Source organism: Sylvia atricapilla, chromosome 3 (assembly GCF_009819655.1).
Source record: "Sylvia atricapilla isolate bSylAtr1 chromosome 3, bSylAtr1.pri, whole genome shotgun sequence".
NCBI lineage: Eukaryota > Metazoa > Chordata > Aves > Passeriformes > Sylviidae > Sylvia > Sylvia atricapilla.
This window is the reverse complement of record NC_089142.1, coordinates 51,007,671-51,143,583: the sequence shown is the minus strand read 5'-3', so window position 1 is coordinate 51,143,583 and position 135,913 is coordinate 51,007,671. Positions and strand designations below refer to the sequence as shown.

The 135,913-nt window shown below is 38.8% G+C and overlaps 1 protein-coding gene across 1 annotated transcript; it reads right to left on the bottom strand.

The window, feature by feature from the left end:
* Window positions 1-48,355: 48,355 nt before the first annotated feature.
* On the bottom strand, window positions 48,356-97,011 carry CLVS2 (clavesin 2). The gene is made up of 5 exons (XM_066315325.1): window positions 96,525-97,011; window positions 87,632-87,806; window positions 56,472-56,582; window positions 53,762-53,982; window positions 48,356-48,984 (listed from the first exon to the last, which is right to left on the bottom strand). The coding sequence occupies exons 1-5, from the start codon at window positions 96,911-96,913 to the stop codon at window positions 48,897-48,899; spliced, it is 984 nt and encodes a 327-aa protein (XP_066171422.1). The 5' UTR covers window positions 96,914-97,011; the 3' UTR covers window positions 48,356-48,896.
* Between the last annotated feature and the right edge of the window lie 38,902 nt (window positions 97,012-135,913).

The following is a 135,913-nucleotide window of genomic DNA, read 5'->3' as shown; positions in this document are numbered from 1 at the left end:
ATTACGATCAAGAAAAAGTGTCCTAGTCAGTCAAGAGAGATAAGAGGTGAAACCTGTTAGTTTCCCTGGCAATTGCTAGTGTTCTCGGGCTATGAAGTTAGGATGAACCCACATGAAAGACGAAACATGAAAAGAGGAAAGGAGCATCACCTAATGTTGTGAAACTACTGAAAGAAGAGGAGGTTCTTGGCAGGGCTCATTCTGCATCCTTGTTAGGCTATAGCTATTTTGAAGTCTATGAGCAGGTGAGTGAGGGAATTAGGATCCTGGAAGTATATTTAGAAATAGCTTGGGCAAGCCAACAGTGCACTGCTTCTAGCTGCACTGCTTCGGTGCACCCCTTCTAGAAGGGTCCTGCTCAAATGTAGGTACAGCCTGGAATGGGAAGTCAGAAAAATTTCAATTCTCCTGTCTACTCCATGTACAATTGACAACCTAAATGAAAAAGTCACTCAATATACACCAAAGATGGGGTAAAAAAAGACCAACCTCTTCCTGGGATATAAAACACAACACTACTTACCCAGACTAGAAAATTTTTCCACCAGAATAGAAAAACAGATATATTTTTGATCTGATTAGACCAATGTCTGTTGCTGGCAGAAGGTGCCTAGGAAATAATAATAGAGCAAATATATAAGGATATTTCCCTCGGAAAATCAAAAGTATCAGAAATAAGTTTCCTGAAGGGAGGCTGTTTTTTCTAATTCATAATCCTAAACAAATTTTTATTTTCATTAGTTTAACCAGTTTTTAAACTCTGTAAAATACTAGCATCCAAAATATTTAGGTGTGAATGGGCTCCACTGTTTAATAGCATGCTGTGTGAGAAAGCACAGCCTTTATTTTGTCTTCACCTGCCACTTTCTAGGTTCATTTGCTTGACCTCCATTTGTGTGCTAGAAGGGAATGTACAGTCATTTCCTACTTTTGTTCTTTAAGATATTCCTGATTTCATTACATTCTCTTGTATCCCAAATCATACCATTTTTTTCAAAATGAACAGCCCAAGTCTATACTCTCATTCCTCAGAGAAGAAATATTGAAACTGGTATGTCTTTATTTGTTCTGTTTTATACAGGAATTTAATAAATGTGCTACTAAACAGTCACATCTTTTGCTGGTATAGTTTTTTTATCCTCAAAATTTTTCAAGAAATGTATGTGTTAACTTCCACTAGTACTTGCACAAACTATCTAAAACACAGATTTCCCATGAGTATGCTCTTCCTTAGGTGTTTATTTGAGAACAGGTGTCTGAGCTCTGAGGATGTGCAGTTTTGAAGAAAATGGAAGATCTCTTTGGTAGCAGCTTTTCAATGAACCTCTGGGGCACTTTACATTAGGGGTTTAGAATGCAAGGTTAATGTGCTGCAGACTGTTGACTCTAGTATAATGAAAGTATGCAATGCTATTTGACTCTTAAAAAGCATGTACTTTGTTACCAGTGTTTATTAATAAACACTAAGAATAAGCTCGGTGCTGAAATAATTCAGAATTAAACATCTGGTTCCCTCATAGAAGTTCTTTCCATAGAGACAGTTTCTTTACAAAAATCTGGTTGTGCCCAAGCGGCTTAATTTTAATATGGCCATTAAACTGAAATATAACAGCCTTTTGCATATGTCAGGCCAGGAAGCCTCAGTAAATGCCTGAATACTTCCAACACACAGATTGCCAACACACAGATTGCCAACATCCAACTATTCTGCAATGGAAAGGCACAATCCTCCATCGAAACTGAGAATCACAAGAGATCTAGATAGATACTTGTATCTATCTAGCAGACTAGGTAAAATGAGTCACAAAAATTATTCATGTGTAAAATGATAGACTGCAGTTGATACCTTGTATTTCAACTAACCAAATTTATGGCTGTGAAAATAAATAGAGATGAGATATGAAGCCTAAGAGCATAGCAGGACATCAGAACCCAATAAAACAACTCGTCTCCTAACAAAAATAATACATCAACAGACCTCTGTTGAAAATTTAACTATTCTTTTTCCACATCATGGTGTTCAGAGAACTTGTTATTGGCACATGATTAAATTTTATAATCAAACACCTGTAAAGGTTAAGGGAATGGGATAGCAGGAGTCTGTGCTAAAATCTGATTTCAAGCCAGACCTGTCTGGCTTGGGTGAGCATTATTTCCACATGACAGTGCAGCCAGCTGAGACAGCAATTGTTTCCTCAATTCACTTCCTGAAGAAAAAAGCCAACATTACATAAGCCAGCATCACTGCTGGCCATTCTTGATTTGATCATCAGCACTTTTTAGTTTTAAACCTTTTGTGCATAAAGTCCATCTCTGTTCTTTCAGTGAATGAAATAAGGATTGCCTTGTCACACTTGCCTGGCTGAATATGACAGTGACAGATATTCAGGTCTCCACATGCACCCTACACACACATACACACATATGTATCCCCCTTTGCATAATCTCTGATGGGCAGTGTAATCTATCATAAGAACACCAGGTGGGGATTGCAGAAAACTGTCTGAATGTTCATATAATTAGCACATTCCAGAGATGGGATGGCTCAGTAAGACCTTCACATGTACTTCTCAGATCAACAGATTTTTCATGCACAGTCAAATTTCCAGCTTCTAGTGGAAAGCCTAAAAACATTTATACCTGCTCCACTGTTGAACACATGGGGTTTGAAGTTTAGCTCCTACCACGCTCTGTGGGGCAGGCACTATGTCAGACCTCTCAGTTTGGCACTGGAACATTTATTGTCATAGTAGAGGCTGATTTAAGACAAAAGCTGCCTATTTGGACTAGGAGTCATCTGCTAATATTAGGTGATTAATTTATGGTATACTATTAAGAAAAGGTTCTTCTGTGCATACTGGCTCTGTTATACAGTATCCCCTCTCCCTAATGTTTAAAGTGGTTTGGGTCTTTGAGCTTGGCAAGAACAATTTCTGACTCATTAGTGGGTATCTTCCTTTCTCCTGGGGTTATTTATCAGCAAAATACTTCCAGCTAGAGGGGACATTTGGATTAATGTAGTTGTATTCCCCATTAGCTATTCTGTGCACTGACCTTTGCTGAAGTTTTGTGATTTGTCCTCCAATATATTGCAAGTAATCATGAATAAAGCAAATGTGGTGATCCTTGGCACAGTTTATTTGTCTTAATTAGGTGCTTGCAAGTGATACATCCAATGACCACACAAATACCAAAGCAAAGCCAACAGTAATATTTTAATTCCTGGTACTGCATGTCCGAAAGAAGCTAAGCCAAAATCCAGTGTCCTCTGTAAGATAGATACATGGACATGCTACCAGGAAAAGAATGTTCATTTATCTAAGGAGAGAAGCTTTTTAGAAGGCTCCAAGGTGAAATGACTTTGGATTCTGATTCATCTTGATGGTCCCAGACAGAGTGAAGTGTATTCAGGTTTAGCCCCATGAAGGCAGAGCTAAGTCCATCAACACTTGACCCTTCTGTTGGGAAATCCTGGCTCAAAGATTGCAGATGTTTAACAGCCTGTCAATGCTCAGTTGTGCTTATTCATATCAGGTGGTTTTGTTGAATCCCCCTTAGAATCTGGCACATAATTAACGTTAGGAGAAGCTGCCTAATGAGAAATATATCTTAAATTTGATGAAAAAGAAAAAGACTGACCATCTGAATATATACTGTGTGGATAATGTGTTGAACTAACAGCTTTCAACAAGATCTATATATCTCAAAAAACTCTGTTCATGAGATGCTATTAGGAAAGCCCTGACAGAATCTGAAGAAGTGAGATCCTGAGTCATCATTTTTTCCCATATGGCTCTGGCACAGGAACACTTCAGGTTTTTTTTTTAAGAGCAGAATGGCTTCACCCTCTCTCCACAAGAAAACAGGTATATTAAGAAGTGGTCTAGCAGCTGCTAGGGGAAAAACCACTTTTCCCCTTGATATTTTCTGTGTGTCAATAAATATGTTACCACAGTACTATGATTGCCTCCCACCAGATATATTCTGACTGGGGTATATCTATTCCATTCATGTACAAACATTTAATGTAGCCAGTGAAGGTAGAAACTGATTCTAAATGCTCTGAATCACCTTCTGAAAGTGCTTATCACTCCCCACGGACTAGAGATGCAGCCTAGGCAAACTTAGCTACTTATATAAGTTTCTTACTTATTCCTAAAGAATAATCAACACAAGCTCTGCAGTAAAGTGTCTGAAACACATGATTCCTGTGAAACAGAAGTAGATGAATGAAGAATCACTGTCAAAATGTCCAAAAGTCTAAGCCAGTCCTTTCAAAAAGTAATACCAGTGATTCATCAGTGTGACTATTTACACATTTTTTGGAACTTCTTAGGTTTCACACAACACATTTGATATCTGATATACACCATGAAATTAATTCACTCATTCCAGTACCAATCATACTCTTCTCCATTCTTAGACCTATCATACTGTAGCAGATTGTTTCTTTCTTAAAAAGGTCTAACATTCTCCAGCATCTCCAAGATTCTTTCCAAAATACTTTTGTCATCAGACGTTCTTTTTCTTTAGTTCAGCAACACATTAATGGAGTTAATTCTCTCTCTATAAAATTTTCATGACACATCCTTGCCAAAATTGGCTTTGCACACTGCCCTGTTATTTTAAATAGACTTGCCTGGAGTCATGCTCTTCAGAAGATTAATAACTTTTTTTTTACTGTGTGTTTCTCTAAAATATGGAAAGAAAGTTGGTATCATTACACATAAGAGCAAAGAAATAGAAAGATAAAGTTATTTGTTGGAGATCATAATGGAGAGCGAGGTTATTAACGCAGAATGAACAAATAAATAAAGCAGACAAAACCTAAAAGCAGTTATTATGCAACGGCTGAATTAATGTATTTCCCCATTTCCTTCCAATGACAGTAGTTTCCTTCCAAAGTCTTTTAATTTTCCCTGTCTCAGATGTCTGCAAAGCCCTTATGGCCTGCTCCCACAGTGCCATGAGCCCTTTGACCCTACTCCATGGCACACTCTGCATTGTTTCCAGCAAATTAAGAGGAGCTCAAGACACTCCCTGCTGAAGGTATCCTGAAATGCGCCACCACTTGGATGGCTTACTGCAGTTTCCATCTCCACAAGTCTTTGCACCAAGAGAAGCACCAATAAGGCCACTTCTCTTCCACCTAGGGGCCACTTCACACAACATTTGCTGGAAGAAAGTCAATTTAAGAATAAACTCCTCTGAAAAACTTTGTTGAAATTGGCCTAACCGTTGATAACTGTGTAAATAAAACAGCCATGAACAATCATAAAGTCCAATCAATGATCTTTAAGAAACTGATCTCAAAAAATTGCTCACATAACTCTGCTTTATGGAAGGTTTTTTAGTACTTAAGCTCTCCCCTATAAAAATTGCAGATTTGTGGTACCAAACTGTAAATTTTTGAAGACATAATACTTTGCTATTACCTCATTGTTTCCACGTTGTTATATACTGTGTATAGCTCTCTTTGAATGATAATATTTTGTCAAAAAAGGTAATGGAATACCAAGCAAAATTCAGAAATTATATGGCTTGAGCTATGACATGGCAAATTTCCCATCAGAAGGGTTTAATTTTTTTTAATTCTTTAAGGAGAGTGACCTCTGCGTTCCTGTACATTATTGAAGTAGAAATTACTTAACCTTTGACATGCTACTATTTATTCTAGTAATTTGGTAATTTTCCAATTTCCAGTTGCATTTATTAATTCCACTTTCCCTTTCTTTTTACTTGGTCAAATAATGACAAATAAATTAAACCCCTCTAATTTGTGAAAACCAATCCACCTCTGCTACTTGTCAAAAAAGCCTTTCACCTCAGATATTTTCTTGTGACAATTCTTGTGGTTAGGTGCTTTTTAACACTATTTCCCTTATTTCCTCTCTTAACTCTCCTGTGCCTTATTTAGTAAAGAGTGGCAAAAAAACAGCTTTCTGTGGAGGAGATTCTATTTCACTTTCTCTTCAAGAAACTTTGATTTTGAAAATGCTCCAAGGTTGAATTTAAGTCCAACTGAATAAAAATATTTATGTAGCCTGCAACCAAATAAATGGCTAAACTAAAAAAAATACAAGAAACTTTCAAGTTAAATTTAAGAAAATTATTCTGAAATAACAAAAAAATACTTGTTCTAATAATAAAAATTTTAGTGACTCCTACAGGCTAGATAAATGGACTTTTGCTGGCGTGGAAGTGGCATAACTCCACTGAAAAATCGGAGAAACAAGGTTTCTCTATCTCATAATTTACAGACCAATGTTTTCCAAATAAAATCACTTATAGTCATTTTAGAAAAATTCAATAGACTTTAGTCCAATTATATAATTACTTTTTTAACCCCATATAAGGTGAAATCAGACAAAACATCCACAGTTGCTGAATCATATTGGTACTATGCAATCAGTATCAGAGGCATGGCATTTGATGGAACAAGCAATTCTTTTTTATCTATGGAATGGCAGAGAAATAATGCCAATGGATGTGGTATTATTGCCTACCAAAGTACCATTTTCTATCACTAGAACAGAAACTTCAAAAGTATGAAGAAATTGATTTCAGAAGTAATTTATTATCGTGCTTTGTGGGAGCTAGTTGGTGAAAATCAGAAAAGCTGTTGATTAAACATAATTTGGTGTTTAAATCATTATTTCTTGATGGGGAATAAAAATATTTGATCATGTTAATGAAACAGATTTATCTCATAATAATTTTTCTTAGGTTGAAAGTATCAGCATTTGGGACAGTAATAGTTCTCTTTGATTCCTCTTCCCTTTTTCTAAAACCTCTGGAAACAGCAAGATAGCCTACTCGAATTAAAAAACCCCAAAACAAACAACAACAAACCACCTTAATTACAATACCTGCCATGAAGTACAGGAAAAAATAGCTCATTTAAAGGACAATTATTGTAACTAACAATAAATTAATGAATAATTTCTCTAGATAGATTCTTATAACATATTGGGAAAGTACAATTCTCATTTCTCATGTCTTTATTGGTTTGCCCCTATCGGTCAAATTCAGGTAAACATTCACAATTTCTTCATTTATTAATTTTCCATCTATTCCATTTGGAATGGGAAGAAGCCCTCTCCAACTATAATTTCTGGAACCAAACAATTTTTTCTTTGCAATCCAAATGCACTGTGCAATTGTGCCCAGGATAAATCTCAAAATTAAAGGCTAAAGCACAAAATCTGTGCACTCAAAAGGCTACTTTTCTTAAAGTTTTATGCAATGAAATTACTTACAGCTGTGAAATATATTTGTTACCTTTTATAAAGAGCTCGTATAGCATATAATATTTTATATATAATAGAAAATTGTTTATGCAGCATGATGCCTTCTTAAATTTCTTGAATGTTATGCTACTTGTAACTGTGACAGACTGGTTTTTCAGTTCCTCGCTGATATCTCTGCATATTACATGTTAGAATAAATCACTCTGCAAATTTAAATTTTAATTCCTAGCTACAAGTGACTGAATATTAATGTTTTTCCTAGGATCATGTAATTGTTTCAACATGTGGTGTCTTAAAATATGTAGATAATTTATCCAAACAGGAAAGAAACTTGATTTTATATTCTGATCTCTTCAGTGCTAGGGGGGCTTGAATTTTTCTTACAAATTTTCTAGTAGAAAGAACTTTGATGAAACATCAAATGAAACTGTAATTGCTTTTCATGTGTGAAAAAGATCCCTTTTGTAACCCATTGGAAATCAATATGCCAGGCTGGGGAGCACATTTGGAGAAATGATGGTTCAGAAGAAAGTTCTTCAGCAAAATTAATTTAATTTCCTAAGAACACTGTTGAGAACAAAGTAACTAGGACTGTAATAATGAAACTTTTATAAGGCCTAATAAAGAATAACATTATCAATTCAGAATTCAGATGTGATAGGAAAGAATGAGAGATCCTCATGACTGGAGTAACGGGAAGGAAAGATACTGAGGACTACAAAGTAGAAGGTTGGTCACAGAGCAACTATGACCTGATAGCTAATAATTCTGACGTGAAAAAGCATGAGAGTGAGGACTGATGTTTGAGGGACTGGCTATCCATAGGATGCAGCTATGCAAACATACACAAAAGGGGGGGAAAAAAAAACAAAAGAACAACCACAACCTGATGCCATTCCCTGTAGATGAAAAAGCAAAGTATAAAGCAGATATTACACTTCTAGCTTCTTATTTTGACTACATTGTTTCTCCTAAAAACGTCTGCTGTTCATGTGAAATGTTAACTGATCTAAATGAAATATATCTTTGCTTCAGATTTAAAATTATGACAGTAAATAACAATTGTCCCAGAATCCATTGCCTGCTCTATTAAAACCTATATATTGTTTGTTGAAAAGACACCCAAATTTGATCATGTGGATTAGATTTCAGCTCCTGAGGGTAGAGCAATTTGATCACTGAAATAAATCACTAAACAAGCAGTTTTATTCACTGTGGCTACATATTTCATATTTCATGTGAATTTTCCCTTTGTAGGTTTTCACAACTTTCCTAACATGTATTATTCAGTTAGATATATATAGCTGTAATTAAATCCAAGGCCAATGTGAGTTTTTTAAGATATGTACCTGTGCTTTTCTACTTCTTGAAACCAGAAAAAAAAAATTCAAAATGAGGGAAAACAGCACTTTATCCAGAGCAAAAAGAGATGCTACATTTGTAACAGTCTCCCTTAAAAGTGCACATTAAAACTGCTAAGGCTGCTAAGAAAAGAGGATGAAAGCGAACTTAAATAATTAAACGTACCTAGGGCGTCTCACCTGTGTACTGCACTGACTTTCAAAGTAGTTATTTGTGAAGAGCATTTCACAAGAGAAAACTGGGGTCACTGTGGCTTCATGTCCTCTGTTGGAAAATAAATAATTCAACAAGTAACGTCCTGGCTACATTGTGAAAATCATCCATTGAAATAGTGGAGAAATGGGGAGTGTTCACCACATCCAGCAGTGAACAGAGTTTTTTGGCTTTTCTGATGAGGGAGATAAAACGCCTCCAAATTTTCTCCAGTGAGATCCTCTCACGCTTTTACTAAGGACCTTGCTCTGTTTTATTTTCTCCCAAAATGTGTTATACATATGACATTACCAGGAAAAATACTCTCTCTACTTTCCTCATGAAAACTCATACATTCCCTATAAATCATTCAACAGTCAAACAATTTAGTGCTGATTCCTGACATTAAACTATCAGCTCTTACCCTCCAGTTCCTTAGTTTCTTGTGGAGATTTGTTTTGCAATGCTATTTACAGCAAAGGCAGAAACAGTTGAAACGACCCATTGCCTCTATTGTCAAGGCTCAGGACAGAAGATTATTCTGTACCTTCTAGATATTGGATATTTAGATGAGAATGAGATATCTTTAGCTTGAAAAAGCATAGATGGATGTCACTAGATAGATGGAAGAAAAATTAATCCACAGGGAAGAGAATGATCTTTTATTCCTGTCAAGTGACCAGCTCACTCTCTTCATGAATCAGTGATGCCTATTCCAGATTCAAAACATGAAAGAGGATGGACAGTGAAATTATAGAATTGGTATCCAAGCAAAAGGTGATGCACAAGGCACTAAACAAGCAACACTGGTTCTTGGTTGTCCTGTGTGAAAATGGTATGGGGATAATATAACTAAGATCCTTTGGGACAATGGGTCTGGTAAAATCCCCAAATGTTAGAAAATTCTACTTGATATTTGTCTAAAATGCCGTGTTTTCACTCCCTAATGCATGAGGCCCAAGGCAACAAACCATTGGAGAGGCAGAAATCCCCCTGTTTGTTGGTTCTATATCAAAGCACTTCCATGTAGAGCACAAGGACAGCAGAAGAAAGGCTGTTTCAAAGATGTCTTTATATGTCTTTCCTATTGGAAATTATATCTGATTTTTCTTCATAACTAAACACACCATAGTAATGTTTTCTACAATTTGAGCTCAGAAGTTGCTCCACATTTCTAACAAAATGCAGAGCTCACATAGGTCCATGTAATTTCCTTCAGGCTTATCAGTGACTTTGCAATAGGAAATACTGTCTGAAACTGCACTATCTGTAAGATTTATGGCATTTTAATTACATTTTTACTGTCTTGTTTCTTCTGAGCTGAAATTCTGCACAATAATTGAGGAAAAAGAGTTGTAAATCTTGAACTTAAGTTCTAAAAATAAGTTTTCTCTGGTTTGCCTTCTGTGATCCTTGAAGAATCTGTAATTAGTCCAACACTGGATTGTCAGTGTAAAATCAGAAAGTGTGACAGTCTCTGGTGATAAAATGTTACCCAATAAAGCTGCAGAATGGAAAAATATTATCATATTTCAGTGACTTTGCTCAGTGTTATGCCTAAACCTGTGAGAGTACAACGGAAGCATAAGCCTCCAGATATTTTATAATCTTTTAAATCCAGAAATACATCTTCTCATGGAAATCCTATCCCAGGCAACTCAAGCAGAAAACTTTTAGCTAAGAAAAATACACCAGCTTCATTTAAAGCATTTTATGTAATGAAATGAACATTTTCTCAATGAAGACAATGGAACTGTAAAAGATCTAAATAAACAGTCATGTACAAAGTTTCTTACAGTATTAAACATTCAGGCTTTTGAACAAAATCTTCAAGAAATCTTGAGGAGGATAACTACTTAGAAAACTGTCAATACATAATGGAAAACAAAAGAAGGCACTATCTTAAACTTTAAACAGCATTAGAATAAGGATTCTGAACCAGCCCTTTCGGATGTTTGTTAGGGGAAAAAAGCCCAAAAAACTGTCTGGTTTTAAGATGAAGTTTGATAGGTTTATGAAAAGGATTTTATGTTAGAGTCATGATATTGGGATTGTAATTACTATGATACTATCTGTTACAATTTCATATAAATTCTGACTCTCAGTGCTTGGACAAAATTTTTGGGCAAACTCCTTGTCCTGACACTATTTCAAAGATCCTGAGACGAAAACTATCCTCCTGCAGTTTGCAGAAACATGTAAAAGTGCATCAGGTGCTATTCAACGTGGAGGGTTGTGCTCCATTTATCATGTCCATCACCTCACTCACCTCTAGAAGTCAGGACCCAGCCAGGCAGGCTGCTGACTGCAGTGCCCTCTGTGGGCAACTGCGCTGTTCAGAAGGGCAAGGGGGGAACACTTAGTGTCCTTCCAACCACAGCAATAACAGACTGGCCTGAGGAAACAGAAGATGCTTTAGAAAAGCTGCTCCGATGCCAACAAATTGAACAAAATCCTATTTAGATCTTACTGCGTGGTGAGTACAAATACAGAATCATTAGTGTGTGCACTCCAGAAAGAAATGCTCTGCATGAGCACAGACTTGAATTCTGTTTTATTTTCCATCTCCAGGAGGTTGTGAAATATAATCCTTAGCAAAAATCATTGCAAAGTCTGAGCTCAAAGTAATAGATACTAAAGGCCTGGCTACAGAAATAGGCTCAACTACACAACCAAACAAGAGTGAAGAACAGGGAGAAGAACTAGATCCTATCCTCTATAGTAGATCTCTATAAACCTATAAAAAACCTATATTATCTTATAGGTTTTCTAATATTTGCAGTGAACTAGCTTCATTCCTATCTGCCACTTTGAGTCAAAAGTCCCAAAATTCTCTTTGCCATCTGTTCCCTTTCCCATAGGCGACATTTTGATCCTTTTCAGATCAAACATCATCCAGCCTCCCCTTGGCCCCAAACCCATCCTTATCTCAATAATAGATGCAGTTCCTGTGGCTGGGTTGGGTGTTCTGCATGAGTACAGCTGAAGGTCACAGGCTGGACCCCTCTCACACCAGACCTACATCACAAAGGAAACTCTGATAACACCCCATCCACAGAAATGGAAAATGCATCATGTCCTTGCTGAAATTCTCCTCAAGCAAAATAAGCAGAAACTAGATAAATTAGAATGGAGGCTCTGAGAAAGAATAAGCAGTTCCTACAGCTCCCATAAAATGTATGTATTTGTTAGAGAATATTTAAATTATATATCTGAAGAGAAGGCTAAGATATTAGAAGAAAATATTTTGGGTTTAACTTGCAAAATTGTCCAAATTAAATGTTTTGATCTTTTCTAACAAAAGTTTTACATTTTTCTGCTTGAAAATACCTTTTATTTTAAATTAGACAATATAGTTGATCTAAGCACAATCAATGTTTTAGATCTTGGGGAACATTTTTTTATAAATTAATGTAAAATATAATTTATTGGAATCAAAGATGCTTAGGACTTCCAATTTGAAAAGTCTTAGATTTTGATGCTTTATTGTAATTTAAAATATTTTTTTTCTTCTATTCTTAAATCCACTTTCAAGTAAAATGAGAGAAGTTTTCATTTCCTCCTGAGCTTGTCCTTGCAGCCGCAACTTACAAAGAATTTTTATGTAAAAATATCTCCATCTGTTAACTATTCAGCTTATGGCTATTGGAAAAATCTTGTTCTAGATTTCAAGTTACTCAAAGATGAATTATTTTATTACCCAGACGGGAACTTTTATTGAGATGCATGCTTCAACTTCTTTTTCAGTCTTTGAGAATGGCTGCTACATTGTGTGCAAACCTGGAAGAAAGCAAACAATGTTATCAAAATAAATCTCACTCAGCTGAAAAGGGCCAAATAGAGGTTAATCCAATTACTTAATGGTTGTCTCCTTTGGCCTCTTCCTTCAGGCGTCTGTGCTTTTATACATTCTGTTTCTCTCTGCTAACATGATCCTTTAAAGTTCTTCCCTTCAGAAGGGAAAAAGTATTTCACTGTTCTCGCCAAACAAAATCTTTTTTTCATTAGGGAGGAATAGAAATACGGTCAAAAACTGTGCATCTAGTATAAAAGTTACTCCTTTAAATCAAGTATTTAATTTTCACTTAGCATGAACAGACCACTACTCTTAAATTTGTTTGACTTATTCTTGAGGTCAGAACTCTTACTGAATTAAATATATGGTATGAATAACACTGCAAATTTGATCAATAGCATTAATTGATATGATTGATAACAATAATGCTTGACTCCAGCAAATACTTTACTCCAGAGAAAGCAGGATAAATAGCAATAGAAGTCAAATATGCTTAACCGAATTTTAATTTGATGAGAATAAAATTTAATAAACTGCATGTAAAAGTTTTCAGCATTCCTGCTTCAGGGAAATTGAATGTGCTGACTCCTGCTAAGATTATTCCTCCAGAAGTTTAATGCCCAATCAGTAATCTGCACAAAATGATAAGTGTCTTACAGGGAAGATGAGCAGCAAATGGACAGTGAATGAGATGGCTGGAACAATTAATCTTTGGCATCCACTTGTAACTTGTGAAATAATCATTCTGCTGCCTCTAGGACGTGCCAAGATGTTCATAGCTAGAGTACTTAGAACTAGACCTCCTGTGCACATGCACAGCACTCCTCCCTCATCACCACAAACATCCTTGCTACTGATTTCTGGCACGAGCTGAGGTGGGCATTATTTATTACCCAGCCAGGCTGACTCAATATTTGTCTCTCCCTCTAATAATATTACAATATTTATGCTATAGATATTGTCCAGAACAGCTTCTTCTTGATAGTGTATGCAGACATGAAAATCACTCTACCTCATTGCTAAATGAAAATGGAAAACTTGTTTCCCCCATGTGTTTTTTGCTGTCATTCACTCAGAGGGCAAAATTTTAAGCACTGGAACTAGGAATACAGAAAACTAATTAAACATTATCACTGTAAAATCTGGGAATATGGACTGGATGAGTAGACTACAAGATGGGTGAATCACTTGCTGGACCAAAAACTAGTTCAAAGTTTGGATCAAAGATTCAAACTTTGACAAAGATGATTTTTAATGCCTTGGGGAAGAAAAAGGAAGTGCACCAGTACAGGCTAGTAACTGGCTGGCTGGGTAATGATTCTGGAGAAACAACATATTAGAAAACAAGTTAAATTTAAGGCTGAAATGTATCCCCGCAATGAAGAATGCTAACAGAATGCTGTGCTGCATTAACAGGTGTACAGTAAGGGAGTTGAGGAAAACAGTTATTCCCCTCTTCATGGCACTTTTGTGGAGGTATGTGCTGTCCTGACCCCAGTTTTGCCATTCCAGTACAAGAGATGTAGCTGGAAGACAGTCCAGAGCAGGGTTACTCACATGGTTAAGGGCTTGCATGGGGAAAGCCTGAGGGAAGAGGATTTTTTCAGCCTGGAGAAGACTAAGAGTAAGGACTAAACACAATCTTCCAGAAACTATAGTGCAGCTACACAAAAGGCAAACCCAGACACAGACAGAACGGTGACAATTGCTAGTGAGGAAATAAAGAAAACTGCCATCAGAATGGTAAGCACCAGAACAAGTGCCCAGAGATAAGATTCATCCTCAAAGATTTTCAAAATTTAACTGGTCAGTTCCTGAGTAAAATGGCATATTTGGACAACAGTTCAGCTCTGTGAAGGAGGTAGCACCAGACCACTCACATGGCTTCCTCCTAACCATAATTGCCCTGCGAGTCCCCCAACCTTAATTCCAGCCCTGGTCCTGCTCTGTGTTGAATTAAGTTCCTACCATAGTAAATCATTATCAAGGTCATAAAAAGCTGATCTATATGGCTTCCTACTCATTGCACAGGAGCTGTGAAACACATAAAATGGCAGATGTTCCTTCAAGGACTTAGCAAGGGTGATTTACCCAAGGTCATGCAAGTCTATGGGAGATCTGGAAGGAGAACTAAACACAGCTTTCCAGCCAGCTCCCTGATTAATCAGCTATCCATTCACAGTACGGTAGCTGCAGCTTCTACAGAAACAAGCCTGTTTAAGTGATGCCTTCCATCTGCACACCAAAAATTTTTATGTGGTCCAATAGTGATTAAAAATGTACGTGTTCAGCAAACTGGAAGCTTTACAAAAGAAACCCTGATGTTATGTCCAGTTCTTGTTTGTCTTTGACAATATATTTTTGTTCTTGTCAAAAGGTCAGAAGCATGACAATAATGCATTCATATCCCCTTCAGCAGAGATGTTATTTTGATTCAGCAAACTTCTATGATCTTCGCTGTAAACAAAAGACCCTGACCAAGAAACAGAGGTTAAAATGATGGGATTTTTTTAAGGAAAGGAGTAATATAATAAGAATTAAAGTATTTTCTATTTCTGTCTTTCTCACTGTGCAAAAGCATCATGATTCCTGGTCTCTCATTAGTGTCTAATTAAAACTCTTACAGATTCACATTGATTTGTAGATTATTTTTTAAGTGACTTATATTGCATCAAATATTATGGACTTATTCATACAAAAGGGTGAATTATATTACCATAGCAATCATGCCTCTGAAGTAACAGATAATAAAATTGTAGATGTAGAAACACGTCTTGTAAAAATGTTAGTCAGAAATCTTGTCTATATCCAGCTTGAAACCAGAGTTGCCTAACAGCCTCGGCACATTACAGAATTCTTTCTTACTTTTTAAAGTCCCTTAGATGTCAGCTAGGTTAAGAGACAGGTTGTAGGACATGATGAGCCAGTGTTTTGATCTGATTTAGCAATCCTCTGTTACTGTAATAAAAAAAAATACAGATACAAGAATGCTTTTCTGTAATCAACAAGGTTCCTCACAATATTGACACACTTGTTCCTATATAATATGTTGTGAAGAATATGATGTGGTGAAGAAAAATCAAAAGGTCCGTGTCAAATATTATTTTTAAAGTACCCATCATTTTATAGCTTCAGAGAAAAATAAGATAGGAGAAGAGAGTCTTTAAAAATTCTGCATTGAGATCAAGATAGCCATGCCTGTCATTTTGCTTCTCCTTCTGTCTGTTCAAATGGAAGTGCTGAACACACAAATATCAATAAGTGCAAGCTGTCCCTAAAAACCTGACTCTCCTTCAAATATATGAGTTTTATTTTACCCGTTTCCTTATGAAAGGGATAGATACAATGCCAGAAGTCTCCCTTTGTGAGAGAAAAATCCTTAATCTGCGCAGACTTTTCTGCAGTGGAGAAAATCATTGCTGGCAGGGCATGCAAATGTATTTCAAATAACACCTCCGTGACTTGAAGTAACAGCTAGGCTTTAAAGACAACTTGTGTTCTGTGCAGGCGAATTTGAGTTCGCAAAGTCATTCACAAGGCTCCCAGAGGAGGAGGCTAAAGGACGAAATTCACCTGACTGAATGGCTGTCTTTGCTACAAGTCATCACAGGATTTGTTTCTCATGAATGGAGAGCTTATCTATGTTGTCAAAGGTACAATTTATAAAACAAGCATCTGAAAGAGATTAATTGTAGTCTTCTCCATTGTCTGCTGAACAGGTCTGTACTGTCTAGCCCAGGCAGACCCCTTAGCTCTGTTTCTGCTCAGGACACATTTATCCATTATTGATAGAGCTGGTATAAAAGTGGATCTGGTAAATACTGTAACAGAAATTTTCTTGTATAAATGGTTTTTGGGTTTCTTTTCCCTGAGTATCACATATCCTCACACTGTGGTTCAATGGCTTAGGAAACTGATGCCAGCTTTTAGAGATGGCATCTTGGGATATTCCTGCTCCAGCCCTGTTCCAGTGTGCTCAGCACTGAGGTGAGAGGGTGCTGCTCAGGGCTGTGCCCCCTTGGGGCTGGAAACCCCCGACCAGAGCTGGCACAGCTTCCCTGGGCACCCCACACCTCTGCCCCTCTGGCCCTCAGGGAGAAATACATTTTCAGCTGCTGAAGAACTGAAAGGAGACAATCATAAAAAAGAGCTGACCGTGTCTTTCCACATTACCAAACTTCCTAGGAGGCCTGCTGAAGTACCTGCACAACAGCACCTTCCACCACGGCGTGTGCTCCATGTCAGGACTCATTCCACTTCTCCAGTCCAAACAAGTGACAGGGAATCTGGTGGCAATAAATCCCAACCTCACTACGAATGAGAATTTAAGCTTTTTTCTGGTCTGAAAGTGACCAAATACTGCTGAGAATATAAAGTCAAGATAAGGTTAGGGGTAAGTGTACAGCAGTCAAAGCCACTATAATTTATTGATGGTTTAACTATAGAAAAAGCAGAGCATTGAAGAAATTTTATTTTCAGTACACTCAGCCTTCAAATATGATTTTCAGACTGGCCTTTGATAACAGGTCTGTTTCATGCCCATTTCCTGCTTTATACCTGCAATCAAAAAAGAACAACAGATCATCATCAAATGTATAAAAATCCTCCAATTTTAAATCTTAGAATTATGATTTCCAGACCTGTTTTTCTAACTGTATTTGGTTAGATGAACACAGCAAAGTCATGAACTCAACTTTGCAGTCCTTGGGGTTTCTTTCTTATCATATTAAATCATGGCAGGGAAATAAAAAAAAATATCTGAATGAGTGTCTTTCAGCAATATTACATTTAAATAATTTTCTGAGCATTGTTTCTGAGCATTGCTTCTGAGTCTCTAAAGTAATAATTTCATATTATTCATTTAATATCATGCTGGAAATGAATATTTAATGTATGTCTTTCATGATTATACAGTATTTTTCTGTACAGTTAACAAAAGCATTATTATGCACACAAATATTTTAATAAAGTCTACACTTATTAAGCTACAGTCAGGTTGTTAAATTCCAAATATGGTATTTAAGTTTAAAATCACTAGGTTCAAGGGGAAAATAATTTAAATTATTTTTTAAGAAAATCTACATCAGCTGAAAAAACAAACCAATTCTAGCAGGAACCAGTATCAGTTTCTTTTGTTCTTTCCAGTGAGCAGGTGCTGTAAACACATATGCATATTTCCAAAACATCCTCTGACACAAGTACATCCAGCTCTACAGTGATTAAATTCTGAATCAGACCTTCAGGACATGCTTTATAAGCGCTGAGATAATTTATTTTATGTGACCTGGAACCAGTTGTAGTTTTGTTGGGTTTTTTTTTATTCCAGAGGAAGATATATTAGTTTACCAGAACAATTCCACATCACTGAGGTTAAAATGAAAGAGTGGTATTACCTTCCCGGCAAAGAAAGACACTAATTTAGAGAAGCCAGTGACAGGGCTTGCAAGATGTTAGATTGTAGAGTCGGTTATTAGAAGGCACATTTTGTTCAGATCTGACAATTCCATTGATTCAAAAACCTTGAGCCAGATTTCCAAAACTTCAATAACTTTAAAACTGTAAAGATTAATTGTATCTAATTTAATTGAGACTTCATTATTCTATCTGTTCATCAATCTCCAAGATTCACTGTTGCACATTAACTAGTATTAATCACATTTTGACAGAGGTACTGGGGTCTTACCAAGTTTCTGCAAATGCAGGGAAAACCACCAGTCGGGTGGAGTGTCAGGAGTGCAGCAGGTGGTGGAAAGGAAGGAGCTGGCTGGCACTTCTCTTTCTTGCCCCATAGCAGCAGCAGCCTGCAGTCACCTTCTCTACAGCTTTGTACCAATTGGTGCTTGATCAAACACCATATAAGAAAACAGGTTTAGCAAATGGGGTTCCTGGAGGAAGATCAGCATCTTGTAATCTGTCAGGAAAGAGAAGTTCCTATTCTGACCAACTGAGGAGGGAAAATGGTAGGGAGCACAGAGTAACTGCAGAGAGCTGAGATTATGATGGTGGAGGAGCAAGAAATGCTGTGCTAGAGTCCCAGGGAAAGTAGGATTCCTCAGTTCTGCTTTTCACAGAGAATTGGGGATTTATTGTTAAATCCTTCTTGTGTTGTGTCCTCAGGCTATCTTGAAGTCAAGTATTCCAGCCTTTCTCTGGAGGTAGGAAGTTACTTGAAGATTTTTCATTGACAGCTAATGTTCTCACAGTTCTGGGGGATGGAACTTAAAAGAAATAAGTTAAAATGAAAAAAAGCCATCCAAAACCAAAAGAAAAAAAAAACCCAGACTATCAAACAAAAACAAAAAACAAAAAACAAAAAAAAAAAAAAAAATACAGTTTGAGATACGTGGTTAAAATTAAGAAATAGCAGAAAATTAAACTGGAAGGAATCTTGAGTAGGTAAGATAAACTGTGATAAATTATTGCAAACAAAATTTACCTATCTTTTTTCTTTAATCTCTCCAGTAAGAGATATGAAAAAATTTTCCTGGGTCCCCTGTTCCAAGGCTTCACTATCTCTATTTTACCAACACCTCCTGCACCAGTAGCTGGCACTGCTATTGCTAATGCAGTACTTCAGAATAGCAGGAATCCTCTTACCAGAAATGAATTGATGGTTATTGTAGGCACCTGAAAACTGGAATATTCTAACAATTGAGAGAAAGAGAGGATATATGTCTCTTAGGCATAATACAAAGGTCAATGATCTTTTCCATTTACCTTAACTTTTGATGACATTGGGAAGAAAGGACCTCAGAAAACCATCTTATCAATGAAACATTTTAATAGAAACATGAGTCTAGCAAAATTAGGGCCGAAGGGAAAGTCTCGCTTCAAGTTCTTACCATCACATCTACAGCTACACAAGTCATACAAATGTAATGTAGAAAAATTCTTATCAGCTGCCTGTAAAATACTTCCTTCAGTAGATCTGCTCTACTTCACTTTAATCTGGGAAGAATTCTCATTAAAAAACCTCTAAATTTGAAGTCAATCATATTACTTTCTTTATATTTTGGACAGATGCTTGTTGACATCCTTCTATAGAAAACAAACTATGGGTCCCTTTAGAGACAACTACAAGATGCCTCTTACCTGCAGCTTCCCAGCCTAGTTCTTTTTGCTGCCTACTCTTAAGAAATTTCACGCTATGCCACTTCTTTGAATAAGAAACCTGACCAAGGATTTGCCCATGGGCATACAGATACATATGACAGATTGAGACATAAGAGTAAATTTAATTCATAGCAATAACTCTTTGTTAAAATATTAGAAGGAAAGCAGCATCTGCCTGTGTTTTCTAAAGACATAGAACAATTTTGTTCTGTAGCTCTTCCTTAAACAATCAAGATTGCTGTAAGTAAAACTGAAATGTGACTACTATGAAAAGACTGCATTGTGAATATTTGTCCTTCTGCAGCATTCTGAAAGGAAAACCATAATTTAAATGTAATTACTTTAGCCCAGGGAAGAGAGACACTTACAAGGAAAAATCCTGATAGATGTAAATGGGCCTTGTGGCAGCATTAAAATAAACCCAAATATCAACATACCAAATAAAAAGATCTTTCTCTCACAGAAATTATGAAACTGAGTTTGAAGCATCAGTTTGTTTTGCTTCATATTTTGAAGATAATGTGAATGTATGTCTCTTAATTTAACAGTGCAGAGATCCTTAGAGTTTTAAAAAGCAGCTAGAATAAAACAGCTGTGACTTTGGACCTGAATTTGCAAAGATAATGATCTTTTTTATTATCCATATAATGGTGAATGTGTCATCCTCCCTTCACCTCTCCCAAAGGAAGCAGTAGCCACAGCCAAGCTTCCAGTGAAGGAACCTGGTTTGTGTCAGGTTCTGCCGCAGAGTCGTCACTGGGAAATCAGGAGTCACACTGACACTTACTTGATCTGACTGCACCAGAGCCTTCAGTGAGGCAAATCCCTGCAGAGCATCACTAATGTCCACTGACTCACATCATTCTCACAGGTCACTGCTCCCAGTGTGTTCCATGCAGGCACATGGTGGTCAGCAGGTGTGGCTCTGGGAGCCCAGGTGATGTCCCAGGCTGACAGGTATTTACTGTTGCCTAACTCCAGCAGACAGTGTTCCTCTTTATCTCTTCTAGAAAAGCCTCTTTCTGCAGACTCAGAGGCTGCTAATATAAACTTCACCACCTCTCCCTGCCATGTCTGGCAGCCTGGTCCCTGGATGCCAGCTGCTTGAGCAAGTTGCCAGGAATTGGATAGAGATGGATGCCTCCAAGCTGCCACACACCTTAGCCCATGCTTACTGGCTGCCTTTGTTAGATGCAGTCCCTTCTGTTTCCTGCTTCCACTAAGTCTTTCCCTCCCCTACACCAGGCAGGCTTTGCTGTATGACAAAACAGAATCTTATTTATCCGAGTCAGAGGCAGTGGATTCAGAAGCATAAATCTTCATTATTTTCTTTATGAAATCTTCATTAAAATATCCAAATCATTAAAAACAGTTAAACCAAGCGATCATTAAAATCATTAAAATATGTCATACTTATTTTATTATAACTTTAACTTTTGGTGTTCTTCCATCTTTTTGCCTGATACTGCACATGGCTTTTATGGATACAAATTTCAAGAAAGATGGAAGACTCTGCCTGTATGAGTACTGACTTGTGTTCCCTCTTCAGTACCTGTTCCAGCTTCCCAGTGTCTGGATCAGAGTGAGAAGGAGCTCCTATCAGAAATGCAGGATATGAGTCCAGGGGTTAACACCATTTCCACTGTCCAGAAACCCTCAGAGCTTGAAGTCAGGATAAGAAATGACAAAAAATAGACTGAAAATCAGAGTAATTTTGTTCTTGAGAGACCTTATGGATTATTCAACCCTGGCAGCCCTGACTGCTTGGATTAGCCAAATTTCAGAAGGCTAAAGCCTTTATGATTGTTTCTCTCTCGGACTATGAAATTACCTGCAGACTCTCCTCAGGGACCCTCCAAAGGGACAAGCATATTAAGCCACTGAGCCACTGTTTTTCTGGGAACAGACACTAAATAAAGAGGCCAGAGGACAAAGAGGAACTACAAAAATTCTGTGAAACTATATCCCCTTGGTTCATTAATATTTTTCAATTCCACTTTTTTAAAGGCTATGCAATTACTAAGAATACATAATTTTAAATACAACCATAAAAATAATAAAATTATGTAAAGAACAGTTGGGAACAATCCTGAGAATATTAGCTAGCCCAGCTCTGGCAGGATCAATTATCCCTGTGTTGCTCATGAGAGACATATGGCTAAATTGTTTTTAATACCTCCAGCAATTAAGGTTTTACTACCACTACAGATGCCTGCTCATACAGACCAAAACTATGACTAGCAGTGTCACTTTCTTTTACAAGGAGGAACTATTTCCTGATATCCAAGTTGATAATTTCTTAATGGAAACAAACCTTGTCATGCTTTCTTTCTTTACAAAAAGCTTGGAAAACAATTTACCTTCTCTCTTTTTTTTTTTTTTTTTTTTTGTAGCAGACTTCCATATGCCTAAATTCTATTTTATGGCCCTGTGGTGGTTTAGCATGAATGTGAAAAGTTTTTTCCTAATGAAGTTCTAGCATGGATTGACAACTTGGCTGACGAATAAGTGTTTTCTACACCTCTGGAAACCCAGTCTTAAATCAAAAGTCCCAAGTGACTAGGTCTTTTACTCTTCAGGCTGGCAAGGAGCTGACATCACCTCGTAAGTCAGAGGTTGGGGCTGGGCCCCCCAGGGACAGGCCTGGCCAGGCCTTGGCAGGGGCCCTGTCTGTGGGAGAGCTGCCGGGGCCGGCAGTGTGCCCTCTTCCCCACCAGCAGTGTCCCCTCTCTCCCCTGGCAGTGTCCCCTCTGTCCCCTGGCTCATCCAATGGGGAGAGGAGGAGGATTGCAGATCAGCAGTGCTGGCCCTGTGCCAGGGGCCACGGCGGCCTCTGCCGGAGCCTCTGGTCCAAAGGAAGAAAGACTTTTTAAGAACTTTTCTCCAGAGCTCCAGGGAGCTGATCCAAGTTTGAGTTGCTTTAGATCTGACCAGAGGTGGAAGAGGGTTGTCCACCAGCATTCCTGAACATGCTCCCTCTCCCCCTTCCTCCCCCCCATCACCTGTGGCCATGAAGTTCTGGGAGTCAGCTGGAGAGGACAAAAAAGACTCTGGGAAAAGACATTAACCCTTTTCCCTCCCCCACCGAAGACAGAGTGATTTAGAATGTAGAGAGACAGCCTTGAGACAAAGTCAGTGAAAGAACTAAGAAAGACTATTTTGAAGATGGGATGGAGGAAGTGGACATTTTTGACCAGACTTCTCTGGATGTGAATTATGGGGAAATGAACTGTTTTTGTAGTATCCTAATGCTGCTTGGGGAAATGCAAGTTCTAGCCAAAGGGTTGTGTGTATTGATATACATGGGTTTTAATTGAGAATCTTGAATAGAGTATGTCCCTGGCTCCTGGGAAAGAATAAGGAGGTCTCTAGTTCTTTTGAGATAGATGCGATTTTAAAGATAGAAGAGAATCCCTGTTTTATACCAGGAAAACATTCTTAAAACGATACCCCAAACATGCGGAGGCCCATAAGCAGCTGGGGAAACTGTTATATGGGTGGGACTGCAAAGAATCTGCAGAAATTCCAGGCAGTTGCAGATCTGTGGCATTGGAAGCCGCCAGACCTTTTCTTGTGGCATGTTCTCCATAATCCTAGAGAGGCTCCTCTCCCATGGTAACGTAAGATCGTGTTTAAGTAGTAGCAACTGACTGAAAATCATAGTTTTCTGTCTGTGTTGAGTGGAAAAGTGAACTTTTCCACTTTTTTTGAGGGGGGGGAAGATGTTTAAATGTCTCATTTTTTTTCTCTCTCTTTTTCTTTAGTGTATGTTAATAAAATCTGTTTTTTCTTTTAAATTATGCCTGTATCACCTTTTTCTCCCAAAATCCTATCTCCCAATTAGTAAACGAAATTGGGCAAACATAAAACCACAACAGGTCCCAAATATTTTCTATTCTGTCTTATCCAGATCCAGTTTTTTCAATATTTCCCAAAGGCCTCCTGTTCGAGGAATTCTCCTGGACTCTCTCATGCCTTTCTCAAAGTATAACAACCAAAGCAATGTAGCCAGGCAAAAGAGGTCTGAGAGGAACAGAAAGCCTACAGGTTGCATTGCTGATAATTTGTCCCAAACATTATATTCACAGCTGCACAACCCTGTTAACTTATGTTCAGCTTGTGGTCCACCACATACCACATTCTGTCTCAAAGAACAAATATTTCATCTTGTTTCCATCCTGACCATTTTTCATACCTGCCATTAAGCTTCAGCTTTGTCTTTCAGACTAAATTGTGAAGAGCTGTCTAAATACCTGCAGTGTTACTTCCTTATTCTTTCTAACTATTAACCAGAGACGTTTGAGATATACTTTGTACTTTCAGTGTCCAAGCATTTTATCTTGTATATGCAAGATGATGCTTTTTTTGCTTCTCCTTTACTTGTTCTTTCTGAGCTTAGTATACCAAATTTTTTATATTATAGTCATGAGTTATCCCATCCCTGTTATTCTGGTTATTTCACAGAAGTGATGAGATTAAGTTTTTGCATTAATATATAGATGCTTATATAGTATCTATGGTATTTAGTCTAGAAAGCTTTGATGGGTTGACCAACTATTCTCATTTTTATTATTATTTATTTATTATAAAAACTATTCTCATTTTTATTATTATTTATTTATTATAAATTTTTTTTAGGGATTTAGTGGAAACTAAGAATAATCTTTTTTGTATCTAGAACCTTGTTGTTTGTATTTAGTTAGGATCTTGTCACATATCACTGCTGATGTAGTCTGATACGCCTCCTTCCTAAATCAGAAAGAGAACAATTTAGGATTATCTAAGTTGGTGAGACAATTCTCCACTTTTCTGAGGTGAATTCAATTTGCCAGTGAATCACTGAACTTCATTTCCTGCTGAAAGGACCAAAGCTCACGGTCTTGATGAACATTAAGATAGTCAAAATTTGAGTTTCAGTTACAAAGAAAGTAATTACACATGCAAATATGTCAATTACTTATGGAAATTACAGGTTATATGAGTACCTGTTCATTTGCATGCACAATTACCCAAACTGAATAACAAACCATGTCAAATTTAATGTGCCAATTGAGTGTGCAGTCAGGCATTCAGCTAACTCATGCCTAATTGGGCACACTACCTTTTGAAAATTATTTACCCAGTTTTCTGTTTACCTTTAACATTTTAGGTGAAGGCTCTATAGTAATTCTTTCACAGTTATAAAATTGAACAAATGGTAATTACAGCTGTCCACAAAGAACACAAAAAGCAGCACTGCCTGTAATGTTTTTTCTACTTTTCTTTCCAGTTCAGTCTTGTCTGAAAACTATACAAGGTCCAAGCCACCATGTTCATGTTGTCATTAATCAGTTTACAGACTCCATTCCACAGAAATCTATTAATTCTTTTGAAAGCAATTCAACATCAACAGCACCAACATGCAGAGATTATAACTGACTTTTCTCTCAATTTTGAGATTTAAGGTTGAACTACATACACCTAGTGCCTGTTCAGCATGAAGTTATGCTTTTAACTAGGATGACATTTATTTCACTGGGGACCAGGGACCAGAATTTTGGTGACAGGCAAATATCGATTATCTATGGATGCCTGATTTATGTGCCTAAGTGTCAGTTGGGTAATCACAAATCAGATATCTGTACACATACTTACTTATATTGTGAGTGGCGCTGCACATAGGCAAACAGATATAGATAAATAGATGCACTCCTAAATCAGACATGGGCTCATACCCAGGGTGCAGTACAAGCACTCATATTCATGGTAGTCACAGCTAAACTGGCTGAAAACAGCTGAAGAAGAGTCTCATAATAAAGCATTAAAATATTTTCAGGAGGAAAAAATAAATATAAAGTAAGTCTCATGAAGATAAGCAATTGTAATTCTTTATACATAGCAGCAGCATTTAATAAGGTTTTATGACTTGAAAATGAGACTGTGGAGAACTTGTGCATAATTCTTTGGTAATATAAGCCCAGTACTCAATAACCGTTACAAAAACAACTAGTATACGTGGATTATTTTTTAAATTAAAATATTGAAATAATTTTTCCATTTAATTTTTTAATCAAAAAAAGTAATGGGAAACATGAAAAAGAACTGTGGTATATTATTTTTCGCAAAATATAACATGAAGGGCATAAAATTAAATTGTAGGCAGCAGGTTTAACAGTAAGGAAAGGAAGCAAGTTGTATGAGGTATACAATTAAACTGTGAAACCTTTTGACACAGGATGATTTGGATAGCACAAATAATAACAGGTTGTCCTAGGGTCATGTTATGATGTTTGTATCCCCAACAGCCTGTTGCGTTTGTGTTAGATATTGCCCTGTGTGTCTTTGGTGTTGGATCTGTGAGCAGGGGGAAGGGAGAGGCAGTTTGTTTTCAGAAACTCTCCTCCGCCGGCTGGCCTTGAGAGTTGGAGTCAGCAACACACAGCGCAGGATGGAGAGTTCTTTTTTTGTCCCTTTTTTTTTTTTCAGTACTTAGTGTGTAGCTAGCAAAGGAGCAGAGGGGGAGAAGCTTGGCTTTTTCTACTCCTCCTGGTGTTTTTTTTTTTTTGTTTTTTGTGGGCTTCCTTTGTGGGGTTTTTTGGTTTGGTTGTTTGGTTTTGGGTTTGTTTTATTTTCCTTTTCTTCTCCTGGCCTTGGAACTGTTAAAATCTCTCTGGACTGAGGACCTGGGGGAGCACCACAGGGGGCTTACACCTGGAACCCACCAAGGTCAACACTGCACAGCCACTTTTCCCAGCACCAGAGGGACTGAGACAGAGAAACCACCTCCAGGAAGGACTTTTCCAAATCTGTCATCTCTTCAGAGCAGCACGAAGTTCTTGTCATTGGATAATGTTAAATTTATTGTGTAGGAGAGTGTTTTTCCTGTTCAATAAACAGAGTTCTTTCCACTTCTCTCTGAGGAGACTTTCTTTCCTAACCGGTTGGGGGAGTAAAGTGAGGACCCCTTCGGAGGTTCCCTCCCATATTTGCCCTAAACCATTACATGAGTCCAGAGATTTTTGAATAAAACTTGGAAGTTACACTTAGGCATCCTAAAATATGATGCTGGAGATGTCAATCCACTAAGCTTCTAATCTCACGTGTCAGAAGTGCAGAGACTGTCAGGAGAGCTGGCATCCTGTCCTTCCTGTATCTTGTAGTCTTTTCCTAAGCATGAAATGTTGTTTAGTGTCAGAAACAGACACTGTAGGCCTTGGTCAGTGTGATTTTATTACAATATACCTTGATCTTTTCCCAAGGAACTTCTATTTGCCTTTTCCCTGTCTTGTGTTTTGTTCTTTTTTCATGTAAGCACAGTATTTGTTGGCTTATTGAACTGCAACCTAGTTTTTTCTGACCATTTCTCTAACTTGTCAAGATCATGATGTTTGAATCCATTTCCTCTCATCTTCTCTAGTAACAATGATTACCTAAAGGAATGAATGGCTGATGACAGTAACATTAAACCTATGAAGATTTGAGCAATTAAATTACCTTAAAGATCATAAAACTGACTGATGCCATATACAAGGGAATTATAGAATTTTAAAACTGTGATATAGATGTCAGAATAGATCTGGAAAGAGGGAAAGTTATAGTTCCCAAAAGTCTGTATGATTTTCCTTGTATGCAGTTATTTTGCATAATATCACTATTACTATGGAATATCCTAAGAGTTGTTTCTGGCTTATAAAAAATTTATAAGATGGTGCACCTACTATTCTCAGTTTGTAGGCAAATTTTAAATTAAGACAAGATTTAAAAAAAGGTTTAACATGATATTTTTTGAATGATTTCATATTACACTTTCGAGGTAGATTTTACTTCCATTACCAGATGGTAATACTTAGAGGCACAAAAACCTTAGTGCACTGAAAGCCTGTCCTTGCGCTGAAGATCCCAGAGTTCATTATTTTCACTTCTGTCAATAGGGCCATGAAGGCAAAGAGCTGCTATATGCAATACAATGTTACTCCCTCTGGGGACTTAAAAGTGTATTAATGCTAGCAAAGTCCCATGCTAAAATGTCAGCTTGAGCAGTGGAAACCAACATTTGCCAGCCTTAGATTGGAGGCTGCACAATGCACAGTGATAGACAGCAGCCTGTGCAGATATCCTTTCAGGTGTCCAAAAATGGATTGCACAAAGGCAGACTTGGGAGACATCTAAACTAATCATTCAGAAACAGAGATGGAAGGAAGGAGAGCAGGGAAGAAGTTAGTTACCTTATCCTGTTTTACACCTCTTTCTTGTCTTCCTCTGCCGTCTTTCTTTCAGAAGATAATGAAGAGCCAGTGGGTTTTTTAAGTATGTCTAGAAGAGAGGGCCTGCATAGCCACTCAAGCTCCAACTCCACTTTTTACAATACCACGGTGGTCTAAGACCTCTCACACAACCTATGATAACTCATTTGAGGAGCAACGTATCCATGGAGGAAACTGCCAGAAAGAGGGGAGCAAAAGGTATCTTCATCCCTTTCCGCTGGAGATGCTACACATTTATACTAACTCACTTGTCATGAACTTACTGGAAAGTGGACTGTACCTGGATTAGAAGTCACAGTCATGATTCTAAATTCCTTCAGTGAAATTAGTCCTGAAGAAATATTTTAGTACTTTTCTCTTTAAAACATATTTTGATTCAGATTCTGGAACTCAGTTCCCAAGGTGACTGTAGCTGTGATTTTCTTTTCTGAGATGTCTTACTTGTTTGACAAAAGTAATTGCTAAAGTCTGTCTTTCATGAGGTGTTTGATTTAGTGCCACCTGTGAGTCTCATTGTAAAATTAGTCTCTTATACACTACTAGAGAACACATTAAATGGATTAAGAATGCACTAATTGGCAGATGTCCAAATGCAGCTGTTAATGGAAAGTTATACTGAAGTAAGGAATATTCTAACAAGATGATCCCTGTACAGGGATTAATTCAATAATGTTTTATTAATGCTCTCTCATAATACACAATATCACTGTTGGTAAAATGTGTAGATGACACATAGATTGTCAGGATAGCAGATAATAATGATGTAGACATCTAACTTGTCAGTCTAGGCCCTCTCAAACAAATTATCTTTTTAAATGGCAAGTATCTCTAGACAAAAGCATCTGGACCCTGCCTGGGAAATTAAATATCACATATGAACCACGGACTTGATGAGAACCACACAATTAGCAACTGAGCATGAGATTCCAGAGGGATGATGAGGTGAAAGGGGCTAATGAAGTCACTGTCAATATGCAAATAGTGGAGCTTTGGTTAGGGACAAGAGTATACTTTGTTATGTGACACTGGTGAAGCCAGCGTGAATACTGTAGGAGAAATTTCCAACAATTGCCATTATCTTCACACAGAAGCAGCAACCTTGCTCACAGTCTGTTGCTCATCACATCCTATTTTCTTATGTCACATGCTTTGCACGAAGCCTAAGAGTTGTTCTAGGAGCAGGAGAGTGTAGTGAGCGCTGGGCTGCAAAGAATTGCTGTGCTTGCAGCCCTTTTCCCTCTGCCCCTGCTCCTTCATACTAGGTATCAGCTCTGCCCCGTGCCCCATCCCAACAGCAGACTCTACCCCATGTCCCTGCTCCCCCGCAGCCTGATAACATTCTTCATTCTTATCAAAAAACATGCAAGTATTTATCTCACCAAGAATAAGTAGTCTGTCAACAAAAGACATGTTTTGAGTTGTCCTTTATAGCCTCCCAGTGCTTCAAGGAGCTCCTTGCCATTCAAGCTGAATGCTCTAGCCTGCTCTTTTCTAATCCCTTTTGGAGACACAAGAGGCCATGGTCTGAAGTAGAGGATTGCAATGTCATAGGGGATGGGGAAAATAATGCAGACCTTCTCAAAGGAGGGCCTAAAGCTTCAGTCTGAAGTGCCAAAATCACCTAAATCTTACCTGTCTCATAAATTCTTCTTTCCCTTACATCTTCCCTTACATCTTCCCTGACATTTACAGTTGTTGTTTTTTTAATGAATAACACACCAATCCTCTAGCCTGAAACCAAGCTAGCTCCAAATCACACCAAGCTGATTCCCCAGAATCCCAGAGAAAGACTATGATCAATATACAATGTCTTTTTGCCGGATTTTGAACACAGTAGGTCTACAACCAATTAATGTGGTTTAGAGAAGTCAGCCATGCTCAGGCATGGCTAAACACAAGTCCAGAAGATTAGACTGCTGGAAACCTATCAGTGAGCTGCAATAGATTGCTATTATTAAAGTTTCTAATGGGTTCCCATGGAAGGAGTGATTGATTTCCAGTAAAAAGCTTTGGATTCACAACAGGAAAGCTACCGCCTGCTTCTGTTTAAAAAGAAGGTCTGAAATGTATAAAGTAGTTTGTGTTCAGCATTCTCTTTTCCTGCTGTTAATTCTTTAAATTACCTTTTAACTGCTACTGATACCATTTCTGTTTCATTCATTAGACTTTGGTGGCTCTATCACAGAATTCTCACAACAAACAAAAAATATCCTTCAAACTGTTACAGTAAATATTGTTACCATCTAACACCTCACAGAAATGTGACTGTATAATGAAACATGCGCTCAGATGTATAGACAATTTCATGGCTGGAGCAGAAGAACATAGTATAAGGATGTACAAGAGGGTAAGAGCTATTCCATGCATTACAAGCTCAGACAGCTCATGAAAAGAGAGAGAAGGGTATTTTTAAATTGTTAAGAGGACCAAGTTGCCATTGTGAAATAAACTCAGGCCACAGAGTCATGATTCCTATTGAGATGGATACTGTCAGGGCACACTTGGTTTTCAGGATTCCAGATTTTCTGGTGCTGCTCTCAGCCATTCAGGAAAAAATGGCCAAACTCAGACACCAGCAATACACAGACTTTGGCTCTGGTTATACAGCCTGTCAATTTTGAAGGAGAGCCACACATACACATGTTGGTCCATCTCCAGCTTCCTGTGTCTTCACAATGCCTCTGGCTGCTTTCAATACCTCATGGCAAAGGATGGGTGGCTGCTTAAAGAACTATTTAATTTAAGGGCAGTTTCCAATATTGGATAGAGAAAAACTCCAGTGGATGTATCGAGATAGACATCCTAATAGATTACACACTTTGCTGCTATCCCTTTTCTCACTTCCCTTTTACTATTTCACCTGCTTTAAATCCTCCACATACAAGGTTAGTTGTCTTTTTAAATTACAGAACGAATGAGTACCAAAATAAATTTCTCCTGGCTGCTGCAAGCAGCAAATAACAGTCCTTCCTTTGCTGGTCAAGAGAACCAGACCTGCATCTCCACTCCCTGTATGAGTCAATATTCAGCTAGTGCTCAAGCACACAAATTCATTGCTCAGAGTAAAGGTCTGAGTCGACATGTCCCAACCAAGCTGTAGCAACTGCAATCCCAAATGAGTAAGCACTGCTAATTCTGAAGATTTCGTTCACCTTAAGAAAAATAGAGTAATTTTTAATTTAAACATGTGGTAAGTTTCAGCTGCTCCACTTAAAAAAGCTGTGGATCTCTGGGGTTATGATACCCCCTCGGCAGAAGGATGGTGAGACCTTAGAGTGAAGCCTCTGAGAGGAGTCTTTGGGTCTCCATTGCTGTTTGAATAGAGATTGATTTTTTTCAAGGAAGAGTTTTAGCTGGCCGCACAAGAAGTATTCTCCAGATTCATAGGCAATGAATCCATGGACCCAGCACAGGACCCTATGATTTTTGGATTTTTTTATTTTTTAAGGAAAGAAAAAAAAGCCAAACTGTAGTATACACCCATCTCATAAGCTAGTTTGACATTCAGTATGTGTTGAATGTAAAAAGACACAATTTGTTAAGAGACACTGCAGTGTCTTTTATTAATCCATCACCATGCAGATCAGTTGTTCAGAAAGCCTGAACTTATATTACTCACTCTTCTGAGGACTTGAATATTCCCCCTAATAAAGATCAACATGGAAAGGTTTCCTGCCATATCAGGAAAAGCTGATTCTTTTGCTTTGTCTCTCAGAAGACTGACTGGAGCACATTTCAGTACTCCAAGCATGAGCTAACACATCTCCTGAAGGAGGTCAAGGAGAGGTCAGATGTGTGTGCAGCAGTGCCTCTTTGATGATGCAAGCCTTATTAACTACATTTTATTAAGCAAGAATTTTCCTTTAGAGACCTACCTCTTAATTACAAATAAAAGATATAAAACCAGCTTGTTCCATTGTTTAATAACTTGTAAAAAAACAATTCTCTTCTCCTGTGGACTGCCTCCGTGCAGCTCATGGGCTGTTTCAGGTTCCCATTATGCCTCCCCTGCCAGTCATACCAACAGCTTCCTCTAGCTAAGATTTCTGCTGTAGGATGTGATGAGTCACTTAGAAGTGACTGTTCCTCTCTCTTGATGAGGGTGTATAGAGTAGGTCACATGTAATGAAGGCTGGCCAAATGAATGCCACCCATTTTGACTCAACTAGTTATTTGTCAGCTGCTCTTATTGTACATTCTCCTTCACCAACGTATCCAGCAGCTGCATCAAAACACCATAACAGCAAGCAGTTCCTGACAGATTAACAATGCAAAACATGGCATTTGGAGGATAGGTTATATGAAGAACCCTGGCTCAAGGCAGATGGAGTACCATCAAAGCATTGTGGTACATTTAATTTGTCTGAAGGAGTGGTGAGCAATTTAAGTGTCATCATGAAAAAGCAATAACCTACTATAGATGCAGATCAAGAGGAATTGAAGAGAATGATTTTCAGCTTTGAAAATAATATATAGATAGTTAAAGGTGTAGGTATAATTGTAAGTATAGACAAAGATATTTGACACAGAAATTGCTTTTCACTGGTGATAGGAAAAACATTGAGGTAACAAACTTCTTTCCATATGGCAGAAAGACAGATGATTTTATCTTGAACACAGAAACAACATTCAAAATAATACATCATACATCTGATACAATTCTATTGTGAATTAATTCAACCATCAGGGGCTACACAGTCCGCTTCTGCTGAACCTATGCAGCAGCAGCCTACTTTTCCTTGTGCTGCACTTTATATGCTGTGCTCTGTGTACACCTCATGTCTGATATTTTTTAGGCAGTTTCATTTCTATTATATAGCTCTTTAGAGCCAGGAATGATTTAAATGCATTATTCTCATTCCTAGCTAGCCATCTGAATTGTAAAACTGGGATTTTTGAGAAAATACACGACAATCAGGCATATGAAGATTTTTTTTTCTAGTAAAATTTATCTTTTGCAGTCATGTTACATTCACAAAAGAAGAACAGGGTCTTTCTGGATAACAAAAGATGTCTTTAACATCTTTGTGGACTCCAAAAGTGGTTGAAGCCTGTACACCAGAGAGACTTTCCAGATGACTTGCCCTTGCACTCTTGTTTTAGAAAATACACCACTCTTGCCTTGAAAAAAATTTTCAAAGCCGTGTTTCCTGCTCTTTTTTTTTTTTTTTTTTTTTTTTTTTTTTTTTTTTTTTTTAATACAACCCTCTACTTACTTCCCTTTCTTACCAGTTCTCACCTCACATTTTCTCCAATGTGGATGCCAGTCAAGGGCAGTGAGTTAATCTCTTGGCTCCCCTGCCAGAGAGTGCTATGATTCATAGTGCACACCTTATCCCCTAGGGGAGATGACAATAACAATGAATTCTCTTCTCCACTGATCAGAGCAGGTTGTAATCAGGTGATTACCTCACATATAGATGTCTAAAGTCAGGTAATGTTAATTTCCCACATCTATCTTAATGATAGCAAGGCCTTGCAGCATAAGTCTTTGAAGAGTCCCAAAAGAGGACAGCTCTTACAACCAGCAAATCTCAAATCTATCACAGTGCTGAACATTAAGTAAGCCTGTAGCATACAAGCTACTTTAGTGAAGGTAGGAAAAGCCATCCTGGGGAAGACTAAAGGTCTACCTAGTTCTGTTTCTGACAGTGGGCAGCAGCTGATGCCCAGGAAAGGTATGAGAATGCTGCAAGCAGGAATAGATGCTCCCGTGCTGAACTGTCAGAATACTAAGAGCCCTGTGTCTCAAGATCTCCCTGAGAGAGTGAACATACTCCTTCTATGTTTAATGACCCTACATAAATGATCCTCTTATGAATATATATTTTGGAAGTCACATATATTTTCAGGATCTACAGTGCTCTGTGGTAATGGTGAAAATATTTTAATTAGAGGGTGAATGAAGACTCATTTTTTTCTTATGCATCCTGATTGTGGAGCAGGATAATTTCGTGTGGTGACTCTTTGTTCATGTAAGGGAAAAAAAAATCCAACCCAGAAGGCTATTCAGTTTCTCCAAACCACTTGTAAGTTCTTATGCTTTTATCATACTTCAAACGCCACTGGCTTTTTTCAGGGCTGAACTGTCTTAGCACGTTTACTCTCCATGTGCAAATACCATTACATCATCTTTGTAATCACTCTATCAACTTTTTTTTTTTAGTTGTATTATATTTTCTCTGGGCAAGCAAGCTCAATACTGTACTTTCCAGACCAACTATTGATGGTAGTCAACAATGGTGCAAAGAGAATACAATTTCTAAATAAATAACAAAACAGCATGGTGTTCTCTCTGCTAAAGTAAACTGATTTTCAGTTGAGGGCTGATCAGAAAGGAAAGAGAACTGTTATATGCCAGAATAATACTTTGAGCATAGCATTACTTATCCTAATGCTTTCGTTCCTTCTCACTGTCGCTCTGGATATTCCCGTCTCTCTCTCTAGATTTTCCTTCTCTTTTCTACCCTCCCCCTCCTCATCATGGTTATTTTTGCTTCCTTGATACACATGAGCTCCTTGTCTACCACAGTATTGAGAAATTTGTTGGTTTTCACATGTGAATGTGTAAAATTAGAAAGTGATTCTGACACCCATATCAGAATCGTAGGATTCTTAAAAGAAAGATGCAAAGTCACAAACTTATTTATTTAATGCGCGTCTCAGAAGATCTCTTTGTCATCAGATGACAGAGGATGAGACCAAAGACTTGGGATGGATGAAGGGAAAAGAAAAAACAAAAGAACAAACCTTTGAATGAATGAATACGGTTCTGAAGGACTGGAGGCACATACTAATCAAATCATGACCTTTCTGGAAGGTACCTACAGCAAACAAGAGATGCTGATCCAAACAAATGATAAAAAGGGAAATTTAGTTCATAACAAAAGTATATGGATTTTGAAATTATACTTCCCTCATATAATAATAAATTGTAAAAATCTCAAAGGTTATAAAAAAAATCCAAGTTGAAGCAAAAGTATTTTAAACCATTGTTATAACTAACATATCATCAAAGGAATAATTGTTATCAAAAAAATGTATTTAAACTGTTTTTAAAAATTGCTTCGAAAATGTAGATTACATTGCAATGTTTTACAGTTCCAACTTTGCTGAATACAAAATCTTCAGTAGAAAGGAGCTTCTTGGGCATATTCTGACCAGTCTCACTCCGGAGAATAGAGAAAGATGGGAAAAATTCAAAAGCCTAAAACTGTCCCTTCCCACACAACCTGACTCATCACACAGATGCAGGAATCCAAACAGGGTGGCATTAATCATCTGTGCCCTGGAATTATGGACCTCACTATCTGAGGATGGAGGCAATAAAGCTGAGGAGTGCATTGCTTAAATTTATAGAGCAGGTGCAAGCATTAACTAAACTTTTCAGAAGACTAGTCTTGCATTTTTAGAAGGGAGTTAACGACGTGATTATTTTTCTAGTTCAGTAAATCAAGAATAAGTGACTTTTAGCGTCCTCATAGGCTCTTTAATCTTATTTAAGCTCATCTGTTAAAGGAACCAATATATATTTGCTACTTATGACTTTATATGACAGAAGTCAAGCAACAGAGCATGTTCAATTTAAAAGCTTTTCTTCCATGAGAAATTGTGGTAGTTTGGCAAATGAGACACAGAACCAAACAGGACCTGAGAACAAAACATTCTTTTGAAAATGCAGTGCTAATCATTCAGACTCATGATACCATTTTAATAACCAGAATAGCAGGCTTGATTTAAAAAACCAAACCAAACCAAAACACTTTAACTGTTTCAGTTACATGATATAAACAGACAGAAAATCAATTTGAAAATCAAAGCCATTTTGAGAGGGAAAATCAAAGTAAGGTCATTTTAATCTAAATGCTCTTGCAAATAATGACTGCAAACTTGAACACTAAAATCAATATCAGTACTGCTACTAGCCTCCAGTAGTTTTCCTCACAAAATAGAAAATCCCTTGGGAAACTATCTCAGCTGGGAAAAGCTGACTGTTTTATTCTCTGCCTTCCCAAAATTAGTTCTTTGATGGCACTGATACTTTTGTCCCTAGGGTGCAGCAGTTCTGTTCAGTGAAGCTATATGACAAAAAATCCCATGGAAACTAAAACCCGTATAAAGTACCATCAATAAGGAAGAGATTTCCATATCTGAAATGCAAACCAAGGAGCTGTGCTGTAATTGGCCTCTATGGCTCCTCATTATATAATTACTTCAGCCAAACACAAACTTACTTCTGCAGTCTGAAACCATCAAATATCCCTGTGCAAACAAAGTGGTAAAAGGCAGCAGGCAGGTGCCTTTGTTGTTATGTGGTGCCCAACCCATATGCAACTTTCCCTTATAGCTTTTTGTAGTAGATAAATCCTTATCTGAGCTTAAAAACGTAAATAAATAAGCATTTAGACAGTGGCCATCTTATTAGTGGTTTGGTTTTTTCCACGTGTAAGAATAAAGACAGGGTAAAATTAATTCTTTGCAGTGGAAAATACTCAAGAAAAACCACATTATTTGCATTTTATTGTCTCTGCAGAAGTGTAAAATGCTGTCATCTTGGGCTTTATATTGCACTGTTAAAGTGCTTCTAGGAAAGGGAAACTAGGCAGGAAATTGGCATCACTATGCATTTTAAGCTGCTTGTATTTAATCATTAAAAACAGCAAATACTTGAATAATAAACTGGAAGAAATAGTAAAAAACAAATTTTTGTAGCTGCAGGATTGTGAAAACATCATTTGATGAATTCCTTGAAACAGAAAAAAGACTCATCTCCTCCCCTTCAAACAAATCCCAAACAAACAAAAATCCAAACACAAACAAAAAACCAACCCATCAAACACCACATGAGAAACCCTCACACAAAAATTGCCTCATCATAAATAAAATTAGAAGATAGGAAAATAGCAATAAATGAAGATTAAAGAAATTCTCCTCCAGTAGATCCACCTGCTTCCCTTCATATTTCAGGACATTAGCAGAGAAATTTAAAGGCAATGAACTTGAAAGAACTTAAAAGAAGGGGAAAAGCAATGATAGCAAGTCACACCCCCAGCTTCCCTGAAAACCTCTGCAAGATCCTCCACCAAACATCAAGTGGCAGAGGACATTACTCACAGGAATTGTGACTTCAGGTCAATTTCAGTTAATGACTGAATTTTAATTAATCCGCACTGCACTGCAGTTGCCTCTGTATTTTACTAAATTCTTATAATGAGGTAGTTTTATCATAGCAAGAAATTAGCAGCAGGCTAAATATTAGAATCACAAAGTGTTTTGGGTGAGAAGGAACCTTAAAGATCATTCAGTTTCAAGCACCCTACCAAGGGCAGGGACATCTTCCACTAAAGCAGGTTGCTCAGAACCCCGTCCAACCTGGCCCTGAACACTTCCGCGGATGGAACACCCTCACCACCCCTAGAGTAAAGAATTTCTTGCTTACATCTAACCTAAATCTCTCCTCTTTTAGTTTTAAACTGTTGCCTCTTTTCCTTATGCTACCTGCCCACATAAAAAAAGTCATATACCTAGAGGATCTGCTCCTTTCCCCCTATCTTTAATTCTGGAGATTGAAGACTATCATTTCATAAAGGGACTGCAAACCACATCTCTTTAAGACACTATGTACCTGACAGGTAGGTTTGCAAGCACTTTTTCAAACTCTCTCTTGAATGCATCATCATTATTCCATTATTAACTTCAGCCTGTAATTTTTTTTCAAAAGACACTATATGTCAAAGGGTTTTAATGACACTAAACTTAGGAGACTATTGTGGTTTAGTCTGCTTATATGGGGGTGCCACATAAGCTGAGGTCCATGGTTACAGTTTTCTAAAGTAGAAAAGGAAGTCAAATGAACAAGAAATTAAATAAAAGAAGATAAGTTGTGACACGCCAGGTACATCTTTCCTTTCTTTATTTTTTTCTCCATTTTTTCCTGCAAACAAAACACTTTGGTTCTCCTTGATGTCTTTGCTACATGAGCATTAAAAGGATCTAATAATGATACTATAAAACCTTAATAGAAAAAAATCCAGTTGATAATATAATGCACAGTTGTACCTCACACTTTATTCTGAACACTTTTAGATTTCAGGGTATATTCTTTGTTTGTGGTCTCTTGATCTGAACTGTAAAAGGGATATGCATTAAAGAAAAAGAAACAATTGTAAAGCTTTGAATGTGTTGTCATTTTCCACTACTGTGTTTATTTAGAAACTAATTCAAGGCTTCGTATTTCCCATTCAAATTATATAAATTTTTCCTCTATACATCAAAGTCTAAAAACCAAAAAACTCATTAATATCAACATCCCAACCACTTCTTCATCAGGGTTAGACTTTATTTGGTGATTCTAGGATTGGGATATGGTTAAAATCAGTCTCATTTTTACTTCATTGCTCCATGAGGAAGAAATTATATGTCTGTTAAAAAAATATATATTTTCAGAGACTGAAATGAAAATTAATGCTACCAAACCATATGATTATCTTTTTTCTGTACCACTGCTGGAGATAAAATTTCAACAGTTATATTTAAATAATATTTTTTCATTGATTTTTTCTGTAAATTTAATGATGAAAGTTGCAAAGTGGTATATCTGAATAGAAAAGAATGATAGTGTAAAAAAATAGAATTATCTCCGTTTTGACCAGTGTGACATATTTTTGCTACATAGGCACTTTCTCAGTTGCTAATCTCCAGGGGTTTCAGCAGTTAAGCTGATGGATGATGGCAAGAGGATTTCTTGACAGCCTGGTAATCTGTCCAGAGGGGAAAGGATGCTGTTGGTCAGGGTTCAGGTACTGAAGGGCTTTTGACTAGCCAACCATCTGTGCATGTCTGGAAGGCCAAGGGCTGTTTTCCCCCACCACTCAGCTCATGGGAATGAAAACAGCCCTGCCTAGAATCATGCAGGAAATGCAACAAATACTTTATCTGCTATTGACACAGAGAATTTTCGGCTTTGTGAGCACTTACTTTGTTTATATTGTTCTCAACAGACAGAGATTTGTGTAAACACTGCCAGTACTCTTGAAACTATTAGCACAGCTCCCGGTTTCATTATCCACTCCTCTGCCCTTCATCACTGCAGTGCTACTGTGAGCAGCCCCAGAGCTGTGGTAGCATGAGAGGTAATTACTTCCAGACGGACAAGACTCCCATATCCCTGTACATCCTCCTGGCCATGACACTACATTGACATTCTCCTTTCGACTGGAGGTCGAGTATGAACTCCTGCACACAGGCAGCAAAAAGCATTCCTCTGCCCACCTACCAACTTTTATGGTACTACACGCCTAAAATGTCTGTGTAGCCCCAGTGTAGGTCCCCGTTGCCTCCCAGTTCCCTCAGAACAAAGGCAGACCTGGCACTTTTTCCCCATCCTGCAGCCCACAGGCTGCTCTCCTCTGGTAGGAACTGGAGGTACTGGAGCTGCACGTGAACTGCAGGATGCTCCAGCCAGTTCCACATCAGAGCCAGGCAACCTGAGCATGTCACAACACACTGTCACATGGCAAGGCAAGAGGCCAGTTTTGATGCCTCTGTCTTTTTCTCACAGAAAGTTGATATTAGGGAAGGGGGTCCAACATGGGAGGTGGGGTGAGACAAGCAGACATACACACACACATACACACAAACCCCAAAGGTGCACACACTGGGATCACATCATTTGCAGGGAAAAGCAGCCTGGTGACATACAAATGGGTGGTGGTTATAACTCAGGACACTGGCATTGCAACCCACACTTCTACAGGGGCTTCAGCTCTGCTCAGTCAGAGGGATGCAGGTGAGGGATTCCCAAGGGAACAGAGAGCTGTATTGACATGTAGCTTGTACAGTTATGCCATGATAAGATGCATCCTTGTGCAGCAATGGCTCATGTACTGTGTACAACCATGCAGCACGTGAGAGCTGAGGGACTACATTCCCACACAGATGAGAACCCATCAACATTTTTTCAATATGTTGGCATAAGGAATGCATCTGCATACACCACTGAAATTATGGGTGAAACAGGAAGCTACAGAAGCCTATTTTTAATTTTTTTTAAGTCTGTGTAAGCCAAAGAAATCATATGGAAAATGTACAGAAGAGGTGAGTATGTGTCCTTGTGTCTAAAACAAAGCATACTACAAAAATTACATTAAATAAGCACATAAATGCATTACTGTAATTTACTGGGCTTCCCTTCCCACGGGAAAAACAAAATCTAGAATGAAATATGGTCATTTGGCAGGCAGTGCTCCAATGTCACACAGCCTGCTGTATCCTACCCTGGTTAATCTCTCTGGAGAACAGAAACATTTTCTTGAAGAAAGGGATATCTCTGCCAAGACCTAATGCCATTCCTGCCTGATGTGGCATAAAAAGAAAAGTCAATGAACACAAGATGATGCTAGGGAACTCATTACAGACAAAGATTAGAGGCAGGAGAGTAGGAATTATCTTGGAGGGGGAAATGAGCTTTCTTGTGTTGCATCTCTACATGATCTTCACCTGTACGACAAGAGAGACTTCCAAGCGACAGTTCAAAATGGTACTGTAAATGTGAAATATGTTAGCTCTCTGAAACTTACTGATGGGGGAAAGAGACATTCAGTGTTACCAGGCTTTCACGCTGACATACCACTCAATATTTTTCTTTCAATACCTTGCTTAAAAACCATGCAGTTCATCCAGTTAAAGTATGTCTTCTATATATAGCACAAGGAAGCCAGACAAACACTCCCATGTACAAACACGAAAATATATATGTATTTTAATTTTCATTTGGTCATATTTTATTTAACAGAATGTCATTCTTCCTCAATAACCAATGATGATTTAAAGTAGTAGCACTCTCCAAAGCAGCCTATTGATCACAGAGAACTGATGATATTTAAATATACAATATATAGAGTGATGTTTCACAAAGTTGCTTCATCTTCAGACTTTAGGTTAGAACACAACAGACCAAAATTAACCATTTCACTAGGTCCAAGAATAAAAGTCAAACTGACAACAAGTTGTGAAAAGAGAATAGTTATTGAAACTTTACAGAGAAAGAACATGATTAATAAACTTGTCCTGGCTTTACAAATCTCAGACCCCCTGAGTCCTAACAGTACTAAACTGAGAAACAAACAAATTTTATCCTGAGGATACAAGCACTGTTTTTAAATTACTCCTGTAATTTAATTTTGAATTTTGATATGGTGCTATAATATTTTCCATAAGGCTCCAAAGTAGATTGCTGCATGCAAAAAAAATTATTCAGTAGTTGCTGCTGTGCAAGTACTACATATCACAAGAGCCTTAAGGCACAGATTGCCAATCTGCAATTTTAGATGTCACCATGACTAGCTGTTAATCATTATTCTCATAACAGAGCTGTATTAATAGATTATGTGAGTGCTTTTGTATTTGCATGAGTGGAGAATCAACAGAGTTAACATGATTTGTGCACAGCCTTCACTGGGACATGAGAACTTCCACAACATGTTGTTGATTAAATGTTGGGGCAGTAGTTCCTACGTGAAGAATGACAACTAACAGTCAGGGAAGGTAACATCTTATATCACAAGTGTTGTTTCATCTACACTCCTAGTCAGACTCTTTCGTTTTGTATTCCTCTATGATGTGGTTGGCCTTGGTCTCATTTTCCATCTCACCCTGTCAACCAGAGATTCATGCAAGGGAAACATTTAAAATACTGGTCCCCAAGATCTAGTCTGCAGATTATCAGTCTTTTGGGGTTTTTTTACAGTTTTCTTTAGTTACTCATAGAATAAAGCACACACAGAAGACAGGATGCTGTTGAACAAAAGAGGGTAGGAGAAGAGATGAAAGCCTGGGAATGTTTTGCAGAACACATTTCACACAGCAATCCATAGGGTGAAAGAGATAGAGAAGCAAATTATTTAAAAGAGCCATTATTCTCAAGTTGAACACTACCAAACTGCAAAACAATTTTTCTTAAGAGTGTCAGGTAATCTAAAAGTGCCCCTCTGAATATATTCATAGCCTTAGAATGACATTTTCTGCTATTTAATTCCTTCTACCACTGCTGCATCAAATATGCACGTGAACCTCAGGGACAAGCACACTTAAAGGAAAGTGATTATACACTAAGCCCCATCAAGGATACAATGCAACCAAACCCTGCAAGTCTTTAAGTTATCATAATCTTAGGCATTACTTGTAACAATCACCAATTTAATATTCTTAGGCATTAAGTTTAATGCTTAAAGTTGTCAGTTTCCTTTAAATCATCTCTGCTCTGAGGGACTAATGGCTACAATTAACACCACCAGCAGCGCTGTTTAAAGACAGGGGACACAGATCACCAGCTCCAGCTCGAGGGCTGCATAATTAGCACAAGACATTGAGGCTGGCTGGAGAGATTCCCACACCACTTCCACTCACAGCTTTCCAGAATAGGTGCTGATACTGGTGGCAGGGCAAGGCAGGCTGTAACTCAAACAAGCACTGAATTCTCCCACAAAATTTTCTCAGGGTTTTGCAGAACACGTCCCTCCCTTCTCTTCCTATGGACAGGTTGGGGGGCTCTAACCTCCCAGCTCCTGCATGGTACATGATACCCACATCCTGGGAGCTACTGTGGAAACAGCAGCAGCAGAGCCACTTCAGATTTAGCATATGCATCAGGTTTAAATATACTGAAACTGAGTTTGTGTGGGAAAGTGAGAAACATTATCTCTCCTTCCTGATGACAGATGTGTCAGGGGGTTTATAAGTCCCCCCTTTTATTACTGAGCAGGTGAAAGCCTCCCTCACTGTTAAAATGGTTAACCAGTTCACCCCAAATCCCTATTGTTGTTTTCTCCCTAGGCCTGCCACCTTTCCTTAGTGCTCCTTTCATCCTCTCCTTCCACCACTTATTCAGGCAGGACACAGCAGTTCTCATATTCCTGGGACCTGTCTGCAGGTGAGGCTCTGCTGTTGTGTTCTGGCCCCTTAAATCATGTTCACAAGCTCAGCTACAGCACCTACCATTTTACATGGTAACTCATTTTCTAAAGATTTGGGAAACCCCATCTTGGCCAAACATGGTAGACCATGTGAAAGATGGAAAAACTCTGCTCATAATGTAGAGGGGGGACTCATAATAAGCTACTGATTAATTTCTTAGAAGTACAATGCAAATTCTATCACATCATTTTTGGCATTCATACAGCTTTCCTCTGCAAGCTTGCTTCTGTTTTGATTTTTTAATTACTGTGTTTTATCATCTTCTATTATCTCTTGATTTTTTTCTACTCTTAAATTTTTATTAACCAAGGGACCTGATTTGAACTGCCTGCCTTTAGGCACTGCTGTTTGCTGCTGCTGATGCGACACCCTCTTTAAGAAATCACAGCAGCATTTCCATATCAAATAAAAATCCTAATTAACTCCTGCCATTTGTCTACTGCAAATTGACAGATATGTCAATTCTCTGAAAGTGAATTCTCTGCAAAAGAAAGCTTTGTCATACCTTTATTAGAGAGAACTTATTGTAAGCCATTGATCCAGAGAGAAAAGATCAGGCTGTGACCACCACCTCTGCAGATAAAATTCTTTGGCCACATTTTAAAAAAACGTGACCCATAAGGAGATATCAGCATCTTCCTTTGAAGGTCTCTCTATTTCATGTGCATGCAGTCTCCCCTGCCTTTGGATTTCATAGCAATAGCTGATCAATTCAGATTTTGAACTCACTGCAGAAGCCTTTTTTTTTCTATTTTTAAATTCATATCATGCAAGCGTTAGCACGTCTTTTATCAATCAAAGCAGTTTACACACACAAAACACCAGAAAAGGAATGACAAAATAGTGGGAACTTCTGACCCATGGTTCAACTTCACCACTGCCCAGCACTGCACAAGTTGTTATTTTTTAACAACAAAACCACAAATTGTGCAATCCAACAGGGGTCAATGCTATTTTGTGCCAACAGACCCTTATGAAGGAAAAAAATTAAGATCCCAAAAGCTGATAGGAAAAAAATTCCTACACAACTGAAAGCTGAAATGCAGACTGAAGGGAATGTCCAAGTCAATCTAAATACAGACTTTTGACACAGGACCATTCAAAGTTACAAGACAATGCAGGACGTGGGATTTTACCTACCTAGTTCGCACTTTCATTTGGGGTCATCTGAGCATGCCTCTAAACAAAATGTTGATGTTCTTTGTATAATTAATGAGAGATAAGTATCTTGTTTTGACCCTGACAGAATTCTTTATGGGGAAAATTTCTTTTTGAGGGGTCTTTGGATTAAACTACCTTTTTTCTCAACAATCAGATAGGGAAGAAAGGCATTTAATTTGAAGGACATGCACCCTTTTTGTTATTTCCTCAGCAGAAATGGTTACATGTACATTTTACATTCATATTTAACTCCACAGGAAATCAGATTACTCCTGGTTTGCAAAGGTCTCATGGCAAATTCTTCTAAAGAAACTAGACATAACTGAATCGACAATAAAACCTTCTTACACAAAATAGAGACACATTTTCTCTCCTGCAGTTAAAAGCAGGCTGAGTGATCAGTGTCATCTTTTCCATACAGAAAATGTCTTCCATTGAGATATGTCTCTAACTTGTCATGTTCCTGTTTTACTACCTGAGAAATCAGATGACTATTGTTTTCTCAATTCATAGAGTGTTTTGAAGTTTGTGGACAAAAGAACTATTCTCAGCATCAGAAGTACACACGCACAAAGCTACTTGCAAAACATCTTTCTTTAGAGGGACCTGATCCAGATAACCATGTGATTGTTTTTTTCAGTATAATCCTTTGAGACCTTTGCTCTTGTCTTTCATATTGATATTAATCTTCCAAATTTGTCTTGGAACCCAACACTGCCAACAGCTCAGCCGGACATGCCCCAGACACAATTAAAGATTATAAAATCCAAACTCAGCTTCACCCTAAAATCCCATTTTAATATTCTAAATAAAATCCTGAAGCCTGATTGATTTTGGTTTTTTCTCTCTTGCATGCTCTTTCAAACATGACTTTATCAAAAAACTTGACAAACACATACATTGATAATCATAACAGAAACAATATAATAATAGGGATATGACCAAAGCTTATTGCAAAGTGTTTTCCAAGTAATGCTGAATGGTAGTTTTTATGATGCTTGACAAACTTTAATTTCCCAAACAGAACAGGAAGATAATTAATGACATGAACAAAATACTGTCAGGTTACAATTTCTTCAGGTAATGTGTTTAGGCTTGGCTGTGACTGTGATTAAATAATACAAAGAGCATTCCATGCAAGGTACTGAGCTAAAACATTTGAGAGCGACATTAAAGTGAATCTGCTCCTCCACATATCAGTGACCTCTTAAGGTCCCTTTGACTCTTCTTTTCTTTAATTCTGTGTTCAGTTTGTGACTAGGCATAGCATGTTTGTTGAGTGCAAAACATCTTTTTAAATATGCTATACAGTAAATTTACATTTCTGTAAAGACATCTCAAACTATTTTACAACTAATAACTATTGGGAGGGAGTCTGTGTATTTGTTGGAGCTTAGTGGGTCTGATTACCTGTCTCTGTAAAACCAAGAGTCTATTGACATCTCTGATTTCAAGGAGATTTTGGTCATGGAAGTTTCCATAACTTTTTCATATATTTTTAAACATTTGTGTCTTGGAAAAGTCATCATGTAAGAGGATATTTTTAGATCTTATCAAACTTATCAAATTTTACACTTTTGTTTTAGTCCTCCTTTTTTTAATGTAGTTGGACAGGTATATTCAGTTTCTCCACTAAGTTCCTCATATTGCAGGATATTTTAATATGCATATAGGCATGCATAATTACAACAAAGTTTTATTCTACCCAATACGCAAGAAAGGTAAGAAATTAAGAGGAGTTCCTCCCAAGCATGTGCATTCTGTTTTTAGCACTTCAATTCTGCTATAAAAATTACACAGCAATTCCTATGGTAATAAAGATTGGAAAAAGTTTTCAGTCCAAATTCATCTAATAAAAATTGAACTACCTATAAAGATTTTCTACAAGAAAGGTGGAACCCTTTATGTACCCTGATATGTAAAAGAGAAATGCCTTCAAAGAATACTGAGAGCAGGTAAAGTATATTTATTTCTCTTACCCATTTCCATATTCTTTTTCAATGTCACAACTGCAATTACCACTGTCAAAATTTGCTTCAGTGAAATAAAAGCTGCAGCCATGAAGACCTGTAGCCCAACTCTTCAACAGAGAGAATCTTATTGAGAAAGCAATTTTGTTCTGGCTGAAAGATGAGTTGCACAAAATTATAATATAGCCTACTTTCACTTTCTGGAAAGAATGTATTAATACTCATTACCTTAAAATTGAAATCAGACATCAGAAAATATTACATAAATTACAGTTAAGTGCACAAATAAAGGGTTTTCAAACAAAACTTTATAAGCTTCCAAACAAATTTTAAGCTTCATACAGTGGAACAGATTTGCATTTTGTGATTAGACAGGTGATGTACTCTGAAATCAGCATCCTGCTGTCTTACACCAGTCTGGCCCATGTAACTAAGAGGATCCATGAAGATTTTGATCACCACTGTGTAACAGCTTGTGTACATGTGGAGTACTGACTAAATCCTGAAGCCCTTATAAGGAGAAAATTTCTACTGATGTTTCAGTTTTATCTGATACGAATTTTTAAATCAGAGCTATGACAATATACTAATCTACTAACCAGAAATGTGGAAATATATAACATACATTCAAATATGGCACTTATGCAAATACTGGAGACACATCTCACTTATACAGCATGATTTTACAAGGAATGTGAAAAATAGAACTGAATAAAATAGTATATAAGAACTGATCATTTCTTCAAGTCTCTCAAACCACAGAAGTAGTATTAGGACAGTTTCTACTACTGACAGCTTGTAGGACAGACTGATAAGAAGTTCAGGCTCCGTATCTTTCCTCTCTGCATTTCCTAACACATATATCATGAAAACAGAATTAGGAAAGCAGAAAGGCAATGAGTTGTTCAGACAAGTTCCTGCAAGGTGATGGCGTATTAGGGCATACCCTATTTATCAGTGCTGCTAATGGCCTGGAAAGTAGGAAAGCTTTATCTGTGTGTTGCCTGGGCTAATCAAGGGTGATGCTGGAAGAGTCAGGGTCGTCTCAGCCCTGAGAAATGCTGAAGCTGCCACCACAGGAGTTACAGCTAAACTCGAGACGACAGACTTTCAAGTTTTTACTCTCTACTCTTAACTCATCTCAGCCTACCAAATCTTACAGCTGTAATTCATCCTGGATGAGAAGAGGTGACCTACAACCAGTAACTTGGAAATTTCACTGATCACTGGACTGATGGAAGAAATTATTTGAACTGTAGCACTTGGGAGGCAGGGTTGCCATGAGCTGTCACCTCCACTGCGGTCAGTGTTTTCTTAACTTATCCCAGCACTGTCTGAACATGCGTGAGATCTTACAATACCTCTAATTATGCAGATGTCTTGCTGGGTACCCTGTGTGTCTTCCCACTCTGACTGTTGATTTAAATCCTAATAAGAAATTACATTCTCACCTCAGCATACCACAGGCTGCACACACATCAGCCAGCACACAGAGATGGCACAGCCCCTATGTTTCAGCTGATTTATTCAATCTCTAGTGAAACCTGTTGCCCTTTTGAGGTAAAATGTATTTCTTTATTATGGCACATGTTCAGTATATACAGTTACACTACAACAACAACAAAAAAAGTGTCCTAAACTATAGGCTGAGATGTTTGACTACAAGTTATTGATATTAATCCTTGCTTGGAGTGGGATGCTGTTGATCTATGGAAAGTTTTACTTTATTAATAATGACAGTGTCTCAATATACAATCTATAATATATCTAAGTACATTGAATAGGTATGATTTCTTGTATAAACCTTCAATGAAATATACTTATCTAACAATGTCACCTTGTATGCTTGTCAGAGATTGGTAAAAATATATATATATCCAGTCTCCCAGTGCACAGGATTCATTGATTAACCTCTGCTGCCAGGCTTTCCTTTCAGATACTGGTTATTAGACTGCATTTAGAGGACTGATGTCTCACTCCAAGAGAGAACAGAGTTCTGGAAAAATTCTTGATGTGCACCCAAAATGCAAGAGAATCCAAATGTGTCCCACATTACAACACCCAGATTACAATGCCAAGCCAGGTTAGTTGTGTAAATGAAAAGTTAAGGAAGAAACCTCGGAGACCCATACAGCTAAACAACAAAGCTATCCAAGAGTTGGTTCCAGTTCACCTGTGATCTTCCTCACAATGCAGATAGTTTATGCTAAATCACAATCCTAAGCCCCAGTGTTATTTGAGAAATGAATTCCTACAGTTAGAAAATATTCCACTGATTGACTGTTCCACAGCATCTCTCAAGTACTTATATTCCCTCTTTATCTTAGCACTCTATGTGAGCTTTGTAGAAAATATCCAGTAGTCCATGTACTAGTTGGCTTCCCATGGGAAGGTCAACATTTAATTGACTTTGATATTTTTCTTTGTCCATTATGTTTCTCTATTTGTATGTGTGTGTGTGCATGTACGAACACATTATCTTCTCTTTTTTATGGTGCATTTCACTGACATATTTAATAGTCACTCATTTCCATAGCACTTGTTACCATAACTTACAAAGTAAAATTGGAGGATTATATTGTATTTACAAATGAGTTGGCACTTACAGAATAAATTATTGATTCCTTTTCTTTTTTTATTTAATTTTCTTTTTTTTCTCCACTTCCTTTTCACCAAAGGGCATCCAGAATTCAGGCAGAATAGTAACACCTGTTGCCAATATGCTACATTAACATGAGTAAATAGGATTCCAGCTGTTACACTCTTTCCCAATGATTTGCTTGTTGCTGAGAGGCAGCGCCTTCCACCTCAGTTCACGTCCAATGCTCAAAAGCTGTTAGTCAAGTGAAAGCAAAGGCTGCATGTTTTCTTCCTCATTCTTATCCATGCGTTTCAGCACCCCAGGATCCACAACTGACTGAGACCTGCAGAGGGAGAACATGTTTGTTTGACATTTCTAGATCAAGACAAATAAGGTTAAACCTCAGCTTTCTTTTGTTTATTTTAATTTCTGTCAGGCCTTGAAAATAAGGGTATAGTATTACCCAAGCATCTGATCATTGCACATCATCAGGAAATACACTCATGGAGGGATAACTGGGTTTTAAAGGGCTCAGTGCTGATCTGTAAATACAGGAGCAAAAGGTGGAATAAAGTGGATCCTCTTTTCAGTGAAATTGTGAAACAGACAGTGTCCTCCACACACAAGAGCAAACTAAGCTGTCCTCTGTAGTGACTTCAGCACTGACTGTCTCTCCAGAAGGTTATACAGCATTGGGCTGGCAAAGAAGGTACAATTCAGCCACCCAGCTGGCTAATCACACATTGCAATTAGTGGGATGTGTTAGCTGGAAGCACAAGTTGCTCCTTTTCTGAATAACATCTTAATTCAACAGTGCAAGATCCTAAGCCAAAGCTAGGAATAGTGCCATGGTTAGCACGATTTTTGGAGCAGCAGACAAATATGTCAAACTCACTTTTCAGCTCAACTGAACAGGGCAGAGAAGGAAGATCAGGGCAACTTCAGTGATGATTGTAAAATTTCTCTAGATTCTCTGTTTCAGACCAGAATCATAACATGGTACTGGTGCCCTGCAACAGCCATACACGACGGGCAAGGAGGAAAACAGTCTCCAGCAAAATCAAAATGTTCCACTGAAAACAAAGCTGGGAGTGTTAAGATGGGGTCTCACATCACCTATGGCTCAGCTCATCAAAGAAGCAGCCACTTCTGGGGTACAGATGTTTCTTTTAATGAGAAAAATCTCATGCAAGAAATTCCTACTTGTCTTTCTTTCTGTAAAGAAGATTTGAGACGACTAAAGAGCTTGAGTACATCTCTACAATGCAGGCATCTATTTTTGATCAGTGGAAGCACACTGTGCCTGCAGCATTGCTACAGCATTGCCCATTTAGAGGACACAGTGCAGAGAAAAACCTTTACAAATTCTAACCTTTCCTAAGATAAGCATATGGAGTTAATCCCCCCCCCTTATAAACTGGCATCATCCAGTGAAACCAATGAATGAGGATGACGAGATCTTCCTCAAAAAAATCTAAAGAAAACTTACAAAAACACAAGAAAAAACATCTGACTTAAAGCCTACGTGAAAACTTTGGAAACCAGGGTATTTTCCACTTATATTTATCCCATTCTCATACTAATACTAAAATTTAAAAAAAAAGCTTTAAAAATATTATCATCTCTTTTGTGATAAGCAAAATTTAAACTTTTTAAGAGTGCACAGTAATACTCATCCTGAGCACTAGTCAGCTCCTCAGGCAGAAAACTAAACCACTGAATTAAAAATGCCTTTTTAAAATCTTCACAAGGTACCGTGCCAATGCAAAGCTGATTGAAAATTTGCTGGTGGGAAGCTGCACTCATGGAAAATCCAGTTCATCGTGATAAAAATTGCTGTGGAAGCAAATTAACTTCAAAGCTTTGCCAACTGGATGTAAGTGCTAAAACTGAGCCTTTTCCTTGGCTGCCAATGACTGAGCAGGCAGGGTTTCCCGTTCTCATCTGGGGAAAACTAAAGGGGAGCTGGAATGGCTGCAAACCTGGCCTCCAATTCCCAGTGAGGAAGCTTTGGCCATAAATCCCCAGGGCCTCCAAAACCCCCAATGCCAAGGCAGGTGTGAAAATTGAATAGCACAAATCCTGACCTACTGTTTGTAAGCTCAGATGCCCAAATACCTTAAAGAAGAAGGAGAAATGGTTTTGCACTCAGTTTTAAACAGAAATTTACTGTCATGCTTCATCCCACTCAGCAGCAATTCATGAATGAAGAAATGTGAAAGGAAAAACACTTGTTTAAGTCTATAGCTCCTTCTCTTTTACCTACATCTCCCAAATAACTTTACAAACATTACTGAATACATTCTGAGAAAACACAGTGGGACAGAGTTATACTACAGAGTTATACTGCAAAGTCCCCTTGCAGAGGTGAGGAAGTAAACCACAGCTCCTCTGCAAAGTTTATCAACACAGACATCTGCCCTGCTGGGTTAGGTGAGAAGAGGATGCAGGTCTCCAGCTAAGTGCCTGAGGATGACAGCCACAGGCTAAACCTGACTGCTGAGACAGCTGCAATGCTGCCAGATGACACAAACAAGTTCTCCCCAGAGGTCTGTGCTACAGGTGGCATTAATTCCTCCTTATCTCCATCATCCTCCCCCCCAGTCAATCGTCCTTTCAAGGTGAGGTCATCCAATTCACCAAAAATTCAAGGATATCTGGAGCAGTCAGTGGTTCACACTTGGGGTGAAAAATAAGTAAGAAAGGAATGAATTCTCAGTAGGATTTTGGTTCTGAAGGATATTCTTTCAGGACAGTAAACTTTAAAATGGTAAGCCAAATTAAACAAGACAATTGTTGGAGATCTGCTAGATGCTTATGAAATTTGTTCTAAGCTAAGCACTTTTCATTGCCTTAGTAGTGGTTTTTCATATGTTAAAAATCTTCTGCACTAACATATACTGTCGGTTTAAACTGAGAGAAAAAACCCATTGGTTGCTGAATCCAAGTTAAATTTACTTTTTGATAAAATAGAGTTAATCTGTTGTATCTTAACTTTTCTATTTGTGTTTTAACAGAGTCTGTGCGCTTTATACACTGAAGTCTTGGGACTTTCTGTCACTCTTAGTACTAGCACAGTAAATCCACTTGGTACTTTTTATGTCCAGCAGCAAGGAGCAAGGATTCCAGCAGATGCTGGAGGCATGCTGAAACTGAAAAAGAATGCATAGAAGATGAAGGAATTTTAGCATAATATTATAGAGACATAGATTTCAACATGTTTATTTTCTGCACTAAGTCTCTTACTGTGTTGGTTCACCCAGAATGAAAGAATGTCAATTTGAAGTATTGAAGTATTATTACTGAATTGTAATACTCTATGAAAAGAGTTTTCAAGAACAAGTTGAATGAGAACAAGAAATACTTGAAAAATAGTTAAGAATCTGGTCAACTCACTGCTTTTCCACTTAATAATATGCTTGCCCAGGACAATCTGGAAAACTCTGCTCCAAAAGGACTTGTCACAGGCCCTTTTTTTGTTTGTTAATTTTGTTTTTTGGGTTTTTTGGGGTTTTTTTTGTGTTTGTGTTTTGTGGGGGTTTTTTTGTCCCACCCTTGGATGAAGTTGTCTACTCTCACAGCCTCATTTTGCAGCAGAAAAAGTTCTGCATTTCAGTTCCTTAATTCCATCCTTGTGTCTAAGACAGCTTCTCTACTGTCTCATAATTCTTGTATTACGTGCAAATCGTGTATAAGTGTTTTGCTCACCTTTATCTTCCCCTGGCTCTTTTTCTCAGTCCTATTTTCTCCATTAATTGTGTTACTTACTCAATTCTAACTTCATATATCTGGGCATTGGGGATTTTGGACGCTCTGGGAATTTACAGCCAAAACTACCCCACTGGGAATTTGAGACAGGGTTTGCAGCCATTCCAGCACCCCTATCATATAGTTTCAGAACTCCTTTTTTAACTTCTTATCCTAGGTTATTTTTATCCAGTTTCTTGCTATTTCCCACTTCCAATAGAGTGGAGGGGTTTTCTTCAACACAAAATCCTTAAACTTTCCTGCTTTTTTTCTTTCTTTTCTATTTCCCATGGCAATCTTATGTTGTCTCCTCTGTTTCCACAAAAATATCTCCCTTTTAAACCACACTGTCCTTCCCAGTCTAGGCAGTATTTTCCAGCCAAAATCATCTTCCTGGCTGAGACATCCGAAAATATTTTATCCTGTTTGGTCTGTTTCCAGAGTTTCTTTCCCTTTTGCATCACATGCTGTCTCCTGAAACTGGGTTCCCAGCCTAGCACATCCTACCTTAATTTTAATGACATTTTATATTGGTTTCTGCCATGTTTGTTCTCTTCTGATCCATTGCTAGGCCTACCCCTTATGAGCTGCACTCTGACTTTTGCTGCCCTTTCTGCTGCCCTTTCTGCTGCCTTTTCTATCATAGCTGTAATCTTTACCCTTTTCTCTTCTACTGCCCTGGCAAGCTTGGATCAGATTCACCCCTTCCAAGTTAATGACCTCACTGCTTCCATAGTTACTGGAGAGGTAACTAAGCTCTTCCCATACTTTATTCTGAATGGCAAAATGCAGCAAGCAATTGCACTGTACCTTCTCAAAGAGAAGAATATCAGAATGCCAGAATGTTTACCAGACTTGAGTATCACAATTGGCACTTATTTTGGTCCTGGTTCTTCTCATATTTTCTCAGGCATGCAGTCACTGTGACTGATGGTTCAAATGCTGTAAATGTCCTGGCACCTACAGGCTGGTGGATACCAGGCAGTGGGCTATGAGATGGAGGAAGATAAGAGCTAACACCACCTCCCAGAAAGATAATTGGCCCAAATTTAGCCTCTGCACAGAGGCTCACTGCAGCTGACACTGTTTCTCTAATAAGTACTGTAGGCCAAGGTGAGGTAGCAGCTTATTCCAAAGACAGTGCTGTGTACACAGCCTAGATGGCACCCCAGAAATAATCAGCTGCACGGAGTTCACACCTCACATGGCAATAATCAAGGCCATGTTCTCTCATCAACACCGATCTTTTTAAGAAAGGGGAAAAAATCATCTTCCTATATAATAGACTGAACTACCTACAGCTTCATAAAGAAGAAAGAAGGCAAATGTTAACCTTATGGCAATACTAGAAGACAATAGGACCTTTAACTCACCTTTTCATGGATTTGGGAGAGAGGTCCTTTTCTATATCCTTTGCAGGAGTGTTGTAGGAGTCCACATTGCATTCACTGTCATCATCGTATTCATGGTCAAGCAGTGTTCTTGCCCACGTCCCCATGTCATAGGGGGGCAACATTCCTCCAAACTCTGAAGGCAGGATCTCAGGGTGGATGAGCTGATGCAGGCTGTTGAGGTTGTTACCATGCAGGAATATCTGTATGCATGCATGCAGATAAAAACACAAGTGTATCACCAAAAAAACATGAAGGCTCAAATGACATCATCATTATTAGGAGGATATTGTACAATTTAAACATTCTGGTTGTATTGGGCTTACAGAGGTGCAGAGGAAGGCACACATCACCTCTGCCTTAAGCATGGTCATATTGGTAAATCTCCAAAGTGATTAAAAAAAAAAGAACTTAAAATGTTTGCAGGAAAAGGGACTTAAGGAGGGTAAGAACTGGTGTCTGGTAGCTAGATGGACAGAATATTAGATAGACAAACTACCTTGTTAATCTCTTGTCAACTGCTCTTCCTAATTCTGTGAATTAAGTGAATAAATTAAGATTACAATAAATAAATAAAAATAATATTCCCCATATACAACAAAGAATACATATTGACTTTCAGCATGCAGCCACAATTCTAAAATAAGAAATATTGTGCAGTGTAATGATATGAATGCTGGAAATTTCTTCCTTAATCCAGTAATACCAGTAACTGCCATTTATACTTGACAATACAGGAAGTAAGTAATAACAGTAAAATAATCCCTGTGACGACACTGAGGGAATAGCCAATGGACTGATATTTTCCATTAATGTTTTGGTAGACTGATATTCATATATACTTTACATTTATAGATCTGTATATTAGTGTGACCTGATATGAATATTTGTATTTATGTTTATGTTTAACTTTAGTGTTTCCCCTCAGACATCTTTCACGTTCCTCTTCAACTTGCAGGGACTCCTCTGGGGCAGCTATGCCTTTAGCATGATTTATAGGAGTTAAATTCAAAAGGGAAAAAGACAAAGACCAAATATATGCTTGTCTTTTATTGCTTACTTCAGAACACCTTCCAGTCAGCTGTGAACCCAGGAAAGTTAATATGACTGTGCAAACCCAGTGATTTTCTTCCATCTCAGAAAGGAATTCATCCTTTTGTGAAAGAATATTTATTAATGGTAAAAGTTATTTGCTTTATGGTGCCTTTACAGCTAAGTGTTTCACTTCATAGCAATTGTTTTTATATATGCCTAGTACTGCATTTATCTAAATATGACTATCAGTTTCAAATCTACAAGATAAATTAAAAAATACACAATAATTCAGGATAAAAACAATGGATAATAAGCCTGATTTTAAAAAATCTAAAGAGAAATCTCTTGGGTTTAGGTTGTTTTTTTCCAATCACTTGTTCTGCTTCTAATAATTTTTTTAAAGCCGATTTTAAATTTTATGTGCTGGTCATAACTTCCACATTTTGACACTAAGTTTAGAACTGTAAATCAATATTTAATACTGACAGCTTTTTATAGGTATTCAGTGTTGACACAAAACAGTTGTAAAAAGTCAGCATTTCTGAAAATATATGCCATTGATTCACGTGTCTAAATAAAAATTTAGATGGTAACTGACAAGCCTCATTGTTCAACTGCCTTGTCACTTATTTTTTAATGCTGTAACACTCCTATGAGCTACACTTTATTCCTTAGTTCTGCATATGCAGCACTTGAGTTGAAAATGCCTCAGACATATCTGTCACTGCAATATTCTTTGCAGAAGCTGCAGTCAACAGAGTGCAACTGAGTCCTGCAAAATGAGGCTTCATTTGCATATTTATAACAGATATTACATAAAAGGCTTTGTGATCTATAGTTCAAAATCTGTAAATACCAGAGGCCTCACAAGCATAATCTGTCAGTAAAAAACAGCTCAACACCAAGGATCATTGTGGCCTTGCAGAGTGTGTTCGAGAAGGAAAAAAATACAGAGCTGCTTAGAGAGCTGATTCCATAAAAAAGTTAATCATGTTCTTTGTCGTGCCACTGTGCATTACGTTGATTGTGTTTTCCTGGATGACAAAGTTCCTGTTACAGAAATAATATCATTCTACACGCTATCACCACAAAGCTGTAATTTAATTGCACTGATGCAAATGGTACAAATTCAGCAACATTTCGGAGGCTGCTCATGCTTATGCACAGATGCATGCACACAAATTCCTTTTTATTGGCTTTCATTCAAATTAGTATTTGCAAACTAATACTACTAGATGCCAGCTGGGTATTTTAGCTCATGCTAATGTCAGGGAAATCACACTAGGAAAGGACTTTGTAGTTACTAACTCTGTTTTTAAAAGAGAGACACAAATAACTTTAACAGAAATTAAATAGAACGGAATTGAATACAATCTTAATACAAACTTTAATGTTGGCAATATTTTTTTATCTAATCCCCAGGAGCAAGCATATGCTTATATATTAAAATGCATTTAAGTGCACTGCTTGACTGTATCCTTAAAGGATAATGTTGTATAAGTTCCTAAAACAGCTGAAGATATCCTTTACAACACAGATATATTTAAATATTTTCCACCAATAACAAGCTGATATCTCTTGTTTATCCACTTTCTTAGAGTATGATGCATCTGCTGATGAGAACTGCCAGGAAATGGACAATTAAAAAGAAGAATACCCTTTTTCGTGTCTTCTCCTTTAGAAAGGGCCGGATAACTGTGTAGAGGGCATGGATATACCACGGCTGATTGACAAAATGTATTCCTCCAAACCGAGCTGGAAAGCTGTCCTGTGTGACACAAAGCAAATACATACAATTTGAGTCAATTCTTAACATGTGTAGCATATGCGTAAGATACCCTTTTTTTTTTTTTTTTTTTTTTTTTTTTTTTCTGAATCTCTTCATCCTAATAATAAACCTTTAACAAGAAGAAAGATTACTCAAAACTGCATCCTCTCAGTTGAGTTCCAACCTTCCACACCAAGGAGCAACAAACCTTGGGCAGAGTAAGCATGGAGGAAGTGTGCCAAGATAGCTTTGCTATTCAAATTAAGGCATAGCATTTCTAACCTCCAGAAATGCTTTCAACATTTATGATTTGCCCATAATACATCTATGTCATGTATTTTTCTCTTTTCCACTTCTATGGATTTTATTCATTTTTAATAGTACCAATCTCAATTTTTCCAGTGTCATTGAAGAGCACTAAAAATGTCCCTCGTCTCAACCTTAAAAAGAAAGTGTAAATCTAAACTACTATTCAAAATGTCTCCAATATTATCTATATTTCATAAAACTGAGACTGCATTAAACATTATGCATAAACCGTTATGCAATATCCATGACAGTAATTCTTGTCACGTAGTCAGAGGCCTTCTGGGAACTTAAATGTAAGGACAGCATATCTGTATTGAAGAAATGGCTTTTCTTTTTTACTTGCTGAAAATCACAAGAGGCAGATAACTCACTAGGAAAAGATTCTGATATGCATTTTCAATTTCTAAGTCGAGAGAATAAGCCAGAGGGTTTGGCAGTTTGAGGAGAGCAGCCACTCTGTCCTGGAATACAATTGCCAAATTCCTTGTGTTGTCCTCATTTTGTCTTTGCCTGCTTGATTGTATGCACAAACATTGCAATAGGCAGCTCCTCTGTTTCCTAGAGTTGCACCACGGAGGAAGTAGGAAAGAGCTGTAAACAGGTGCAGTTGATGCCTGTCCCCTTTTGTTTCCATAGCTTATGTCACAATCTTCTCAGTGAAGAACCTTCTCTTAGTTATAGAGACTTACTAAATTAATGGCCTTCATTTGGAGCTTAATTCAACAGTCACAAGCACAAGCCAGCCATGGTAGTCACTTAGATCAAAACCAGGTTCCTCACAGAAGCAGGAGCTCCCATTTGACCATACAGGTAACAAACAAGGACATCCTTTCCAGCCACACCTCCTCCTCTTCCTCTTCCTATGTGAATGCAATAAAGGCAACTTCAGGTCTGTGCCACTGGGATCAAAGGCTCAAAAGAAGGCTTCGAAAAGGTCTGACATGGTGCTTTGTGCAAATAGACCTAATTTGCTTCCTCTAGAGACAAGGGAGGAGACCCTATAGAAGCACTCAGCAGCCTCAATGTAATCTGCAAAGCACCACTTGAAACATAGGGTCATACAGCACACACCAACAAAATGGCCAAGAAAAGAGTTATAAACTATTCCAGCCAATCAAGAACTGTCACAAAGAGAAGGCAGAAACCACAGGAAGGGAATCTTTCATTAAATGTTTCCAAACAGGGATATACTTCAAAGTGCAACTGCCTGCATATCCACAGAACCTCTTTAGTTCTGCGAATGTGTTTAGACCTGTGGGAATAATGAAGTACTTATCACTTCTCTTGAAGGATCCATTCACATCTTGTCAGGCACACCAAACCCAGGGGCTCTTTACAGCAAGGTACCTCTTGCCTTCAAATTGTAACAACTTGCTGGATTTTCTAACAAGGAGGCAGTACTTTGACAATAATTTACAGGAAGGTTGACAACCACAATACACACCACCCACTTCTGGCTGGCCAGAGCACAACAGTCAATGAAATCTATGGTCTGTTGTGCAGCTTTTCTCCAGAAACTTTTGATTAACAACAGCTTTGAAAGAAAACAATCCTATGGAAAGATTGCTGTAGAAGCCTCATTCTGCTAAATGCCTGATTCCTGTCTGCACTAACTAAATGTCAAACAGGATGGCTGATAATTTGACACATAATTCACCCTGCTCAGTATTGTAAATCCCCAAACACCATTCCGAGGACACAGCTATGTTGTACAAAGGGTAGTAAATTATGTTTGTATCATAGTGATCCAACAAATCCATTAGGAAGGATAAATCACCAGACGACACCTTAACCTTTAGTTACAGAAGATTCAATTCATCTACACAAGGTTGTGTTTATTTGGATTATCACGGCTGGTTCTTCAGCAAAGAAATCCAGTGCTCCATGCTGCGTACCATGCACAAAAGAGCACACACTTGGAGCTGCAGAAATCTCAGCAGAGCTGAGAGGCACACAGAAACTGAGGATAATTTGTGAATAAGATCTCAGTAGGCAAACTGACATGTACAAACACAGATTCAGAGCAGACTGCCAAAGGCATTTGTATTCTAATGTGGCCTCAGGATGCTCTGTATCTTTTCAAAGATATAAAATTTCTTGCAGACAAAAGGATTACCCTTAACAAGTACCACTCTGACATGTCTGCTACCTTCTCCTGCATCTTGAAAATCGTTTACATGGAGGAAGATGAATATATGTGGAATGATCCTCAAATAGAAGGTGCCACTTGATCTTAAAAGTCAGCTTGTTTCAGTGTTTCTCAGAAATTCTGAAGGCGTTTTCTGGAACTAAAGAAGATGGGTATTTATCAATCTCTGTAACTGAACTGAGGTGTCCAGATTCAGAAGCACTTCCTAAGGTCTAAGTAGGACCCCCAAAAATTTGTGCCAAAAAAGAGAGAAAGGGTGATCTGGTGAGAATGATCTTGCATTGTACACAGTGCTTAGACTAGTATTCAAAAAAGCTGCTGAATGTAGATCGAAAAGCAAATCTCAAAAGCACCTACTGAAAAAAATATAAAAAGGCAGAACAAGCAAAAGCAACTGCATCTGCTGGAGAAACAGGTGTCAGAAGGTTTTCTTGCTCTTCTCAGATGTACCTGATTTCCACATGGGGATTTGCCAGACAGATGGTCATCCTACACAAACAGCAGGTAGGAATTTCTTTCAAATCACTGATTCTTCTGACGTTTTATGTAGATTAGGTTACAAGCACGGTGGCAGTCACAACTGCCTCTGCAGACATACTGTACTTCAACAGATGAGCCTGTAACCCATGAATCACATGAATTCTAAGAGGAATCTCTTGGCAGAGAACAGTAAGATATGGAGATCAGCCGTAAAGTGAGCTGTGCTGACTGGAAAATAATGAATCTGATAGGGTATTACCAAACTGCTAAAAAGAACTAAATATACATACACAGTGGATGGATTTTTCTTCACATTCACTGGAACCTCTGTTTCAGCCATAGAACATAGCTTTTGCTTGCCACTGATAAGCACAATTTGTGACATGGCCATGCCATAGACACAGAGGAGCAGGCAGGTACTACCAGAGACCACAGGCCCAAGTGACAATTAACAGTAGGCTGTCAAGAAGAGGCACTCCCCTACACTACTGTCTGCAGCACTGGGGCACCACCAGTGCACCAGCAGCACAACCCCTCACTGGGTTTCCATCTCTTGAGAAATGGTTCTGTGGACCCACAGCATAGCAATTTTAACCTCTTTGCCAAACACAATTTATACAAACTATCTTTACAGGCTTCCTCTCCAAGGACCCAGCTGCCGATGCCTGCTGCCAGCCTTGACACATGCTAAGAAGCCAGGTTTCCACTTGCCAGACACCACATTCCACCCTGTGCTGGGCTTGGCCATCTCAGCTCTTGGGGTTTCACAGAGGGTCTGCTGCTCCACTTTGGCCAGCAGGAACTCCTACAGCACAGGTAGTAAGAGCAAAACCAGTACATGACATTTTCAACAGCACATGACATTTTCAACAGCACTTATGGAAGTGCTAAATTCCTACTGAAAACCAATGTGAGTCTTCTTAATGGTGTCAGGACTGCTGCTATCACATCATAAAAATGACCCATATTTTTTATCTTTACCAAATGCAAAAAATCAAAGAAGTTTTTAAAGGCCACAGCACTCTTCACTCCTTGAGCATTGTGTCTACATCTAAATCTCTGAAGTCTACCTTTAATGAAGCAGCCCTCCTAGCTGAACTCAGTACGGTAATCAAATTTGTTTGCACAGCTTTTAGAAGTGTAGCCTCAGAAACTGCTGAGACCACTGTGTGCCCAAAGGTGCTTTGGCACCCCATTGTCATCAGAGCCATAAAAGTATGCTGCACATCTACAGCAAAGAGACTGTCTGGACACACCTTGCCATATATTTAACACTGAGTGCTTGGGCATGTGTACTTTGGGGTAAATTTTTGGTTTGCTGTTCTTATCTGCAGTGAAACTGTTTTTGCAGACAGTCTAGAGACATCCTTCAAAGGACGGTCTAGACAAACATAATGAATACACTCACACCCTTTACTTAAGGATCTGTGGATCCAGAGAACCTGAGTTCTCTGATGAATTCAGGCTGTAGCATCTGCAAACAACAAGAGGTTACAAAGTCAAAACTGCAACAGTTTTGTTATCTTCATAACAAAAATTGCAAGTTCAAAGAAAGTGTACAGAACTATTAATATCTTAACTGTGACTTAAGACTTATTCCTGGAGATAATATATTAGTCCTCTTTTAGCTTTTCTGAAAAGTCAAGCACTTCAGGGAAAAAAAATATCATGATGAACCAAAATAGTATCTTTATTATGGAAAGCTCCCCTAGAAAGAAACTGAAACATTCTGTCTGCTACAAAATGCATCACAATTAAACTTAATTTTAGCATGTTAAAGAGAATATTATGGAAACTCTATGGAAAAGGCTTTACTATGGAAAGAAAAGGCTCTGACTGGAAGGAATTGCTCACATCCTTAGTATCCAAGAGCTGAACTACCAGAGGAGCCAAGAGTCACTGCCATCTGCATCAGGAAAGGACACCCATCTTGCTACCAAACTAAATTTCACCAAAGGTAGGAAAGAACAAGGCACTCCTAACATCAAACTTCCTGTCAGCATCCATCCATTACACAAGCACTTGCAATGCCTCAAAACAAACAAACTTTTATGTCAAGACATGACTGGAACCATGTTGAGGACTGGATGATGAGGAGATTGGAAAGTGAATCTTTGACATCTAAAAGAGTTTGGGTTGGATATTTTTAAGGAAACATATGCTAAATACACTAGAGAGAATAAATAACAGGGGAGGAAAGAACCTTTCAAAACTAAGGACAATGTTGACATCAAAACAGAGAAGAGAAAACTGACCAGGAGAACAACTAGACTGGAAGCTGGTAGACAGTTTTGAATCACCAAACATGCAACAAGACTGGCAGGGAATAAGCACCCTAACTTATTTTGAGAAAATTAGTAAATTCCGAAGAAGCTAATCTTCATGTTGTCTAACAACAGGAGACTTTCCTTCTGTACCTCTCTGTTAAGGCTCTTTAAGGTTCAGACCCAAAAAAGAAGTCTCAAGGGGTGAAATTTTGCTTTGCCCTGGAACGCCTGCACTAGGGATTTCCCTCTGTGAGATTAAAATGTTGTTTTCTCCTAGTCTCAGATTTTCATTTTTTTTAATACAATGTTGAGCCATTTCTAAGGCAAACAAAAAGTGCCCAAATAAATTTTTGTTACTGTGTTCAACCAAAAGTACATTACCTAAAGGCAAATGAACATCAGTCAGTGACATTCCTACAAAATAAGATTTAATTATCTAGAACTGGCTGTTGTCATTTTGCTAAGCTTCCAGTGAGGCAATTTGACTTTTGGCAGTCCTTTTCATTTCTATTAAGTAATTTTATCTTACAGCTCATATAGAACTATATTAAGTTGAATGAAATGAGAAGAGAGATGGTATCCATCCAGTGAGAATATTGCTTTTTTTATTGAAATATTTGTTTTAATTGCAAGTAGCCGTCCACCTTTCATTCTAATATGCTACTCATAAAAATTATATATTGTTTAAATTAATTAGGTGAGATTTAAAATTATTTTGACCATATGTGTTTGCATGTTTATATATAAATATAATTAAATTTAAAACCTACATAGATTTTGTGCTTTCACTGTTTGGATAAAGGGATTATATCACTCTCAATTTTTAATTTGGTGGGCTTGATAAAGAAAGGTTTTTGTGTAAAACCTTCATTTTAATTTGAAATTACTTTATTTCTTTGCAATTTACTTTCAATAGGCTTTTTTTTTTTTTTTAGTTTTAATTAGAAATTATAAAATTCATTAGAAATTTTTATTCATTTTGATAGGGACTTGGGGTTTTGAACATTGGTTCTTGGCCTACTTGTTTAGCTTAAACCTTGTAAATGAAGGCTTTAATTTTAAAGAAGAAATTAAAAATGCTGCTTTTGAAGGACAATACTCTTTTCAGCTATCAGCACTGCTTCTTTTCTAACACTTAATTTGGAATGTGAGATATTAAAAAGGAACCCAAAAATTTTTACAGCTTGATGCTATTTTCCAAACAGCAAAGCCAGAAAACGAGTAGGAAGGAGGGTAGAAGTGGGTTCTTTTATTCTGTTTTCTACCCTGTGATGAAAATCATTCTGTACAATAGACAATTATTAGATGGTGATTTCTTCTATGGATATTCCCATAAGGAAAAAAAAAAAAAAAAAGTCTGTTTTCCAGGCAGCTTGTGAGTGTCTTATTTACAAAGACAAAAATCCCCACTATACTGCAAACTGCTGTGCATAAATACAATAGCAATACTTTCATAACACTGGTGGAACAAAAATAATGTGGAAAATTACTGTTCATAAAGGATTCCATACTCCAGTTCCTGAAGGCAGAAGTCTTTGGCCAGGGTCTGTTTCAGCAAGACTGAAATGCCGCACCAGCATCTCAGCTTGTTCCACCCCGTCCTGGTCACCCTCTTTTTGTCAGTGAGACTGTCCAAACAGCCCCTGGTGTCTGCCAAACTGCTGACCACAGGATTACTGTCAGGATGCTTTTCATCATGCAGAAAGCTTCCCACAGGCCTGAGGTCGTTCCAAAGAGGAGCATTAGTAGCTATCAGATACCAACCCCTTTCCTTGTACCTGACCACTTTCAAAACTGGGTGGATTAAACAGCACCCGGGAATGAAGGGATATTTTAGGATAATGTTAAGATGAGGATTGAAAGAAACAAGGCCAGGCAGAAACCATAGAAATAAGATAAAAGTGAGGAGCAGGAGATTAAATAAAAAACGTAATTCAGAGAGAGCTATCAAGATACTACTATGATTCACAAGAGAAAAATATTCATCTTGATACCTCTCTAGTCCCTTTTCAAAATTTTTACAGGAAGGTAGGGAAAGAGAAATGTAAAGTATTTCTTCATGGAGGACCCATGCTTTACAGTCACATGTCGAGACAGATTTTTCAGACCTAAACTCATATAGGGTAAATAAATACCAAATCTTATACCTTCCATATAATTTCATATATCATTCCTGCTGACAATCCCCTAGGACCAGACCCAGACCAAGGATTTTCATTCCTGGATTGACTTCTGCCAAAATTTGCCCAGACAACGGGGTGAACAGGTATGCAGATGGATAAGGTAAAGATAGATCCTGCAGAGAGGCAAAAATGCTTGTTTTTAAATAGCACAGATATCCAGTGCCAGTTACTGAGTTGAAAGATACCATTTCTCCTACCATAACATTCACTTTTTCTCCCTTGGAAATGGAGAACTTCTAAACTGGTCTACAATTTTATTATCCAAAGTTCCTCCAAAAATGCAACTCTCAGTTTCAGGCAAGATGCATTAAAATTGGATTAGCCCTTTGTAAGCCTCAATTTACAACAATACAATAAACTGAAAACTATACTGTTTCAAGAGTTCTTTCATGAGCCAATTGTTTCCTCATATTATGAGGAATCAATCTCCATCACTGCAGTAAGCACTAAGAGCTATAACCATTTTAGCCTTCCAATTTTAATCTGTCACTCCATGCAAATGACAGTCCTGAGAATTGAACTGAAGCATACAATTGGAGTGATAGTGATTTAAGAAAAATCAGCTGAGGACTGAGATCTAGAATGCAGCATAATTAAGCTTTAAATTACTGAGGAAATTGAATATTGACTTGAGATCCATTAATAAGTATTATATTTAATAAAGAGTAGAGGTATCATGAACTATGCAGCATACACAGTTTCAAGAGGTCAGTTCCCCGCAGGACAAATCTATTCCCAGTTCCAAAAGTGTTCAAATATCTTTGTCATAGTAGAGAATGAAGATTTATTTCAGCCTTTCAGCTTTAAAGAAAGTCTTAGTCTGAACTGCTCAGCTACACTTTATCTTTACAAAGGTGCTTGAAAAGATACCATTTCCTACACAGTAGCTCCACTTCAGTTTCCCTCTTCTGCACTCCTGAATGACTGCTGGTGACACACACATGCAATAAGTGCCTGGAAGTCCAGGGAATTTCAATATTGTTTGTGGGAGAACTGTCATTCAAGTTATTACTCTAAAGGACTATAAATCTTTGTTGCTGAATTCTAACTTCAGACATCAACCCCCTGCCTTTGTAAAGCCATATAAGCATGGGTGTCTCTGTGCTAGCTTCTGTGGAGGAAATCTTCCACTAAAAAACAGAGTTGCACAACAACTTGGAAAATAAATAGTTACACGTTTTACCATACATATCTAGGACAAGGCTAATGTGTTTGCTATGCTATCAGAATATGCCAGTAATGAAGAAATGTGATGGTAGGATCTCTCCTAAAATCACACTTTTGAAACTCTTGAAAATTCATGTGCAAGGAGTTGAGAGATCAAAACCAGAAATGCAGATATCTTCGTGCTAAGATAAAAGTGGAACCCATGTGAATGTATCCTCAGCAAGAGAAAACAACAGTAACCTCAGTTCACACCACATGGATACCCACAGAGAAAAGAACTCAACTATGAAACCGTCTGGAATGCATGGTCCAGTGCTGTGCTTCCCAGTACAAAGCAGACAGTGACACACTGGACACAGTCTGGCACAGGGCCAGGATGACTCAGGGATTGGAGCATCTCTCATATGGACACAGAGTGTGAGAGCTGGGACTGTCCAGCATGGAGGAGAGAAAACTCAGGGGAAACTCAGCAATGCACATAAACACCTGAAAGGAGTGTGTAAGAAGCTGGAGCCAGGCTCTTTTCAGTGGTGCCCAGGATCAGAGGCCACGGGAACAAACTGAAACACAGAAGGGTCTGTCTGAACATAAGGAAACCATGTAAGAGCACAAAGATCTAAACAAGTTACACACTGATGAAAAATTTTAAATCACTGAAGTTAAATTGTCTTTTTACCTGGTATTTTTCAAAACACCTAAGTTGTGCTATTTTTGAATTTCCTAAATAACAAAATAACTACTGTGATGATAGATTCCTCAAAGACAATTAAAAATTATTTGCTGGTAGATGTTAATATTTACCCTATGCAAGTTACTCAGACTTCTTGGTTTGGCTGAGGTCACTCATCATAACAAGTGACTGTAAAAAATGTGATTGGCTTTCTCCACCCAAACAAAGGCTTGCCTAACCTGCAAACCCTGACATTTCATGTATCACACTCTCTGAACCAGGATTACAAAACCTAGCCACTGCCAAGCTGTCTGCACAACACTGAACAAGTTCAGTTTCCAAAGGCTGGGAATGAGCTGCCTCCCCAGTTCTGGCACCCACCAGTGAGCCTACCTTTTCAGAAATGTCAGAGGGCAATACATGCACCTCACAGACCGTGGGAAGTCAGCAGCAGTCAAATTAACTCCATTCATTAAGACACCTATATGAAAGAAGTTCAATTTCCATTTTGAAACTGACATTTTGAAGCTCTGCTCTTAGCTCTAGCAACATAACAAAGGATGGCTGCATCTGAAAGTGTGTCTTTTTTCTAAATAGAGCATTATTTACAAAGATATTGCTTTTGCATATGTAACATCTTTAGATGTTTATAACTAGAGATTGCAAAATGTTTATTGGTCTACTGCTAAAACCTTATTCAAATTGTAGCATCTCAAGTGCAATGCAATACACTAGACTAGTGTAACCTACTTTTTACAAGAAGCATAAGAACGTATGCAAAAAGATCTTCCTTCCCTCAGCTTCCATTCTACTTTTCCGATTTAACCACATTCTGAATCGCAGCCCTCTTCTACAGCACAGCTTAAATTTTCTGCTTTCCTCTGCTGCTGTCACCCCAGCACTAGTGGTTGCTGCTAACCAGAGAATTAAATCCCCAATACAGGGATGATGGCATATGGCATGCGTGAGTGGGCTTAATGGAAGGCAGAGACACCCTGCTGGCTGTCTCTTGCTTCCCATCCATTAGCACCAGACGAGGCCTTGCCGTGCTATCCGGCACATCCATGCCATTAGTGAGTGCCGCAGCCGGGCAGCCGTCATCCACGTCCTCCATGCTGTAAAGGCCCCCGCTGTGACCCCCCTGTGCACCTCAGAAGGGGCCTGAAAGTACAAAACTCCTCACTTCAGCGAGAATATTATTAAACATTAAACCGTAAACAAGCTTCTACCTCCGCTTAACTGAACAGCCAAGAGCCATTCCTCAGCAACACAGGACAAGCTGAAATAAAATCAGAGCTGATGCTAATGTAAGCACACACCGCCTCTTCCAACCTACCCATTCATAAATGGATGCTGTTGTTGAGACCACATTGCAAACCTCTTGCACCTGTACAAAAAATAGTTTAAGCAAGCAAAATCCTCTGTTAGGTATTAACAAATGTGGGGACGCAGCATGATGCAGATACTCAAAATCTAGAAAATCTAGCACATTTTCTAGACATAAGACATCTTCAATTGCCAATGAACAGAACTGCCCTGAAATCTAAAAGGAACATGTCAGAATGCATATGTGTCTGTGTATAAAAATCATTATGCCTCAAACAGCAAATTAATCTCTTAAAAAATTATTAACATGGATAATTTGGCAATTTCCACTAGCCTATTCACTTTAACATAGATTTAAGAGCTCAGGCTATCAGCATAGGACAAAAAAGGCATTTCCTGTCTAGGAACCAGAATCAGTTCTTCATGCCCTACTGGTAGATCAATTATGTATTAGAACTGCTGCTGCTTGACTTTTAATCCACATTAGTTCACAGACCTTAAACAAATTTGATGTTACCATATTAAAAAGGGAAAGCACTAGAATAAGTTATACATAAACAAAAAGGGAAACAGATCAAGCAAGAGACCGATTAATCAGTCAGATGCTGGCAGTGAGGGGACAGGCTGCCTACAGCCAGCACACAAGGAAATAAGAAACACACAGATAAATCATTTCAATTTCCTTAAATGTAATTAAATCCAACCTGGAATAACTGTATGATAATTTTTAACATGTTTCTTTGTTAACCCTACTTTTGGCAATTCAGACAAAGAAATTTGCTGATGGGTGCATATGTGTACAGTGGAGTACTACAGACCCATAATACCTGTTCTCATCCTGAATAAACAACACTTCGAGCCACATTCTGGATATCAGACACCAGCTGTATGCTTAGCCATTTAAAGATCCTGGCTCTGTATTTACTGAAATAGATAATTTTAAGCAGTACTTCAGTCAGCTCTGCTCATTTTGGAGCCTGGCTGATAAATCTTCACATGTAGTCAAAGCATTAAAAAAATCTTCCATTTTCTGAGCCCAAATTCCTGCATCATCATATCCACTACAGTCTTTCAGCAGTAAAATCAAAGACAGCATGAATACTTAAATGTTCTGGGACAAGAACACAGCAGCTAAATTGCTGCCAGTATACAAAATTCAAAGGCTACCTTAGAATTTGAGTTCACTGGATGGAGAGAGGGAAGGTAGAGGTAAAAAAAAAAAAAAAATACAGGGGGAAATTATCTCAGAAATCTTTCTAGATATTGCTACTGCCCTAGGAGCTGTAGTTTGAGTGCTCTAAGCTTCCATTTCCTTAGGAAGACAATGTTATTTAGTTGAAATATTTTTTCCTACAGTGCAAAACAGCCTGTCCTGGAGACAGGAACAGATACAGCCCAGAGGTAAATGAGGATATGAGGTGTCTGAATGTTCCACTCAACGCATGCAGCTTCCTCAAAATTAAACACTTCAATTTTGACCCATTTGACACTTTTCAAATGAAAAATCTCTGGAAGAGAGGAGACATTTTACATAAACATTTTATTTTAGTCATGATGGAAAATTTGTGATTCTTCTTAAAAAATCTTTAGAGTCAAAGGCTATACTGTTTCTCTTTAAATTTTTAGAAGAATTATAGCCTTTGTTTTTGTGGACGAGAATGCAGCATCTTGGCGCTATTCTAACAGATTGCATTCTGTTTCTTGCTGTGATCATACACAAAACAAGCATACACCAGGACAAGAAATGGAATTTCATGCAAATGTGATATGGATAGTTATGTGATGAAATAAATCACAGACAAGCTCAATCCTGTGTGTCCCAAGACACCCTCAAGTATTCAAACAGATTGCTTTGCTATTTTAAGCTGTCATACTGCTGCAAATTTCATCGCCCAGCCCTGTGGCTGTGAGAAACCTCACCTGCAAAGTGAGGCCATGCAGAATCACCTCCAGGTGGAACCCAATGTGATGCCAAATAGTTGTTGGCACTTTAGTAATTGGTTCTTCTCCTCCAGCTCAACTCTGCCCCAGAGTTCCAGCACAACTGAACAGTTGGTGTGATGCTGTTGTACACCACAATGACACAGACTCCAAGATTCAGAAGGCTGAAAATTACTCCTTTATTCTTGGGATGTGTCTCCCATTTATACTCTTCTACACAGACCAGTTTGATTGATGAAACAAATGCAAATCTCTCCAATCACATTGGTCAGACCAGAGGGACATCAAGAAAAAGTCCCTCCTAGGGAAAGGAATGAATAACATAGTACAGTTACAAAAACATCTCTCCTGTTTACAGAAAATTCCCTGGAAAAAGAATTTCAGAAACAAAAACACCTCAGGCACAGAACCAGGGCTACAGTTGGTGTGCTCACTGAAGCTGCCAGCTTTCAGCAGGAAAAAAGTAAAGAAGATTCTTGACCATTTCTGGGTGTATGAAGCCCCACAGTGCCATTGTAGATGGAGGAGCATTAACCTAAATTACTTGGTCAAATAAAAACAAGGAATCTCATTCTGCCTATCTAAATCCTCTCTATATTTTCAGCTGACTCCAACATTTTTTACAGCAGCATTCAGCTGCCTCAAAGCGTCCTCAAGAACTGGAAAACACCAGACATGACAACTTATCCAATGTAAAATGATCGTGTCATAACTACAGATGTTATAAGAGTTTATAGCAAGTGGGTCTGATGAGCTCAACTAACTCTGTGACATTCCAGTCCTGCTCCATCAGCCTGCAGGGGTGAATGCAGCCTCACCTAAGATCTCCAAAGCAATGTACTTCACATACACCTCACTCACTTGAACTCGCTGTGGACTTGCGGTAGTTTGATTGTATCAGGTGTACTCCATCATTTCCAACTACAGAGACAAGCCTTTCCCTAATAAAATGTGCCATAAGAAGTACCAAGATACACAAAATAACATTCTACAAAATCCCAAGCATCATATATACTGCACAATTAATAGTACTCTGAAATATTCATGGAGAAGAAACTCAGTTATATATACTGTGAAACAGTTAGAAGTTATAGCCACCATCCCTCTCTCAAACACTTTGGAAGGTAAACAGAAATCAAGCACCATTTCCAAAATTACCTTTGAATGTAGCTATTTGCTTAGGTTAACAAAAATAATAGTAGTCAGGACATAGCCACTACAGCAGAAGGGAGCAGCCCTGGGGATGTCTGTTTTATTAGTACATAATTACCCTCTCTTAGAGATGTTGTCCATTTGCAGCTGCCCATTACAAACCAGCAAGAAACTCAGAAAAACGTGAAGCAATTTTAAATTATTATGCCTCATACAAAACAAACATATTCACTTTCAAATATTAGCTATGGATTTTTAAAATTCTACTCATTACACAGATTAAACCTTTTAAATACCATTAATTAAACAGAGTGGCTACTTGAGCACTATGAGGTCTATTGTGTAAATACATATTAAGGAGTCCTGAGAGATGTTTTTGTCCACTACAATGACCTCTACTGAATAGCTTTTTTTTTTTACAAAAATTAGTATCCCACAAATGCTTCTGTTCCTATCATCTCTGTTGAAATTTTTATTGTCCATATTCGCTACAGGCTGAAATGGTGACTAGAAATGGCTGCAAGATATAAACAGCTCTCCGTGAAAAATATGCATCATTATTACTTTCTTAGCCATCAGGTCTTCAGCATCATTCAGTTGATCATCCTTTTCAACAGCACTGAGAAATGTATTGTCATTTATATTTAAGGTAAGTCATAATTAATTAATTAAGTTCTGTCCATATTCCAATTAATTCAGCAGGTAACTCAAAGGTTTCAACAAGAACCCAACATTTGGTAAATGGGGAAAGTGAGGGACAAGAGCCCAGGTCTGAATATGAGTCACAAGTGAGGGACATCAGAGCTCACAGATCAGCAGGTCTAGTGAGAGCTTGCAGGGATTTTGGAGAACCTCAATTACAGCAACTTAACTGCCTCTGAGGAGCTGGACTCTGCATCAGGTGAGAATCAAGTCCAGTCTCAGTACACAACTGATAAATCCAAAATAAATAAAATCCACACACAGGGTTGTAAATGTTGATGATAATAAATATTTCCCATAGTCTTAAAGAATATCTCATCTGGGCTATGTGATTCTCCTTTTCAAAACAACATACCTGTCTGAAAATGGTTTTCCACTACTGAGTATCTACTGAATGGGTTTTGCATGTAAGAGGCTTCATATGCATATAATAAAAACAACTTATTCCCTACCATCAGTAGGATAAACAGCACAGCCCCAGTGGGAATAGGAGCTAGATAACGAGAAAAGCTGAATTCAGAGTAAATAAAAAATGTGAGCAAGACCTTTGCATGGTTTTGAATTTCACAGGAAAAAAAATGTTTACAAGACTTTTATATTTTTGAAATAAAACTCTCCCTCATTGTGTTGGTTTTCTTTGGCACTAACATAAATACAGATGTAGATGCGTTTGCAAAAAAATTAATTAACTTTTCTACACCACAACTGTTAAACAAGTATTGGCAGATTAATATTAACTCAGCATCAGTGCAAAGACCTTAAATGTGTATTCTAATAAATTACCAAGCTTATAAAATAGATGCATTTTTGCATGATCAGCAGGCTGTATATAGTTTTATATAGTTCACACAAGCTATAATTCTTCCTGATCCATATCTGTCATACTGGCATGTTCATTGCAGTACTACACAAAGCAATAACAAGTACAGATGCTATTTACTATCAAAACACGTGCACAAGTATGTGTATCACCTACAGTTTCTGCAGAGGAAAAGTATTCCCAGCAAGGATCATACTGCATTGCCCTGGACATGGCTTCCAGCCAGGGAGGGAAGATATTTTCTCTTCAAATGAGAGACCTGAAATAATGCCTGAAGCAAGAATCAAACCAGAAGTCAAAATCTTGAAATTCAAGCAAGTAATTCTCTGTCCAACCTGGCAGGCCTAGCTTTGTTTAAATCCACATCAAATTGACACCAGCTCTGATGATCTCCATGGACAGGCAACCGCTGCCAACTCTCCAAAGCTCCAGGGCTTTGGAAGCGCAGGAGGCTGCACCAGAGCTTGCAGGAGTATGAACATGGGCACAGAGAATAAAGAGAAAACATTAAGATACAGAAAGGCACCAGCATCATGGATGGGAAAGTTTGGACCTCCTACCACTGGAGCATCTTGTCTAACTCAAGAGGAAATATAGTTTAGATGAGTTTTGGTGAAAGTCACCTGCACACTCACTGCAGGAACCACTGAGCCTTTTCTGCAAGGATGGAGAGCAGAATTCATTACTTAAAGTGTGTGAGCTAGAAATTTGATTGTTAAAACTAATTAAAGAGATTTAAAAGCTGGGTTTGACTCACTGTTACGTAACACTAAGGGAAATTAGACCTATTTTAGGACTCTAAAAATGAGGGCAAAACAAATGGCACACACAAACATGAGCCTCTATCCCCAAGTCCCATTTCACCTGGACACCTCCCAGCTTCAACACACTCACCTGTTACCTGGGAAACAAAGTGGAAATTTGACTTTCCAGCACAAACTCCTCTAACTCCGTGCCTGATTACATTTTCTTGCAGTGACAGCTCCTATTTTCACTCCTCCTGCTCCTTCTCATTAACATATAAATGCATTAGAGTACATTTCATTCTAAAATAACTTGCAGTTCATCCTATTTCTATTTTACAGTTAATGCTCAGGAAACAGGATGCCCTCAGTTGCTGCATTACCCATCCTCTCTGCCTTCTCTCCAGTCTCCCTGATCCATGCCAACTGTCTTCCTCAGGTTTCAATGATGTGGGTCACCTTTCACCATTCTGCAGACTTCAGTGCTTATTCCTTGCCCCCTTCACAGTGAATATCATCCCTAGAGAACTCCATTTTCCTAGGAGCATTTCAGTGTCATTCTTGTGTCAATACACATAAAACCTCAACTCGTGTCTTCCACTGCCAAGCCTCACCTGTCATTACTACTTGTCTGAAAGCTCACTAACAGCACTAAGCTCAAATTCAGTCTGTTTTCTCTTTTTTTCTGGTACAGTCAGCCAGCAAACACACAGCCCTTGGTTTCTCTGTAAAGTCTTGTTCTCTTCTAACACCACAGTGTCTGCAAGACCAACACTTACCGCATCTTTCCACATCCAGTGTTGTGGGGAACCTGACTGTTATCTTTAATATCCTACTGCCACATTTTTTGCTGCCTAAAAGTTACTCTAAGGGCTGGGGTTTTCTAATCAATATGGGCTTGATGAGCCCAGGGCTGTGAATTTCAGTCCATGCTGAAAGGATCAAACCCAAGAGAGAAAGGACAGGAACACACCACCTATCAAAAGCAAAAAGGGAAACCAGACCAACACTATTTGGGTGCCCAGAATTGTGATCTCTGTGAATCCTGACTGAATTCCCTTCTAAGTTTTTATTGTATGTTGAAAAGAAAATCAAGGTTCTGAACAAGGAGGGGTGAGAGAAGCAACACCTGGCCCAGTATGATGCACTAATAGCAAAACCATTCATTCATTCATTTTGAAACCATCTGCTCTGCAGCCATACAGGTCTCCTGCAAAACGATATATGAGTCAAAGCAGATTATGCCCCGGCTTTGCTGCAGAATGTGGAACTGAGCAAGCCATCCCAAACCAACCTCCCTTTCAGACTGTGACTGTTGCAAGGTCAGGAATGCCAAACAAAAAGCTGAACAGCATGCCAGGGCTCCGCTCACTCCATCCGGCCTTACCTCAGGAAGAGGGACAGATGGTGCCAGTGACTCAGAAGAATGCCAAAAGGCTCTCATCTCACAGCAATAACCTATGTCCCAGCCCTGTGACAGTCTGTCATCCAAGCAAATGGTATTTTTCAAGGACATAAGTGTGAACTTGATGCTGGTAGGAAAACATGACAGAGTGGTCTCACATACAACCTCTCTTTTTGCAATCCAGGCAAAGATAATTCCATTCTGCAGTTTCACCTGTGCGCTCCTCTGTGTGAGAAGGAAGGGCCTTGGGTAATAATGCCTAGCAGCATAAATTACAGCTTAGTGTACTTCTGGCTAACTTTAAATTGTCAAAAACCTTTCCAGGAAAAAAAAGCCTCAGGGAAAACATAAAAGATTTGTGAGCAAGACTTCACAACCTTAAAGGAAATCAATCCCAACTTTAAAATTTGTAAAAAAGAAAAGAAAACAATAACAAACCATATCCTCCAGATTGTGCTTTTCTATTTTCTGGGTTGTTTTTCAATTGTTTTATTTGCAAAATAGAACAAAGGAGTTGTAGGTCTGTTTTCTGCTTCTTTAATTTTTTTTTCCATTTGAAAAGTGCAAAATTATAGCTTCCCATGATTTCTACTTTGGGAAAAAGAAAAATTGCTACTGTACTTCTTTTCCCCAAAAGCAGACACTGAGTGAATAAACACAGGGAACCACTGGCTCAACATCTGGTCCCATACAGGAGGCAGGACTGATTGAGGACAAAGAGAACAAGGACAGAGCTTTGCATTGGTAAACCAAGACCTGAGCAGAAATAAACTGCTGAGAAGACCTGTGCCAGTAACAGCTCCTATGATAGCACTCATAGAGAGACACAAATGACATAAGCACATTAAGCTTCACAGGGAAGAATAATTTTCTCCTATTAGACAAAATAGCACAGAACAAAAGTTACATATTGGCCCAAAGTTCCAATTTTGGGGAGCTGTTCCACAACAAAATCTTTATATTGCACTTTTATATCCCTTATGACGCAGGTACTTCCACTCTTCCAGTCTCAGCTCAGTACATCAAACACTTGGGGGCTAGTCAGCAACAACTCATTTTCCATTTGCCCTCTCATCTCAGAGCTGTTTCTCCAAAGACCTACCCTGCTTCACCTGGGCCCTGAAGTACTCTGTCCTCTGTCCCATTCTTTTTTCCTCATGTGTCAGTCTGAGCAGGAGTTCACACATCACCTCTCTGCTGGTAGCTCACATGGAGATATCCCCAGAGTCCTTCTGAACAATAACTTAAATTTGCACCATGTTGCTTTAAGAAATGTCCAGCTAAAGCCCAGTGTGGCAAGAGAAAGAGGTTCCTAATGCCACCCTTACCTCCATTCTCAAACTTTGCCCATGACAGAGCTGAGTCATTCATCATATTCAGGTCCTGCCATATTCGATTTCAGCTGCTCTCAAGTCCCACACATCTCCCCTCTGCTTACGTTCTGCAAATTCTCCTTGCATAGTGTTGCTTAGACAATGTAAGTGGCTGAGAGAGTGTGCTCACCAACGCAGCAAATTATCTTTTTTTTTTTTTCCAAAGACACACAAGTGTGGCTTTCCTGTTTTTCAGGGAAGACATCAGTGCTGCAGATGCACATTTTTTTTTTCATCTCAGCCCTCATGTCTGCTTTCCTAGCCTGTGATTTAATGAAAGATTAAAGACTAGCTTATGAAAGTTCACCACGGCAACTGCTGATGTCATTGGGAACTGGATTCCCAGTCGGGGCTTAAAGGAAGATGAAGACCATATTGATAATTGACAATATTTCTGACATTATTCATCTACCTAATTAAGCCACAACTCCATGCCACTACATATGCTCAAAACTGAATGAACAGAAGATGTAGCACCATTAATATGCTTAGCTATTGGTGCTACATAAAATTAGCCCACAGAAATTAACTGTTTATGGAAGGTGTAGATTATTTACTCCTTTCTTATGAAGCAGCAGGAAAACAGAATTATTCATGCATCTACTTCACGATGCCATCCCTTATATTATCCTACTGAAAAAAATTTTGTGCATTCCTCCTCAGAAAGTGAACCTAAATGCTGCATCCTACACGCCGTAAAACAAAGATATTTTATTCATTTAATCGCAGGCGTGTTCAAGAATTGACAGAAAGGAGACACACTGTCAGCCTGGACAGCTTTGCTGGTAATCATTGTTGTGTTTGCATCCTTTAGGGAAGACGTAAAACTTTTGTCTATGTACAAGCACAAGAACAAAAAGCATGTTCAAAGCAACCCAAGTGTACATATGTTCCCCTTCTGACTCTTTCCGGAACAAGTTACTGCTAAAATGCCTTTATGGTAATTTGTTGCTTGCCTCATCCTCCTACAGCAGCCCAAAAACAATACACTGATGGGCAGTCAGCCCACAGCATGGAGATACACCCAGTAAAGGAGAATCTCCCACAAACCCATAATTTTCAGGGATGGCAAATAGGGGGCTGTTCAGGATTTAGCAGATTTCATGAGGAAAAAATGCAATTAGGGGAGGAAGCAAAGGTTGATTACACAGATTTAAGAAACACTAGCAATGAGTACAAACAGTTATGCTTCATGGATCTAGTAGTATGCTTACATGTATTTTGATGACAGGAATGAAAATGGAGGTAGACAGATCATCTTCTCCCTGCATTTAAGTGAAAGCCATGAGAGCTGGAACTGTGCCTGAGTGCTGGACACACAGCCAAGAGGCTCTGCAGTTCTCCTACACAGCGTGGCTGCCATTCTCATCACAAAATAAGGGTAAGGTTGTCAAAGGGGAGCTCTTAAAAGAAGATGTATACAGTCCCCATACAAAACTAAAACCATCCACCAAGAAGATTTAATGGGACAGAGTATCAAGAGGATGAAGAAAAAAATACATAGTAAGGCTCACCTTGCATGTAAGATGCTTCTTATTTTGGCTTCATTCCTACAACTTAAGGCAAGAACACACATGGTCCAAGATGTTCCCATGGATCTTCAAATAAATTCATTCCTAACTGGCTTTCACACAGCTGTCTTTAAAGGCTTGTGTGCTACTTTCATTTGATACTGCATCGATTTTCTCTGAAGTTTCCTCCCACCATGGCTACCCTGATCAATTAGTGTGCTATAAATAGAGCAGTCAGATTCCTTTCACTGGTCTCATTAAATTGCACTCCTGCTGAATTTCTGTGGAGAACAGAATTGGATCATACTGATAGCAATAGTATGAAGATGTCCTAATGTTTGCCAGAGAAAATCAATTGCTCAATATTCCTAACAAAATGCTTTGATGAGCATGACCCAATGGTTCTCAGCTAATGCCCAAAACATATGTCAAATCTTGCTTGCAGTTCTGCATCTCTAAACCACTGAAAAATACAGGATGAGAAAATAAGTGGTTAAGAGGCTCAGGCAGCTTCTCACTGATACATAATCCCTCATCAATCACAACTATTTAACTGCATCCCCTCATAATGGAAACATGTTCCTGGAGGTATGCAGTTAACCCGTATAATTGTTCTGGAAAATGAATTAAGAATTTGAGGAGGAACACAGCCTCAAAAGGCCCACTTGGTGCCTGTCAAAGTCACCATTTAGTGCTGGTGTGCTGACTGACTAAAACTAGCGGGGAATGACAATATCTGGTGCTATAGTAAAGGTTAGTTACTGCAGCAGATGTGTGACAGCTATGATTTCAAAAATGTTAATCTTTATTTTCCAATGGTACCTCAGCATAGCTTTTTAAAAAATTGTTTTAGAGATGACATTTTATTCAATGAGATTAGTAACAGCTAAAAAATAGGAAATATAATTGTCTACTTTGAAATCTAAACTGAAATCTAACCTGCAAAATCTAAACTGAAGGGCATTTTTAGGTCTGTCTTCTGCCCAACACCTTGCTCTACCCTTTCATAATTATCCTGTCTTCTCCTGACATCCTTAGAGTCCTCTTTTTCTCTCTGTTAAGCACTATCATTCAAAACCTCTTCCATCTTCCAAGCAAAATGAATCTACACTTTCACCATAGACTCTTCTGTAGGTTGAAAATCCCTGTTGCAAAGGCTGGGTTTATAAGGGCACTTGAATTACTGCATGTATCCAGTGTTTCTGCACGAGCAGAATCCGTGGGTTTTCTGCCTAAAGACGAGGAAGATCCACTGCAGATTTCAGAGGACTGGCTGTACCTTGCAAAGACTTTCTGAGGATAATGCTGGAGGACTACCAGTACTTGATGATTTGCCCTGGGTTCATTATAGTTTGCACGGTGGCCTTCAGCCAGAAGATGCAGTGCTCTAATTTATACTTTCAGTCAAAAAGCTTAGCATAAGATAAAGGCACATCCCAACAAACTCACAAGCTTTTACAGGTAATAAGGCACATGCAGTGCAATGTCAGCTAAGAATTAATGAAAACTGCAGTTGACACACACCTTTAGGGAGGCCCTCTCCTAAATCACAGCAGAATCCCTTTCTCCTACCAGGAAATGTTTTCAATGATGTAAGTGGCCAAGGCTTGAAATCCACTTCTTCTCAGAAAGGAAGCCCTGCCCCAAAAGATTCTAACAGCTATAAAGGATTCATGAGAACCAACTAAAAAGGTCAGGGAAATAACAAATACATTTGAAACCTCAATCTTTAATCAGAGATTAAAGGCTACATTTTCCAATGACACCGTGTGATATTAGAGTCAGTCCTACAAAATAAGGGACAAGAATACATATTTCAGAGTCAAAACCTGTACTGTGAGGGACAGTGTAAAATGTAACCCAAAAGAACAAGCAAGCACCACAGCACAGCCAGAACTGTGATAGGGGAGATGCTGACATGAGGCTTTCTCAGTGTCAGGTGCTGGATTGAAGTTTTGTTTCGTTTTGTTTTGGTTTGGTTTTTGTTTGTTTGTGGGTTTTGTTTTTGCTTGTTTTTTTGTTTGGTTTTTGTTTTCATTTTGGTTTTGTTTTTGGTTTTGTTTTGATTGAATGTAAATTTATTTTCCCTAGAAAAGATGATACATTCAGCCACCTCGGATTTCAGTCCATAACCATGTTTGGATATCCGTTATTTTTAAACAAAACATTACTACCCAATCCTTTTCATTACAGAAAAGACTGGAAAAGATTACAAGCACTATTTTCATATTCCACATAATATGAAGAGAGGTTTTTTTAAGAACATATCCTGATCTTTGCAAAATATGCAGGAAAAGACTACAGAAATGCTTTTTGCAGAAGGGGGCTTTTTTAAAGTACATTATGCACACTGGAGCATGATATTTTAGAAAGAGTTAATACTTTTTTTTTTCTTCAAAAATACCATTTTCTTCATCTCTTTTATATCTAAACTTTCTGCTCCTGAACTACTTTAAATCACCACCAAAGTATCACTTATTTTACCAGTTATGCCTATTAAAACACACAAAAATTGAATTTTCTAAATTGTTTTATTATTAGGAAACATGAGATGAGAGAAACCATCACCAGCCATATAATTTCACATTTTTTATGGTGCTTCCCTCAGAGAAGTTTCCCACAGTTGTTTTTAAACATTAGTGAATTAAGACAGCAGTGTTCTTCCTGCACAGCAATCACTTATAAACAAAGTCACAATTTTCTTATAACCAAAGGCAAATTGGATTAATAAAAAATAATTGTCAAAGGAGGTGAGCACTTGCTAAGGAATATAAACCATAGCCACAAAATAATACATGGTATAGTTTTGTGGATGGAGCACTGTAAGAATTTGCTGGCAGAGGCACCATACACATGGGCAGCATGTGCAGAAGACAGTAACATAAAGACAACTGTGCACAGCCTAATAAGATCACAGGGGATTTATTAGCATCATGGAAAATAAAGGTTAGACTGGCTTCAGAAAATAATTACAAAATCATCCAGTGTATACTTTTGAGATAAATGTGAAAGATGCATATATAAAATGGATTGATGATGCAGGTAAATTGAACACCACAAAAAAATAGATTTTGGCTCTCCAAATAAAGAAGATCCCACTGATTTTCACATCTCACCATCTCCAGTGCCAAACGAGTCAGGAGGAACATCTTCAGGTCCTAATTCCAAATCACTGCTGCTGCAGATAGGCACTGCATCAAAACAATTCCTTTCTATGGGTTACTGAGACTCACATACAAATTCCTGCTTTAGACCCAACAGCACACAGTGAAATAGCAAAGGGTTTTATAGGAGTTGACATTTTGAGACAGAAAAATTAAGATTAATGCCGAGAGGAAATCTGAAGAGCAAGAAGTCGTAGAGAGGTTTCCAAAGAATGTGCCAGACCTGCCTTGGAGCTTTTAAATTAAACTCTGAGAAGCACTAGAAAATATAATGCACAGGATAATCTTGCCTTAGCAGGAAGGTGAACTATGATCCTGAAACATGTCTTCTGTCTCCAACATTACAATTTAGAACAAATTAGTTTTATTTCTGAGTGACCTTACAAGGAAGACTACTATTTATCCCCTTTATGGCCTTAAGATACTAAAGGAAAGAGAAATATTTAGACCTTGACTAAGAAAAAACACTTTCAAAAATAAATAGCTGTTTTGAAGCTGAGGAATGGTTATAACCATATAGTTGTTAAACTGTGATCTACCAGAGACAACAGAAAGTCATTCACAGTGACAAGAATTAATTGCCTATACTGAGTTGGTGCTACAAGCCCTTCATGTTTGTGTCACCTTAGTATTGTATTACTTTTTCAGCTTAATCAGAGCAATTTAGTCACACTCTTCAGTTAATGTAGATAGATTTTTCAGTTTCCTGATAGAGAAGAAAAACAGAAAAGTGGATAGAATTTAGCAAAAGCTCAAGAAAGAAGCAGCCTGCATGTATGTCTCTCTTCTATTTTCTTTCTCTCGAGATGCAGTCTTTTTTTGGATATTTTTCTCTGTTGACAGAACTGGTGGAAAGATGTCAGTTATGAGCATTCTCATTGGTTTCTACACTAACCACATCTACTTTGCAGAGTAGAAGAAAACATCAGATTCAAAAACTATTATTCTTTTTCTAGATCATGCCATGCCATTCCAGTAACATCCTCAGAACCTCCCAGTGTCTCCTGCCTGGCCCCATGGACACCAAACCAAGGTGAATCAAGCAGACCAGATCTGGTGTGAGGAGCTAAAGGAAGAGTTTCCTTAACACCCTGGGGTCTAAAGGACTCTCTTGGTTTGTGAACAGTTCAGCACTCACTCCCCAGTGCTACTTTCATGACTGGTATGAAGAGCAATGGGAACACTGGTTAAAAGAAGATTTGGAGGTGGGAAGTTTGAAGGAGATTGGAAGCCAGTTGTGGAGAGCATTTGGCCAGTGAGATCACAAAAGGCTGAAATCTCCTAAGGAGTCTAAGATGAACTTAATGTGCCATGCAGTCATCTATGATGACTGAGGTTTTGGAGGATGCCATATGAATAGGAAAAAAAAAAAAAAAAAACAAAAAAAAACAACCACATCGGTGAAGACTAGTACAAAGTAAGACAGTGTCAGCAAGAGTGGGATGAGGAACTGGGGAAAGGCCTACTCAGAGCAAAAAGGGCAGGAGGAAGGAGCAGAAGAGTCTGTGCCAGCTAGATCAAAGTGTCTGAACAAACGCCAAACTCCCCACAACTAATCACGCCTTGCTTACAGCAAATATCTGCAAACCACTGGCAAAGTGCCCTCTGTCTTTCTTGCTCAGGTTCACATGGAGGATGACAACCTACTGCAGGCAGACACTCCACTAGATCCAGTGGCAGTGTTTGGAGGGTGGATATTTAACTCCATTAAGCTTCCTTGCAGTTTTCAGTAAGATGCCCCAGAGCAGGGTTTCTGGGAGGGAAAGAGGAGTTTGGTTTACTGCTTCTTCTTATTTGTTTCAGAGGTGGCGGCCCACGTGGCATGATGTGCATTCAAAGAGAATCTAATGAGAAGTTCTTAATTTAGCCATGCTAGAACTCAGACTCCTGGCTTGGGGGCTCAAGATCAAGACTAAAATCTTGAATCCTCCTGATCAAAAATAAATGTCAGCTGGACTCCAAATACGTAAAAAGTGATTAAAGATCAGACCATACCCTGTCACCCAAATTAGAAAACTCTTAACAGTAATCTTTCAGTGGAATTATTCTCAGATGGGGATAGAAAAATAAAAAGAAAAAAGATTATGGTATCCCCTCATCTTAAAAGTGTGTTTGTGAGAATACATAAATCAACATTCCAAAGGCATTCAACAACTTTTTATAACCATCATATAAGATTCTAGCAAGTACATTAATTATTCTGTCTTCAGTAACAGTTTAACAGCTGGGACCACACTGAATAATGGTTGTGACTATACAGACATGCCTGCTTGTAGCTGAACTTGAGCTATGGTCATAAAAATCCTTTCTCACCCGGCAGGTTAAGCTCATCCAGACATTAGGTGAGGAGCTAGAAATAACAATCACTTCCAGTTCACCCTGCTCCCACAGTAAACTGCTGCTAAGCCTTTTTATGGACTTTTTACAAGCAAGGAAGACTGAGTGCAAGTAAACTCTTGAAAATAATAAGCTCTTAGGAAAAATATCCCATTTAACTGCTGTTGCTACAGAACATGAGGTGAACTGGTATGAAATTATGCTGTTCACAAGCACATATCTTTGTTCTCTGGGAAGTCCTGGGCTCAGGGGGCTCTAGCATTTACAAACTACTTAATTATTTGATTAAAGAACACACACACAAAAAACACCAAACCACAAAAAACCAAAAGAAACCAAATCTGAATGAAATTACTTACTAGACTTCCTGAAAACAGAAGATACTCCCATTAAAAGCTTGAGTCTGCTACTTTTTAATAGTCTCTCAAGCAATATCAAGCACTGAATGATAGGGGTTTATGTTTTTAAGTCTGGATGCGAAAACATTTAAAGCTCAATTTTGCGGTTTGTAGCTCACTGCTGGTCACTGTTAAGTACAAACTGTTCCTTCAGCTCATTATTAACAATCTTATGCACTGCATAGAGCATGTGACCATGTAATTATATGAAGTCAAGATACTGTTTTTAGAGGCATCCTTAGTTCTGGAAGTTCCTGTCTTAGCAACCCTTGGCACTGCAGCATGCTGGTTGCATAGACGTAGTCCAGAACCACATGGCAAAATTTAAGCACTCTCTGTGCTTGTTGAACAGCCCTGATGCTCAGCAAGATTCCCTGCATGACACTAATAGAGTTCACACTTAGAGGAAATGGGAATAGGAAGTCTTGTCACCTTCATCACCAGATTGTACATGGTCTGTGTCTGGTTGTTCCACCTTGCACTGCTGCAGCAAATCTGCTTGGGGATATTGTTCTTACAGCTCACCAGAACAGCTGCGTGAAAGACGGTTTTGAAAGTAATTGCAGCTGCAAGGACGCTGCCTTCATTCACGTTCTGGTTTGCTTTCATTTTTACAGGAGTGAGTTTGTTTTAGCTTATGAAGCCTTCCTCTGTTACAAAAAAAAAATAAAAAAAAAAACCCACACACTTAAAAGTCCTGCCTTTCCCCCCTAACACTACCATTTTTCTTCCAAACACCCTTGTCCCTAAGGCAAAAGTCTTCTGTCTTCTGCAACAATGTTGACTGTACACATATGCTCAGCTTCCCATTTAAATGTGCATCATCTCTTTTCCACCAGCTTTTTAACTAGAGGAGAAGCATTCACATTTTCACATTCAGCCACCAATAACTACGCACTTTTGCAAAGCACTGGGATGTGCAGCCTGCCTGAGTGAAAATATGCAGGAAAAATCTGTCATGCATGCAACTACTATTATGCACTAAATAGAAATCAATATTTAAGAAGGAATTAGTGGTCCAGGTTTTAGAATGCTTAATATCAGTTAATCAGTTAAAGTGATTTGTGCATACCTATAGTGTTCCATTTTGCAAAACTCAATTATAATTACCCCAAAAGCTGTCTGTCAGAGTTGATAATAAGCCCAACTTTCAATATAATTTTCAATTTGAATTTTCAGTCTTGAAAATATTCTCACCCACCTTATGAAAACAATGCTACAATGCTGTCTTGATAATAATAATAATTAAAAAAAGTCTATATAGGGGCTTATGTAAAAAAGGACTATCACCAAGAAAATAATCATACCTAAAACATCCTTGTTTTTTCTGCCCAAGTGTTCCCAGCTAGGTGTTTTGGTAGCAGAGGTCAGGGCAGTGCCAGAAGCAGTAAAATGAAAGCCAGATTTTCAGAATGTGGGAAGAAGGGGTGGAGTATATAACACTTGACTTAACTATGCCATAACAAAAATCCACCTAGCCTTATATTCTGCCCTTAGCAGAGGCCAAAAAACAGAGCCTTGAGCAGCTACAACTTGAACAACATATGTAATTATTTCCACTCAGCATCCACCTCATCTCCAACTTTTTACAGCCTAAGGAATTCTGAACTTTGATTTGGTTTTTGTATCTTTACTAATCTTCAGTTCATCTCTCTTTTCATTTTCCCTAAACACAACTAACATTTCAGCATCCAGAATTCCTCACAGCATTGAGTTCCACAAGTTACCCAGATGTTGTACAAAGGTGTCTTAGAAAGAGCCAGGGGTCCTCCTAGTATCACCTGATGATGCTCATTTCTTAAAATGTGAATAACAAATAACATCTGCAGCTTGTCCACTCCCTCCAGCCACCCATGATCTTGTTTGTGTGCTGGTCTGATCTCATCAGGGACCCTGCTTTAAGGAGGAGGTTAGATTTGCCAAGCTCCTGAGGTCTTTTCCAAGCTGAATTATCCTATGATTCTAAGGTTTTATATGTTTCTGTGCTTTACAGTTTTTCTTCTTCCATTCAGATTAATTCCAGTCAATTTAATTGTTCCTTATACAGAAACCATCTGATACATTTTGGGTTTTTTTGCTCAGAGTTCACCACTGTCTATGAAAACTTAAGACTTTTTCAGAGCTCTCAAAAGTTCTCTCTTCTGTGGGAAAAACTGGTGAAACAGAGAGATTGCACCCCATTTCTGGTGAAGGAGGCAAAATTTTGTTGAGTTTTTGAGAGACCTTATCAGGGCACTCAGGTATTAATGCACAGAACACTGTAACACTCCCTGCTTTCAGGAACACAGCTGCTGAGTAACATGAGCTTCTTTACAAAATCAGCAATTGGCTACAGAAATCAATGAATGGGGAAAAGTGGGCACCTGAAGACTGGAACTCACAAACATCCACACACTGAATACACTAGGGACAGTCAACACAAAGTCCTAAAGTCGAGGCATGTGTTTCAGCTCTCAGAAAATGTTTTGCTTCTGACTTGACACTATGGAAGGTGTAGGAGCTCTAAGTGCAAATCCTCCTTCTCACTGCTGAGGAGCAACAGGAGTGCTGGAGGCACAAGCATCTGCAGGGAAGAGTGTTGCTCCTTTTTCCCCAAAAGCACACAGCCAGTGTATGAGCTAGGACTGACATCAAGAATCCCAGCCGAGTGTCCCCATCTCCACATAAAAATTTCTTCTTGTCTGGCAAAACCATTTGTCCTACAAACAAGCACTGATCTGCACCACTTGTTTGGTACAGCACAGTTGCAATGGGTGTGCTAGAATTTCACATCAGATTACAGATAGTCACTGTCCTGTAAATGACATGATCAAAAGTCTCTTTTCCTGGAAATAGCTACCTAGGAAGTTTTTCCAATTTATACAAGCAAGTTTGGGGTATGATTCTTTTCACACCCATATTCAGACAAAATATATAGCAGAACTCATCTTCTTCTATACAGTAGAACACTGTGTATTTATCTATCTTACTTTAAAAAACATTTTGCTAAATATTAAGAAACTGTGAAAAGCCAAACGCTGCCATAGCTCGTAAAGTCTTTGGTACATGCCATATTGAGTATTCTGCTCATCATGGAAGCTAAGCAAACATAATGCAAATTCAGTAGATTTCATTCAGAAGGCAAAGGGATTTGGGCAACATCAAATTCAGTGGTGACTAATCCCACTCTCACTATCCCCTTCGACCTAAGCAACACAAATATTTAAATTCTCCAAATGGTAAAGTTCAGCAACTTGAGACCTGTTAAATCTTATAAGCCAAAGTAAATTTCATTTCTCTAATTAAATAGAAAGTATTTACAAAGATCATAAACAAATAGCGTGTGAGAGTTGTTCTTGTTCTTTTTCGTACTACCTGATTAAGCACTTTTTACTTTGACATCATTCAGAATTATGTTTTTGCTATGCATTTTCCTCCAAAATAAACGGCAGCCATAAAAATGTCTTTTCCTTCTTTCATCTGAAGCATTTCATGCCCACTTTTGCAGTAAACAGCACTGAATGCAGTGGGCACAAAATGTGGGCCATAGGTTCTGGCCACCATCAGACTTGAAATATCCAAAACTACAAAGCTGGGGGCATGGGTAAGTTAAGTGAGGCAATGGACTTCTCCTCAATTCAGTCATCAACCAATTGATGGCATGAGAATGCAGTCTCAGAGCCTACTTGAAGTTTGGTACATCACCCCTCCTATTTTCAGACACAATTATTCACTGCAGCTCTTCACAAAGTACCCATCACTGAATAACATCCAAGAAGAAACACCACTATTTGAAAACAAAGACAAACAAAGCTTTTCTTCATGTTCTAAACCAGAAAACAATGCCTAACTTTGAAAAAAACACAAAAAAGACAACAACTTTGAAAGCAATAAAAGGAAATGCAGCACTTTTAGAGCACAGGTCTCACTGCTGCATTCCTTCTAAGGTAGTTGTGAAGACAATGAAATCACTGTTGCATAAGGAAACACAAGAAAATGAGAACTGGGGTCTTTGTCTCATGTCACTACCCTTCTGTGGGCAACAGCAGGCTGAATACTAGTTGAGCCATTTCATCAGTTAGATCAAAACTCCATATTACTGCTATAAAAGTGTCTTCAAAAATCACACTATCACAGTGAAAAAAGTTCAGAGATAAGGCTGTTATTTTGCCTTATAAGTAATAAAAATGTATAAATTATAGAAAACATCACAGAAGAGGAATACATGTCCTTCTAAAAGCAAGGCACACTGCCACAGGAATGAATTACAGATATGTTTAACATGGCAACTCAGGCTTGTGCAGAAAACAACTACCTTAACAATCTTAGTTTCTCATTTTAACAAGAATAAAATACTGTAGGAAAGAGATGTGAGTTATGCAGTACCCTTTTCACCAGTGTGCCTGTGCCATGTAAAGTGCATTTACAATGAGCTGAAAAAAATTTAAATCACTGCATACTCAGACTCAGAAGCTGCTGCTCAGATTAATCTTGACCCAGAAAAAGAGCCAAGCACATGCTGAACTTGGAGTAAATAAATAGTCCCAGCTAACTGTCCAATCACAGAGCCCCACACTTTCATGGCAAATGATGTAGAGCCAGTCTCCAAAAGAATCAACAAAAAAATCACAACCTGGCGTAGCAGCAGCAACTCCTATTTCATTACCCTGTGCATAATTACAACATAAACTGATTAATTCTAACTTCCTGTTGCAGAAGCTACCATCTGAATTTACAGAAAGCCAGTCACTTTGGAATAAAGACAGAAAAGTTACCTCATATTTATAGCAAGGAAGGAGCCTACACATCAGGAGTCAGTGCAGTTAGCTGACTGAGTTCACACTTTTGTCACAAGCAGCTTGCCCATACACCCACACCTTAAGGTTTTGTTTCGGTCTTTTTTATCGACCTAGATTTGTAATGAACTGCAAAATGAAGAAGAATTAGGAAAAGAAAGAAAATAATAATGTTACCTGAAGGCCCTCTATGGCTAATCTAAGCATGCTTGGAGTCAGCTTGGAGGCCTGCTTGAAGGTGAAGTTGCTCCAGTCTATAATCAAAACAAATCCATTCACTTGCAGCTCGGGGTCTTCTATCATGGCTTCTAAAGAAAGAAGTATGGCACGCAAAATATCCACCAGCGTGTACCTGAGAATGGGAAGAGGGGATTGGGTTAGGAAAGGAGCACAACCACAGAGCTGGAGAAGTTCTGGGTATTCTCCCTTTGTCTAAAGTTTAAATCAAAGAGTGCAAATGTGTACTCAGAAGAGCCTAAAGCTGGAAAATCCTCAAAAGCTCAATTAGTTGAGCTCATCTTCTGGAGCAGGATTATGTACCTATAGACCATCAGCCAGCCAGAACAAACTACAAGAATGTAACACATCAAAACCAAATTTAAACTATATACAACATAGTATCCTAAGTTGCTTTAGTATCTTTATGTGTAATTACAAGTCTGTATAAGAGCTTCCACATAAATTTTATCTTTCTAAAATCATAATGATACCAACACCCAAGACTAATACTAGAAGCATAGACCCAGTTTCCTCCCATATTTTTCTAAGGAAATGAAATAATAGGTCCTACAAAATTATCAACTAAAATGGGGAATTACCACATGCTCTCCTTATCCCACTCTCTGTGTAATTTTTTCTCTTAAATCCACAATTATAGAAAGTCGATTACTCAAGGATCTCAGAAGTAGAAAGTAACACACACTAGGGCCTTGAGGTGTTTTTGTCTACTGAAGATGCCCCTGTTCGTGGCAGGAGAGTTAGAACTAGATGGTCCTTGGTCCTTGAAATTCCTTCCAACCTAAACCATACTAGGATTGTAGGATTTTATAAACAGTTACCAAAACAGACATAAATTTGCCAGTCCACACCACAATATTAAATGAAGCACTAGAAAATTAAACCTGAAAAATATCAGAAATACAAATATTCCAGATATGAAACAGTTAAATATTCAGTGTACAGCTATTTTTAAGCAAGGTCCTTTAAATGGCCTCCCATGACGGCATCAAACAGAAGTTTTCAAAATTGTGAGTCCCTAGAGAATTCTTCACCATTCTACATATGTAGCAAAGAGCATGTGTGCCTACTTAGAAATTACATTAAATTATTCTGAATTTGACTTGCTTTAATACAATGAGTACTCTGCTCTGCTGTGGACATAACTGTATTTCAAAAAAATCTGCAAAAGGAAATAACACAAATGAAATTTATCTGTTCTAGCTGACTCTTCTAGCTGACTCCTCACATCTTTTCATCTTTGGGGTGTTTTTAGCCAACTAAAACCCAGTGAACTTCCCAATTATACATTCATAGGAAAGGGATTAAAAAAGGACTCTTCTGATGTGAGAACAGGAGAAAATATATTTTCCCCAGAAAACACTAGGGGCAGCATTAAAATAATTTTTTAAAACCAAAGTTCTTTGCTTCATCCTGGAGATTTTTTTTTGTGTGTGTGTGTGTGTGTGTGTGTGCGTGTGCGTGTGTGTGTGTGTGATTGACAGGAATAATTTTTTTTTCATATTCACTTCTCTCTTTTGAACTGTTCTGAGAGTTAACTCTTTTCTAATACTTTACTTTTCTGAGATCTAAGGTTTACAGGAAGTTTGGAATGCCTTGGTCTGAGGACAATTTTGACCACAGCTCATACAAGGATGTTAAAAATGTTCAAATTCTAAAATTAACGTAAACCCTCCTTGACATTTAGGTTGTCCCATTCAGAAGACCCCATTCTCTAGAAGGGCTCTACAATGCAGAACCCTACAGTCCCAGAATAAGGGTCCCAAGTTCCTGATGTACATCTCTAATATCCTCCCTAAGGAGTTTAAGGAGAGATCACATGCCTTGGATTAAAGCTTCCTAGTGGCACAAGGTTGCTGAAATCTGGTGCATCAGACACAAAGAATCTTCATTTGTGAGGCCAGTCAGCCCTCTAAGACTGACCATAAAATGCTTTTTATATGTATACCTAAGTGTTAAATACAAGGTGTATACATGTAATCAGAAATACACCTAATTATGTGTTGGATTCAAGTCAACGAGAAAACTGTCAGGCAGCAATGGGAACAGGATTTCAGCTGCCACAGAGAGTAAACAACAGTCACAGGGCTGGGTTTCCACAAATCTGTGGATTTCACCACCACCATGACTCCTACTATAGGTCTGCTAGTGTAAGAAGTACAGTCCACAACAACAATAATATTTATGTCTACTCACTGAAAATAAGAGAGAAGTCCTGTACAAAGCAGGTCCAGCTAAAAGCCAACAAGAACACTTTCTGCCAGAGGGAGGTATCTGAAGTATTCTTAAAGTCTAAAGAGCTACATCAGGAGTACACAGGGACATGTCACTAACAATCAAGCTTCCCACCTCAAATATCCTTCAGGGCAATTAGTTGAAGATGGGAGCTATTGTTCATTCTGTACTGGATCTCTTCTCTTGGCTTCGATACCTTAGTTAAGTGCAGTACAGAGCACCAGAAAGACAGACAAATCCATTAGTGAGTATTTAAAGCAACTTTTACTCTGAACACGTGTTGAGGCAAGCCAGAAATGTAAACCTGCTGTGGTAGATGAAATCCTAGGTGGTGCAAAGCGATGAGTATTGAAAGTATCAGCTGAGCAGCCCAAGCAAAAAAACATGATTGAAGAAACTGCATGGAAGCTTTCACACAGCACAGAGTTATTTGTGTAAAGACTCATCTTTAATCCACTTCAGCTCCATGTTGTCCAATATTTCACCTCACTGCTACTACTGTTTGTGCCAGCATTAGGATGCACAGGCTCTGCCATAAAATACACTCCACCCCTGGCTGGACTTTAGGGAAATCAAAATCCTACATAAAAAGAAGTTGTGAAAAATCATTCTGGATTTTGTTGCTGAAATTTTAATTCCACACTGAAGTCACTTTCCATACTGATACAAAAATATGACCAATCAAAAGTGAGAAAAACAGGACAAGCTAGTGAGTGTGAAATATATTTGGTCCAAGACAGCTTTGACTGCCTTTCTACTTTGAAGGAAAAAGAAAAAAAATTAGCCTTTAATTCGAAGAGACTGTGGTGTACAGTTTGAGGGGAAGATGGTACTGTTTCGTTCTTACTAATCTATGCTAAATAAAAATGTGTATTTAGGGAACAGCAAGACACTCATTTTGCCCTGGCACCAGTTTTTTTATGACTTGCCCTAGTGCTGTCAGATATGTAGGGTGTGCTGGGCCCAATTGGCTGCAGTGCATGTTCTGTAGCAGCTTGAAGTTAGGCTGTGAATAAATAAATCCTAATTTATTTATGGTTAAATCCAGTTGCATTCACTTGTTTAAACAGACTCTTATGGGACATATTGTAGCTAGCAAGATATTACTAACTGCTAGGATAATCAAGAACTCACAGTTAATTTAAATTTATTTAATGTGTTCTCTTTATAGAACCATGCTTAATTCAATAGAAAACTTGGACAAGTTTTTTAGTCCAGTTATTAATGTGAGTTACAAATGCTGGAAATATGTTAGCACAAATATAATGTATCCTTAATGTTCCTCTTTTATGTGAGTCCTAGCTCGAGACTGACTGAAGCAGAGACTGGTGGGCAAGATGCTGCTACCTCTTGAAATTTTTCATTCATGACTTGAAATAGAGCCTGAGAAGGTGTGACAAGATAACAGCCACACTGACAGGGATTCCTTCAAATACTTCGGGAGGGCTACCATTTCTACCCCAACAGTGACAGAGCTTTTGAGGGAAATGCCTCACTGGGGTCTTTATTTGTCAAGAACAGAAGACCTCAAACAATTTATTGAGCATCCCACTGTCTTGCAATTTAACAGCGGCAACAATATCCCCTTTTCAAAAAAGAAAAGTTATATTAGTTTTTTGTTTTGTTTTGCTTTGTTTTGTTTTGTTTTGTTTTGTTTTTGGACATGAACAGATTCAACATATTTCCAAGGATTTCTGGGGAAATCAGTCTGGTAGACACAGCTCTCACCTCCTGGTAATACTTCACTGGGATCTTTCACCTTTACCTCAAAGATATGTGGTCTAAGCATCCTCTGGTATGTAACCACTGTGATCTCCATCAGGCCAACATAAAGAGAAGAGACAGGGAGAATGCAGGGTACAGATATCATGTCAAACTCAGCTGTGTCAGCTGTTTTCAATACTTTATGCTCTTGATGATGAGTGGCATCAACCATATCATCTGTTTAACCAGATTCTGCTTCTAGTCAATTCACTTTTGCCCTGAATAACAGATAATCTCATTTAGCAGAGTTGCCTTACTATCTCTATGGCTATTTGTCATCTCCTCCCTAAAAGAAAGAAATTTGAAGCCATTTTGAGAATTAAGACTAAATGGCATAAATCTGCCTCTCGATGTGAACTAGAAGAGATAAATGGTAAGTCTCCTTTGCTTGAATTTGAGCCATATGTCTCTTGAAGGTCTGAAATACATAAAGAATACACAGTCTGTATTTTAAGCTCCTCATCATTTGGACAAGAAAAGGCTTCTGTCAAATGAGCTCTTGTGCCCCTGTGATTTAAAAGAGAAAGCTGGTCAAGCCTCTGAGCCATCATCCTATCTCTAAGCTACTGTTCTGGCTCAATATTTCTGGAATTTCACCAAAGCAAAAGCCCTCAAGATACACAAAGGAGTACTTTGAAATAATGCCTCATATCTCCTTGGTTTTCCAGTCTGGGTACAGATTTGAATGCTGGAAAGATAGAGGATTGAAAGTTCTCTTATGGCTACCCTGCTTAAATAGTGGCAGCATGCCCTGAGGATACCTTATCTAGAAAACAAAAGGCACCAACACTGTTACAAAAAAATTCATAGAAAAAATAGAAACAGTTTCAAATATTTTACCAGATTAGCTTTTAGATTCAGATTTAATACCATTCATTAGGCCACATATTAGTCCAGTGTTTAACAGTCACAGCCACAGATGAAGACTCAGCTAATCTAAATTTTATATTGATCAAAAACCTCCCTAGCCAAAACCCTTAAAGTCTAAATACAGGTAATGATAGGCAGATAGGGATAGCTGGGGGAAAACCGGGAAACAATAAAACAGCATTAGTCAGCAGGAGTAACTGTAGAAAAAATGACAGTGTTTATACTAGTTAACAGTTATCATTTGGAAGATACAACTTCCAAACAAAAATTGACTCTGCTAAACAATTTTTTTTACTGTTAATATGTTACTACTGTTAGCACTGCTATTTATTTTGTCATACTGCCTCAATCAAGGCTTGAAAAATACCTTGCCATCTTGCCTGTTGTTTATTGTGAGCTGAGGAGCAGACCAGCCTCCTCACAGCTACAGAAGTTAAATTTTCATTTAACAGGAGGAAAAGAAAGTTTCTAGCGTTAGGGCACGTGAAAGTCTGGTTTTGAAAGCAAACCTGTGCACTCTGTCTTTGCCCTGCTGTAAACTGTCTGATGCAACAGCAGAAGCAGCAGCAAATGAGTGCAGAGGACTTCTGGATTCACTGAGGATGGTGCGAGCTGACTGGGTCACTTTGACACCAAGAGAATTGGGTATCACTGCACTTTTCTAATGCACTTTCTAGGGAAAAACCTGAGATAATTAATACTAGAAAGGTTTCAAACACATAGCATCAAAATGGACTGCTATTCCTGCAGAATGTGTGTCCAGGTGCCAGGAAGCGTACAGAAGACCACACATGACAACAGATCCCTCTCAGCTGAGAGCTGAAGTTAATTGCTCTATTAGCTGAAAAAAACTTCACCAGCTGGACACATTAAGAAAAGGGAGTCTTCAAAAGCACATAGACACCTACAAGCCAAATGTAGTTAAGAACCAACAGTCTGGAAGCTAATAGGGAGGGTTGATCCCTCCATGAGTGCTATACAGCTTCCTGGCAGGAATGCCACTGACCTTCATTTTACCCATGCTAAAGACAGGGTGAAGAGTTGAGCTGCATCTCACTGAAAAAACTGCTGGGCTAATGAGCGTGCTACCTTTGCACCTTTCCTTTTTTTTTCTTTTTTCTTTTTTTTTTTTTTTTTGTTTGTTTGTTTTAAATACATGTCTGATTGGGTTGTTCAGATGGCAGGACATCTGGTACAGTTTTCAGGCCCTGCTTTAATTTAATGATTTAACATCTAGTACACAGGCTTGTTTTACCACAGGAATTTTTTGCCTCCCACACTTTTCTTTCTAATTGGAACTATGTAAATCATAGGCTGACGATGCTATATAAATCATCTCTAGTACCTCTCCTATTCTTTTAAATAACAAATTGGAACTTTTTATTTCTAATTGTTATATCCTGGCTATAATAAGTTGTACATATATGATAAATGTGGAGGCTTGCTTTGCTCTATTAACTTAGTTTATTATGCACACAAAGAAGGCCTAACAAGACAGGCTTCAATAAGTAATCCTCCTATTGTTGCTGTAAGAGGAAACACTGGGTTATGTACTGCAAGATCTCAAGTCAGTTAAGGCATAAGCTTGAGACATATTGCATAGCAGCCCAGGCATAAGTTCCACAATGCTCCCCAGGTTCAGCCACTGAGCATCAGATAATGGAAGGCACTAAATTAATTAGAAAAGAAAGTGACCTAGCTCCATTCCCAGATGTGTCACTGACTTGTCATGTGCCTTGGAACAAGCCACTCCCCGCAGCTGGGCTTCAGCTCTCTCCGCTTTGTCTGAGTGGTCTGTGTGAAAACAAATCCCTCGCTCTGGAGGAGAGGCATGCCATGAGCATGCAGTGCTCAAATGCAGCAGCACCCAATAGCAAACACGTCCATTAAGTACTCCAGTGTACCCCAGCCACCTTGCTGTCATAGCATAAATAATATTAATCATACCCATAGGAGATCGTGAAAAAACACAAATTAAATTTTTTGCTGTGTCAGCTGAGCTCACGTACTTTAAATATCGGCATATCTGACATCAAGTAGAAAATAAACCTATTCTTTCTACATGGAAATTATTATTTTTAATGCTGCTTTATCTCTGCACTTCAATTCTTGGTATTCTTTTGACTAGAATCAAATCAAGTAATATGACAAGTGTCACAAAAAGCTCTAGGATTTTTTTCATTAATAAGAAACAACAGTATACAGCAGATCATGCTACCTTTAACAAGGGAACTTGTAATCTTAGACATACAACTTAATAAAAGTCCTAAACATCTATTTCTTTGCTAATTCTTCCTTCAGGGATTGTTAAGGGTTTATGGAGTTGTTTTTAAAATTAAATGTTGACCTGATCCTTATGTGGGAAACAAGGAAGGTCCTTATCTGGGAAAGGAAACACACTCAGCAAGTCCTTAGCCTCATCACCACTGCTCTTCACTCAGCTTTTATGCTCCATCTGCTAGAAAAGCAAAGCAGAAAAAGGACACTGGCCCCAGCTCTGCATCTATTCATCCAGGCTTTCTAGTCATTACCCTGGCTGTGGGCAGTTTTGATTTCTGCCAGACAGCTTTCTCCTAGTCCCTAGACTTGATTCATGGGTCAGCAAGGGACAGGAAACTTCTGCCGTAGACAGTGCGGGTGTGGCTGCCATGTCTGGAGGAGAGGAAAGCCAAGGTGGGCCAGCATCCTTCTGGACAGAGACCTGTCCATAGCTGTAACACCAAACAGGGCAGCGAGCTATGAGAATGCTCCCTGCGATGGCAATCCAGTGATCCACACAGCCCGCAAGAGAACAGCAGAACAAACACCTAAAGGGCAAACTTAAGCATGCCTCTCCCCCAGATCTTGTCCTTTCTATCCACACTGACAGTTGTTGGAGTCCCCCCCAAAGTTTCAAAGTAGCTGAGCTGAGGATATCTGCACTGAGCACTCAGCACTAGGTTGACGGCAATAAGGATGGCAACTTACAAGATTCTAAGTTTTCTCACTAAAAAGTGTTTCAGATCCTAAACCTGCACTCAGGTTGAGAGCCAAAGAAAACAATGTAGCTCCCACAGAAGCAGGTTTTAGAGAGTTTAAATGTACTTAAATAGGCTATTTTTGTAGATATAATTTTAAATTGCAGAAGAAAATGAGTGTGACATCCCCACAATGTATTTAGAATAAACAAATAGTGTCACATAATACCAAGCCAGTTGCTTAAAAGGGCCTTGATGGGAGACAGCTCTTAGGTCACCCTACTAAATCATCTTCAGGCTAGAGTAATCCCCCCAAAAAAGATCAGAAACTGTTCTAGAGACTAGTCTTTAATTTGCTATCAAAGCTTTGTGTACTTGGATCTTATTATGCAGAGAACTGACATTTGGAGCAGCATGAATGGAAAAAGAAGTGGTTACAGAAACTTCCATCCTGGCATTTCCAGGTGGCTCAGGAAGAGCTTTCTTAAGCTGAAAGGAGTCAGGAAAGGAGTCAGAGTCTCAGCTTCCTGCACAGGCAAACTTTTCAGCTCAAAAGCCATGATGGATACTCCTGTTCTACACACAGCATCTCCCACTTTCTCCCACAGCACCTGAGCAGCTCTGTGTGTGCTGAAGCAGAAAGACCAGCCGAGAGTGCAACCAGCCTTTGTCTGGGGGATAAGCACATCATCTACGTGCCAGCTCACTTCGGCTGAGGGGAGGCAGAAGGGTGTAAACCTCCTAGCAGACAGCTGAGAAGAGCAGTGTCTACTTGCCTCCCAAAATTCACACCCTCAATGGATGAGCTGGCTGAAAGGGCCTTAAGCCACAAAACGTAATTCTTCTTTATTCTCTCCCTCTGCCTCCCAGGCTGCTGCCCAGCCCCCTGTGGGCAGCGCCGGGTGTGTCCCTGCTGCCCACCCTCTCTCCCTCTGCTCTGGCACCGCTTTCCCACGCATTGCCCGGGGGGAGAAAGGGTTGAGGTGGGCGAGTGGCTCTGCTTTTACCTGCTCTGGTCCCAGTTGGCAGCAAAAAGGACGAGGATCTTCCTGCCGTAGTGGTCCAGGTTGGCCAGCCCGCCGGGGAAACCATCCTTCAGCGCTTGCTTGATGCCCGGGTCTGTGGCCTTGAAGCTCTTAAACATGTCCAGGTTCTGCTGGCGATATTCAAAGTATTGGGCCAGGAGGCGAAACGCCTCGAAGTGCTGAAACTTCCTGGCCCGCAGAAACCGCAGGATGAAGGCATCGTCGGTGCGGAGGAAGCCGATGTCCGGCCGGGTGATGACCATGTCCCGCACCTCCTGGATGTCCTGGTGCAAGGTGTCGGGGTTCTCGTTCAGCTCCAGCCGGGCTTTCTCCAGAGTCTCCGGGGAGAGACCTGCCTGCAAATGAGTCATGGCGCTGCCCTCCTCCTCCTCCTCCCCGGCTCTGCTGCCTGCGCTCCTCAGCCTCCCGGCCGCTTGCCCCCCGGAGGCGGGGTGCCCCGGCACGGCCGGCCGCCGCTCCCCCGCCCCGCCGGGCCTCGCCCCGCCGCTCCCCGGCCCCGCCGCCGCGGCCAGTCCGTCCGCCGAGCTGCGAGCGGCTCCCAGGCAGCCGGGTCCCGGGGGGGGCTGGCACCGAGACTGCCCCCGGGCTGCTGGCGGAGGCGCGTTATCTCTCTGACATAGCGCCCTCCCCGCCGCGGGGTCCAACGCGCCGCATCATCCCCGCAGCCGGTCCGCGGAGGCGCCGAAACCCGCCGGGAGCGGGGCTGCGGGCTGCCGGCTGCTGCTCAGCGCCCGCCCCCGCCGGTGCCGCTGCCGGTGCGGATCTCGGGCAGGGCGGCAGCGCGGAGCCCGGTCGCTAGGCAGGGCGAGCGGCGCCTGGGGATGCTCCCCTGGCCCAGGGCTGGCAGGGGAGATGCCCTCCCCGGAGCAGCACCATTTACGTAAGATCAGCGCTCGCCGCGCTTCAGAAGCGTCTCCCTGGATTTGAGGAGGGTTAAGGAAAAAAAAAAAAAAAAAAAAAGAAAACCAACCAAAAAAAACCACCAGTACCACCAAACTAAAAAAAGCCAGCGAGGAGGAGGAGGAGGAAAGCCGATCCGCAGGTACTTCGCCGGTTACTGCTGCCGAAGCGCCGCCCGCCCGCCGGCGCGGAGCCCGGAAAGCCAGACGGAGCCTCGGCCTGGAGGATGCTCGTACCCCCCTCCCGCGCCCTCCTCCGCTCCCCGCCCTGCTCGCAGACGGCACCGGCGGGCGCGGGGCTGCCTGATGCGCGGCCCCGCCTTGCGCGCGCACCCGCTCGGGCCCGCACCCGCTCACGCTCGGGAGCGCGCCCTCCGCGCTGCGCCCCCGGCCCCGGAGGCAGCGCCGCCGCTCCCCCACAGCACCGAGGGGTGCGGGGCTCCCGGCCAGGAGGAGGAGGAGGAGGAGGAAGAGGAGGAGGGGGCGTTTGGGGAGCCGCGCCGCCAGCGCCGGGGGTCGAGGAAGAAGATGGTGGTGGCCCGGTGCGGGGCGGTGACCGGGGGGCTGCGGGGTCAGGGGGGCCACGCGTAACATCCCACGGACATCCCGCGGGAGTCGGACCAAGCGCCTGGTCTCGGGGTCCTGACAGTAGCGAGATACTGTTCATCAGCGGTGGTTTTCCGAGCAATCCTCTCTTCTGACTGGATTTCCTAACTGTGAGCTTAAAAATCTGGGAATAAAATAAAGCAGCCCTCTTTTGTGGCCTCTCCTGTTGAAGGCGACATGTCTTCAGTTTCATTATACTACAAAGGGCAAAAATATCTTGCTTCTGTGTTCAGAATATTTCAGTGAGGAAAGATGTCTCTTTTCATGCTGGAAAGTTCGATACTGCAGTCTCTTTTAGGAAAAAGTTTCCAATGAAAAGCATTTGACCTTTGTAGGACCGGACCTTCCCGATGCAAATACACCTGTGACAATCGAGCTTACACAAAAGACACGGCAAACACGGGAAAGCCTGCAACATGTTCCTCCTCCTCCTTCCTATGGGAAGAGCAGCTCTTTGGTACAGCATTGGGCTCCTCTCCCGAGGTGACAAAGCCAGAGCACACACAGGCTGAATTACTGAAAAGGCACAGAGGTCACTGATCCCTTCAGCGGGTATATATGGGAATACACCGGAACAAAGTATAGGATGCGTTCTCAGACAAATAGCAGGGCTCATAGAAACATTTCAGTGATAGCCAGCACGGGCTGCAGCCCATCACCAGGTGCTTGGCAGCAGGAGGGAGCCCTCTGCAATGAGCAGTGAGCAATGCTTAGGTAGCAAAATTGGTGTTCTTTTGGAGGCTGAAGAGAGGTTTTTCCGAATTTACTGGATTTTATATGGGTTCCTGTGCTGGGACCAGACTTCCCATGTCCTAGCTTAAGGAAAAACTTTTGGAAGGACCACTCTAATAATGCCCAGTCATTGTGCCCCAGCTTTGTTCAATCTGAATTTCATGATGTGATTTGAGATGTCTCACAAGAGAGAAAGATATGCTATCTATCTAAGGGCTGAATCACTCTCTAAAAAAGCTTATTTCTCTTTGTCTGATAAAATGACTTTAAATTACTCCCTTTTTGTAGATGTGATTCATCTGGGTTGATACCTTTTTCTTAGAGCAGTTATTGCTCCAGAAATAGTTTGTGCATTTTTTTTTATTATTTTCTGTTATTCTGAGATCTTCATTTCCCTTTTGCTCTTACTATCTTCCTCTACATTACCTCCACAGAGAGCCTTTCAAAATAGCAGTTTTCATCACCCCTGTGGAACAAACTGCCAGACTTTTCCTGCCATCATTTTCCATTTCTGATGCTTCTGCTCTGCCTTTTCCATTGCAACTAAGCTAATAAAAGAGTGGGTCATGTGACAAGTGCCTTAAATTCACTCAGTGAGAGGCGAGCTGCAGGCATTTGGTGTCTGGCAAAATCAAGTCCATAATGTATCCTGTCTGTGACCTTGTAGTGGGTTCATGCTGGCTGAATGCTAGACACCCACCAAAGCCACTTCTCCCTCCTCCACACAGCTGGACAAGTGAGAGAAAATACAACAAAGGGTTCATGAGTCAAGATAAGGACCAGGAGAGATCATTCATCAAATACTGTCAGTGGCAGAACAGGCTCAAATTAGAGATATTAATTGAATTTATTGCTAAGAAAATCAGAGCAGGATAATGAGAAGTAAAATAAGACCTTCTCTGAACCCTTCCCTCCTTCCTAGCTCTACCTCCTTGCTCCAGTACTGTGGGAGACAGGGAATGGGGATTATGGTCAGTTCATCACACCTTTCTGCCACTGCTCAGGGAGAGGAGTCCTTTCCTTGCTCCAGTGTGAGGTCCCTCCCACAGGAGTCAGTTTTCCATGAATTTCTCCAATGTGAGTCCATCCCATGGGCACAGTCCTCAGACTGCTGTAGCGTGGGTCACTGTTCCACAGGGTGCAGTGCTTGAAGGACAGTCTGCTCCAGTGAGGGTTCCCCATGGGATCACAAGTTCTACCAGGAAACTGGGTTCAATGTGGGCACCTCTTCACAGGTCTACAGGTCTCTGTCAGGAGCCTGCCCCTGCACAGGCCTCCCATGGGTCACAGCCTACTCTCAGGCATCCACCTGCTACAGTGTGGATCTCCTCCATGGGCTGCAGGTAGATTTCTGCATCACTGTGGAACTCCGTGGGCTGCAGGGGCACAGCTGCCCCATCATGGTCTGCATCGTGGTCAGCATGGAGCTGCAGAGAAATCCCAGCTCTGGTGCCTGGAGCACCTCCTGCCCTTCCTTCTGTACTGACCTTGGTGCCTGCAGGGCTGTTCCTCCCACATATTCTCACACTGCTCTTCTCCAGCTGCAAATACAACTGTGCAGTAACTTTTTTTTCTCCTGGTAAATCTGTTACCCCAGACGTGTCACCACTATTTCTGATGGGCCCAGCCTTGGCCAGCAGCATGACCGTCCTGGAGCCTCCTGGCATTGGCTCTGCTGGACTTGGAGGGAGCTTCTGGCAGCTTCTCACAGAAGCCTTCCCTGTAGCTCCCCTGCTACCAAAACCAGGCTGTACAAATCCAATACAGGCTTCTAGTAACACAATCCTTAATCTACTTTAGTTTCCTTTTGAAAATGGAAACATAACACATACATTAGATTTTCTCCTTTATTCCAGAGCATAAATGCATTGAATGGGGAAAAGAATCAAGCTGGCCAAAATTAAAATGTTGAAAATTTTGAGAGGAAAGGCTATTTCTAAAGGTCCTTAATTTAAAAACAACAACAAACCAAACCAAACCAACAAACAAACAAACAAAAACCACCATGGAATTGATCTGGAAACTTTCATTGTTGTTCCACTTTTTGGTTTTCCGCATTTTAACCATATTTAAGCCATTCTTCTTACTCTTTTTAAAATAATAATAATAAAAAAGCCCAGAAAACACATAGGGAAAAGTATAAAGGAAGAGGATAAAGAAATATTGAAGCCAAATAAATTAAATTCATAAAAAACCCTCCCTTTTTTATACACTTCCTTTTTTAAAGAAAGGGTCAGTCTCAATAAAAATGCATTTAATAATTAAACAATTTCTAAATTATACTTTGCCGTATTAAAATGAGATTCACTGAATTTGAACAGAATTTCCAGAAAATCATTTTGGCAATGAATTGTTGAAAGATAGATCAACACCCTCATGGAGGGCAGTGTGGAGGTGGAAAGAGGTGCTTTAGCCAGCTCTTTCCTGAAGTGAGTAGATTTAGGAGGTAGACACTATGAAAAGCACACATAGCCAGGCAGTCTGAAGGCAGAGTAGGTGAAAGAACAAGATATTGGTCATGTCCTATCTGGGCCACAGACAATAATATATAATGACTTTTTTTTTCCCAGTATTTTGAGATTTTGCGTGTAAACACACAAAAGATCTGGTTTAAATATAAGTAATTTGGTTGAAGCAATAAAAAACACTGTCACTATAAGCAGATTTATCAAACCAATTAAATAGGATAATGAAAAAATATGTGCTTTCCAACATGCTACCCCACTGAAATCATGACGGGGAAAATGGAGCCACCAATGCAATTAGATGCAACCTACTGATGGCATAGTGTAATTTATTTATTGTGCACATGCACTTTTCCCTCTATAAAACAGTAGGGGTGTCTGCCTAAATCCATTATGTAAATCTCAGCATCTTTTCACTTGCACTTAGAAACTATTATTTTTCTTTGAGGCTTTCATAGTCACTTTTGCCTGAACTTGATACAATTAAAATCCAAGTGCTCTGCTATTCTACAAGCACTGCAGTTAGGCACCTGATTTGAAATAAAACTTTAACACAAATAAGGCACAAAGATGTTTGTGTAGGTGTTTGATATCAGAGATCTTAACTCACGTTCAGAATTAAATTGTTTAAAATCAGCAGTAGAACAATGTATTAAAAATAGAATGTAGAAATAAAACTTTAAAAAATACTCTTGGTGGATAAGAAAATAACTGTCTTAAGACCAACACTAGTACCTCACTTTCTCTGAATTGGTTTAAGAACCTGGACAGTTCTTGCTGCTGTCTTTGATTTGGAGTAACGTTGTCCTCAGCACCCTGCTCTGGGCATTCCTTCAGGACAGTTGTTCACTTAGGATCAAATTTCCAAGACAGTTTGCCTTACATAGCTGTGATATAGCTAAAGAGCTGAGAAATATGCTTGAAAGTACATATAAGCAGGAATTTATATCCTCACATCCATTCCTCTCCACCAGCATTGGTACATATTAAGTGTTTCCTTGAAGCTTTTGAAAAGTGCTACATACAGCTTTGTCAAAAGCACCTAAATGACACCTAAATCAAAACCAGCTAAATTCAAAGTCTAGGTCCCATTTTCAGAATCAATTTAGCAACTTCATTCAAACATTTTAAGATCATAACAACTATATGTGGTCTGAAAAAGCATCTTTGTCAATTCGTAGTGTGCCTCCAGAGTGGCTTAATGGGGAGGCCTCAGGAACAGTATCAGCTAGTGTTAGGTTCCATGACTCCTGAAATATTTTCTTCAGTGTGAGTTAATCTTTGAAGTCTGCAATGACTTAACAAGTTCCTGTATTTTGACTGGGACTTAGCAACTGATTATAAAATCATAGAATGACTGGGATCAGAAGGTATCTTAGAGATCATCTAGTTCCAACTCTCATGCCATGGGAAGGGATTACACCCACCAGATCCGATTGGTCAAAGCCCTGTCCAAATGGCCCTTGAATTCTTCCAGGGATGAAGCATGCACAACAACTCTGAGGAACCTGTTCCAGTGTCTCATCACACTCTTCCTAATATTTAATCTAAACCCACCCTCTTTCAGTCTAATGCCATTACCCCTTGTTCTATCACTTATGAAAAGTGATCCTTAACCCCTGTAAAAAATCCCTCTCCAGCTCTTGCAGGTCCCCTTTAAGCTACTGGAAGGCTGGTATAAGTTCTTCCCAGAACCTAAATTATCTCATTTCATGAGCTCATCTCACTACAAATAACTAATAAAACTTTCCAGTTTTAATCTCAGTGGAAGCCACGTGAAATTGTGGATTAGTTCAGATCTCATTCTGTAATTAGGTGAGTTATAGGAATGCAGCCCTGTGTCGGAGCATGATGGGAGTTCTTTACTTAAGCATATTTGTAGAAAATATCAGGATGCTTGACCTAGAAAGTCCCATTATATCTGAAACAAGAGAACTTCTAGAACTGAGCTCTGTAGGAAATCTGTCTTCAACTCCAGATGCCAACTGGCTGAAAAATTGGCTTCTGAGAAGAAACTAGGCATCTGTCTTTTCTTCATCATCATAGGTCTCTAACAGCATAGGGATAAATAGCTTTACAGGAGACAAGGCATAGCATCAGACCTTCATCAGAGAAATATTTCAGTATGACAAGTCTACTCAGAGAATCATAAAAAAAAAAAAAAATCAACACACCAACGCCCCCCTCCAAAAAAAAAAAAAAAAAAAAGCACCCAAACAAACAAACAACAACCACAAAACCCACTACAAACCTGGAAGGTATTTTAAGAGATTGCCTAGTTTATCTATCCCCTATCCTGATGGATGTTTGTCTGAATTGCATTTAAAACCTCCAGCAGCAGATAATCCACAGCTTTTCTAGACAGTCTGTCCCAGAGTTTCACTATCCATTCAGTACATTTTTTCCCAATGCTGGGCCTATCTATCACTTGCTGCAATTTAGACGCCTTTATTTATTTTTTTTTAATCTTATTTACTGTAGACTGACAATGATTTATTTCTTTATTTGGAGACTGGTATAAAGTCTAAGGTAAAATCTCCTCCTTTCTTCAGCTGCACAGCCTTTGTTCTGGCCTTTAAAACACTTCAGATGTACAGTGTGAGGGGATGGGTGTCAGGAGTGAATTAGCATCCTGGTAGCAACATTCGGATGGGCTTTCCTGTCCTAGCTACAAGAGATCTTTACTTTATTTATGCAGTCCTTACTGTTGGGATAGATGGACTTCCAGAGGTGTAGTTGTAAGTAGCAATGATTAATCTGTGATTTAGAAAATCCAGCATCTCACAAACAGATGATACACAAAAGTAAAAGTTGCACCTGGCAAAATCGCCAACACAAATATCTTAACTGCTGTATTAATTTGAAAAACCAACCAAACAAACCAAACTTAGGCAACTGCAGGACTCTATCAAGCAAGTTCAAATATTAATTTAGTGTTAGTAAGAAAGGTATCTGTAAATGTAATGAATTTCATTGGTATATTAATAGCTCATTAACTGGAAGCAAAGCACTGAGGCATATTTCACTGCTATAGAAATTTGCATCACAGAGATATGTAGGGAATAAAAGATAATGAATTCCTAACTGAGCCAATACTTCCAGTAAGCTTACTCAAATGATGAGTTAGGACACTAAACATTCCATAGTTTTGGTACATAATTAATACAAAATGCTGAAGAATGCCAAGGTTGGAATAAATGTGCATTTTATTATAAATGCATGAATGCAGTCCTGGAACAAAATTATTCATTAAATCATTTTTAATGCATATATGAGAACGACATATAAGTCTGAAAAGCTTTCAGTGATGAGCTGTGCCTTGTGTTTCTTGAAGTCAATATTCAGACTTGAATACCAAAGTAAAAGGTGATCAATTTTGTCCTTGAACACATCCCAGTACATGCATCAGATGGATGAGAACCACAGCTTTGGATGCAATGTAGAATGACAAATCTCAATTCTTTCATTATGCTGGTGTTGCCTATGCCAGAATAACTGCAAATTCATGTCATTGGAAAACCAGGTAATGTTTGGTTTGGCTGCACAAAGTACATGTGTTTGTGATTTCCATACACCTCATTCAGTTTGCAGCTCAAGAAGCTGAGTACCTTCCAAGCTAGTATCAGCTATTTTCTTCAAATATTGATGGGATAGATGCTGTAGGATGAATTCAGTGCTGTGAAGGTACTCAGAAAAATCCTTTACCATATCTGGGGACATGTTTTCATCTTTTTAAGTGTAGTTATGGGAAACTTCAGTATATCCAGCTTTAAAATCTCTTGTTGGATTTTCGTTTAAAGTTGCAGCTTTCATCTGACTGGAAATACTACCTTGCTTAGTTTCATGAAGAATGGTCTTCTGTTTCTGAAAATCCAGGCTTTGAAAAGCTGTCAGTGGCTTATTACTCTCATGGCTTATATTTCTGTCTGTCTGTGGGTTTTTCTAACTATTTATCTTGTTTAGAGCTCATTTTCTACCAAACAAGTAAGAATTTCTTTATAATATTTTTTAGTGCCTGCTTTGTCCACATGGTCAGGTAACTCTGCAGGTCCTCACTGGAAGTCTGTTTTACTTGCTGTGTGACATGGATCCCTGCTGGCAAACACAGCATCACACATTTTATCTCTAGAGGTGTCCCTTTGTACCACATCATACTTCTTGACAAGACACACAGGATTTTTTTCTCTTTAACATAGCGTCTTCTGAAGGATATTTTCCCCTTGATAGGCAGTTTCATAAACAGTTCCATAGGTACTTCTTGGTGCAGTATAATTATTAGTGTTCTCTGGGAAAGCTTAATTCAAGTCATACCCACTGCAATAATGATATATGTGACTCTGCCAGTTGCAAGCTGGATGCAATGTCTGACATTAATCCTACAATATCACCACCCCATTTCTGGCACTGTTTGATGCCCAGCATCTAGATGAAATAACAAATCTGTCATCCTTGACTTGGTTACAGCCACTGATCAGATTACTTGGTACAACCTGCAGCTGAGTTCTGTGTAAACATTCACATCACCCTTTCACACACAGCAGCCTTAAACCACCTCCTCTCTGTAGAAGTTGATTATTTTCCTCTGCTACAACAATACAGTATGGATAGAAACATCCATTCTGATCTTAAAGGTCATAATTTATACCCTTTTGAATGACTGAGTTTGTGAATTTAGCTTGATTCTGTCAGTTATTTTGAAATATCAGAAACTGCTTGAAAGGAAAGCAATTGAATAAAGCTGAAGTCAGCCTGTTCTCCTGTGGCAGCATTTTCAGCTTGTTCAGCAAAAAAGTACTTGCACTCCATCACAGCACAAATACTTCAGTCACAAGATAATGTAACTACCATAGGCTCTCTTTAGTGATATAGTTTCATTAGGATTTTTCAGTTTTCTCCTTTATTTGAAAACTTGGTACATCACCCATATATTTTGTGATTTTCTATTTTGTTTTTGGAAAATATCATGAAGGATGATGAAGCTTGCTGCCTTTTAAATTTGTCTCCAGCCTTTTTTTTTCAGTTAAAGAATTCAGGTTGTTTGAAAGGTTCATCTATTTGCTAAGTCAAAAAACAGATTGCACCCAAAAGCTATCGAGTGGCAAAATTGCCTTATGCTGTAACTTGTTTCAAAATAAATGGAGCCATTGAAAGTCATCAAACCAGAATGGGAAGAAAGGTGGCCTTATTTTCTAAACTTATACACATGGAGAGCTTGTTGTCACAGCCTCTTACAGACAGTAATGGTAGGAGGCAACAGAAGTTCAGTTTTCTCTGAGAACACTGACGGAAACTGCTCAATGCTAACAATTGTAGACACTTTAGGTTTCGGAAATTAAGTTCATTTTGCTACTGCAGCAGGTGATTTGATTTTAGTACTTTAAAAATGTCACTTAGGATTCAATTCTGTTGCCAAAGCACAAGCATTTAGAGTCTTTTGAGATACCTTAAGTAATGGCACTTGGTCTTCAGCCCAGCCCTATGCAGGTGCCATCTGTATCTCAGGGAATCTCACTTGATGGTGGACACCTGCCTTTTGAAAAGCAAATTAAGCGCTATGAAATAGCAACGATGTAGGATTGCATGTTTACTTTCAGTTCAGCTTGGACACTTAGCTTATTTTTTGGCTGTCAGACTGTTTTTAGAGTTGGGGAATTGTTGGAGGGGAAAAGGACACCTACACCTGATCAGTTAATTAGACAGGCAAGCAACTACTTTTAGTTTTGCCTAAGTCTAAGGTCTCTTTATCACTGAGAAATTCAAAGAAGGACAACTATGGAGTTAGATGGTTGTTGAGCACTTTTAATAAACCCCTGAGGTCTTTCCAGGCACTGTTTGACTCACACTAGAGGCTCAACAACAGAAGATTTATAGGTTGCATGGCTCACCTTTCTTCTCTGAAGTGATTTTGCCCAGAAGACAGGAGCAAAAAAGAGCTGGGGCTGCACTGAGGCACACAGACTCATTTGCAGCAACAAAGAGAACCCTTTTTGTTGAACTCCAACGACCCAAAGAGAAACTTCAACATCTTCTACAGTTGATCTTGGTGACTGAGAGAGCTCCAGGTAGAAGAGATGCACTTTCAAATAGCTGAGATTATCAGAGGACTGAGCATATTCAGGACTAAGAGAAGAAATTGTGAGCTCATTTCTCTGTCACTGATTGGAAGTGTAGGAAAATAAATGGAATCAAGAGGTAACACCATGGTTTGGCCAGGGCTCAGCAGGTTTTTTTGCACTAGCAATACTAAGGGTGAGGTACCTTGCTATCTTTCAGTCTCACCAAGTTTACCAAAGAGCTTGGAGAGGACCTGAGCCCTAACCCAATAGGTCCCGTGAATAAAACTAGAATATGATCAGCATTTGACCAGCCTCTTGTATAGTCATAAACTGCCCCCAAGCACTTTTCCACCTCTGTAAGTTCTTTTGAACACAGGTGTTCTTTTCTGACCTTTAGCTCTCAGCTTGTTTCAGTGGATTATTTTAGTGAGCTGATAGCAGCAAATCTGGAACTAATTTACTTGTTTTCACTCATCAGTGCTATGAAAATACCATACCAACATGAAGTATTGGTCCACAAAATCAGAGGGACTTTTCATGCTGCCTTTGAGAAGTAACGGTATTCACTCACTTCTTAAACTTTTGTAGAAATACTTCTTGCAACACAGCTTAGACTAACACAGCAGTCAATCCCTGTCATCTTAAAAATATATGGTTCTCTAAAGAAGAATTCTCATGAAAAGTCTAAATGCCCTACTTTTAATAGTGAAATAAAAACAATTATATATATACCACAGTGCTAACTAAGAAATCTACTGCTAAGGAATTGGCAAAATTCAGAGAAAGCTAAAACCTGAATCATCAGATGAAGTGTCTTCTCAGAGTCTGAATATTTTGTCAGAAATTCATAGAAAATGCATCTGAATGAATGGAAAATGCTACTGATGAAGCAGCAGGTGTGCTTCCATAGGTTCTTTGCCTCCCAAGAAAATGGGTATTGTACAATAGAAAAAGGCACTTTGTTTATTGGACAAAAGGCATTTGATATTCTAGCACCGCAGAAGCATTAAGTAAATCTTTGAATATCTCAAGTCAGAATGCTATCAGATTTTAACCTATCAGGAGCACACAAAATGAATCCAGAATATGCCCATGCCTATTGTGACAGGACTTCGCAAAATTAATTCTGAAAGGACATTTAGTGTAAGCAGCATCTCTGACTTTCCTCATACAATTTCATAGTCTGTGGCATGGAGGTAAATTTCAGTTTAGCACAAAAGCATTCAGTCTCTTAGCTGCCACAAATGTTAATGAGAATCTTTTGGCTAAACCTCTTCCTGCAAATTGAAAAGTTTACATTTAAAGGTCAGAAGGTTTCCATGGCATTTGAAGACAATGAAACATATTCCCAGGGCACTCTTTATTCTGCCACAGAAAATCAAGTTACTGAGACTCAAAAATCCTCCCAGTTGCATTTATTATAGTTTATAAAGAAGCCAATACAATATTGGTTTTTAAAATATCAAGAATACTGCCAGATTCTCCTGAACTTTACTCCAGAAATAACCACAAAAAGTAAACTTAGTCTGTATCAAAAATTCAGAAGTATTTCTAAGCTTGCAAGTTTGGGTGAGGCAAATGGGTGATTTTGAACAAGTTTCTATCTGCCAAGTTTGTTTCTATAGTGAAGCAGTGGCAAAACCAGCAAAAAAAGTGAAGAAACTCATGTACACTCTAACGCTGTTACATACACATAAGCCAAAAAAATAAAGTGGACATCCCCTAAGTAGTTTTGAGATTTCTGGGTGAGGTTTTATGAAAACCAGTGTTCAAACCTCCAAAACACTCAGGTAGACTGTTGTGGAGAAAAGAAATCACTCTGCTTTCAGGAGCTGAATGTGTCCTATAATTTAAATATGGCCATTTATCTGGTTCTGTAGGATTTTTGGCAGTGGGCTTCAGAAGAGTTGTGAAAGGCATGCAATAGTTTCCTCTTCAGAGAAACAATTACTTTGTGACAGGTAGCTCGCATTTCCTGCCATTTAATACACAGCAACCCTCCAAAGATGCAGTGATAGGTCCAAAAAGATTAGAACAAGAAATGCGATAACATCTTCTCTATTACTTGTTCACAACATTATCCCACAGAATCTGTCCAGGCACAGATTTAAAGCTGTTTTCTTCAGAGAGCTGAGCAGCAAATTAGTTCTGTCTTTCACAACTTTATGAAAAAGTGTTACAAAAATATAATTCTCCTAAAGGTGGTCTACCATCATCTGTATTGTATGGCTACATGCTATATTAAAAATGCTAATATTTCCTGAAGAAGCAAGAGAGAAAAGTAGATAATTGGATTTTCTTCTGCTTGTCAGGAACATACCACTCAACACCAGGCACTGAATGGAAGAGATACCACTGTTTAGTAAGTCATGGTAATTGAACAGCCGACCTAAAAGGTCATTTGACTGTGAACAATAGGTATTTGTTAAGGGTTTATCACTGCTCCTGATTATATCATCAAAGCCTTGCTTAGAAAAAAGTCACAGATATTTAAGAGGAGCAAGCACTTTCTTCTGTTATCTGGATTTTTATTCATGTAACTACACTAACCTTAGAAGAATTATCTGTGATTTATAGTAACCAGAGATAAGAATCACGAAAAAGATTGCTTCTTTAAGTTAGATCTGTGTCCTATCTATTTCATGGGGTTATTTAATCTAAATGTAATAAAACTGGATATGTTCTGTTTGGGCATGAATACAGATTAAAGACAAACCAGAACATGCTCTTGATGAAAATTGACACAAGAGAAGATGAGCCGCATTAACTGAATGTCTAAGGTAATAAATGGTGGACAATGCTGAAAATACTCCTCCATCAGCCAGACAAATCACAAGTGTAAGAAATCTTGTTCTATCCGCTAGAATTCTTATACAGATCCTTTTGTTAGAGTTTGGGTACTGAAAAAAATTTCCTCAATAAAAGGCAGACAGAGTCCATTCTTCAGCAGCCTTGTACTCATGATGAGGAACTTGAAACACGTTTTTCTGTTCTTTGCATTCTGTTGATGCAAAAGTAGGCAAATCTTTTATTTCTTTGTAATACTTGCAATAGTTTCTACTGTGCCTTTTATTGAAAAGTGTTGATTTTCAAATATGTTGCTTTCATGTTTTGTATTTGCTCTTATTGTTTCCTATATTTTTATCCCATACTCCTTTCTCTTCTGTGTTACTAACTCTCACCACATTCATCCCTTTTCTTTAATGCCAGTTAGACTGGTGGAAACAGGAAAAGACAGGAAATGAAGGAATGAAGGTGAAGGAAAATTAAAAGAATGAGAAAAGGAAAACAGAGAAGAAAGAAAAAGATAATGCATGAGTCAATATTATAGTGTAAGTTAAATTAGGAAAAAAATATTTTTAATGAAGTGTCTAATCTCCTGAAAGATTTATCAGCTGTATTTTCTGAGGTCATTTAACCCCAGGTTCTCTGTTCTGTGTGCCACTATAACAAGTATCATAACTATGAACTCCAAAAGACGGTAATCCTGGGTTAGGAAAACAGGGCAGTCCTAGGGTTTGGCTATGGGGCCCATTTCTTCTTGGCAGCACATCCCATACCAAACCCACTACACCATGTAAGAGGACCTGCAGTTTATGACAATTGCCATCATGGTGATGGCTGTACTGAAGTCAGTGCCCACAAGAAAGTGTCCCAAAGCCCCTGATTGTCATCCTGAGGGGATGGCACCACTTACATTCAGACTTTCCAAGAGCTGAGTGCTTTTTAGAGTGATCCTCTCTTTTTCAAAGGGATCAGTTACTGCGTGAAAGCCAGTGCCAAAATCATTTCATGGAATCTGAGCCACTGCACTCTTTCCTCCCTTGTGCAGTTCCTTCCAGGATGTTACATAATAATAAGTACCAAAACTTCCAAATAATATTAGGCACATTAGCATTATTCCCACTGAAAATTTGTGCCAGTTCTTGGTTACTTAGAAAATATCCCATTTAAGAATGCTGTGGCCACTCAAGCCAACTGCTCCTGACTTCCAGGGTATGCTAGCTGTTTTACCCAGTTGGGACTATGATTTCTCCAATTTTACTCTGAATCTGTATCTTCAGTACTGCAAGTTATCTATATGACAAGTTTGCTCAAGTGAATTTGATTTGCCATTGAAGTGTTGAAAATAAACTTACAGATGTTTGGAAAATGAAACTTGACCTTTCAAACTCGTGGAAAATCATACTACAGCTCCTTGCCGTGTAAGCTCAGCTACAGACGATTAGTAAACAGAGATAACATCAACTAATTTAACACGACGTTCACAGAAACATCATTGTTTCTTTATTGACATCTACTTTTATTTCAGTTGTGTTTTTCTCTATGACATATCTGCATAGACAGCTGACATATCCACATCAGCATTTGTGACAAATGGCAGTGAAGGTATGTTGCCATGATAGGAATGTCAAACTGTGTGGACACAGATACAGAATGTCAGCTTTCCGGTTCTGAAGTGGAGAGTCTCCGTTTTAAGACAAAACCCACTCAGAATGACAAAAATTTGAAGGGATAGGTTAGCTAAATGCCGCAGTTTGCTTTAGTTTCTATCAAAGTCAGTGGTTTATCTTTGGATAGTTACCCTTTTTCAGAGTGTGCTGATCTGTAGTTCCTTTGAGCATTACTGCTTGGACTTAATTGGCAATACAACTGAATGATCAGGGTTAGCGATGCCAGTGAACATTTTCTTCAGAAGACCAACATAAAGCACTTGGATCAGTAACAGTAGAAATTACATCATCAGTAACTGCCAAAAAAGAGAAATCTTCTTTCATTATTATATAAGAACACATATATGAGCTTTCATGCTCTACTGATCTTGTGTTTCTAATACAAAACTTCAGAATGTCCCTTGTTGCCTCTTTTTGACATGCTGGTGGAATGATGGGGTTTGTGTCAATCCTTTAAAAATGCTTATTACAGAACTCTCATGATGGAAACCAGAGTCAACCTTCAGCCCACTGAAGTCAGAATAAAGAGTCTAATCAATTTCAGTGAACACTTTATTGTATCCTAAACGCACATATCTCTCACCATAGCCATGAAAATACTTGGAAATCAATTAGATTTATCAAGACTTGAGGAGCTAACTGGCTACTTTCCTGTGATTTCTCTTTTCAGTTTATATAGTAGTGGGAGGTCATGGGATAGACTTGACACTTGGCATTTTCTTTCCCTTCTCCGTCTTTGCAGAATTATGCCTGACACCCTCAGGCTGTCGCTGAGGTGTCTGCAGAGGGCAAAGCACACAGGAGAAAGGAAAGGTGATTCCGGCAGACAACAGACTCCTGTTAGTCTGTCAAAAGAATTTGTGCTTTAGGTATTTTTGCCACCATTCTTGTCAGCTTCAAGTTGGCATCTTGGGAGTTTACAGAAGTCCTTGTCAGAATAATGAAAGCAGAATTACAGAAAGAGAAATGAAGGAGACAATGCAAAAGGAGAGACTTAAGTTTAATTGTGAAACTGCACTTTTCCATTTCAATGTTTTTTCTGCTAGCTGGTCTCAAGCTGACACTTGATTCTTGTAGGTCTCCTTTAGCACAACTAGATTACAGAAGTAGAAGGAAAATTGAGGGAGGAAATTTCTTTGGCATGCTGAGGAATTAGGCTCTTTCTCTGCTCAGAGAAATTAACTCTCCTATGAAAATGCTCCCTAAAAGGATACAGGCTAGTTAAGTGTTTCAGTTTTTTATTTGTTTGGTTTTTTGGTGGGGTTTTTGTTGTTGTTGTTGTTGTTTTCTTTTTTTCTTTTTTTTTCTTTTTTTTTCTTTTTTTTTAGTACTTCTAGACTTTTAGATTATCTATCTAGTTCATATCCTAGAATGTGCTTGAAATCTTTCTCTTTTAGTATTGATGCAGTACCCAGTAAGCAAACCGTGTAGGTTATCCTAAGCTCCAGAACATTTGGAAGGGATCAACTGCAACATTCTTTATTTGTATAGGATTCTTGGGATTTTTCTCAGCATACACTATGTTAAAGGCAGTACATCTTGCAAGGACAAGGGGCTGATGCAGTTCATAATCAAGATTCTTAACTCTCTTCTCAAGGTAAATAAACTCTCATGCAATCAGAGGAGGATGAATGCATAGTGTAAAAGTGATTGCAGCAATACTTCCTCATGTTCCTATGAAGTTTTTGTCCTAAACTAGTCAGTGAAGCTTTAAATTGGATTTACTTCAATCTTTTTCAGGCAATATTTGGACCACATTCTACAATTTTGATCAATCTAGAACATGTTTATCCATTATGTGGATATGTAACATAATATGTAACATTTTGTATGCTCAAAGTGGCTCAAAGATACCATTCCAGACCGTCCAGTGCAAGAACATTGAGGAAATAAGTCCTATGCAAGGAGATATAGGTGGGGCTTTTATCAGGACACATTAGAATTTCATCTGGAATCAAAACCTTCTGGTGACAGTCTCCACTCTCACTTACTTCTTGTCAATATTGCTCAGTTTGCAAACATCCGGGTAGTGACATACCCAAAACACCACTGTAGGACAAGAAGGAGGAAATGTATTTAAATTGTACTTACTAGAAATAAACCAGTAAACAACGTTTCTGTCTACAGCCCCATTTCAAATGCTTGTGACTTGTTGGGAAGAGAAGTGTACAAAGGCTAAAAGCTTTTTTCAAGAGGGGTTGAGGTTTGTTTTTTTCAGTCAATAGCACGGTACAGTGCTGAAGTGAACAGTGGCACTCAATGAGACAAAGCATAATTCACCAAAACATTATCAGTAAGATGAATAAACACACTTATATGACTAGTGGCAAGTAATCAAGACATTTTTATAGGTTGGTCCAAGAACTCACCAAATGGCATCAATTAGTTCAAGTTTATTAATTCTGCTCAGATGTGCAAGAAATTAGATTTCTCATCATCCTGTCATTTAAGTATTTGTCTCTAGCTGAGACCATGACTCTGAATTATTTTTTCTCAAACTAGGTCAATTTGATACAGCTTTTTTGGCCATTTCCTTTACCAAAAATGTACACATGCACCTATGCACCTAACTAGTGTCTTATTAATCCACTTCTAAAACTTGTGGGGAAAATACTAAGTTATTTTTCCTGTTTTCAGTATTTTTCTTTCTTGGTGTTTTGGTTTTTTTTTTTTTTTTTTTTTTTTTTTTTTTTTTTTTTTTTTTTTTTTTTTTTTTCCAGTCTAGTCTACATGTGTGAATATGAAGATAGATGTTTACTGTAAGCCACGCCAGCCTACAGGCTGAAACTCTGTGTCAGAATGGGCTAAATGTGCACACTATTGCAATAAGAGTTATTAAGGTGCAAACAAAGAATGTTCAGCTCTGATACAGCTGAACAGTGCCAGAATCAAAGTTATCTTGTTCCTGAGGTAAAAATGGCAGAACTGCTCTTGATGGAAGAGGACCAGGTTAAGGAACATTTGAGCCAGTCCATTCTCCCATGAACACTGAGCAAGGGGGCAGATGTCACCAAGAGGACACTGCAACTGGGAGAGGCTTCCTGAGAAGTGGAACAAAGAAAATGTCACTTCTGTCTTCAAGTGGAGCAAGAAGGAGGATTTTAGGAACCAAAGGTTTTTTAGCATCACATCTCACCTGGGGAAGGTGCTGGAGCAACTAATCGTAAAATGATTTCCAAATATACTGAAGGTGACTTGGCATAGTCAGCAGGTGTTTAAAAAGGGGTCCTGAGCATTGTGATCTATCCAGTCCTGCTCTGAGCCAAGGCACTGGGGTAGATGATATCCAAAGGTCCCTTCCAATCTCATTAATCGTGTGATCTTGTGATCTTTGCTTTAGGATAATATTAATTCCCACAAGTTCTACTTCCTAAGGAGAATAACAAAATTTACTGTTCTAGTCTTATCTTGAAAATTGAAGGGATAATCCTCAGGGGTTATTTCACCTGAGTAAATGTTAGTTAAATTTTTCAAAGAAAGTATATTTCATAGCTCTATCAAAAGAGATGTAGTCAAATATATTCTTTCAAAAACTTCAATAAAGAACCTCAACGAAACGAAATATGAACAGAGAAGAAAATCAGAAGGTAATCAGCAGTTCCACAGAATTCAAGGAAATAAAGACATCCTCTAACCCAGTCTAAAATCTCATTATGTCAGGAAATCTCAGAAGATACTCAAATGTCATTAAGAGTGAGACGGCTTCCTGAAATCTACAGATCACGTTTTCTCAGACACAACTTTTATTCTTCTTCATGTGATTTTTGGAAGGAAGTGTAATTTCTAACTATGAGTATTCTCACATTGCCCAAAGACACTATTTTAGTGAGCACAATATTGGAGACATTCTTTACATACTACTGAGAGAGCAGACTTTCATTAGCTCAGTCTTATTTCCCTCTAGGTTGTCCTTGGACTGCATCCATCTCTCCACCCAGTGAGATTTAATATTCCAGCTTTTGCAACAATATCTAGAATTACATGGTGATGACCCCACAGTCTTACAGTAACCTGGTTCATTCCATTCTATCTTCTCCTCCTCCTCTCAATTGGTATTTGTCTCTGGAGGAAATGAAACATTGAACATTACTTTCCTGAAGGCAAAAGGGGTTTTATACATTTTTAAACTGATCACAATGGTTATTTTATTACTTAAACATTCAAAGAATGTAATAACAATCCCCCTCTGAGAGTCACAGCTACTGCTGCCCCTTCTCCCCCCATTCTTCCTGCTATCAAGGAAATTATACAGGCAGGTACTCCAGGCACTTCAAAGTGAGTGGAATACGGATTCTTGTGGAAGTTGGATGCTTATAAAGAGTTACATCTGAGAGAGCTCATAAGACTGGAGATAAAAGTGTGCAGTGGCCATGGCCCTCAACCTGGAAGGTGAGAAGTCTAGGAATACATAGTTTTCTATGGAGCATTGATACTCCCAGTTCAGATGTAGCTTCTATACCATTTCCCTTTCCAAACCTGTAGCATGACTGTGGCCCTACTGAAGCCATCAGAGGTGCCCTTTGAAGTATCAAGCAATGGATTGAGTGACTGATCTATAAAATCTTTCACCAATTGTGTGGTGTAAGGTGATACTGTTGGGATCAGCTCTAGGTCCTTCACAACACTGCTGTCAAGAGACCCAGATACACAGGTGGCCCAGGACACCACCAGTTCATGGACCAGCCAGAGCACAGGGCTGTGGGTTCTCAGGACAGACCCTGTGCCTTCTGAGACCTGGGAAATCCCAGCCAAAATGCCAGTAGCTTGTTGGAGTCCACTCTCTAAATATACATTCCACACGAGACTGCCTGCTTATACCTTTACCCATTAGAAGGCATAAACCCCACAAAAGCTTAATCAGCCTTTGCACAGTCCCCCTGGTCTTTAGTTTTTTACTGTTTCTTTTTTCCTTTGCCTTACCACTTGCTGGTGATCATCCCCAACCATGATCCCATCCATCAAACAGCTGTATAGTACATTTTCTGCTCTCCCACTCTCTGATCCAAGTGTGCATCACTTGCCCCTTTACCTGACTCTATCTGCCAGCACATGACAATGGAAAGTAAATTCAATTTCCCAAGGTTGCTTACCACATTGGACTGCCTGCAACAAGAGACTGATTATCTGGAATTCTATCCTATCATAGTGAATGGGAAAATCTACTCTGAGTACACCACAGAGAGCCTAAGAGAGGATCACGCCTATTTAAAAATGAAACAGTTGAGCTTTTATGAGGAAAAAAAAAAAAAAAAAAAAAAGAAAACTATTGCTGTAATGCTTTGTATCCTTTGTATTTGTTGTAAAATGCCTGCAGACTTCCAGAGATCTTGCAATTATTAGAGCAGACGACAGGATATATTTATGTGTTGCTTAGAAAGAGGAATGTTTTCTTTACTTTTATAAACAAGTCTTCTGTGCCTTTTGACACCTTCAAGCACAATTTGCCCCGTTCCACATATCACAAATTGTTTTTTTTGCTTCCTGTTAAGCCTTTTTCTGCATTAAAACACATTACATAATCCAACTAAGAAGCTAAATAAAGTTAAAAATCAATATTATTATTTTATTCCCTATAATTTTAATTTCAAAAAATTGATGAAGTGCAAGAATAGTTTTTAAATATTGCATAAGCAATAATATAACCAAAATCCTAGAATCATAGAATCATTTAGGTCAGAAAAGACCTCTAAAATCTTCAAGTCCAACCCTTAACCCAGTCCTGTCAAGGCCACCACTACACCATGTCCCTAAGCACAACATCTTTTAAATACCCCTAGGGCTGGTGGCTCAACAACGACGCTTAGCAGCCTGTTCCAATGCTTGACAAGCCTTTATGTGAAGAATTTTTTTCCTAATACCCAACCAAAACCTTCCCTAGCACAACTTGAAGCTATTTCCACTCATCCCATCTTTTGTTACTGGGGAGAAGAGGCCAATCCCCACCTTGCTACATCCCCTTTTCAGGGAGTTGTAGAAGAGTGAATGGTACAAACGACATCAAATAACAAAAAGTTATTATGACAGAAAACACAGCAAAACATGTTCTGCTGTTTAGACAGATATCCCTGGGATTCAATTTACTTAACTTTAGCCAATCAGAAATTTACATCTTGCCTAGAATAGCAGTCTAATCACAGGGGGAAATAGAGGCACCTCTAGGCAATTAACCCACTCTGTTCTGAGATGGATGTCTAAGGTATGTAGGATAGATCACCTTTTGGAGAAGGTTCTTTCTTGCTGCCTTTCCTGCTGATAAGAAGGATATCAGACAATGAGTTTGGGTGAAACATTGACCTTTTAGAATACAAGCATTAGGTGAAATTAACCCCTCTCTAAATAAAGTTCCATCTTTCCCAGGGTTTTCATGTTGTTCCGGTGATAATAATTGTTCATGTAAGTACAATATGAAGGCCAAATGCTAACAACTTTTTACATGGGATTCCTCCCAGAGATTGACTGGTATTTCCACTAAAACTATTAGAAAAGAGGCCACTGACACTGAAAGCACACTCACTGTAGTTCTATTCATTACTCGGCTCCTCTAAGAGCTGCAGCCTCAGGTTCTGAATCTTCCCATTGTGCATCCATTCCAGCTCACTTCTTGTCCTTGGTCTTCCATGATCACCAAAACAGCTGTCAGGATCATTCACTTCAGGTTATGAACATTGCATGCAGCTTCAATAGCAGCCAGACAAATATATTCAAAATCCAAATCCTTATTGATCCTTTTAGATATTGTGAACACTAATGATTTTTGTTTGCAGCAAGTGCTTCTATGAAAAGATGCTTCAGGGGAAAATATGGTGCATTTATACACAGACAAACTCCCTTTACTTGAGAAAAAACTGCTTCTCTGTATCTCAGGAAAAGGGAGCTGAATGAGCTACTTTTATGGTAGGAAAAGTAATTACTGTTCCTTGAGCCAAAGTGGATCTGTCTGGCTTTGCTTGCCATAAAGCTGGATACTGAAAACAGTGCTCAGTCTCTAAGTGCTTGTCTTTAGGCATGAGAAGGTCCTGGAAAGAACAAACATCTTTTCTTAGAGACTCAAGCTTTTTGTCCCAGCTAGTGCTTTTCAGTGCTGTAAGTTATGAAATGAGATCCTGAGAGCTCGAGGGTGGTTTGGCTGGGCCAGCCCGCAGGTCAATATGCCAGCAGCATGTTCTCTTTGAATTCCCCAGACTTCACTGAAAACTTAACACAACCAACAACTTGGCTTTAAAAGCAATGCTCCAAGGTACTTCCCCCTTGGCTCTTTCAGTCTCATCTAGTACATTCACCACCACTTGCTCTTACTGCAATTTTGTGTTTCGTTTGTAAAGTCACTTCACTCTGACTCTGATTTTTGTTTGCAATTGTCAGTCAGGCTGATGTTTTGAGCCTTGCAAAGACATTCAGTATTTCAATGCAAAGGTCAATGGAAGAAGCTGGCAGTGGCTTAAATATTCTTGTAGGCTTTGGTAGTCACCATGTGTAAAAGACAAACTGAAAAAGAGCAACGAAGATGCTTTGCACGTAGATCTGGAAAAAATAATCTTAAAAAAATCTGAAGGTAATATAAAAATTGTATTATTCCAAGAAAGAGGGCAGGCAGCACCAGATGTTAGTAAATAAAGTAAATTTAAAATAATAGTTAGTGGAGGCTGTGACTGTGGGTTCAGCAAAAGCAGTTGTTGACATTGTCACTACAAATGAGAGATGACAAATAGGCTACACTTTCAGGGGACTGGCTGGAAAGATGAGTAATATAAGCCTGATGCACAAGAAAAGAATTAGAACAGCACATGACTTTGTCTAGAGCAAAACTTAAATACAAAAAATACTGCGGTGATGCAGTGGGAAATTGATTCCTTTGACTACATTTATTGGCTGATACTCTGTAAAACAGAAAAGAATTAGCAAGGACATTAAAATAATTGTAAGATTTAAAAAATTAAGTCAATGGTGGATATGGCACACACAAATGTATCTCAATACCCCTTGTATTTCAGCACTTCTTGTAGTTCCAGGAACATGAAAGACATTAATTAGAAGGCAGCTTTGTTAATCTTCCTTCTGAAGCATTGTATAAAAGTACAAGTGGTTTTAAAATGGAAGTTACAAAGTAATATTTAGCTTTTCTTTTTTCATATCATGAAGTCCATGAATCCTGAAAATGAGGGACACCACAAAAAAAAATACTTCAAAAGGAAAGTAATTGCATTCAGTATTCAAACTGTCTTATTTCACAGTGCTGTATATGAACCAGCAGAACTTGGAATTGTTCCCATAGAGCAAAACAGAAAAATAGCTCATGAATCTTTTCCTTCATGTAAAAACGGGTTCATGTTCATCAGTGTCTTAATTCACCATGCCAAATCAAAATCATAATACTAAAGACATCCAGGTCTGTAGAGATAAATTTCCTCCTAAAATAAAGAAAAAATCTGGAAATGGTGTAATATTTGTCTTTTTCTTCACTAGGCTAGACAGTAAAAGAAGGCACAGAAATTTAGAGCATATCAAATTACAGTGGCTCTCTTTGAATCCAATGACATATTATGAAAAAAACATGACCTCCATTTGTAAGTTGATTACAGGAAAACAGAGACAAAGAGAAAGCAGTTTGTCGTAAGTGGCAGTTGATACCCTGCAACTAAGTGCTTGGTAGGTTGATTTGGTTTTAGGTTACAAATGTCTCTTTTGCACTGGGCGGGGGGGGGGGGGAGTTCATTAAAAGTGGATGTCAACATTTTTGGATAAAATCCATATTTATAATGTATTTCATGCATATGAAGGTGCAATTCTATCAGTTTTTACAAAATTACCCAGAGTTGCTTGTCAGTGGCTTTGAAATTACACACAACATCCACTATAGTACTATCAATTAAACTGCATTATTTTGACTGTGTGCTTAAATTCATGTCATGATTTTGTTGAAAATCATAATTTATAATTAGGATTTCATATGAAAATTGCTTTTAATGAACAATTTCACATATTAGTACACTAGGCAGCATTTTGTTTTTACTTAGGGAAATCTTCTTCATCCAGTTACAGCTTTCCAGCGCACAATCATAACAATAGGAGATGTTCTTTTACACACATAAGGAGCAAAATATAGATATTTGAGGTTTTTTTTCTGGAAAGCCTCTGAAGATTATAAAGTGAAATGAGTACCATGACATATTCAAGCTACATTTTCAATTTTACATTTCCTAAAGAACAGTGAGTGCCTGACAATTTCTTATCTTTATTGTGTCTCAGCCATAAAGCTTCAGTTAAATTATACTTTGAGATGTTAGCATTAATATGTTAATTGCTTGAACATCACTTTTTACATATAGTATGACAGCTACTGAATAGCACAACCTATGTATACTAATGCACTTTTTCTCAGATTCCTCTGTTCTTCTAATCTTGTGAATATCTTTGAACAGAAACTGTTTCTTTTTAGTGAGAACATGTTCTTCTACAGGTTCTGCTTGTTTAGGAAGGTATTGATGTAAGTGGAACTTGGAGTCCTTGGAGTTTCAAAGGAGTTTTAACAGAGAGATTTTAGAAATCATGTATGCTACTCTCTAGGTTAAAGTTACATTCATTACAAAATAAAGGTTTGTGCACTGATTGCCAAAGCTCCTTGCAAACTCTGGCTGCTTGTACATGGGTTTAATTGGACTTTGCTTTTATATCTGGGCTGAATAGCTTCCAACCCTATCAATGCTCTGTGCATCTCACATGGTCTAAAATAACTTGTAGATATTTTACAGAAGCATTGCTGCAGTGAACGGACTTGCCTTTTTTCCGTTGTTGTCTTCCCCTCTGCAAATCTGCTGCTTCTCTCCCTCTTTTCCACCCATACAAATCCTCCATTCTTCATCCTTCTCACATCATAACTGCTCCTGAATGGAGCAAGCTGTTGCATACAGAGAAAGAACATTGAAAATAAGAATTCTTGCCTGTCCAATAGTGCCAGGGCTCTGGCTCTTGGACCAAGCTAAGAATTATATTTTTAAAATCCACCATCTCCATGAAAGCTTAACTTTGGACAAGGAAAGAAAAACATGTTTTCTTATACTTGGTGACAGAGAAGTAAAAGAGTTATCTCTGCCTGCTGCACATCTCCAAATATCAGACTGGGAGAGAAAATAAGCTATTTTCAATATCCAGTGCTTCAAGGTAAAACACCTGGGACAAAACAACCACACTGACACAAACACCATATGATTTATTACCACTATGTAGGAAAGAGATGCTCAGGATAGCATTATGAATGTCATTCCTCCTCAGCAGCAGTCAAAAAATCCAGAAATAAGAGGATCAAAGTTTATGACAGCCTCACATCTTGAACACTGGATATACCCCAGATATACAATATAATAAAAATACATGGTTGATTTTTAAAAGGAGACAAAAAAAAAAAAAAAAGGCAATAAGAAGTGTGAAATAGCTGTTTAGGGGAAGAACTTAAGAAAAGTGACCACATAGACTACAATCACATAGCCTAGAAAACAGGCAAATGAAAAATTGAAATAAACTCTTTTTTCCATAGGACTGAAAAAAACCCCACTGACTCTTTCAACATAACAGCCAAGAACACACAATCTACTGATTAGACAACAGCTGCATTCCAAGCATAACTAAACTGGGGAAATCACTCCCAGTGTCAAAAATAATAATGGGCTTTAAAGTAGAGGAATAATGGAGAGCTGGGTTAATTTGTGGTTGTTAAATGTAATGTCTTAATAAAACCTTAAGAAAATCCTATGCCACAAACTGCTGGGAACTGGGAGAAGACCAAGGAGAGGAACCCTGAACATTTCTTCAGCTCCAGAGCATCAGATTCATGGCATTGCAGGAGGCAGGATTTGCAGCTGGATAGAGCTTTGATCTAAAGGAGCAGGGCAAATATTGCACTCTTGTGATAACCCGCAACTATACTAAGTGCTTTTGCTGAGACTTGTTTAAATTCAAAACAGTATGTAAAGCAGCCACCTGCTTCCCTTTTCACCATAATGGTTCTGGTGACAATTGGAAGACTCAAAATGAGCCAGATTATGTTTTATGCCTTCCCCCAGAGGCCCTTCCTTCTCAGTGCAATCGTACTCTGCTGCCTATTATAATGCTCCCATCTGTCTTAGTCATCGTGCAGCCAAGCTATTTGTATTTAGCTCCTTAACCTTTCCTCATGAATCAATTTCTCTAACTCAGTAATCAACACTGTCTGACAGAGAATGAAAGTAAATCTTGGATTTAGAAATAGAACTTCAGACAGCAACTCCTGAAGCAAGAGATGCAGAAATTCTCCAGGTCCCTTGTACTACCTTTGTTTGGATAAAATTAAATACTTACAGGGGAAAACAATGAAGCAAAACGGATTGACCATGTTTGGAAAAAACAAATTACCATGTTTGGAAAAAGCACAGAAAAGTCTAACAGCAAAAGACAGGATTATGATGTGTTTTACTCTTTCCTGCTATATTATGAAAAAGCTTCCATCCAACCATCCATCCTTCTGTCCTTGTTCCTAACATCCTGTTATTAACTTTGATTTTGACTTTGACCTAACTAAAAGTATAGTTGTAATATTCAACTAATGTTCATTCAGTGAACATGTAGTGTCTAATCATTTGTAGGGGTTATTCTGTATAGTCTCTTCTTTAGCACTGTGCTGCCAAAAACCATGAGTGGCAGCTTTCAAGAAAATTTTGGAATCAAGTTGAAAGCCAAAGACATGCAAATGAACTAAAAAGTATCTGTCACTGCCCAGTAGTGAGAACAGCCATTTTTGAAGCACTAATGAAGCTCTGTAGCTGCTACATTTGCTTCTAATTTTCCCAACCATTACCATTGCACATTCACCTTTTTCGTAGTTCTCTTTTAAAACTTTAAAAAACTCAAGCTAAAAAAACTTCACCCTATCCAGTTCCAAAAGGAATTAAAGAAATAGCATAAAATTGCTCTGAAGCAATCAATTCCTTGTGTTTGAAGCAAGTCCTCCCAATGTTTGCCTTGCCATGGACTGTTTGTCTAGGTTATGCTCATGGTTGTCTCAGCAGTTAATGTACCAAGACTCAGGGTGAGACTTTATGGAAGGAGAAGTGGTACCTGTCCCAGGTTGGCACTTGCTCATCTTCTCAAGCTGCAACACTCACAAGAATCAAGAGGAATATGTCAAGAGAAAGGTGTATGTTCATGATTTCTTGTGTGCGGCCCAGGGGGAAAGGAACAAGAGTTACTGTGGATCCTCACTGTGTTCTTTGGCTTCCTCTTGAAAAGCAATGACAGGCTGGTGTTTGTCCACACCTTCTAAGGCTCCCTTTGGGTGCCAAACAATTATTACTGTGGGGTTACTCATCTCATGACATTACTGTCCTCATCCTCCATAAATCTTAGATAAGGTTTCCAGGCTCTGCCTTTGGTTGTTTCTTCCAGGTATCTTTTTCGGCTGTCCATCTGCATTTTGGTTTGGAAGGGGAGAGTACAAGCAATGCAAGCCTGTGTTGTAAAATTTGCTCACTGAACAAGTTGAGAGAAAAATCATTACACAGACATCTCGGCAGAATGAGGACTAAACAGCACAAGCCCATGCAGGGGGTCCTCTCTGCTTCTCTATAAATTGATCATCACACTACTGGGACTAAGAAACAGTTTTCTACAGAAAAACTTACAAGGTGTCATGCTATGTTCATTAATCCCAAATGGAACGGGAATGTAAGAGACTTCATGCTGTGTTTTACTGTCTCTCCAACTCCCTAACTCAGAAACCAATGACATTAAAGATAGATATCTAGATATCTAGATCAATATCTATAAAAAAATAATAATGAAAAACTTTAGCCCAAGAGGAATCCATCCTTATTTGTGGACTCTTTCACTCAGAATAGAAATAAGGATTTGATCCTACCTCACATAGATGTCTCATCCTTTTGGAAGAGGCAAAAGTTCTTGAATTCTGAAGTGAAAGAATCTTTTATTCTTAAACTTCTCATTCTCCAAGGAAATCAAAAGGGTGTCTTGAATGACCAAGACATAAAATCCATTTCAATGATAGAATTGACTGGGTTTGGGGATGTGAAAACTAGCTTTTCTTTACAGCACACTATGCTGAAGAGAAAGTTGGTGTCTGCACATAAATCAATGCTGCTACTGCTGTGGGTCTGTACTGCCGCCTTCGCTTATAATAGCAGGATCACTGCCATAATCTTGGTAATTTTACCTGGATATTACTGGCATAATTAGTTCTTTTTTAATGCACAGAATGACTTTGGAAATTAATATCTATTACTAGGAAGCATCTGTGGACAGAGGTAATTTAGCTTAATGCAGCCTTCCTGAATTGTATTTTCTGGTCATTTCACGTGACATAAACTGCTCAATAGCTGAAATCCATTTATTTCAATATTAGGAATTTTTTCCATTAGTAATTGTAAGCCTGATAAGAAGAAAAGATGATTATATGAAGACCAGAAGGGAAAAAAACCACAATAATTTCCTGATGATAAAACCAAAATTTAAATCATAATAAACTCTGATGACATTTTGTGCATAAAAAAGGAGGAGAAAAATGTGTATCATAGCCTAACACACAAGGGAAGGGGGAATTTTAATAAATATAGCTTTATAAAGTAACAGTTTAGTAATTCAAGTTGTGAAAAATTACAGTTTTTAAAATTTCTCAATTTCCTCATTCTGCCTCACCAGCATTATTTGAACTTTCATTTGCCACTAAGTAAACAATAATGTATTAATGGGCACATAAATCTTTTTCAGAATTATTTCAAGACACAAAGATAAGAAAAATCATTAAGTATTTGATGACAGTTGCAATATCTGCCTGATTTAGAAGTAGATCTATTCCCAGGAAAATAGAGAGAGGATGGTAAAAAGATGATCAATAAAACTCTGCTTGTAAGTATCAATGAAAGAAATAAAATGAAGGTAAACTAGATTCAATGGATTCATAAATTAATGAAGGTGCAGGTGGAATATAATTTATTTATTTCTCTAGCATTTCTGTTCCACTGAAAGAACAAAATCAAAACAAAAATAAGTAAAAATATTTTAAAATAAAAACTTTACCCACTGAAGTCTAAGGGTATTTTATCACTGCTTTCAGCTGGGATGGATTATCATTTATTCTCAGCTCTTTTTACATCTTGATTTTTATCTTTATGGATGTAAAATAAAATGTTGACACAATACAATTCACTTACAGATCTATCAACAAATTTTCAGTCATTTAACTCATGTTCAGAATAGAAAGTACTGTAGAATATCTCACCTGCTTTGCAGTAGCAGAGCAGCAGACAATGAAAATGGCACTATGGGTGGGATGAAGATATCTGCTGTGGTTTCATGCAATTCTGCCCATGCTGCTATGTTAGATTAATTTTTTTTTTTTTCAGTCAGAGATGTATGTACTTCAAATCTACTGACATTAAGCCTTACACTTTATTTATTCCAGTTGTACTGATAGTAAAACCTGAGGTAGGAAAGTGCTGTGACACAGAGCAAATTACAGCTGGGAAGGAATCAGAAGTTGGTTTCCTCATTTAGGGTAAACCCAAGCTGCACAGGTGTTTCATACATCAAGGCCACAAGACACCATTTTCTGAGCACTGCTGCTTTGTTGCTTGAGGGTTTTTTATTTGCCTAAAGAAACGTGCTTGTAGTGCATGGCATGAAATGTTACACAATAATTGGCCTATGAAATTTTCTGGTTGCACAATTTCTTCTTCCCTGCTGCCATTTCTCTTTATTTAACTGACCCTTCTTCAACAGAATATCTGAGCATCTTTTTTCTGAACAACCCGAGCCACAAAATAAATTTGCTTCCTATCTCTTAAAAATAGCAAGATTCTCTTCTTTCTCGAGCATACAAGAAATTTAATTTCTTTTTCAAGTTCAGGACAATTTCATTCGGCTGCTTTGGTTCTCAGATAATTCATAATTGACTTGGAAAAAAGTCAAATTCAGCTTGGATCTAATCCATATCACAAGAAGCAAAATCACAGCTGACACTCTTGTTAGCACAGTCAGCAGAGAAACCCAGAGCCTGCTTCTATAAACATTACTCAAGCAGAACTTATATTCTGAGTAATTTATTGTTAAGAATTTTGCTAGCATGAGGACACTCATGGAATTGAGACACTGCACCCTTGAATGAGACCCTATCTGTTCTCAAAATTACACCAGTTTAACAAAAAAACAAACCAAACAAAAAAAAGTTTTTAAGCAGTTTTTGTTCATTGCTTATGTAGGAGTTGAGAGGTTTTTTGGTTGAAGTAGGATTTCTCCTACTTTAGAAATAAACATAAACTAAATGTTTGAAATAATCTGCTTTCCACCTGAGTAAAAATGCTCACAGTGGTATTTGTATTGATTTTAGTTGTAAATAAAAGCAATCCACATAGGTAAGTTAAGTCAGAACCACTTCTTCACCAGAAAGGTTGAATTTTGCCAAGGAAAGGATAATGCTTGGCCTTGTGTCTAGTCAGGCCACTGATAGGCTCTCATTGCTCTTACTTAACCTGGAGGAGAAACAGGAAAGCCAGAGTTTGTGGTGTGCCCAGCTGATAAAGGGATCCTTTCCCTGTCTGGTGCCTGGGTGTCCTGTGCAGTGACATAAACTCAGCCCCATCAGATGCCACAGGAGCGGATGTGCAGCATCAGTTGGTGCTGATGCAGCGGGCTTAAGCTCCTTATCTCCCTTCAATCCGTGCTGCCTGTTTTATCATTCATGTTTACTCCTTTTCAAATGTAGAATAAAAAGTCCTTTTTCCAGTAATATATCTTCTTTCCTTCCCTCTGCCAGTTTTATTGCTCTGTGCCTTAATTGCTGTCTTTCACTAAAGGTTTCCAGGTTTCATCATGCCAGTAAATAAATTATTTCCATTTATAACTTCAAATTGTCTGTTCATAGCTGTCAATAGCTAATATATGCATTCATATCCTGAAAGGGCCCCACACCAAAACCTAATTAACATTAACTGAGTAGAATAAAATTGTATGGAAGAAGCAGTTCTCTCTAGCCTGTATAATACATACTTGCTCATTTTTCCCTTCCTGGTTTTGTGTCCTTTACCCATAGTCAAATGGATTTGACTCCCTTTGCTTTAGGCATGGCACGTACAGACCCCTGGTCCCCCCAGAAGCCTGTAAGAGGCTTTCTCCTGAGAGCAGTGAGTATCCTAGTAGAATGAGAAGGCTTCCCACAGGTCTCAAAGTTCATTGTGAGCAGACATGTAGAGCCATGGCCAAGCTACCTTCCTGTCTGCTCCCCAGCTGTATTCCTGCACTGCTCCTCCTGCTCTTGCAGTTACATATTTGAGGGGAAAATTTAGTAGACCAAACTCAGTAGTTTAAAATTAAGATCTCATTTAACAGGAGAGGAAAGAGGAACCTCTTCTCTGGTGATTCAGACCATTTGGAACTGTCTTAATTCCATTCTGGGGGGGCATACCTCTCTCTCTACTCCAAGGTATTCTTTGTGTCCCCTGGCAGTGAACAGTAACCAACCTAATACCATATTCTAAACATCCCAGATACACAGAGCTGCGTTCCACGATGTAACAGCATCAACAATCAGCACACCCTCTACCATTCAGCTGAGACCCTCCCCACCTGCACAGGTTCTCTGCTTGGGCCATGGCAGCTGGAAACTCACCTGTCCCCACTCCCACCCCTCCCTAAATCTAACTCTAATAGGACAAATTCTCTTAGCATTCAATAGTGGAACAATGCAGCTCAGTCTTCAATAATTTGGCACTAATCTGATACTCTCTTTGTTGGAGAGGTCTGAACTTTCTGTTGTGAGACAAGCTTTCCCAGACTGAACTTTGTTCTCCTGCCAGAATTTTTGTTTGTATTTAATTTTTGAGAGTGGCTTACCCAGAAGAATTAATATGTACACACACCCACTTTGCTCTTTCACAGGCAGAATTTGTTCACATCAGTGTGAGAAAACTCAGTGATGTCCATTCAGTTTCCAGCACCAAAACTACCTTGGCTGAACACTGTGGAGGCAGAGCCTACAGAGAACCTGCTCACTACCTTAGAGCAGCCTTTCAACACCTAAGAGGTCTGCAGGAGAGCTGCACTGGGGCTTTTCCCAAGGACATGCAGTGATGGGACAACGGGGAATGGTCTCAAACTGAAAAAAATTAGATAGAGATTAGATAACAGAAAGAAATTCTTTGCTGTGAGGGTGGTGAGACACTGGAACAAGTTGCCCAGAGAAGTTGTGGATGCCCATCTCTGGGAGTGTTTAGGGTCAGGTAGGTCAGGGCTCTGAGCAGTCTGGTCTAGTGGGTGTCCCTGCCCATGGCAGTGGGGATCAGAACCAGATAATCTCCAGTGTCCATTCCAACCCAAACCATTCTGTGATTCTATGAAATTAAGCCATTTCTGTGAGTTTCAAAGCTGAAACTGGTATGCATGAGAGAGACCAAACATTTTTACTGAAGCAAGTTAATGCCCTTTGGAATAAGATAATTATCATATATTTTTTTAATTCTAGTAGAAGAAGCTATATTAACAAAAGAATTTCTTTATAATTTTGTCATTAAAAGTTATCATCATCTTGTCTTGCTTCAGATTGGAGGGCACAACCCATATGGCTGCAAACAACAGATGAAAAGTTTATTCTTGCTTTTCAGTGACACTGATCATTGAGTTGTCATAAATCTGTGAAGTGCAGCTCTACTTTCTTTATGAACCTTGGACCTACTGTTTCTGTGGCACAATTATTTAGTTATTCATTTAAATAGGAAAAAAGAAAAAGTTAATAAAAGCGCTTGCAGCTGAATTTTGTCATTGCAGGTCTAATCCCAGAGTGATTCTCTTTGTAATTGTTTAGAAATTAACTCCTTGGCTATTTTTAAGATGCAAGAGTAAAGAACTTTTTAACTTAATATTTTGTCAGAGTTTGTGTTGGGGTTTTTTTTAATAAAATTATGTTACAGGCAGGTTTTTTATTATTGATTTTACTACTGTAATGTAGTGAAAGGGTTCTGTTCAAATGGATACTTATACAAAAAAATATTTCCCATGCTGTATTTAAAAAACTCATGGCCATCAGTCTGCAGAACTGCAGAACCACCAGTCTTCATGTGGCAGTGGTGGCCATCAGGTGTACCCTGCCTCTGAAGGACTGGTGTAACAGGTGTTACTCAGGCTTCTGCTGCAAATTGCTGGTTTAATCTGTAAGCTTGAACACCCTTCTGCTAATAAAGTCTTTGTACAAAACGAGCAGAAAGGTACATTCTCACAGAAATATGGCAATACCCCAATGCCCTACAAACAAAAGTTCAGTATGAAGCATTGTGAAGTCAACAAAAAATTATTTTAAAATCCCTTACTTTTGCTTTTCCTACGTGGATGTTTACAATAACAGTTTATTCCCTTGAAAGCTTAAATTTCAATAGCACACTAAGTTTGAGAAAATGGATTCCAGGGAGGGGGTTAAGGTACTGAGGCAGAAGGGAATCAGGCACCTGATAAAACTCTAAGCAAACTGATTTTAAACAGGGATTCATTTTCCCTACTTCATAAGGTATGAAACAAACTGATTGTCTGGATTTCCTGTGTATGGAAAGAATACCCAGAGGACAATTCATCACAATTATCTTAGGTGTTTATCTTGGACTGAGACAAAATAAATGTGCTCTGAAGGTATCTTTTCTCTCCACTAACTGTAGGAGAACTGAAAGATGTGGTTTAAATTAGACATACAGGTTTTAGACAGCAAAGTGAGGTGAGATATATAGCTTGCAAAGTAAAAATAGGAGCAACATCAACAGCTGAGAAATAGAAGCAAACTGCAAAGGGCCTTTGGGGTAATAGGAAAAATGTGCAAGATGGGAAATAAAATAATTAGGTAATCAAATGGGGTCACACAAAAGGATTTGAAGAGCAAGACAAAATGGTTTCACAGCAACCAGGTGAGTCTGACTGGGCTGTCATACAGTATAAGAGAAAATAGAGAAAGGGAAAAGGTTTGCAATAATCGCTGCAAAAGTTGCTCAATGCACGGATACAAGAGGCTCTTGTATGGATGCAAAAGAATTGCCAATCTTTGGGATATTGTGAAAATACAAAGGGTATTCAGCCACAGTATCTTCAGAAGATGAGGAAGGCACTGAAGGTGAAAATGGGTTGCATTTTTACTGTAGTGGAGATAAAATATATGATATGCCAAATTGAGCGAGAAAAGATTTTTTTTTTTTTCCTTTGAACCAGATCTAAACTTCACAAAGAAAAAAAGTCTATTGCATGTTAATATGGATTTTTTCTGGTTGCCTGTTGGGTCAGAATTGCTGGCTGAGATACTAGCAATAAAAGAAACATTTACGTGGAAAATCTTAAATCATAGACTATAAAAGGGAATCTATTTCACTGAAAAACAAAATAAATTTTGCATGATTAAATAAAGAAATCTGCTCCTTGGTTATGCATTATACCACCTAGTCTTAACTGTCTGATTACACATTTAATAGTCTCAGTCTTCAATGTAACAATAAATATTATGTAATCCAAACTAAGAAAGAGCAGATTATTTGATTCAACCAAATCAGAATAATGAATTGATAAGTATCAAGTGACTGCAAAATGGCTTCCAAGGCTGGCTCATTTGGACATTTTAGGAAATTGTACTATAAAAGCCTGTGGTGATCATCAATAACCTGTGTTATCTGAAATCAATCATGGAGTAACTGAAGGCACTTTTAGAGCAAATCACTGCTTTGTGACACATATTAAACTTAAATATTTTTATATTTTCCTTGCCCATCTTCCCAGCTCAAAATCTGAGCTGTACTACTTTCTGTTTTAATAGGAATTCATCTAGGACTCCTATTTTTCTCAGTGATGTTTTGACTGCATTTTAAGCATAAATATTATGAATCCTTTCCTGTCAACTTTTGATTTACCAAACATTTGGCCAAGTCAATGAACACATTAAGCTCACTACATAATACCAGATGGCTTTATGGGCTTGTGTCCTCTCCTGGGCAAATCCTGCTGTCATCTCTGAGCATCTGCACGGAGCCACAAGGGATGTGTGCACTTTTCATTCATCCAGCTGGGTCACTCATCATTAATATTCGGAGCAGGAAAGGAGGTGTCAGACAAGAGAATTGGTTCTGGCTTCTGTTAGCACATTGACATGTCAATCATCCACCCTAGAGGCTGCCAGGCCCAATTTAGAACAAAAGTAACTGCTGGGCTGAGCACAACACAAAAGGAGACGAGATTTCTTTGTGTTAACCAGTCTCCACACAGCGTGGAAACGTAATTAGAGTCTTCCTCACAACCAATAACACACGAAACCCGGTCACTAGTGGGACATACTTTGAGATAAAATCTCTGACCCCAAACACGTTATGAATGATTCTGCTGCAATCATAGGGTGTTCTCAAACTGAAATTGTATTTAAAGTGCCTCTCTCAGGAAAGTGGTCTGACCCAGCATGGTGATAACTGGAGTATGTAAAATTCCCGGCAATTTCTTACATGACAGCTTTGATCACTCATAAAAGGTTCTCTTGTTTTCTACATTAATACAGTCACCCTTAAAAGACAAAATAGCAGAAACAAATTAATCCTCAAGCCATTTGATCTCAGTGCAATTCCTCAGAGCTGCATGTGCAATAGCCTCCTAGTGCTCCCTACTGGAGTCCATCCAGAATGCCTCTCGCTTCCAAGGCAGCTTTAAGTGAAAAAGATGGGTATGATAGCAAAATCCACATGGGCTGAGCTGCTTGGACTACGAAAGAGGAATTCCTGCTCCATGAACCCTTCAGCCTTGTCTTCCAAAATTTTGATCTTTTTTTGGAACCTTGAGATAGTCAAAACAAATGTTAGCATCAGTGATGAGAGCGTTTGCTTTCACAGTTCATACCTGTGTGTACCATCAAGGGACAAAAGTTTCATTTTGCTCTGGTAGGTGGCTTCTCTCCCAGCAGATGGGCTAGCATAGGACAGCTTACAAGTGACTGCCTTTATGACAGCAGATTCAAAACCCTCAGACACTGGGATCTGAATGTCAAAGTCAGCTTCTTCTCTGGCCTAAGCTGGACCAATATCCTGGCTGCAAATATTCTGAGGAAGGTTAAATATTTATTGTATTGATCAGCTCTATCTCTTGTGTAAAACCTCCGACCACTCATTGATATTTAGAGAAACATTTTCTCAGGACAAGCCACATGTACACCAGTAAATCTCTGTCAGAATCAATAGACAGACACCTTTCTATGCCAGCTGAAGAACTGGTTTATTTAGTTTTAATATAAGGTTGTCAAATACACATTCTTTCCCCTTATGCTTGCAGCCATCTGCTGTTTACTACATGTGACACAAGCAATCTACCTTGGTCCAAATGTGGGAAATCTTTCACCTCCAGCATTTCTCATAACAGAGAGGCATTGTTTCATATACTTAATATATTTCCTCAGGAAAAGAAATGAAAAAAAAGTATTTCAATGTCTTTAATTCTCTTATCTCCTTCAGCCCCACTGACTGTATCTGACTGCATCATGAAAGATGCATTCTAACTGTGGCCTCGTTTCACAGTGAAGTTTTATGGCCAGCTATATTTAATCCAAAGTATGAACCCCACACCTCTATATCAGATCCTGTAAAACAAACACATAACATCAGCAGCCAAAGGTTGTAGCTAAACTGCAGGAGTAGCAAACAGTGACAGCAGGAAACAATAAACCACTTCTCCTTTAGCTCTCATAGCTGTATATTATTGATGCTGTTTAGTGATAAATGTGTTTGAATGGCTGCAGCTCGCAAGGAGGTGAGAAGGGAGCTTGATCTCCCTCCTTATGCAGCCATCCTGGCTACCAGGAATGAAATACCACAAAATATTTGTCTTTGGCTCTTATTTAGACTGCTACTTTATCTGTACAGATATTTTAATATTCAAGTAGCTACAGACATTGTTGCATGACTGACTACACAAATTAATCTGCATCTCAATAACACGGCACCGTGCCCACAGAAAAGAAGAGTAAAAAGACAGTGTTTTGATGAACTTTTAGGAGTGCATTTTGACCATCAGCATAAGACCATTTCCCTTTTATAGTCTAAGAGACTAAATAGGCAGCAGATTGGCACTTTTACATGCCTTAATAACTGCGACTATTATGTAAATTATGTTATTCCTACCATTAATATCACCTTTAAATAACATGTTCTTGCCTATTTCAAGTAGTGTTGTAGCTTACTGAAAGGATATGGCACACAAACTGTGGCCAAAATATCAACAGTGAAGTATGTCATGGATAAAGAAAGAGATGCAGAGGAGCTATTGTGCTCTCTCACAAATGGCCAAGTAACTGTATGTGATCCAGCATCCCTTCTGGAGCTGCCTCCTCCAAATGATGTGAGGGACCAAGGAACTAATCCTCACACCTTTCTTTTTAAAGTGTATCTTCAGCAAAATGCTGATCCTTCAATACTTCAGACAAAAATATTATGCAGAGAAGATATGTATATCTTAGGTCAACCTTGAGCCAAATTTCCCCACCACCTGTCACAACATGAAGAAAGGAGGTTAATTCAGTTCTGACTACGTGCCATCACTGATGATGTAAACATGTGTATGGCAAGTAACTCAGGCTGCAGTTATGTCAATACATCAAAACTATGTTACAAATACACATGTTTAGATATCATGTCAGAGAGGAAGAGCACATTGGTGCTAACCTGTCAGAAAAGACAGGAGCTTTGTTTGCTCAGCAGACATTTGCTGTTCATTTGTTCTGTTCCTCATCTCTAAAACTGAGATGAATGTACTTTTTTACACATTAGGAAGATGCATGAGTTTCTCAGGAACAATATGAATAGCATTGGTATAAATATCTTCTTTTCATTGAAATTGTTTTTCCACGAGGAATGTTGCTGTTTAAGGATAAAGATGCTCCAATTTTCAACATGCTGACAGCATTCTGATCAGTTACACTGCATTTTCTCCCCCTTGTTTCCATCAACATGATTTTTACATAAGACACAACTGGTCCCTCTGTATTTCATCTCCATACATAACATTTCCACACACAACTTTATGAATTCAGAGATAAATAGTTTGAGAAGGCCGTCTGCTTTCATTTGCATCATTCTCTGTGTGCTCTCTGATCTGAGGTTAAGTTTAGCAGCTGCCTAATACACAGTCCAAAGACTGAATTATCTCTGTTACTTGTGAGGACAGGACCTCTTCTCATTATGAAACATTCTACATGTTGCAGGAGAGCGGCAGATATACACAAAATGGAGGGATAGGCCAGCATTATTGTTCACTCACAGTTTAAGAGTCTTTTTTGCATTTAAAAAAACCTGCATGTGAAAAGAAACTGTACCAGAGTACTGAAATAATCAAGTTTTCTGAGTTGAATTTTAAACAATGGAGTATTACCTAAGAAAACTCACACCAAAGTACCCAAGACAGTATGCAGTACTTAATGCTGAAGACAAGTTAAAGAATATGTCAAATGGAGACTCCTCAGTCACCAAACAGAGCTTATGCTGAATAAAGTCAATAAATTGAAGAAAATTTATACAGTGCTTTGATTTTCAGATATTAAAAACTGACTAAAATACCTATATTACAATAATATTGAAAATAAAATGTTTCTTGTTAAAATCAGCTAAAAGTCATTTACAGGACTAACAAAAAGCAGCCTCTTTCAATGAGGATTTAAGAGAAAGCTGCCTCTGAGAAGACTATGGCTCTTGATTTTTGATTAAAGACATAGTCACAGCAACCTACATCTTCATAACTTCCAGGGTGAATCAATACTCCTCATTGTACTGCTTAATGACATGCTGATATTAAAAAGCGCTTCTGCTGGTGTAAATCCCAGCAACTTCTTGTAACAGCACCAGAAGAACATGATCTCCCAGCACTCTGCTCCCTAGCACAACTCCAAAGCAAAGAGGCCAATCAGCCTTTTGTGGTACAGTGCTGAGCTCCATGGTGAGCCTTCCCAGCAGATGGTCCAAGAACTCCTTGTTGGAAGAGCTGTTAGAGGCTATATTCACAAAGGGATTTAAGGCTAAAAATTGCTCTTCAGGTCCTTGTTGGGCTTAAGTACCAACAGCACTCACAGCTGTGGCTACCACTAGGTCTGAACCCACAAAGCTCCACAGATGA

Bases quoted from the DNA above. Each gene is read 5' to 3' on its own strand.
- CLVS2 (XM_066315325.1), bottom strand. From the start codon at position 96,913: ATGACTCATTTGCAGGCAGGTCTCTCCCCGGAGACTCTGGAGAAAGCC. The intron at 87,807-96,524 runs GTAAAAGCAGAG...TCCCATTCTCAG, and splicing joins GCCAACTGGGACCAGAGCAG to GTACACGCTGGTGGATATTT. The intron at 56,583-87,631 runs GTAACATTATTA...TGTGTCACACAG, and splicing joins TAGCCATAGAGGGCCTTCAG to GACAGCTTTCCAGCTCGGTT.